The following is a 142656-nucleotide window of genomic DNA, read 5'->3' on the forward strand; positions in this document are numbered from 1 at the left end:
CAGAGTGTGGCAGAGATATGGAGCTAGATGACAAAGACAACAATCAAAATTTTAAGAGTCTCACGGACCCGTGGTTCACGATGGAGATGGATGGCCAATTTCTTCTTTTCATTTTTGGTTCAGTTACTATGCCAAGTCCATCATGCTGCAACGGTATGATGTCATTAGTAGAAAGTTTGATGATTGAACTTGAATCGGTATTGGGCCTATTGGCACCAACTCAAGTTTTTTTTTAATTAAATTAAAATGATAATATTTATTTATTTTTTATTTAAAATTATCAAAATTTAAATATTAATTATTAAATTAAAATTTTAATATTTTATTAATAAATTATACTATTATATATTGAATATGTAATTTATACATTTAAAAAGAGTGCTTAATAAAAATTTTTTATTTACGTATCATTTTGAGTCAAATATTTAAATACTTAAAATAGAATTGATTAAAAGATTTTTTTGATAATGTGATAAAAAAAATTTATTATGTTATGATAATATTAAAATTTCAATCATAAAATAACATACAAATGCAATAAAAATTCTTCCCATACGCTATTAAAAAGTGTTTAAATTACTAAAACCCAACTTCCTTATACAGCTCGTAAATTTGGGTTTAGCACCCAAACTCAATATTAAATCGGAATCCTGCTAACTTACACATCTAATTAAAGCAGGATTGGATGATGTACGTAAGTATCACCTAGCTAAGTATGTGGCTATAGTTATTACATCAATGCATCCAGATTGATCAGCAGTTTATAACTCGCATGGTCGGAAATACGAACATTGAGTGGTGGACGGGAGGTGGGAGGTTGGGGCTTAGGGGCTTGGCAGGTGGGTAGAGAAGAAGGTCAAAGGCAAAGGCTCTTTCTTCTATGGCCTCCAGGGATGCCACATTATCATTTGCAGTCCGACGTGTCATGGGGTTTGTCCTAGTTGTCAGCGATTCACGTGATCTCTCTCTCTCTCTCTCTCTCTCTCTCTCTCTCTCGTTCTATATATATATATATATATGAAGTAAGTAATTATGAACTGAATCAACAAATTCACGTAGATAATCGAGCCAATCTCTTTCAGGTGAGAAGGAAGAGAACAAGACCGGTTGACGTTTCCTTTTCCTCACTCCTTTTTACCCTTTTGTTTTTGTTCTTCCCATTTCTTTTCTTTTCTTCTTTTAAATTTCAGTTCTCTTTCTGCTTCTTCGTTTTATGTATATGACGGATTCATTTATAATAATGTAAAATTTTTTAATTTTATTTTTTAATTATTAATTTTAACATATATAAGAATTAAAAAATAATTTAATCACATTCTTTAAATATATTATATTAATAATTAAAAAATATAGAATTAAAATTTTTATATTAATATAAATGAAATATATATATATATATTGTTCTTTTGTATCTCACCGGGATGTGATCATGTAATCCTAATGAAGAATTACATATGTACAAACAGTTAGAAAGGTAATATATATTATTATTCGACAATAAGATCAATTGAATATTAACTCAGATACTATGTTATCAAACTTTTAAAAATTAAAAGTTTGAAAGAATTTAAACAAGTAATTAATAACATGAAGTGAATCTCAATTCTCAGTATAAGTACTATCGCCAAGTCTTTAGGAAAAACCAGAAAATCAGCTTTAACATTACAGTTCTAAGAGAAGAAAAAATTAATAAGTTGAAATACGAGTAGTCATTGTCATTGATTTAAGCGTGCTTTTAATCTTAAACCCTAAAAATTATACTGCTCATGAAAAATTAAGAGTAATTAATTAATTTCTCAGTGGATTACGAACACCCATAAAAATTAAGGTTAAATTTTTTAAAAAATTTTATTTATCATTAAAAAGAGAGGCATCAGTTTCCTTCAAAAAAAAAAAAAAAAAAAAGGAAATGCATCAGGAACATACAAAGTAATGAAGAAGGTGAAATTAATTGCATATTGAAGATCAAAAGTCCATTTCAGAGTCAGAATGACACAAGCTGGTTTTCCAAAGTTACAAAAAGTTAGAGGATAATACAAAATCAATTAAATAAAAATAAAGATAATCTAATCTTGTGATTGTGATAGCCAATGAATACCTATCACTTAGCTTTTTAAATAGGGTTTATATAAAATATATCACGCATTGTTTGTATACAAACACTATATATTATTGTGCATATAAAATTATTACATCATTGATAAGTAAAATTAAAAGAATTTAACGAGGAAAAATTTTAAAAAATCTTTTAATTTAATATTATTTATTAATAAGATAATGACTTGCGATGTGTTAATAATATATAACATTTATATAAGTTAATATTATATCAAATATAAATATTTTTAAATGCAATAATAATATTTGATGCAAATAATAAATTAGTAAGCATTTTTTATTTTTAATTAAAAAAAAAGAAGTTATCCTAATTAACTTTTTATTTGTTGCAGCTTCTTATATACTACTAATATTAGCCATGTTTTTCGTGTTCAAATTTCCAAACTCCAACTTTCATTATAGAAGTGATGATAAGTATAATGTTAATCACATCTTATTAGTTCTAGAAATTGAATCTTACTCACTCTTCCATATCTTTCTAAGAGCCATTTAGCCACCAAACCAAATAACCAAGGACTCACAAATTTTTTTCTTATAATACAACCTCATTTGTAAAAAAAAAATCTTCATTAAGTGGTTTTTTATTTAATGCTAATTAATACTATAGAGATTAAAATGAATCTTATATACTATCAATACTACTTCATATAATACGAATCCCTTAAGGGATCCTGAGTTTACACGTGTACTTTTTCTTCTTTCATAATACTTTTTTATATGACAAAAAAGCAGCCAAGTAGAAAATAAGCTGCCACTTAATAATGGACCACTTAAGCATGTTGACTGGTGTATTTTTACTTGATTTTCGAGGATTTTTTTTTGTTGCTTTTCATTATTATTGGTATTAAAGGTGGTTTGAATGACAGAAAGCCTAGCGTGAAAGATAGACTTCTTGGCTGTAATCGTAAAATCAGTCTTTTGTTTTTATTTTGTTTGACAATGCTTTTTTTAATTGGTGCTGTAATCGTTTTTTTATGGAAACACAGTTTTTTAGTAATATTTTATTTTGCATGTTGTTTGAATTAAGTTCTGATTTTATTTTTGATTGATCCTTTCTTCTTCTACTAGGCCAAGGTTGGGGTTTTTACTCTTTTACTTAGCCAGATGATCATTTTCTTGGAAGTTCCATCTAATTTGATTAGTTCTACCCTTTCATTATCAACCATATTTAAAACTTATCAATTACCTGAAAACTCATTTCTTTAACTCAATATTATCTTCTTCAAGTTCTCTTTTTTGTAATCACAATAAAAGAATAACAAAAATATTTACAAATGTTCAGTTCATAAAATAAAGTTTTTTTTTTTTTTTTATCTTTTCAACTAGGGATTTATTTTGGGTTTTTGGATAAGTTTTGTTGGAGGATAGTTTAATCTCTATAGCCAAGCAATTCCAGTAAATTAAAATTAGAACTTTAATTCACATTTCCATAAATAGTTTATTTTTCTTCCCCCTATAACTATGTACGGTGTATTTTGATTTTCTTTAAATCCCCTGCTTTTTAGTAAAAGAACAAATAGCAAGGAATGCATCTTAAGAGTTTATTTACTGTTTTACAAAAAAATGAAAATTTTGTAAGTAGGTTAGCAAAATTTGCAAATAAGAAATACATTGATTTCTGCATAAACAATTGCTTCACCGATAACCTCATGGGAAGCTTCGATGCAAAGAGTTATGAGTCCAGAAAATGAGGTGACTCTACATAACTGAATTGCCTGAGGTAAGTTTGCAGATCAAACTCTTACGTATTAAGAGTTTTAGATTCTTGCAATCTCATAGTAATTGTTAAAGTAATTAATTGCCGCATTTACTATGAAAATATTTTCATGAATAATAATACAGTAAATAATACTTGAAATACCGACTCATCAACGCAAGTTCAAAACCCATTTAAAATTTAAACAATGTTACTCCTTTATGCTTACATATGGTTTGATTCTTGATGAATTGTCTTTTTTTTCTTCATAATATATTTTTAAAATTGAAAGAGGAATAGAAATTCAGAATTAAAATTAGTCGTAAAATGGACGTGGAAGTATGAGATCTGATGCGGCAAGAATCACTTGATCAGAATAAGCCCAAAATGCTGAAAAGGTGGGTAATGCGGCAGGGTCAGGCTATAGGCAAACAACTGCAAAACTACTAGCAGTAGGGATCAGTCATGTACGGCCAGCCCACCCTTTCAAAGAAACCCTTCCATTTATCCGCTGGTCTATATCTCCATTCCTCGTCGAAAAACAATAAAATAACACAAACTTGTACCATATTCCGTAATTGAGAGAGACCAACTTTTTTTTTTCAATATTGTACATATCTTTTCATAATAAAAAATTTATTAGAAAACCAAAATCAAATACTTCTGAAACTGCAACAGTTAAGGTAGTAGTAACACTACTATTTTGAAGCCAAAAAAAGAAAAAAAAAGTCTAGGATACATTTCTTTATCATATGCTAATTAAAGATCCATGATGAGGCAGTAAAGGGGGTGATGGTTGTCAGCCCCAGCAAACCTGAAAGAGAAATGAAATCACAGAGAGCCGTAGGCTGGCGGTGGGTCGGGCAGCTATATACGAGAGGCTCAGTGCTCAACAAGAACCCCATTGGATATTGGTTGGTGCAACCAATTTTAACAGCAAAAACAGCTGTGAATGGACACTGCCTTGGTTGCAGTAAACAAAGATTATATTGTATTCATTCACATCTTCATGACAGTGTCCACGGAAGTGTAGCAGTAAAAACCATAAAAGAGATAAAAATTTGCTTCAGGATTGTTCAGGGTTTCATCGTTCAGGCCATAACAGCAACAACTCCTTTTTCTCTTTTCTTTTTCTTTATTTAATCATGACCCAACATCGCCGCCGTTTGGCTAGTGCCGTTACTGAGGGCTTCCTCGTGCTGCACAATTGTATCATCAGAATCACAGTAGTTGAAATGATTGGTGCTGTAGGCATTATTTTCTTGACCCGAATTTGCACTACCACCATTGCCAAGCAGATTTTCATTACGACACTCATCATCGATATGATCATCATCATCTTCTTCGTCATTGGCTTTGGCCGAGGCAACAGGACGCTTTTGACCAACTATAGGAAGTGGCTCAGTCAGTTGTTTGCCGTCTCGAGGAGGCACAAAAACTACTGGCAGATAGTGATCCATTTCGCATGGGAATTTTGAGTTTCTAAAATGTTCTTTCAACGCCTCCAACCCCTAATTTTAATCAATTGATTAAAAAAAATATATTGAAACAAAATTAGAGCCGTATAAAGAATAAAGCTTTTGATCCAACAAGAGAAAAAAAGAACGGCAAAGAAACCTGAACTCTGGCATAAGTGACTTCACAGATTTTTCTTGAGTTGAAAACTTCCCAATGTTGATGATGGAAGGCCTTGTAAAGTCTCCATGTTGCTTGCGGAGATGTCATGTTCACAAATCCATATCCCACATTACACTTGTTGCTGTTTTTTTTTAAATAATAACAATTCAAAGCAAAAAGTGTAAATGAATCATAAAATACTCCTGAAATTTACTACACTGGTAATAGATTTGTATGAATTCTATATACAAAATTCAGAAAAAGAATGGGACGGAAAAGAAAATTACTTAAAATCAATGGGGAGGTAGACGAAATCATAAGAAGATAATGGCTGATCATCCCCGTCAGCAATTTGCTCGTTGCAGTGAATACAGTGATTGTCCAGCATGTTCAACAACAATTTCTGACTGCAACATACCAAATTCAATCACACATTAATATAAAGGAAAAAATTCTCCACATTTTTAACAAGAACCCAAAAATGCAATCATGTTATTTTCTATTTTAAGTAGAAGTAAAAAAGCCTAACCTATACTTGTTGGGGATGTTCTTAATCATGACAGTGGTCCTGGAATCTTTACAATTAGATTCCACCATGGCATCTTCACTTATTAAGAAACGAGGATCAAACTTCTTTGCTTGTCTACCTTTCCATGGCTTACCCCTACACTGCTGCTGCTTACTCCCATTGCTACCACTCAATGTGGATTGGTTGTTTTGGTTTTTCGCAGTCTTCTTAGCACCTCCACCACCAGCCACTGATGTTTCAACCAAACTCTTGCTGTTGTTATTCCCACTAGGGTTTCCCTTACTAAAATTAGACACTTTCTTGGTAGGCGATTGGCTTCGAGAACGAAAAGAACGAGGGATGTTCGAAGAAATTCTACCAGAGAATCTGCGCGCCAATGAAGGTGGAGGAGGCGGAAGCGGGGGAGAAGATGGGTACTTTGAATTTCTTGAATGATGATTATATTTACTGGACGGCAATGAAATATTATCAGTGCAAGCTGTGAATGCGTTAACGTTGATGTTGGCGTTGTTAGCATTGAAGAACTTCCTGCTATATCCTCCAGGTCGACTAAATTCAATTACAACTTGCTTCCCATTAATTTCTTTTCCATTCATTTCTCTTAAAGCCTTAGCCGCATCTCTTACATCATAAAACTCCACAAACTTTTGGTGTTTCTTCAATGGTGTTTCTCTCAGTTCCTTCACGGGGCCTAACAACAAAGTTACAAAACAGAAATACAAAATTACAAATAAGGATGAAATAAAAATTAAATCATATCCATAAATATGAAAAATGCTGTTCTTCATTTTTGTAGTGAAAGACCCTGCTAATTTCAACAGGCAAATAGGAAAACAGAAAATGGATAGAGACTCATCAGATTGAACAACAAAAAACCAAAGAAAACAAAACAACCTATGTACCAATCAAACCCTTTTCAACTTTCTTTTTCAGAAAAAAAAAAAAAAGGAAAAGAAAAAAAGTCGAGAAACCAAAAGGTCCAAAACTTACCAAAAACTTGGAAAATATCTTTGAGTTTAGAAGTGGAAACGCCGGGGTCCAAATTGAAAACCACAACAGTTCCTTGATTATTCCCGTCAGGAACAGCATTACTTGCCGGAATAATAAAATGGGCCCAAACAGCTCTCCCCGATATGAGTCCACGCGCAGGTGGAGGCAGTGAAGCACACGCGTTGATCTCTCCTGGTTCGCACCCGGCTGCAGCCGCAACATATTGGTCGCGAACCCTGGTTTGTTGTTGCATGTGCTGCTCTCGTATTTCCTTCAACGCTTTCTCCGCATGTCTCAGATCGTAGAAATGAACGGTCGCGATTCCCTCTCCGACCCTTTCCATCTGAACCCCACGTACTTCCCCGAACACTTCCAATTCTTTCCTCACCATAGACTCGCTCACATCGCATGGAACCAATGTCAAAACTAAAGCCCTCGTCGCCGCCGCCGTCGGAGGCGGCAGTGGCGGCTGAGGTGCAACCACCATGGAAGCTGTTACGTACGCCGTTGGTGCAGGTACAGGTAAGGCAGTATATAACTGTGCTACGCCGCCATCAAACGGCACCGCTGTGGATGCAGCGTACGGGTAGTAAAGTTGGGGTGGTCTGAAGAAAGGAATCTGGGGCTGGCAAACAGGGTTTTTGGCGGGCCAAAATTCTTGTGCAGACGGGTCGAGGTTTCCAGGGAACCGGACCGCAACGGTTTCGTCCATGGCTGTTTCAGGGCTGAGAACCTATAGCCAAAACTCAAAAAAAAAAAAAAGGTTAAAAACAAGAACCTTTTATTCGGCTTGATAAAAGAACCTGTTTCAGGAAGCTGTTTTCTTGAGTTGAGGCTGTCAAGAGAAAAACGCAAGTAAACCAAACTTGTTTGTTTGTTTGTTATTTTCCATCTCCCAAAAGTGTTCAACGTTGAAAGTCGCAGTGTGAAACGAAAAAGGATAAAATGGAAGGAAGGGTTTTAGTTTCTCCTTTCCTTTTCGCTCTACTTTGTTTCCAAGACAAAGGTTGCTAAAAATGTCGTTTGCCTATTGCCACCTCGTGGAATAGATGAATTTACCAGTGAAGCCCACCTTTTTCTGGCCTTTTGGCTCTGATCCTCCTTGTGATTTGGGATGATGAAGAATACGAGCCGTACACGTGGTGACGGGGACGAATGTGTGTGGGTTGCCAAAAACCGGACGGGGACGATTAATAATTGCCCTGCTGCATGGTACTTTTCATGTTGGTTTTTTGACTACTCGACTCATCTCCTCTGCTTTTATTGGTGCACCCTTATTATTTCTTTTGTCCTACTTCTCCACGGGCCTTTTGTTTTAATCCCACCTTGCTTCCCCATTTCAATTCCAACATCTATTTTTCAATTTTGTTTACTATTAAGGTTAGAATCCTACTACAATTCCAAGGATATCTTTTTTCTTTTTGTTTTTTTTTTTTGGGTTAGAGAGCTACTACAATAAATTTTTTTCATAAAAGAAGTTTTAACACTTAGGTATACGACATGATTTAAATATTAAATTTTTAATTTTTAATTTATTAAATATTATTATTTAAAAGTGGTTATATAAATGAGTTAAATCAAATTTTAAATTTTAAATTCTTCTATAGTATTTTTATTTGGTTGATATGTATCTTGTTACAAGGTTTTTTAATTTTGAAAAAATAAATATTTACTTATAAATCAACGTTCAATTATTGACCATCATAAATCTTTTATATTTAAAAGGGATAAACTTAACGTAATTTTTTTTATTTTTTATTTTTAGATTAAAATGGTTAAAGTCATAAATATTATTTTAATTTAAATTAATTATAAATTCAATTTAAATTTAAATTTTAAAAAATATAAAATTTACATTCATATAAGTAAATTTTTAATTTTCTGTGTATATACATATAGTCAAAATTAACTTTAATATTTGATTTTAGTTTTATGCGAGTTCAAAAAAAATGCTAAACAAACCAAATATAACTTTATTTATTTGTAATATTAAATTATACAATGATAGATTTTTTTTTTCTTATGTTCAAGCTCATTCATACAAAATTTAAATTTAATTTTTTAATAATATACATAAGAGAGAATTACGAGTTCATAAACTTAATTCCCTTAAAATTATCAAGAAATATTGAGAGCTCATTTGATAAAAAGCCTTAGATACATGTGATATTTAATAATAATAATAATTTTACATTAAATTACAAAGTGTTGCCTTATACGAATTACATGCAACCATTTTTCTACACACTTTTTATGTTAGAAAATTATTTTGTAAATTCTAAAATAATAATGTTATAAAAACATTGACAATAATTTTATATTTTTTTTACTGTAAAATGTAATTTGTATTAACTTATTACAATATAACATTATTTATTATAATTTTATACTGCAAAAAATTACAATATTTATAGAGTTGTTACTTAAAAAAATTATTAGTAAAAATGATTTTTTATAATATATTAAACTAAAAGCAGAAATTATAATAATCGAATTAATGATGGACAAAATGCCATTCATTGAGGACGGGTGATGAAATTACTTCATCCACAACTTAAAATACTTTCATTTCATCCCCTGGAATTAATGTGTAGAATAAAAACGAGCAATTTCAAAGATATTTGTAGTTTGGATTAGATATGGGCATTAAATAACATACGATCCATGAAAGAAAGAAAAATAAATAAAGTTGTATCTGAATAAATTGAAATGACAGCATGGATCAGAAACACTGATTCATTACTTGAACTGAATCCATCTATCGCAATTTCAATCAAATCTCTGTAATAATGAAGTGATTGCTAGTCCCTTCTAATAGTAGGAAATCAACTTTTTTCTGAAAGTATATAATTATCGAAAGGGAAAAAGGGATACTACGAGAAAGAAAATTTCATATTTTCTCTTGGCTCCATCCACAAATTATTTGGACATCGGCCCGAATTCACGACCGCCTTGCTTTGATATTTGCCAGCACACGTGCGTCATTTGCTTTCTTTTCTTTTTTTTTTTTTTAAGTAATTTGAAAAATCTAAAGAAGGTTTGGTTTGGTTCCATATTCCAACATGAGATTTCCACTACCCGTCTTAATCTTTGTATTTAAATTTTGTCTTTTGTCACTTTGCATGCACTTGTCTCCCCTCTCTTTTTTTATATTTTAAGATATTTTGAATAATTTAAAATTTTAATAAAAATATATATAAATTTTATGAAAATAAAAAATTTATATTTATATTTATATTTATTTAATATATAATATAAATTATAATACGATAATTTTTATATTTTATATTTATTTTATATAAAATAAATATAATATAAATACATGAATCATAAACTTAATCATCTTTTATATCTTAAACAATAATATTTTTCTTCCCTTCAACCACCATATTCTAATATACATGCCTTCACGTCGCTCATATGGATTTTTCATCTCCCTATGATACACCACGCCTTTGCCAATATTTGAATATTGGTCCAAAATCATGAAATCATATGTCATTGGTCTTTTTTTTTTTATATAAATTATGATCAACTTTTACCTTTGCCAATAATATTAAGGAAAGTGTTTGATCAATATAATTTTATTGGATAAAATATATAAGAAAAATTTAGATGCATCGACTTCTTCAAATTCCGAATATAAAACGAGTGGAAACGTGAGTTGTGATATGGTGAAGAAAAATTTGCTATGAATTATTAATGCATTTTTTTTATTTAAATAATTTGGATTCGAATTTTCATCTCTCGTATTAATCAAAAAAAAAAATTTAGAATATAATAATATATATTTTTATATAAAAAAAATCATAATTTAAAGATATATAAAAAATTATAAATACTAAAATTTAAATATTAAATTTATTGATATCAATTATCAAAATTAATTACATTAATTAATTGAATTAAATTAAAAATCCAATTCTTTAAACGCACGAGAAATGTAGCAGCAGCTTGTCGAAGTGGCTAAATCAAGTTAATAATTAATCAAAGAGGTAGCTTAGTAGCTTTGCATGGGGTATGTTCCCCATCACAGCCACACGAGTTCATGGGCCACTAGGTGTAGTTTGGAAAAGGGGGGCAAAAGGGACCCCTCTTTTAAGAGCAAAAAGAGCACGGGAAAGGGTATTTTTCTTTCTTTTCCATGGCCAGATCCCACCATTTTCTTAAATGGAGGCTACGCTGTATACGGAGACTTGCTATATTAGGTCGCAAACGCACACCAGACATTCTATTTGCTGGAGGCAGAGGAGTCTCCAGCCCTCACCATAGCCTTTTACATTACGTTGTGCAGGACAAAAGCCGCTAACAAGAATTTTACACAAGAATAATAATAATAATAAAAAAAGGAACTCAGAGAAAGATTAAAGAAGAAAAGTATGTAAGGTTCATCATGATCCCAATCCAATAGAAAGAGTGAACTTTTCCGAAGGTGTAAAATTATATTTTGAAAGAATGACGAAGTATAAATTTAGTTGTATATTCTTTTGTTGCTCCGCAAATCGTAATATCTAAGGACTAAAGGTGCCTTTGGATGAGTGATTTTGTTTGTAAGAAGACTTAAATTTTTAAAATAAAATTATTTTGTTTGTTAAACTTAAAATTAAAATTGTCAAAAATTTTTAAATTTGAATAAATAATTTTGAAGGATCAAATTCTCTTTTCAAATTTCACTTAAGGAGGTAGAATTTATGAAATTTTTTGATTTTATGATAAGAAGTCAATAGTCACTATATTTTCATTTTTTAGATAATTTTTTTTCAATTTTAACAACAAAATCTCATTATAAAATTTATTTTTTAATTTTTATATTATTATTAATATCTACATATTTTAACAAATCTAATTACACCCATATTATATATTTAGTATTTTATTTTTATCTCTAATATTATTATTTATCTATTATAATTCCTTTTATCTCATCAAATTCTAATATTAATTTTTTTTTAAAAATAATTATCTAATAATGCAATTACAAATTCTATTATTTTGAATTAATGCACTTCAAAAAGTTAGTACTTTAAAATTCTTTATCCAAACGCATCCTAAAAGATGAAATATACTATGTTAGTGTTTGATATTATTTTGAAAATTATCATATTAATTATAGTAATTTAATTATTGAGGTGATTATATTATTACAATAATCTTATATCTCACGTCAATAATAAAATTTTTTTATTTTTTTAGATAAGAATTAAATTACACAATGATTTAATCATTTTCAATAATATAAAATTATCAGTATATTAAATCATTGAACTCTTAAGGTATGCACCTTCTATCAAACATTACCTGTAATTTCTTATTTTAAAACTTATTATGGCTTGTTGGCAAAAAAAAAAAAAAAAATTTCTGGCTTACCATTCTCTTCATATTATTCTTTCGCTAGTTAATCGAATATATCATAGTAATAACTAATAATTAACTTGAAGTAGTGCATACTTAATTAAACTTTTAACTTCTTTCAAAAGTTTAGAAGGATGAAAATTCTTTATAAAGATTAGTCATTTTTTTAATATCGTCAAGAACGATTTTTTATTTAGTGGTTAAGGAGTTTTTGGATTCTTTCCAAAACATCTTCTTTCCAAATTGGTTCAAGCAGATTTATCTATGTTAAACCTAATAAATTCATAAAAAATTATTTTTTCACAATTACGTAATAAATTCAAACCTAAATAACAAAAAGAATAACATATTTATTTTATCACTTGAGTCAACTATCTATTAGTATAGTCATATTTTATTTTCGTATATGATTTTAAGGATACATTTCTTTATATTTATACGATACATTTAAAATTTTACTTTTTAATAATTTTCATAAAAATTAAACTTTGGTCGATAAAAAATTACCCATGTACAATTAGACTAATCTTGTGAGTAAAATTTGGCAATCTCTTAAAACAAACAAAAGCCTCGGAAATAAACAGTCTGGAAGTAGAGCTGATAAGCCAAGGTTCAAGTCGTACATAGGAATAGGATTTGCCACTTTGCCTGGCCTATTTATATGTATGTGCATATGAATGGAAGTGAAAGTGAAGGGAAAGGATTATATTTCAGTTAGAGTAGACAGGAGGAGCATTGGACCATCCTCGTCTGCTCCCCCTTGTTACCAGGAATCTTGCCTACCCTTTCTTCTACTTCTTAATTTAATTGGGTGGCCTAAAAAGGGCTTAAAACCCACCATGCTACGTTGCTGTTTGCTGCTGGTGCATGCTTTGCCAATTAATGGCATTGGCAATGGAGACCTTGTCTTGCCTTACCTTTGCCTCCCAACTACAATATTGGTGAGCGTGTGCAATAAGGAGCTTGTTCCGTCGTGTCCTGTTATCGTGGCAAGTCGATTTGCCATTTACAGTTGCTTGGAACAAAGGGTTGATTCCCCTTTACATACAGCGCACATATATTTATTTATTTTTGGCTTTTGATTCTTCGATTTTGAGATATAGCTTTTAAGGGTACAAAGTGCAAAGTGACATTATATATATCATGGGTAACCACTTTTCAAGTAAAACGCTATGATCAAGAATGTTGTTGGATTGTAAAATTATGACATGAAAAGAAAAAAAAAAAGGTAAAGCAGCTCAACTTTAGATTATTAAATTTGGCTTCTCTTCTCCCAAGTCTACACTCAGGGACAGAGAGAGAGAGAGATGAGATTGCGAAATAAAAAGTGTAGTAAATAGTTATGACCATCTTGGAGCACAATGAGTGAAAATATGCACAAAAGATGGTTTCTGAAACTCGTATCTCGATTTAATGGAATCTGGCCTAACTGCTGTCAGTCATCGACAAATTCGATTCCTCATTCCTCCACCTTGTCCTTTTTACAGCCCAAAATTTCATATGCCATCAACTTCCTCCCCCCTCACCAAAAATACCCCTTCAGAAAACATGCAAAATCAATAACTTATATAGCTGTAACTGCAGCTGTTGTTAGTGACATTTTACTGAAGAGTACAGAGATTCCCATAGCAATGACTATATTAGAGCTATAACAGAAAAATTGCTTCCATAAATTTTTTACGGGGGAGGGCGCAGCATTCCAGTACAGGTAGTATTGTATAAGCGTGACGAGTGTGGCCTTAACCATGGTTTCTTGTGTGAATGATACATGACCGTTAGGTAGTGGTATTTAACGGGGCAGGGAGCTTTATGGTAATGCAGCTTTATGTCTTTTCCTATCAGAAATTTCAACATTCTGGCTCCAATAATCCCTTAACTTGCATTCCTAGCATATGCTCGCAGTGCAGGCAATTTTCATGAAAAGCAAAGGCCATTTTAGTCGGCAACTGTACCATGACAAATTCACCCTTTGATTAAAAAAGGGAAAAGTAGGGAGGGATCACTAGTGAAAGCAGCATGCATGAGATGAGAGTGGCAGGCAGGTTCCTGCTTCAGTGAATTCAAAGCTTCAACTAGAGTATGAATGAACATGAAAATTCATTCTACAATTTTGAGGCTCCCACAGCATTAAACTCCTGTCATTCAAACCCAAAATTTAAGATCATCATGTTCCGAGTTAATGGTCATCCTCCTCATATTACATATGTCAGTTTTCTGAAACTAATCACACAGCTATGACTGTAGTTTGAACACCACACAGTCTCCTGTGATTGGCTTCGGCAGAAGTTTTACAAAAACTGAGACATCAGAAACCTTTTCTGCCTGAGGGCCTTGCTACCTTGACTCTTAAGCGTAGTCGTAGACCTAGATTCAAAACTAATAAATAGAGTAAATTGTAAATGCTTAACATTCAACATACTAATTATGAAAGGACATATCTAGTATCCTCATCATTCTAAAATTAGAAAGAAGCCACTTTATACTCTTACTTTCCATGTAAAATTATACCGTGGTGAAAACATGATGAATACACTAAAATTAGTTTAAACCTCCAAATAAAAGGAACCTTTCTTTTTCTCTCTTATCCTGTTTCACTTACTCTGCTTCCATTAACACGAAGCTCTTATGGAGAAAAATAGAGATGGAACAAGTTAAACGCAAAATTGACTCTTTATTACACTGTTGAGCACACGGAAGTATGATTTGTACCTCTCTGCTAACCTAAATTGCCGAGTGTGCCACCAGTGTGAAGCATCACCAAATTGGCATCTTCATGTGCACTGGTAATTTGTGCTGCCATTTCCCAAGCAGCTAAAGTATAGACAGGATCCACTAGAATTCCAGTTTCGTGTGCAATTTGCTGGCAAGCATCTATTTTCCCCTTCCAAAATGTTACCAAATCTCTTAGAAAGATAAAGCAAAAAGGAAATCCAAATAGATTCAGCCGGGAATAAAAATACCTTTCGAGAATAAACGACGATACAGATACTTATCAGTTATCATTGGACATTTCGGTTATTAACTTAATTATTTCTTTTATCGTTAGATTGTTTCACAGATGCTCCTGCACCACTTCAGTCACTGGTGCAAATTCATTGAACATGGCAATTTGTAGGTTTAATTTTAGTTCTTTGCCTCTCAAAGATGTGTGTTAAGACCTAGGTTTCATTACTTATCCCTTCAATCATCCAAGTAAAATGATTCAAAAGAAAATTTATACCTACACCCTCAAATCTAAATCAAGTACAATATATTGTAGTTAATGGCTAAATATTCGTCCTTTTTCGGGGGTTCTTCATGACTCTGCAGCATCACCAAAATTTAAATCCTAAAGAACGGAGTAAATGAAAACCTGCAGCTCTCTCATGTTGGCACACTACACTTGCTAAGAAAGACTTGTTAAAGTCTATATTTTTGTCAGTCAGTGTCCTTCTCAATCTCAGAGTTCTTTGGAAATACATCAAACCGCACTCATATTTCTCCGCCACATATTTACAGTCACAATTTATTGTATTATATAAACTAATATTCTTAGTAAAAATTATGTTTATTCTAGGTGATGTCTCTCATGCGTCAAAGAGGTTAGAAACTCGCTTATGCAGAAGTTAAACTGTTTATTAATTATCCAAAAAAATAAAAAGGTTAAACTGTAAGCACTGAAAAATAAAACCAAAGCAGAAGTACTTTACTTTCTTGGATGACAACGGTCTACCCGGTGCACAATTCCATCATCAGCACCAATTAGTTTGTGACTATCACGAAGAAAACAAAATTGCCTCTTGAATTCTGCAATTAAGCGTCCATCTTGCTGTCTGTATGCATCAATTGTGTCAGCCAAAATTACTGCAGTAATCTTCCATGGAAGCCTGGGAAAAAGCTACAGTACCAGTGACTATTGTTGCCAACTGTGCTTCAATTTAAAAATTCACTCCATTAGATAGTAATGCAATTATTTGAGAGTTTTAGTCTTAAACAGAAAAATATATGATGAAAACAGCACATGCCCTAGACACATGGCACCGAGGCCTAAACCAACGCAGTTGTTGCAGTACCAGAATCCGCAATAAAGTTGAGAGGCCTCTTTCTTCCAAGTAAATGGTCCTGAGATAAATAGTCAACCAGACGAAACAGACCGATATGAAAGAAACCAATTAATTGAAGCTACCTAGAAATCAACAAATAACAACTTAAAACCGAAATTGATAAATTTGCGGCATACAATTGGATTAAAAATTTACAAACTCTAGTATATCAATAAAGAAATAAACGAGGAAGTGCTGTACACAAAACCATAAATCTTTTAAAGACTGCCCTTTCACAGAAATCATAACGCGAAAGCAGTGAGACTGAGGAGGCAGTTAAAGTCTAAAGACTCATATTCTCTAGTGGATGGCCTAGCCCATCTGCCATGACTTAGCATTATCAACCAGATCAAAGTTAAGAATAAGGCATTCCATTTTCACCTGCACAATGCTTTAGATCAATTATTTATGCATGTTACCAAAACAAAATCCTTGAAGATAAGGCAATTAATTATTAATGCAAGAATGACGTTGTCATGGTAGTTTTAGAACCTGTCTTTGTGATAATTGGGCAGCATTAAACGGTAAAAGAGAACTTGGATATATTTGTGGAAAATATAGAATGATGATTATATCCAAATAGAAAATCTACATATTTCTTTTACCTAGTAATGCAATGGCACCTCCTGCACCTTCATTGACTATAACAACCTTACTTGAGCGGCTCGTGGTGCCTCTAGGAGCATCAATTTGCACAGACTTTGAACACTCAAATTCTGTGTCATTATAGAGGCATCAATAATATCATTGCAATATGCAACATTACCAGTATTGCCTGCAACCATACTAGCATGTGTCTTAAGCATTTTTTCCCTATGGGCATAAAAAGATCTCCAAACATATGTTACATTTCCATATTTTGTTGAAATCAAGTTATAGCCAGTCAGAATTTCAGGCTGCTCTCCTTGCAGAAGCAAGTGTGACTTCAGTCCTCTCTGCACAAGAAACAGCTGGAAAACACACAAATGACTGATACGAAGCAAAGCTTTATGTGGCTGGTATTACCAAAACTTATTAGAATTCTGGAAAAGCAAATTTGAGATGAATTTACTGTTGTAACTGCAACAAGAAATTGCCAACCAATAGCCACTGCAGCTGCGCTTTGACAACTACCACATGAAACCAAGAAAAGTTCTCATTATGAAATTATTTGGTCTCCAGAGTTTGCAAGACTGAAAAGGGTATTGAATGATGATAATTCAGTTAAAGAAAAAGAGGGAAGGGAGGGAGGAGGGGCTGCAAATAGGAGACACAGTGCAGTGAAGGTTGTATATGCAGTAGGATATTTCCTATCCTAGCAATACAAATTACAAATGAAATCATCTTCTCTTAAATACCGTTATAGCTGATATCCACCATCTAACAAAGCCAGCACCCACCACAAAATGTTGACCACAACTATCTGTTCCATCTAAATCCACATGTGAAAGGAGCACAGTCTAACCACATCAGTCACACTGTGATCTTCAATGAGAGGAAGCAGTCCATCCAGTTTTCTCGCTTTATTGCCATTGACAAAAGGATGCAATAAATCGTCCCTCACAATATAGAATGAGAAACCTTGATTGTCCACAAACATCTTGTTGCCAAGATTAGGCTGATTATTGTTTAAGAAAGAAACATTACTCAACGATCCCCCTCTGTTTCGCCTTTGTGTTGAAGAAACCTTAATTTGATGAATTTTGGTAGCAGGAATGAGCAATGTCCACCTTCTGTCGAGCAATTTCGACATAAACTCTTCACCGCTCAGTTTGATGTTGGGAAGTGCCTGGAGTTGGGGAAAGCATCACTCAATTGTTAGTCTGAATCACAGAAAACTACAATAATAACATGGAAGATTGTATCAATAAGCCATAGAAGTGTGCATTAAGCTTCCTGTATCTTAAATGGCTACACTGGCATGGTACCATCAATGACTGCAGGCTGCAGCAGCAAAAGGACAATGGAAGGAGAGAGCAAGGAAGGAAATTTTACTTTCGTGGGAAAGGGCGTGGGGAATCGGAATAAAAAGGTTAAATGATGAATTTCAATAACTTATTAACTACTTCAACCATGATTGATGTGATACCAAGTTGCCACTTGTCAAGGCAAAACAATAGAGAATAGTTCTAACACCATACCATTGCAAAACTTGCATTACATATCACTATATTCCTCCTCAATTCTTGTAAGCTGCAGCTAGCTTTCAAACAAACCTACATATCTATATTTATGTCTAACTCTAACGAACAAATGATAGTTTTTAACAATTTTTGGGACCAAAACTGTCAATAACATTATTTACTTTCATGAAGTTGAAGGTAACATATCCTCCTGACTATGAAGATTGATGAAAACCATACTCTGTGAAGGAAATTGTTGGCGTCGAACTCCGACCTGAAGGTATTCCTGTAAATGTAGAAAGAAAGTATGGTTATAGGCAACAGCAGGGGTGTTTCCTGTTTTTGCACTTCGACAAGCAATTCACTGAAGATCAGATCAAGAAGAAAGTAAAAAAGTAGGAAGGAGAGAGATAAATGAATGGGATGAACCTAGCTTCATGTTTCCTAAGTCTTCATATTTATAGGTAAGTTGAAGTGGACAAAAAGGGGACAACTAAGATAAGGCTGAACTGAGGTGACATTGATCATGTCAAACTAACCTAACATATCAGGTCGACAATAATGACCAAGATACCCCTAGTTGTCTATTGAAGGCTTTGAGAGGAGAAAAAACCAGTATACCTTTTTGACCATTATATGCCCCTAGCATTCTATCTCCCTATCAAGCGATCTGAGCATAAGATCACCAAATTTATTACTGACATCCCTGACGTGGGACAGCTTGACTGCATATTTTGTTGAATGCTGACGTTGCAGAGGGAGGTCGATTTTGGATGACAACTAACTTTGAGCCATGGTCTGACTTGATAGTTATCCAATCTCGAGCGTGTGTTCTGAAATGAATGCATAATCGATTTAAAAGTTATTGAGGTGATAATTGTCTGAGGTGATTTGAGATTATTGCTGAAGTTTGTTTGGCCATAGTGAGACTTCTATTTTCTTTCAAAAATTTAGACTTAAGCCTTTATTTTGAGCCTTGAAAGTGAATTAGGCTCTCGGTTTATTCTTGACAGTTGTCCAATTCGATCAGTCCAATTTGGGGTTCGTTTAGTTAGGTTAGTCTAACAATATTAAATGAAGAGAGAGACAACTTGAGCTAGAAAATTTAAAGATGAAAAGACGTTTATTGCTTGTGGTCCGACATGTGGCATGGATCGTGTCGTCCCTCTGGTCGGCAACACGTCTATATAAAAGGATTGGTAAGGCTTCAGTTTTCCATCTTTCACTTTCTTTGCTCTTAAATCGATCTAAAATTTTCAATCTCAATAGCTTTCTTGCCTTCAAAGTTTTTTCTACACCCGTTTTGGTATGTATTTCTAACCATGTCTTCTAATATGAGTTCTAGAGGGGTTGAGAGCTATAGGGTAAAGCCAAGGGGAGGTCAGCAAGAGTAGTAGGATGATGACTTAATTTTTTTTATTATTAGAGGCTACAACTATACAAAGATGGTCTATTGGTTCAATCTGATGTCCGAGGAAGGGCAACAGTGCAATGAAGAGAATGCTCAGGCAAAAGGCAAGCAGATTTTGAACATTGAATAACTATGTGCTCAGATCGACTTCAAACTTCAAAATCCACCTATTTTTCCTATCTCTTAGGTTAGTCCATTTTCTATGACCAACCTTCCTTCCTTTTCGATTGTTCCCCATTTTGGGGTTTAATCTCTTCCACTTTTTGCCTCTTTTACTCTCCCATTTTAATCAATTTTTTTTAACATTTTGTCCTCTCTTAAGGGTTCTTCACCTCATCCTTCTTTTTTTGGGATCGAGCTACTTTCATCCACTATTCTTTTTTAAGGTCCATATCCTACCTAAAAGTCATATTTTTCTAACAAGTGGGGTTCTGATAAAAATAAAAGAAAGGGAACACCTCGACCAAAAAAAGTGAAGATAAGGGGAAAAGTATTATAAAGCAAGATAAACTCATCGAGGCCCTTATATATACTCTGTGTGACCTCGACGTAATCTTCAAGAACTTGAGAAGTGAGTTAAAAAGTAGAGCAAATCTAGAAGACTATTATAATATGTGCTCAGCTTATCACGTTCGAGCTCTGGGTACCATTTTTTTTTTCAGAGAGGGGTACAGTATAATAACGTCAAACTTCTCAGACTGGGTTATTGATACATTAGAGCCACATTGGCTTTACATATATTAGGATTCATTCGTGGTTGGCCTAAGGTTTTCACTTCATCATTTATTCATTTCAATTTTTAATTTTTATAATTTGACCATTACTCAGCTCGCCTTAAATTTCATTCGATACATAGTCGCTTTTATTATTCTTTGTCGACAACTGAACATTCTTTATTTTCTCCCTCTATTCATGAAGTTTTTCTCTTTTAAAAAATATCCTAATGATAGTAGGTGATTTTATATCACAGCTCGGCCAAATAAAAAACTTCTTATTGATTGTCCAAGCTTAATAAAGAATTAAATATTGCTTTTCCTATACCTTGAAAAACAGAAAGCTAATAAAGATAATGAGCTCGAGATTAAGGCTTGAAAAATAAATAGTACACCCAGCTCTTTTATGGACGCATCAAAGGCCCTTTTTATATCCAATTTTTTAAATCAATATAAAATTTTAGATTTTATATGTAAGGGGAGCTATTTATCGATGCTCATAAGCTGGCATCTTTAGAAATAATAAACAAGAAAAAGTATTTGGGTAGGTTTAAGACAACCTTGTAAGGTTTTATTTTAAATTAATTTTTCATCTAATTGTTAGCTCGATTTCACAAATATGACTGAAGTCGATAAGGATTTTAACATTTCACTATAACAACATGCCCAGAGGCCCAAAAAAGGAAAAAAAATTTAGCTCGAGGCCTTGTCATGTGAGGGAGACAAGGTGATTAATACAACTACACCCAACACTCTACCAAGTTGAAAGCCAAAAACTAGGGCAAGTCGAGATCTATCATCCATATCGATACCAATACCACCCCTTTCAACCAAAAGACCATGGGTAGAGATCTTATTTTCTATTCTTGAGAACCCTAAAACTAGGGTGTTGAGGCCTAGCTTAGAGAAAATATCCATGGGATTGGAGTTTGCTTCAATGGATGACTCTGTCTCCAACCTCAATATTGCTAAAAGGTTCTACAAGGTCGTGATTTCTCCTTTTTGGTGAGTATTTTCTAACCACAACTTTGTTTCTTATTACTATTTTTGTTTTTATTTTTCTAAGTCTAAAGTCTTTCAGTGCAGTCCAAAAGAAGTTCCCTCTTCAACTTGTGGAGAATAGCAGTTAGGCCTTCTATCATGCTTATCTTACCATAGGACATATGCTGAAGGCTGAAAAAGATATAGTTACCCTTGTTGAAAAGCATAAAAAGAGCTCAAAGGCATTAGACAATATCAAATCAGGTCTTAGCGTGTCTTATAAGAAAGAGGCTGAGCTAAAAAGAAAGGTAAATGAGTTAACAACGAAGTTAAAGGCTATCTTAGTGGACAAGGCCTTAGTCGAATCGATGAAAGAACAAGTCGAGCTGAAACTTAATAATGCTCAAGCCAAAATTACGAGGTTGAGATCAACGTTAGAGGCTCAAAACAAGAAAAAATACTACAAAGAAAGGCTATGAAGGAATATAAAGCCTTTAATGAGTGTTTTTGGGTAATGGTAGAATTCTTACGAAATAACATATTGGGTGCCCTTTAAATGGCTAAGAATGAGATATAATTTAAATTCTCCTCTCTCAACCTTGACCTCTCTGATATTGACATCAATAATATTAGATTGAAGCCTTGTCAAAATACTCGAGAAGGATAAAAAAAAAATGAAGATGAAGATGAGGCCCTAGAGGATGAGCTGGAGGCTGTCATGAGAACAAATGAAGAAAATATGAAGATTGTTGAAGTTGAAGAAATCCCTCATACTTCTACTAATAAGAGTATTTCTTTCATCACTGCTGTTGCTGATGAATAAATTTTATAATTTTTTATTTTTGACTTTGTAAATTTTTTAACTTTGAGGTCAACTTTTTGTAAAAACCTCCTATGCTTCAGCCTATGTATTTTGTTATAATGAAATAAAAAGAGAAACTTTTTAAAGTTTCGACTCGTTTGTACCATCATTTTTTTTTTACTTACAAAAGTTTAAGAATGATTATCTGATCTAAAGGCATATAATTAGATTGAAGACTTACATAATTGTTTAGATCATATGAACATATAATTCAAATTTTTTTAAATCACTTAAACACAAGCTTACAGAAGATAGTTTAATTCATGTGTTCATATACAAAATGTAAGTGTAAGCTCGGTTGTATGAATCTACTAGTAATAGACTTGATTTGCATTTCATATATTTGGGATGGTAGTGCCATTCATAAAATAGTACAAGTATGAGCTCGATTTATACTAAGCTACTAATAATAAAGTTTCAAATTATCTATATTCTACATCTTTGTGATGATATTGTCATTTAGATTCTGTAATTTGTAAGTCACATCATGAACAACCTCTTTAAAAATATATGGTCTTTCCCACATTGGGGCCAATTTGTCACTTCGATTATCTACCCCTAAAGTTTTAACTTTTTTAAGTACCAAGTTGTCTTCCCTAATATACTTAAACAAAGCTCTCTTATTATAATAATTGGTTACTTTTTACTAGTAAATTATGATCTGTATTAGGGTTATCTTTTTGTTTCTTGATGAGGTTGATGTAAACCCTAAACACCTCTTCATTTCGTTCTTTTAACGTCAATTCAACTCTTAAGCTCGGTAGCTCGATCTCAATTGGCACTATGGCATCTGTTTTAAATGTCAAGTGAAATAGCGTTTCATTAGTAGGCACCTTCGTAGTTGTCCTCAAAGCCTATAGAACTTTTGATAACTTATTGACTTACTTCTTTTTTACTGCATCTAACCTCTTTTTCAAAGCTTATAGTATTGATTTATTTGCAACTTTGACCTATCCATTGGACTAAGGGTAGGTAACTAACGTGAACCAAAGGTTGATGTGAAAATTCGAGCAACATTCCTTGAACATCTTATTTTTAAATTATTTGCCATTATCCGTTATTATAAATCGAGGTAATCTGAATCTCCAGGGTATATTTTTCTATATAAATTTCTCAACTTTTGCTTCTGTGGTGGTGACTAAAGCTTTAACTTTTAATCACTTTGTGAAGTAATCTATCATCACTAAGATAAATTTCTTTTAACTTGTGGTTAGGGTGAATGGTCCAAGGACATCCATTTCTCTTTACATGAATGGCCACGGGCTAATGATAAGAGTGAGCTCGATTAAGAAGAGATGTTGCACATGGGTAAATCTCTGACATTTGTCGTATTTTTTCACCAGTTTAGTCATATCCTTTCTAATTATGAGCCAATAATAGCTCTGCCTCAGCACTTTATAAGCCAAAAGTTGAGGTCCAAGGTAACTTCCATATATTTTTTCATGAATTTCTCGTATGACGTATTCTGCCTCTTTTTTATCAACACATCTTAAGTATGGTAGGCTAAAAGATTTTTTGTATAATTTTTCTTTGATCATTATGTACTAAAAAGCCTTTCTCATCAGTGCCTTAGCCCAAACTCTTTCCTCAGGTAAAACTCTCATGGTCAAGTAGCTTTAATTGACGTCATCCAAGCTTTTTTCTCTGTGACCTATCCCATAAGCTTATCCTCAGTACTTTTATGTGCTAGTTCTTCTACCATAACTTAGTTTAGACTGTTCATTATTGCTTTTGAAGCCAATTTAGACAAGGAGTCTATTATTGAATTTTTTGACTTTGGTTTTTTTTCACCTCGACTTTTTTAAAGTCAGCTACAAAGGCTAATGCTTTCTCAAAATACTTTCGAATTTCATATTCTCAAGCTTTGAACTATTCATTTATCTAATTGATCACCAGTTGGGAGTTGCTATAAATGGTTGTGTGTTGAACATTCAGCTTGCTTTCCAACCTTAGGCTAGCTACTAACACCTCATATTCTGTTTCATTGTTAAATGGCTTGAACTTGAATCTCAATGCGTATGGGTACTATAACCCTTCTAGATTGATCAAAATGAAGTTGGCTTTTCTGCACTAGCTTAAAACAGATTTATCTATATAGAGCTTCTAATCATTGTTATTCAAGGTTTTTTTTTCTTAGACTGCCTTTTCAATTCTACCGAGGTGTGTTCCATTACAAAGTCTATCAGTACATATAATTTTAATGCTAATATGGGTAAAAAGTATAGATCAAATTTGCTAAGCTTTACTATCCATTTAATTAGCCTTCTTCACATTTCAGGCTTCTATAAGACTTGCTTATGTAATTGATTAATCAGGACACAGATCGTGTGGGCTTGAAAGTACAGCCTAAGTTTTCTGACTAAGGTGAAAATGGCATAGGCTAATTTTTCTATACCACTGTAGTTAACTTCAAGTCCTGTCAATACTTTGCTTATAAAATAGATCGATCATTATTTTTTTTCTTTTTCTCAGACTAAGATCGAGCTAACAGCTTGATCTATGCTGACTAAGTATAAGTACAGTATTTTGTCAATCCTCAGTTTAGTTATGACAAGCGAGGAGGATAAAAATTCTTTAAGTTCATCAAAAAGTTTTTGGTATTGAGGAGTTCAATCGAAGTCAAAGATATTCTTGAAAATTTTGAAAAATGATAGACATTATTCTGCTAACCTAGACATGAATTAGCTGAGTGCGACTATTCTACCTGTTAACCTTTACACTTTCTTGATCGAGGTTGACACTTTCATTTTTAAAATCACTTGAACTTTTTCAAAATTCATCTCGATTCCTCTTTAGTTGATCATGTAACTGAAGAACTTGCCTAATGTAACCCCAAATCATATTTGCTCGGGTTAAGTCTTATATTATACTTTCTCAAAGTGTTAAAGATTACTCTGAGGTTCTCTAGATGCTCAATCAATCTCTTGCTCTTAACTATCATGTCATCTATATATACCTCAATATTACAACTGATTTGATCTTTGAACACCTTGTTCACCAATCTTTTATAGGTTGCCCCTTAATTCTTCAATTCGAAAAGCATGACCTTACAACAATAAAAGCCTTTCTCAATAATAAAAGCTATTTTATCATTATATTCTTTTAACATTTTGATCTTATTGTAGCCAAAATAAACATTCATGAAGCTAAGGAGGTCATTCTTGGCACTATCATCTACTAGTTATCTATGATAAGAAGGGGAAAGCTATCTTTCGAACAAGCTTTATTTAGGTTGATAAAGTCTACGCATAATTTTTATTTTTTGTTGTACTTTTTTACCATGATCACATTGGCTATCGACTCAAGATAGTAAACCTTTCTAATAAAGTTAACTCGTAAGAGTTTATCAACTTCTTTCTCAATGGCCTATTATTTTTCAGGGCAAAAGTATTTTTTTTTGCCAAATTGGTTTGACTTCAGGATTAATGTGTAGTCTATAGACCATTACTTCTATATCAATTTTGGCCATATCGAATGGTGTCTAAGCAAATAGGTTGGTATTATCTTTTATGAGTTGAATCAATTAATCTTTATGTTGGAGCTTGGCTCCAATCTACATGTATTTTTATGGGATGTTGTTCTAGAACAAAATTGTCATGAGATCTTCGGTTGGCTCAATTGATTTGCATTCAAGTTTGGTCTTTGATCCATTATCTCTTTTTATTCTATTAGGTTAAGATCATTTCCTGCGAAAATAGGTTCCCGACATAATGATTAGTATATTAAATAACTTGTTGAGCGTATTAGTAAAAGTGAAGTATATTTTTCATTTAATGTTATATTTTGGTCAACATGTTAGCTTGGTCCAAATAATATCAAAATTTTCACACTGGCTTAAGAGCTCGATTATTTCTACTGTTGCCTTAAAAAATTTAAAAAATAGAATAAAATTAAACTTTTTCAGAGCTTAAGAGTTTAGAGCAGCTTAAGAGCGCGCTTCTCTTATATTAGTCTTATGTTTTACGTTCTTGCCGATGATTTCCTACTTCTTATCAGTTCCCTGTGTCATTTCATCTTTGTTTTCCACCTCAGTATCGATTGAACTACCTATCTGTTTCTCAATCCTACCTTTCATTGTTGTGACATAATATTACCATACCGTGGACTAGTTTTTCTAAACTTTTCCAACCTCTGCAAATGTTGAAAATTTCACTTTCAAATAGGGAGCTGAGCCTATAAGTCATATAATAAATTGGCTAGATCATCTAATATCATGTTATAGGCAGATGAGATATCTACTACCATGAACTCTATGACTAAGTTAATCATCTTTAGCTTTGTCGCTAAGGAGATCAGAAGCTTGATAGTTTCTTTTATGAGCACTTGCTTATTTTCAAACCCTACTAATGTAATGGTGATCGGGTTCAACTGATCTTTGTCAATCTTTGTTTTTTAAAAATAATCATAGTATATAATGTCGATCGAACTCACATTATCAAATAAGATTTTTTTGACCACATAGTTGTACATCAAGGCTGTGATCACTGTGCCATCATTATGTGAGTGTTGGATTCCTTTTAGATCTTTCAAGCTAAATGAGATCAACTCATCTTTTCAATCTTTTTTTTTTTGGCCAAAGTGCCTATTATACTTGGGTTAAACTTCTTTTTCACCAAGGTGGAGCTACCTCATGTGATCACGTTAATCACCCCAGCGATTGGCCTACTATTGTTAGCTCGAACCTCTTCTTGATTTAGCTATTCTCCTTGGGTATTCCTTTTTTCTTGATTTGTTTTTTCTGCTCTACCCCAAATGGGCGCTTATAGTCATGTTTATAGTCCCTTCTAAATTGGTCTTTTCTTCTCTATCTCATAAATATTTTCAATTAACCTTATCTTATCAGAGCTTTAATCTCATTTTTTAAATCGACATAATTTTTAATATTATGATCAATATCTCGATGAAAGGCATATTTTTTGTTAGATCCTGCATTATGTTCTGTTTTAGTGGTTTAGGCCATCTAATGTTGGGATTTTTTTTATTTGCATCAGAATCCTCTCACAGGAGGTATTCAGTGTAATGTAGCTTATTTCTCTATTAGGGCTTCTAGTCTTATGTTGTCTTTTTCTTACGGGCAGATCGTAAAATTTTTTACCTTTTTTATGACTAAGGAAGATGATGAACCTCTCTTACCTCAGTTTGATTTCATTGTAGTTTTAGCATTGATATACTTATTTGCTATTAACAGAATGTTGCCTAAAGTTTAGGTAGTTCTAGTTATAATGTCAACTTCAAGTGGTACTTCTTATCATTGAATCCACTAGTCAATATAGCAACAATGGCCATCTATTCCAGGTTTTTAACCTGTAGAGATTTTATGTTAAAAAACATGACATAGCTTTTTAGAGTTTCATTCTACCCTTGATGAATTGACATCAAGCTCAGATCATTTTCTTAGCTCTTCGGTTACTCACAAATTTAGACAAGAATAAGTGGTTGAGCTCTTTGAATGTAGTAATCGACCTTAACTCCAGACTGCTATACCAAGACCAAGCTGCTCCTTTCAACGTAGTGGCTAAAACTTTGCATATTAGAGCCTTATTTATCCTCTGTATCATTATATTAGTTCTATAAAGTTTCAAATGATTAAAAGGGTTAGAAGTACCATTATATGTCTTTAAAGTAGGCATTTTAAATCTTTTGGGAGGCACTGCTTTATCAATCTCTTTGGTAAAAAGTGAGGTTTCTAGGAACTTGAGCTCATCCTCAAATACCACTGCTTTTGTTTTTAGTTCCTTCTCCATGGTTTGCATCCGAACTTTCAAATCTTTGTTTGGTTTAAGTTTATAATCTGTTTGTTTGGATTTTTGGATTGTGACATGTGTGAAATTGTAGCTGAAGAGGTGATGGGTTGGGTTGGTGTGTTTTTTTCTCTAGAGGTCGAGAAGGCTTCCACCTCTCTGTAGTTTGGTTGCCCGACAACTGCCTCTCGGCTAGGTGTGACTAAGTCCAGCACTTTTGAGACTTGTGGTAGGGTTATAGTTTGCAGCGTCTGCTTGAGAGCTTGTATTTGTTCTGTCAAGGCCTGAATTTATTTCATAGTCGGTCTTGTCAATTGTTAAGCTGGGCGAACAAATTGCTAGCTTAGGTGAGTTTCTGTTCTAACCGGGGTGGCTACCTTTCCTTCCTCTTAGGTTCTTTTTCTTGATGGCATTGTTTTGTGCTTGGTTAATATGAAATGTTTGTCCCCTACTTGGCACATCAAATATTGGTGCCAAGCTCTAACCTAAGAGTATTCCTATAAACACAAAAAGAAATGACAATCAGAGGCCAAGGCAATGGGGTATTCCCTACATTTGCACTCTACCACACAAGTCAATAAAAATCAGGTCGGAAAGAAAGTAAAAAAGTATAAATGAGAAAGAGAGATGAATGGGAAGAACCTAACTTTATGATGCTAGAGTCTTCATATTTACAGGTTAGCTAAGAGGAACAAAAAAGAGATAATTAAGATAGGCTCGAGTTGAGGTAGCATTGACTATGTTAGATCGACTTGACATATTTGGTCAGTACAAATAACCAAAATACCTCGATTATTTGCTGAAGACTTTGAGAGAGAAAAATATCACTATATTGTTTTGACTATTATATACTCATAACAGAAACTATTTAACTCTTTTCCTTGTTACCAAAATAAATGCAAACTACATTACTAAAACATCAATTACAAAATCCTAACTACAAAATTCAATAGCAACCGTAATGCATCAAAGTAGCAAGCAAAAAACAAAATTTTATATCAATCTGCTTACCCAAATAGATACCAATATACACAAGCTTTAACCAATTTTTAACAAATAAATAAATAAATAAAATTCCAGGCATATATTAAGAATAGAACCTAAGCAGAATGTAACCCATTTTTGTTGATGGCTATGAAAACAGTTTTAGTAGGAAAAGAATAAAGTTTCATTTTAGGCAACTCCTAAATCAGTTGAGACAAGCGGTAGGTTATATTCGATAGTGCATAATATTATTAATTTTTAAAATTTAATATGAATCGACCGACCTTTTATATAATTTGAGTGAAATTGAATATTATTGATTTCATTTGGTTTATTAGTTTTTTAGGTATATATTTTTTTATTTTTTATATATTATTTAAATATAAAATTTGAATATGTTTAAATAATTTTTTATATAAAATAATTAATTTTATGTTATAAAAATTTTAAAAATATATAAATTAATAAAAATATATAATTAAATTTGGTTCGATTTTTTTTTCATTTTTCAATCTAAAATTTATTCCAAATTTAATGTATACATTTAAAATTTGAATTTAATTTAAATCAAATAAAAAAATCGAATCAAATACTATAATTTCGAATCGATTTTTTATTTTTTAATTTTTTCTCACTCAAAGACACTTCTTTTTGTTTTCTTTGTATTCTTATTTGGGTTAAATACAAAAATGGTTAAATACAAAAATAGTAATTATATTATACATTTTTTCACCAGTTTAAAATTTAAAGAAATAAAATTTACAATTAAATATTTCAACTTTTATTTTGTTATCCATTTTAATATTTCATACTAATGTTAATCAATTTATTGACATGATAAAAATCTAATAATAAATTAACATGTGTTAAAAAAATTCAGTTAATATCGTGCTATCAATTGTCATATCACATTAAATGAAAATCTCAAAAAATTTTAATACACTCAAAAAAATTCTAAAAATAAAAAAAAATCTAAACAATTTTTCAAAAGTTAGAAAAAAATTCAAAAAAAATGTGAAAAACTTTAAAATTTTCAAAGAATCTTAAAATTTTAATAAAAAATTCAAATAAAAAATAAAAAAATGAAAATTCTAATAAAACATTCACAAGAACTTTAAAATATGAAAACTTTAAAAAAAATCTAAATTTTTCTAAATTTTGTAAAAATAAATAAACTGAAAAAAGTTATGAAAATTTTTAAAATCCTGAAAATTCAAAAATTACCCTAAATACAATATATATATATATATGAAAAATGAAAAAAAATCTAAATCGTAAAAAAAAATTTGAAACCATCAACCCAAATTTTCAAAAAATAAAAACAATCATGACAATTAAAAAATATTTGAAAAATAATAAAATCTTAAAAAGTACCAAAAAATCTGAAAATTAAAATCTTCCTAAAAAAATTGAAAAACTAATATTTAAAATTTTTGGATTTTTTTCTGTTTTTCTTTTTTATTAGATTTTTAATTTTTAATTTTTAATTTTTCAGATTTTTTTCATATTTGTTAAATTTTTAAAATTTTCAGCTTTGTTAATTTTTTAAAATTTTCTATTTTTTAAAGTTTTTAATTTTTTAGATTTTTTGAGGTTTTTCATTTTTTCGAGATATTTTTATAATTTTTTCTTATAATTTTTTGTTTTTAAAATTTTTAAAAAAATTTCAAAGGTTTTTTTACTTTTAAAAATTTTAAATTTGTGGCATTTTTTAGATAATTTTAAGTTTTTTTACTTTTCCAAATTTTCAGAATTTTCAATTTTTAAATTTTCTTTAATTCTTACATGACAATTAATAATATAATAATGAGTATAATTTTTTTTTACATATGTTAGTATTTTATTAAATATTTATGTTATATTAATAAATTAAATAACGATATTAATCATAAGTATCAAATTAGATAATAAAAATATTTAATTATAAATTTTATTTATTTAGATGTAAAATTAGTAATGTGTGTATATATATATATATATATATATATATATATATATGTGTGTGTGTATTTATTTATATAACGAGCGAATTGAGAATTTAACCTTTCTTATTTCTCCTCTTGTGAAAATAAATGTTACGACAAAAAATTTTATTTTCAGACTCCACGTGCCCACCTGTTATGCAATGGTTTCACTGGCCGGTGTATCGCCGGAGCCTCTCTCCGCATCGGGTCGGAGCTCCGAGAAACTGAGCCTTCTGCCTTTCCAATCCCAAATGAAAACTGACCCATAAGGCTACAAAACGGAGCTCCATCTATTCCACAGCCAATTCAATTCCGCTCTCGAGCTCTTCCGACAACAAGCGGCTCTCAACTTCTCCTCCATCGGCGGCGTCAGTGCGGACCCAACCGTGGCCAAGGACCTCAGCCATCGCGCCATGTTCTTGGCCCATGTCACGCCGTTTTATCCCAAGGTGCTCGCCGAGTTCCCTTCCGATCTCATTGCGTTTCTCAAATCATCAGCGAGGACTCTCCCCTCAGGACTTAGGTCCCACGTCACCCAAGCCCTCATTCTCCTCGTTAATCGGAAGGTGACGTGAAAAATTAGTTATAGTGTTTTTTATTATTAATGTTAAAAGGTTAAAACATTTTTTGGTCATTATTCTTGGATGCTTTAAATTTGACTTGAAATTTTGAATTTTGGTTTTCGGCAGATTATTGATATAAAAGACACTCTATCATTGTTCATGGAGTTGCAGATACTAGGAGATAGGAATTTGAGGAAATTAGCATTTTCTCATGTTGTTCATAGTATTAGAAGAATGAATAAGAATCATAAGAACGAGGCCAAGAATCGCTCCCTCCAGAATATCTTGTTTGCAATATCGCAGGTTTTTAAACAATGCTATTTGAATTGGTGTTTTCCTGTTTTAAATTGTTGGGTTTCTTAGATATATTTTCTATGTGTTTTATAGCAAGTAGATGAAGCAAGAGCAAAAAGGTTCCTTATTACCTTATGTGAACTTCATCGAAGAAAGGTTTGGTTTGATGACAGAACAGCAAATGCTATTTGTATGGCATGTTTTCATTAATCATTGAGGTATATGTGGTTTTTGTGTGGTTGAGATATGCTGTTTATGCTATTGAGTTCAAGTAAGTCTATTTTTTGTATTCAAATTTTGCAGAATAATGATTGCTGCGCTTTCATTTCTCCTTGATTATGAGAAGATTGAAAATGATGATGACGATACTGATGCTTCAAGTAGTGAAGATGAAATGACTCAAACGCATCAAGTTGTCATCAGCAAAGAGACTGTCTACAAGGTCATTTGCATCCTGTGATTCATTTTCTATTTTTTCTTTGAACCACTCTTTTATGTTATTAGTGCCAACTAGGTGAAGTTTCCTTGCTTCTACCAAAAGTGGTATGCTTAAAACACTCTTAGCTTTTGTGGATTTATGACCATATAAATAAGTTTGAGGTAATTGACTGACGTTTCAAATTTCAATGCCCAGCAGTTTGTGTCAGTTTTTTTTTTTTTTTTTTGCTTTTAAGAAACAGTATTGCTTGTAGTTTGTCATTAAATTATATGATGTGTATTATATTATCTGGTGCACCATAAGGGTACAGCTGCTAGCAAGAAGAAAAAGAAAGCAAAACTACGGCACGGTATTCGTAGCATGAAAAGGCAGCAACACCTGTCATCAGAAAGTAGCACTTATGGTTATTATTCACCCCTTTACCATCTAAAAGATGCACAGGTTTTGCCATTTTCACACATTTTACTAGTCGCATTTGGTGTAATGTTGTATTTTGTAGAAAGCTTAATGCTCTGTTTTGCACACAGGGATTTGTAGAAGAGCTATTTTCTCACCTCCAAACCTGCAACAGAACGTTTTGAGGTGAATGCTTTTCCTGATGTTTCTAATTTGGCAGATTTTACTTTGCCTCCTGTGACAGATTCAACCTTCTCTATCTGTTATAATGTTTTCATTTTCTTTATTCTAGCTGATTAAGTTTTTATATTTCTTTGCCATTTCCCTAGCATTGAATGTCTAAGTTCTGGTCATAAAAGGTTTAGGTTAGGTTTATATGTAGTTTGCTTTCATGCAAGAATTAACTCTTATATTAAATTGCCTCGCTTATTTCGAGCCTCCTCTTTTGTTTAACTTCAGGTTAGAATGATGATGTTGAAAGTGATTGCTAGAACAGTTGGGCTTCACCGCGTGATATTTTTAAATTTCTACCCTTTTCTTCAAGATATGTTCGGGTGTGCTATCTTTATTTTAAGTGTTCCATTTTACAGAAAATATAATTGCCCTGGTTAATAGGAGCCAAATATATTCTTCTCTGCAGCCTCATCAAAAAGATATCACTAATTTACTTGCAGCAGCAGTTCAGGCCTGTCATGATATGGTATGGTTTTCCATTTGATTGTTTAAATGTTTTGCTCAAACTATTGCCTCTTTTATTCTCTTATATCTTTAGCTTTCTCTGGTTTCTTGCCACCAAATCAATCTTGTTTAAGCAGGTTCCTCCTGATGCAGTTGAGCTTACTCAAACAAATAGGAAATCAATTTGTACATGATCGTTCACGTCCAGGGGTATTGCTTATGACTTAAAAGCTGCTTTATATATCATTTTTCCTTTTACTGATTGATCAAATTTTTGGTTGATTTTCTAGGCCATTGCTGTTGGACTGAACGTGATTAGGGAAATATGTTTGCGCATGCCGTTGGTAACTATCTATGTCATTTGATTTCTGAATCAGTGAATGCACCGATTCACGTTCATCTCTCCAGCTCCTACCCTCAACGGCTCAGACATACACAAAACCTAAAATTCCTTCAATTATTTGTCTGATATATTTGAGGTGCTTCTGCTATAGTGAATCAATTGCTACAAGTTACTGAATTTATTTCATCAGTGCATTCACTTATGCGTACTGTATTGCTTAGAATCTGTTAAAACAATCATTTGTTTCTTGGTACTAGTTGATGACTGAAGATTTGCTACAAGATCTCGCATTGTATAAAAAATCACATGAAAAGGCAGTTTCAGCTGCAGCTCACTCACTCATTACTTTGTTTAGAGAGGTATACAGTTGTCTTTCCATACTTTTTTTGTGTGCACATTCCTGCTTCTCTGATATTTTATTTTCTTTGTTTCTTTTGTTTCTTCGTGTAACTTGACCGCATATTTCTCCATTTGTTTTATTTTCAGGTTTGCCCTTCACTGCTGGTTAAGAAGGACTGGGGACGTCCAGTGGACTCTAAGGCAAGATCAAAGGCGTATGGAGAAGTCAATGTCCTTAGCAATGTTCCTGACATTGAATTATTGGAACATGAAGATGAAATTGATGGCAGTGAGGATGATGAAATTTGTGATGAGGCTGCACCTAGTAGTTCTGATGATGGCAGTGAAAATAATGATGATGAAAAAAGCCAATATACTACAGATGATGGAAGTGAGGATGAAGAAGATGATGAGGATAAGAGTTATATTGATGATGACGACAAGGACAAGGTTGAGACAGAGGAGTTGGAAGCTGAAGAGGATGATGACTATGAAGAAGTTGTTGGTTCTTCTAGACTAGGTGACAGCGCTGGAGATGGTGGAAATGAAGATCAAAAGTCAAAAGCAAGAAAGAGAAAATCGTCTGATTTTGAGGATCAACTTATTGCCGCTGATACAAGTCTTTGTGCTTTAAAGAGGTTGGCAGAAGCAAAGATGAGCTGTGTTACGTCGGACTCAACAGATGGTATTCTTTCTGAAGGACCAAGAAACTTAACGTATGTTAAATTTGTTCTAACAGATCTAGGCTCAAGTTGACACCAAAAGTGTGACCATGTGCTGATCTGGAAGTTAATTTATAATTGCTTTTAATATGCTTAGCTACACTTTCTATCAAAAGAAATATACTTTGTTACACTAGTTTAGACAGAATAAAATCATTTATTTTTTGGGGTTTTCCTTCATTTATGTTATCAGGCTAAGAAGGAAGCAAAAACTGCTTTGGCTCAACAAGGGTTCAAGATTCCAAGTTCTGATCAACTGAGTTTTAAACGAGTGGATCCTACAAAGCTTGAAGTATGTCTTCTCTGTCTTTACTGATAAATACTCTTTTCCCAGTTAAGCACTGTTCTTAGAAACATTTATTCACAAAGTTCTTATACGTGCTACATAGGCCCGGGTTCGACTCAGGCTTAGCAAGGAGGAAAGACTGGCGTTAGTAAAAGCAGGAAGGGAGGACAGAGGGCAGTACGAGGCTCGCACTGCTATCAAACAGAAAAAGTTATTTTGGTTGCTCTTACATTTTATGGGCCAGTTTTCCAGGATGTTAGTTTGAATTTTTAGCTTGAATTTTAGTTTGAATGCTTGGTCCATCTAGATGTCTAACATGATAGCACTTTCAATTAAGATGTTTGTATCTTACCATGTTTTCCTTGTCTATGGTATTTATCCCCTTAAACTTCTCAGTTCAAGAAACTTAGATTGGTTAAAAGTAGACATAAAAATTTTAAAAACGAAATGGTCACACAACATGAAAATGATATTAAAAAAAAAAAAAAAAAAACAAAACAGCAAGATTTAAAGTTTTAAAAAAATCATATATCAATTTAGTAAAATAAAAAATATATTTCGTATTGGATAAGATAACATGAATTGTGACGTAACAATTTTCGTATTTGTGTTTTACCCGAATTGTCAAGGCTAGTTAAAAGGCATGTAAATCTTGCCACTAGTTGGTCCTTCGTTAATACGTTTATCATGTTTCATTCTTTTCTTCTGTCTGTGATGATGTGAACAGACGAGCGGTCAAAGCAACCGTCAGAAAGAACACAAGAAGCGTATGCCTTTAGCTGCAAAGGTCTAAGACTCAAAGAATGTCGACAAGAGAAAAGTAAGAAGAGGCAACGTTCTGGCAAACAGTTCCGTGGGAAGAGAGCTTGGAAACAATGAACGCATGCATATAGACACAGCAAGCGGGTTCAAAGTTGATTGTTCTTGTTCTTTTATTTTCATTTGTAATTCTACTTTCACCATGCGAGCATGGTGTTATTACAACGTATATGCGAGGGAAGGAGAAATGTCCAAGTCTCATTTGTTGCTGCAATGCATATTTGTCATAATTTATACTATTGGCAGTGCCTATTGCAACCTGGGTTCATGCCAAACGATTCCAAGTCTCATCCAAATCCATAACCAAGATCAAGATTTACCTTATATGGTAGTTCCTACACTTTAAAACAAGAAGTCAAGGGACAAAATATGCAGATATCATTTATTGCAACTGATGATAGGTATAACTTAATTGCAACTTGAGACTGCGACTGCAAAGCCAAATGAGCTCATTTATAACTTGAGCTACATTTCAATTGCGTCCAGGCATCATCATAGGCAAGAAATAAGAGGGGAAAAAGAAATAAACAATAGCCAAAATATAGCCGAGCAAGCAGAGCCAAAAGACAGCTTACTCTTCAACTAAACGCAAAGGTGAATCACTAGTCTGGCCAAATATATCGAGGATTCCATCCCAATTCCTTTTCTCTCTTGCTTCCCAGTAGCCTCCAATATAACGATAACAACCATCCTCATCCTTCTGAAACCATCTTGGCTGCCATCCTCTCTCTTGTAATTTTCTTGCCTGAATCACCGTATAATAAATAAATCAAATCAAATCAAATCAATGAATGATTTATCTGCTGAAAGTACAGAGAATCTAATTAATGCTCTTTCCTTCTTGAAGAGCAGAGAACAACGATAGTATATTACACCACACCATAGAGTCGAGTGGAGTTAGTTTGAGATCCTTAATCACACTACCAAGGTCTGAGGATCATTCCAACTCTTTTGTAATTTACAAAAATAAAACAAAGACAAAAGAAGATAATAAATGTAGTTTAAGCTCACAGACAAACAACCGGTGGTTGTCAAAGTGAAGTTCAAACCAATCATTGTTAGCATATTTCTCAAGTACCAAAGGCTTAGAGGCTGGAGCCTATGGCCATCACTCATTGGACTCAAAAATAAACATTGTAAAAATTATATACCTGTCTCTGTAACTGTTCCAACCTCAGCTTCTCTGCATTTGCCAATTCATATTCTCCATTCTCTAAGTGTCTCTGGTCTGGCCTCAGTCTTGAGTCCGTTGGAGGCAATTTCTCCAATAAACCAGGAGTCAATTCATTTAAGGATATTGCAAAAGGGGTAAGATTGTATCTTGTCTTAGTAACAGATTTGCCTCTTTCCCACAGCAGCACAGCTTCTGTCATTGGATCATATCCTTTTGGCTTCATGGTCAGATCTCCCAGCACATAATACATAGCTTCATCCCATTTTCCCAGCAATAAGGCCACCTTTTCTCCTGTCCTATTGTCTTGCACAAATCCATGAACCTGAAAGTATCGAGAGAAACCATCAATTTATTCTTCTTCTAATGATGGTCAATCAGAACAATGGATAATCACCTTAGGACTTGAGCTTGTCATTTGATTAATGTCAACAAGGTTTTCAAACAACTGTGAGCAACTTTGGCATGAAGCAGCGCACCAAAATTGCTTTCAGCATCATTTTACCAAAATTTTGCATGTTTTTGGCCAACTGAAACCTTTTGAACGCCAATTTTCTAATATTTTAGGGATAGAAGTAAATCAAATAACAATTTGAATCAACATATGAATTATTGTTTAGAATCGCTGTCAAGTTAAAGGTATTTAAGAACAGTGGAACTCTCAGCTAATAAGAAACAAACTGAACATGAGCTTATCTACCATAGATAGAAACTATGGTAAACTATGGGAAAATACTTGATGAAGCTTGTTTTACCAATTCATTAAGGAGCATAAAATATGACCTGATGAGGATTTCGGTCTATGATAGACTGCTCCTTGAACTTGAGCTTGCAAGAGTAATTGCCACTGCCGTTGATGCGCATGGTGCCATAGTGATCACAATAGATTTTACCAAGAATGATATTGTATATAGAAGTGGTAACTTTGCTCCACTGAAAAGTCTCTCCATCCTCAAACTGCAAGGTTAGAATACCAACAGGATCAAGTTGAATGGATCGTCCCCAAAATTTTCCTTTGAGATTGGAGTCTGCCCAGAATTTCCATCCTTTACCCTCACAATGACAAGCAACAATCATTGGATGGTGACTCACCTGAATGCAAGAGCTTGTCAAACCAATTTTTAGATCAAATGTGTCATATATGACTACTCCTGACCTACTTCAACAACAATGAGCTAATGGAAAGGCCTTTTGTTTATCTTTCCATCAGAGTTTTACCATTAATTCAGTCATGAACCAGTTAGTCCAACATACTGTTAGAGCTTAGGTGTGAATAACAGTGCACCTTTTCAGAGAAAAAACGAAGTCCTTTATCTGGATAGTTAGCCTCATAGGTCTCCCCAAGAAGAGGATTGAAAGGTTTGCACTGTCGACCTTCTGTTGATGCATAGCCAGATACAGCAAAGGCCGCAACATTTAGAATTCTCATCAATTCATTTCCCTGCACCATGTCAACAATCACTGACAATCAACTATAATGTAAATAAACTCATTAAAAAGCTGTTATGAATTCCTTATGCCTAGAAGCTAAGAAGAAAACTTAAGCACCGTGGCAACATTTAGACATGTAGAAGCAAAACACAAAAAACACGACTTAATGACATGATAAACTGTAGTTGAATTAGAATTCTGCAGCCAAAATATTAAATTATGAAAGAATGCAACAACTTGGAAAGAAATGCATCACAAAAATGGTCTTTTATGGGAATTCCTTAGATATTATATAGAATTGAGAGACCACATATGTTAGTTAAAATGCTAGTGAAGCTAGGTAATGTAGTCTCCCTGGCGCAAAACCTCTCTTTTCTAAGGCATTGAATCCAACTAATCAAGCAAAAGATCACATGTAGTAGAAAATGTCAGGAAGCAATGGTAGTGAAGACATGCAGAAAGACATTTGAGAAAAACGGTGGCAGCTGCAAGTTACTTTTTATCCTTTTTTATGATATTTCTTTTCCAAACTAATTATTTTAATTAACAATTTTGTTTGTTGGGAGAGAACAATAATGCATAATGTAGAACAAAACAACAGGCATCTCCCAAAGAAAGTTCAGATTATTCATGCATGATCCTACTTAGAAAAAGTATTGATCAAGCATATGCATAAAAACAACAGGATAGGTAGTTCAGTGTGGTAAATTGATTTGCTTTGGTCCATTTACAGTTTTAGCCTTTTAAAATAATATCTTGACATTCATTCAAGATTCCAGCCCTAAAAGCCTTAGAGAGACTAAGCAATGTTAATAATTCACCCTATGTTTGGATTGAGGGGAAGGGAAGGAAAGGAAAATAAAGGAAAGTAATGGAAACAGAAAAACCCTTCCTTTATTTGAATAAACTTTTAATTTAATGCTATGTTTGGATAAATATTAATAAAGGAAAGGAAAGAAAAGGAAAGGAAAAGAAAGTTTTTTAAAGGAAAGGAATGAATACATATATCTCTTGTTTGGATAATTAAAATTAATAAAGGAAAGAAAAGGAAAGGATTTCTAGCAACCACTATTTGGATAAAAAGTGAAAAAGAAAGGTAATTATTCATTGTAATAATTTTTTCCAATTATAACCTTTCATTGTCTGTGATTTTAAAGCACTCTTGGACCATGATATGTTTGCTATCTTGTCTGGCCTCACAATTGCTGTTATATCAATGGTTTTTAATCAAGTGAAACAGGAAGATGTTTTACAGATATGCATTGATGGATTTTTTAGCTATTGCCAAAATTTCAGTACACTATCACTTTGGCGATGTATTCATATAAAAGCTATTAAATAAAAAAAAAAGCAATCACATAAAAACTCTAGTCAAAATAGTACTTTTTGACAAGAAAGTATGTATATCTTTTGATCGAAAAGCATGTATATTTTTTTATCATCTTGTTGACTAATCAAACTCAAATTATAATAGACTACATATAAAAAATAAAAAATTTTGAGCTAACCTAACATCTCATAAATCCAAAAAATATGTTTATTCATATTCAACCATTCATTAAAATCAAATCACTAAAAAATTATAAAAAAATTTTATATTGGAAAAGATATGTGAAGCTTAGTTGAAAAAAATGATAGCCTTGAAAAAATTACATGATGATTGTGATGTGGTTATGTTTTTTTTATTAAGTTTTTAGTATTAATAAAAAGATGAATATAATAATCTTTTTATAAAATAAAAAAAAATTAACTTTCCTTTCCCTAACTTTTCCTCCAAATTGAGGTATTAAAAAAATTAAGTTTACAAGGTAAACCAAAAGTTATTTTGGTTTCCACCTCTTTTTAAACCAAAGGTTATTTTGGTTTCAACCTCTTTTCCTTTTTTTAAATTAAAAATTTATCCAAACAAAGGGAAGGGGGTTTTGTTGCCTTTACTTTATTTTCCTTCCCCTTCCTTCAATTCAAACACACTATAAGGAAAGGAAAAAGGTGAAAACTCAATAACCTTTAGTTTCCCTCATAATTCTCATTTTTTTAATACCTAATTTGGAGGAAAAGCTAAGGAAAGGGAAGTTGAAAAAATTTTATTTTTATAAAAAGACTATTATATGCATATTTTTATTATTACATTTGATTTAATTATATAACTAACACTTCCCACAAAATAATTTCTTTTTATGAGTATTTTATATAACATCACATTTTATAAATATTTTATAATTTTTCAAGTCTTAACAACAAAACAAGCCAAATTATTGTTAGAATAAATTAAAAGGTTGAATTAAACACAAAATTAAGAGTAGATCCATAAGTAGCTAATTTATCTTACCGTATTAAACATGCTCAATTTTGTTTAAAAAAATTTGTTTATACAAGCTAGGTAGTATAAAGATATATTTGTATATTATATGTTATTTTATAAAAAAAAGGTTATAATTGAAAAAAAATATTATAATGAATTATTTCCTTTCCTTTTCACTATTTATCCTAACAATAATTGTTAGAATTCCTTTCCTTTCCTTTCCTTTATTAATTTTAACTCTCCAAACAAGAGGTACATGTACCCTTTCCTTTCCTTTAAAAAACGTTCCTCTCCTTTTTTTTCTTTTCTTTTCCTTTCCTTTATCTAATATATATCCAAGCGTAGCATCAGTCAGTGCTCTTTCGTATCTAACAACCAAAGCAAATTCAGGGGCATTCTTCAACTTGCTTGCTTTACAATGGCCGACTACATTTAAAAAGTAGGATTGACCAGATCTCATAGACCATACTCTTTTAACCGTTATAGGAGCTTGAGAAGGATTTTTAATGCCTTGTATTTTTTTTCCCAATGTTTGGTCAATCTACTTTACCCCAGAAAAAAGGTTTGAAGGAAGGTTAGCATGCTTGTCCATGGAAACAGTTCCAAAAACAGGTAACATAGAGAGCTCCAAGCCCAAAGAGAATAGAGGGTGGGATTCATGTTTATTGCAGAGCAAAAAGTGGTTGAGAAAGCATCTTTGCATAAATAAAGTAGCACATACAAATAAAAACAACCCCCATAAGCAGTGGAAGGTTGCCCCCTCCTAAAGAGTGATGAAAGTATTCAAATCCTAATATATTTCAAAGCAGCAACCAAGGATGGGAAAATCAAGCTTCAAAACTAATGCTCAGTGTTATTTATACAGCAAGTTTCCAACAAACACATCCCAGAGAAAAAGAGTTAAAAGGCAAATGGTGGTGCATATACAGATATCTTGTGACATAAGAGATAACTAACAGGAAAAAAAGGATCTTTCCATTATTACATTCCTTCTTTCTTCCTCTTTCTCCAATGTTTTCTTGTTTATTTATTTATTTATTTAGGTTAGAGGAGAAACACATATCTAAGAGTTGATGATACATAACAACTAGCAAAGTTTGCTAGACAGCTGTTAATGATGAAGGAGTCAAAAAACCAAGAAAACTACATGCCTAAAAGGTGTATTGGCAACTTCTAATATGCTAATCTACATAAGGTCAGTACATAATCTACCTGGATTAAAAGGACACTAGCGGATCATGCTTTAAAACTTCTTGCCCACAAAAGAAAACAGAGCTAAGGACCTGACCTGCTTTCCGCATTCCATGGCTCGATCAACCAAGTATGAATACTCCAAATCCTCAAAGCATTTCTGCAGTGAAGAGAGTGGCTCATTAAAATACACAGGAAGACAGACCCCAGATAAATCCTTTCCGATATTGTCCTTGATAATAGACCACAAGCCAACTGGCTTCTCTTTCTCCTTTGGTTCTGGCAGGTTATCCCTCCTTTTGACATAAGGATATTTAATGATCTGAATTTCCTTTTCAGACCCACACAAGCGATCAGAAAAGAAAGCATCTTTATCATATAAACAGCCATTTCCAGTTTCCCTACATCGGTAGGAAGCACTTCTTAAAGCTTCTGAAGACAAAAAGTCATTTGTATCCAAATATATTCCATCATCTTCATCAGTTTCAATATCTGCAGCATCTTGACTTTCATTATCCGCATCAGAATCAGTTGCACTACCCTCTGACATGACAGAGTAGAAATCTGAAACATGAAGAAGGCAAGACAGTTGTTAAACTTCAAAATCTATAGAACGCTAGGTAATGCAAAGAATCTTGTCAGGAAAATTTTTCCTAATAACAAAAGTCTCTTTCCTAGAGTAATTTAGCTAAATTCTCCTGCAGTCAAGCAAGCAATTATTTAATGGCAGGTTATAACCAACAATAACCTAAGCCTTCCAATCAAGTTTGCCCTTAAAATTAAGAAATAATAATTTTGCCCACAAATAATTCCAAAATACTTAATCAATATTACACACACCAAATCAGTTCAGGAATAAAGAGGAGTGAAGGGGGGTAAGCAAGATTAATAATTAAAAAGAAATTGTTTATTACAATTAAAAGCAAAACTCACCACTAAATCTTCTTCCTTGTCCACAATATGATTCACGTTCCTTCGTTTCATCTACTACAGTAGTTTCCAGCTCTATTTTCTCCGTCTGCAAACAAGTTAGAAGGTAGAAATTACACCTCAAAAGCAAAACTTTTATTGTGTTTACCTTTTTCATATTCAAGAAAAGATGAATATGACATTATAAGATATTATAAGACAAGTAAACAAATCTGAATATAAAATGCCAACAGAGAAAAAGGGGAAAAGGCCCTGGATATTTGAGTAAATACCACAGATATCAACATTTAAAAATAAGGGAGATGTTTGTTACTGTACAAGCCTATGGACTTCAATGACCAAACTAGAACAAAAAGAACAGAATGATATGGAAGGCTTGTAGATAGAATATCTAGTAATTTATTCATGCATAGTAACACACTAACACGTGTCCAAATCAAATTTAGGTGATTCTTCAGTTGATCTGTCAAATATCTTATTCTCAGGTCAAATACCAGGGAAGGAATCCTCTCAAGTAGTGGAAGCTTCCACTACTTTATCTAAGGGTGAATAATGCACTTCCACATAAATCTATGTTGATATTTGTTCAAACCATTTTTATAATTTTAATTAATTTTTATTTATTTAAAAACTCAAATTAAAATCATTACATATCAACCATAGATCTAATTGAAAGTGCAATCAACCTTAGATAAAGTAGTGGAAACTTTCACTACTTTTAAGTAGTGGAGAGGATCTTCTCCCAAATACCAACACCGCAATGTATGAGATTGGCAGAACACTAGATGATATCTATCAACAAGTCTCAAGCTACAAGAGTGCAGTGGATGAGAACGTAAAGAATACAGGTCCATGCTATCTCCATTCTTCAATATATTTGATTATTAAATTATACTATTCTAAAATGGTAAATGACATGTACCTCCAATTGCCGCAAAGTGTCCATTAACATAATATGTTTGCGCTGTAGAGTCTTAAGCTGATTTTGCATCTCAGAAAGTTCTAAGAGCATTATAGACTCACACTCTTTAATGACTGCCTCACCAACGCCTTCCTGTAATAACCGAGACCTTAACTTATCAGTTGAGATGACAACATCCTCAGAAGGTTGAAAATCATTACTTGACAGCAATCTAGGGAAAAGATCTTTAGCAGCCAGCAATGCATCAATCCATGCAGTTCTGTCCTCTCTTGACAAACAACGCAAATGAAGAGTCTTTGTTCCTGTGAATATGGTAAGCCTTTTATCATCTGACTTGCTTGCACGAATTGAAGAAACCTGTGCATTAGTTTCCAAACTCAGTCATCTTTCCCCAGAAATAGAATAAAATAAAATATGTTGCCAGAAACTAATTCTCTAGGAGACTATCAAAGCTTCCAGGGTGCAAGAGAAGTACCCAGCACCCAATATAAAAACAGTTACATGAATTAGAGTTTTTTTTTTTTTTTTTGGGGTGGGGGGGGACTTGAAGCTGCCAGGATTTGAACCATGACCACTAAAACTAAAAATCCAACACCGTACCAACAGGGTACACAGCCAATGGGCATTTTAATATTTTTTTATAAAAAAAAAAAGAGATTTGAAATTGTGTAGTAGTGTTATGCTTCAGTAAAATAGGCTAGTTTCCAGTCTGATTCTCATGTGAAATGACAAGTGTACTTAGGCTATTTCTAAAGTGTTCATCCAGAGAGGAGCAACTGCTGCAAGTGAATGTCTGAAATTATGTTTGGATGATTTATTGCCACCACAATGGACAAAAGAACCGTGTAAAAGGCTAGTCTACTATATAGACTTTCTCCACATGTTAGTAATCTTAATATTAGACACCATCAAAACAGAATTTCCCAAAAACAAGTACTTCCATACATGATACATCAAAGCAAGCAACATAGAATTTTTTTAAGAATGAACCCAAAAGGAACCTTTCTATTCCCACTAATCCCCCAATATTTCACGGCCTCTCCCAGTTTCGATTCGATGGGTCCTCCCAAGTGGCTCCATAAAAAAAAATAAGACTAAAGAATTTCCTACGTAATTTAGTAGTAGTATTAAATTTCTATGCATGCAATGCAAGCATCAATAACCACGCATTTAAGATTAAGAAAAGAAGAAGCAGAAGAAGAAAGTTTATCGTCCGTATGTTTCATTTTACTTTTAAAATACCAAAAGAACCGGCCCTTTGCCGCAGCAACGAAAATAACATAAAACGCGGAACTGAAGTGAGTAATAAAAGTAAGGAAGAAAGCAAAACAACCTTCAAATGAATTTCACCAAATGGCTTGCAGTGAGTTGACGCCGAGTTAGCCCGATTGTTATTCCAGTTAGCTTTTCTCATATATCGGACAGAGTCCTCACCGATCACTCGTACGCTCTTCTCCCTCGCCGGACTCATCAAAATCTTATCAGGTCCATGAACTTTATAATACGAGAGAACTCCGTCTTCCAACGCAAACCACCGCGACCTCCATCCTTTGCCATAATTCACCCATTTGTATAGGATCCCGGCGACTCTGTGGACGGAAGTAACTTCTCCAATGATTGGGTCGTCGAATAATGCAGCCAAGGAGTGATTCGTTACCGACGGCAAGGATTTGTCGGCGTCGGCGTTGATGGAGGAAACTTGAGAAGAGAAACTTGGTTTGGAAGAGTTGTTAATGATTCTGGCGGCAGTTTCGATGCTTAGCTGGCATTGAGGACCCGATTTGGTAACCACCGGGTTGGCCCGGTCACGATCGATGGATACCGGAGCAATGCAGCACAAAGGATTCATCTGTTTTCAGCTAAAAGCAACAACCAAATCCTACATTCACAAAAACGACATCCGATCAGATTCAGATAAATTCCAGAGACAAAGAGAAGCAGCTGCAGAGCTGGAATTGGAGCTCCGATTGAGGAAGAGTCCTGCCGGATCCGAGGGAATGCGAGACCCTATCGGAGCTCGAAACGAAACGTTTTTGAAATGGCATAGAAACGGAGATTACTGAAAGGACAAAAAAAAAAAAAAAAACAGAAAGAAAGAGAGAGGGGAGGTAATGGGCGCAGTTACTAGAAGTTATGAAGAGGTGCGGTGAGCACGTAGATCCATTTAAGGCAGTGGTCAGTGATTTCAGTAGAGGAGCCAGCGAGGCCTCTATGCGTAGGTGAAGCCAAACGCCATTAAAATTAAATCCTCCCTTACGAATATAAGTAAACGCATGGGATTTGATTTCTTTTAAAAAAAGTTTTTTCAATTTTGGTGTTTTTGGGAGTAACGATGATTGTTGGGGGAGACAGCTAACGTGCGTGATTGAAGGAGGGGGAAGGGGGTGGGGAAGTGTTTGTCCGTTGAGTAATGGCCCCGTTCATCGTTGTAATGACGTATTTGTCCCTATTTTTCGCATTTATTAACCATGATTGCGATGTTTGTTAGGGGTGTTGTGGTAACCGGGTTATGAAAGCGATTAGTGAGACCGTAACAGAGCAGCAGCAATGCACTGAGACAGAGGTTTTGTATGTGACTAACCTACTCGACGGGCAATGCAACCCCTGTTGGCTCCTTTTGACTTGTTAAGAACCATAACAGGAAAAAAAAATTTGGGGTTTCATTTATTAGATTTGGTCTGTCTCTTTTACCGGGCTGAATATGGGATTTAAAAAAAAAAAAAAAAAAAAAAAAACTGGTAAAACTGGAAAATCAACAACTTCATTGAAGTCTGTTTACGAGTTTATTTGGTAGAGAGAGATTTTTGCTTCATAGTTGTGTTTTATGGTTAGATTAGTAGGGGTTCAATTGTAAAATGATATTATAATAAAATAGGTAAAATAAATTAAATATTAATAAATTTTTTAATATTTAATTTATTTAATTAATAAATATTTGTTAAATTTAATAAACTAATAAAACTAAACTTATTCGTAAAGTGTTTTTTTGAAATTTTTTTCACCTACATTTTTACATTATAAACAAATTGAATATAAATATTTTTTATTGTACTCATAATTTATACATTTAATTATAAAATCTCAAAATGTTAATTATGATATCATTTATTAAATTTAATAAATAAATAAAAATTAATAAAAATTATATTTATTTACAAACTGTTTATCATTCGTTTATAACCATAAAATGAAGATCAATCATAAAATACAATAGTGACATAATAAAAATTAATCATAGTATACTACTAAATGAACCCTACGAATGTAACGGAATGGTTAGCAAAAAGTTGGCTTGGAATTGGGATTTTTCTTTAATGAGTTTCAGGCTTGACCGACGTCATGGCTACGAGTACTACTGATACTTGCCCTTCTTTTCCTAGTCATGCAACGACTCTCACACTGGATCGCTTTCAAGAAAGCAGTATCTCCAAAAATTTTCATGAATAATAATTCATTACAATTAATATTTATCAGTGACATCTAAGCTGCTTTGCAATAACTTTTTTTTTTTATTTAAATCTTTTCTTTTAAAAAACTATATATCAATTTTGAATCAACTGTTCGGATATCAACAATATTATTTGAGATTAATATTAAAAATGTAATTATATGCGTGTGTATAAAAAAATAATATTGTTGGGATTTAGGTATTGAACAAAATCATATGTTAGAATATTTGATAAATAATGTATCATCATCATGTTGAAGAACAGGGAAACCATGTAATTATGTTTCTATGCATGATAAAAGAAAAATAAACAAAATACACATGTTAAACTAATTCTTTTGAAGGTGATTAGAGACAATAGGATTGCATTACAACCATTAGTCATATGAAAATGTTAAAAGTTGAATCATTAAATTTGTTTTTATCAATAAAGTAATCATGTGAATTTAGAGCCTAATTTAATTATTTTATGCAATAACTTTTAAGAAATTGTATCGGTCAGTTTAAGATTTAAATTTAATATTTATAATATTTTCTTATATTTTTAGGATGTAATTTCCTTTAAAAAAACTAATAATAATAAAGTGATCATTTATTCACTTCTCTTATTCTTATCAAATTAACATGTACATTTACAATAAGTATTGTTACATGTAAAAACAAATAATTTGAGAATTTAAATGTGATACTTAAGGATCAACACTATTACCCCAACCCTATAAGAAAAATATTTTCCAAACCCAACTCCAATGAATTGATATGGTAGGTACTTGGAAAACTCTATACCTTTGATTATGAAAAAAAAAAATCAAATAATGATGAAAGTCTTAAAATTTTCAAAAAATGTTAAATGATTATTATATTTCGTTTTAGTAATTAAGCTTTTTTTTTGTTAGTTTTCATAAATATACTTAATAAACTTAATCTCATTTATAGAATTCAAAAATTACACTATAGATTAGATATGTACATGTGCGTAAACTTGACAACCCACTAACCCGACTCAAGTTTATATATTGAATAAGAATTTTCAAATTCAATTCTAATTTGATTAGGTTTGAGATATTATTTAATTAATAATTTTTTATTTAATTTAAAAATACATACAAAACATTAACATACAAATAAAAAATATTTTTTAATTTTTAATATATCTTTAAATAATGTTGAGTCTTATTGAATTTTGGACAAAATTTTCAAGAAATCAATCGAGCTTAATTAGGCTTATCACTCATGCGATAAACACTTTTACGATAAATGTATAATATAAATTTTAATTAAAAAAAATTAACTTGACTCAAAAATCATAAATTCAAAAAGAAAATTTTTTTGGAACAAATTAGTAAGAATGGTTTTTTTTTTTTTTTTTTATGAGAAGAAATACCTCTAATTTGCATTTGGCCTCAATCCCTTAATTGTTGTGGTTGAGCTATGTTTGTCATAGTAAATCCGGGATGGTCCTTTGTTGCCTTTGGACATAAATCCTACAACCAACCAATAGGCAAACACAATTCAAGCTTGTCTACAAAAACTATACATAGGGCATATTCACAATCACTTCAAAAGGAATGACTTGTTAAAGAAAGACAATGCTATTTTTCTTTTAATTTTCCAAAGGATAAAGCATAAAGCATAAAGCCATCCCATTTACCAACAAAAACTCATTTTAGTTTTACCAAAGATTAACGACTAAGGAAAAAAGAATACTAATGATTGAGTAAGTGACAAAGGAATGTAACATAATTTTGCTACTTATTATTGGGATAATTCAAGCATCCAACTATCATCTTCATCATAGTCATAAATTCATAATGTTAAATTGTTAATTACGTTAGGAGAAAGAAAAAAATAAAGATTAGGTCTGGTTACTTGAGATGGGAACATTTAATTTAGGCCTCCAAAGCGTTTTTAATATTAAAAAATATTTAATAAATATAATATTTAAATTTCAATAATTATATTTTTTAAATTTATTTTCATACTAAGACTCTTTTTATAAATACGATAAATATTTACTCAAATTTTAATTTAATCGATTCATACTATTATTTAAAATAATTTATATATAATAGATTTAATTTAAATTATAATACTTATAATTATTTTTATTATTTTTAAACTATAATCTAATATATATTATATTACAACATACAAATTACATTATCAAAATTATTTATGTGAATGTTTAGGTGGATAATCTCTTTTAGTGACACATAGAATAATATTTATATTATTTTATTTATCAAATAAATTTTTTTAATAAATTATTTAAATTGAAATCAAAATCTATTTAAGATTGAAATTTTTGCGTAGGATTTGAATTCGAATATATTAAATTATAATTTATCTTTTCTTTTTAAATTTAATGACAATTCCAAATATATATACTTAATAAAATTTTATTTTCTGTCAAATAATTCTATTTAATAAATTATTTAAATTTAATATTTTTAGATTATTATTTAAATTCAAATAAAAATTTATCAAAAATTAAAAATTATTTAATAAATTATTTAAATTTAATACTTTTAAATAAGTTAATGAATTATTGACTAGAAAAGCATGTATTTTTAAAGTAACAAAAGTTTATATCTTTATATGAAAATATGAGATATTTGAATATTGATAAAAAAGTTAGATAAAAATATGTTTTTGATTTGAAAGCAAATATAATGTTTTATTTATGTTCTAATTCAAATATTTTTTATATTATATATTTAGTTAATTTATTTGTTTATCATTAGTCCATAACTTTTTTTAATTTTGCTTTGATTGATTATAATTAACTTTTTGTATTATATATATTTTTTGTTTTATTCATTTCTTAAATGTTTTAATTTTTTGTTAATTTATTAACATATTTGCTTTTATTATTGTATATATTTAATATTGACAAATTAATATGTAAATTAATATTTTCTATTTCCTTTTGTTATACTTTTTATTATTGAATTTCTTTATCTAAAATGGATGATATGAGAAAAATGATAATCACTATCATATCTAACTCACAAAAAATACTATTAATTATGTTAAAAATGATTAAAAATAAAAAAATATATTTCAAAATTTTTTTAAGCATAATATAAAGAATTATTGTTTCTTTTTTATCTAAAAAATAATTTTATTTTATTGACATATATAAAAATAATTGTTAATCCAATATATTTATGTAATAATTACTCGAAGTATGTAGAAAATAGGAACTAATAAAAAGCAAATTATTATAACAAAATTAAAAATTGTGATTTGTTGTTCAATCAAATATATATATACCACCCAATCAACATTATGATAAAAATAATTATTAATTTTAACTATTTAAATATTGATTCTTAATTTTTTATCAAACAAAAAAAAAAGTGATAGCAAAATTTTTAGTATTTAACAAATAAATTAAAAAATATTTTTTAAAGAAAAAATGATTTTTACACTTTTTGAAAATTTACAAAAGTTTAAAATTTTTTTAGATGAACAATATCATTTATAATATATTATGTATAAATTATCATTTAATTGTAATTTAGTATTTATAAACATATAATTATATATTAGATAAATAATTAAAAAATTAATTTAAAATTATGAAAAATTTAATAAAAATTCCGTATATTGTAGGGATTAAAAAAGTTAGTTTTTTTATATAAACAATAATGATTACGTATCCTATCGGAACTTGTCACCGAACACGGTCTAAATTTTTTATCATAAATAAAATTCATCAAAATACAACCATTAAATGTAAGGGGCTAAAGAAAAAAAACGATGGGAAAAGTCCAATGTTATTTAAAAAAAAAAAAAAGGGGGAACCAAGCACCAAATGGTTTGCAACCCACATGAGGCAAGGTGGCCAAACACGTGGCACGTGTTTTAGTTGAGTTAACCTGTAGCCGAGCAAAGTGCGACGATGAGATTGAGATTATTATATTTGCTTGGCTTAGCTTCCATCTCATTTTCCTTATTATATTTTTAGAGGGAAAAAATAAATGAGGAGTTGCATTATTTAGCTTTGGATTCTTCCTATTTCTCAAAACCAATTTATATTAATGTTTTATCAGAAAATGATAGCAAGATTGTCGACGGCAAAATGATAGGATAGAATCATAGGCGTTCACAACATTTCACTTCTTTATTTTATTTTTTTATTTTAATAACTAAAAAACAAAAAGGACAAAAGCAAAACTAGTACAATTATGGAGTATCATCAAAGGGTAAAAGATATAATGCTGAAAAAGCAAGTTTATGTGGCGGTGGAGTGTGGTGGCCTCCGATTTTTCAATGCTACTTTAAAAAGTTGAACGTATTTATTGATAGAGTAATAAATTTTTAATTTTAAATTTTTAAAATAATTTTAAATATAAAAAATTTGAATTTTTGTAGTTTTTTTTTTTTTTTCATTTGTCTACTTCATGGTTTTTGCATTTTTTTGTATTATTTTGAGTTATATAAATGTTATAATCCTGATTTGCATGCAAATTTTATGGGGGAAGGAAGATTTCAAAATTTTCTTTTCATTTCATTTCGTAAGGAAAGTTTGTCAATTGTGCAGAATTTGATAAATTAAATTATTTCTTTTTTTTTTTTGAAAAAGAAAGGAAAAATAAAGTTATAGGACATTTTTATGAATAGAAATATAGGATACTTGCAAAATTATGAAGAAAAATAAAATAATAATTATTCTTGCGATTTGAATTTGAAAATATCTAGAGATATTAATATTAATATTAATTGATATATTATATTTTTCAGTAAAAAATTATTATAATAAAAATTAATTATTGTGATTTACCATGGTCGGATATTGTAATTACCTTGATGAGATTGATCCCTCATGGTTTCAGTTTTAAGTGGAGTGATGGCTTGTTTTGTCTGATTTTCGATTTTCTAAACTAATGAATCTAAGTAATAATTTTGTTAACATTATTTCTTTTGGGTAATCAAACACTTTACTCTTTTTTAGCTAAATGTTATCATTTGGAGATAACATAATGTTTAGACAATCTATTTTGCTTTTTTTTTTTTAAATTTAAATTATTAATATTTGAATTTTTATAATTAAAATTAAGAGCTTTTAATTTTACTAATAAATTATGCAACTGTCAATAATTAATGATGTTCCTAGATTCGATCAAATTAGACTAAACTTAATAAGCCTTTCAAAAGCTTTGCCCAAGATTTTATCCATCAAGTTTAGGATGCTCGAATTTTTTTCAAATATTTTAATATATAAATAATTATATTTTAAAATTAAAAATAAAAATAAATTTAAAAATAAAATGATATCTCAAATTAAAGCTAACCAAGGTCAGACTCAAAAATTGTTGTTCCAAATTTGATCCTATTGATAATGTTTAGACAATCTAGTTATTCATATACAAAACAATTTAAAAATCTACATTTTATAAATAATAATATTAGACATAGGTTAGAATGATATTTATAAAATATGTAATTTATATAGTACTATTTTTTAATTTAATAAAAATATTATAAGCCTTGTCAGTCAGTCCAGTATTGATTAAAATTTAAAGAAAACTCACAAATTTTGTTAAACTGAAGCCGAATGATGCACTGAAACTGCGAAGAAGACTGTCATTGTTAAACTGGAAAATTTCACATGGCCCATAGTCATAGATCACTAGATCATTCACAGCATTATCAGGCACACTAGGTCCTACGATGAAAACCAAAAGTTCGCACATCACTACTACACATCTCCGAAACTCATTTTCTAAATTCACATCATTCGTAGATCTTAGGAGTCAGGACCATTCGATTCCTTCTGCTATTTCAAAATTTTTTCTTTTCCCCAGTACAACCGTCACACCCAATTATTACCTCCACATTACTTTTTCAATCCCAACAAAACGAGGGTCCCAAATTTCTCCAATAAAAAAATCAAGCGGTCCAGAATCACCCATAATAATAAAAATTAAAATCAAGAAAAATGGTGGCACTGGTGGTCAAAATTTGACGAAGCCGTACCTCTCCAAGCTTAAAAGGGAGAAAGGAACAAAAAAGAAAATAATAATAATAATAAAAAAAGAAAGTACACGAAAGGTAAGTTGTTGTGGTGTCTTTCTGTAGTTTGATTGCTAAGAAAAGTATCGATCGAGATAGAAAAAATAAGAGGGAATTTGGATTTTGATGATAAAGTTGATGGGCATGGAGTTTTGAAATGGGTAGCATGATTGGATCATTGAGTTTCCATATCGCCAACGACTGCTATTCTTTGAAGAAGCTAATACCTTTGAAGAAGCTAATACCGTTGAAACGTCGCTGCTTTCGGTTGGGATCAAAGTTTGTTGTTGATATCGAGTCAATACCATCGGAGGAGTTCGCTTCTCCTTATTTGCGCTTCTTCAAGCGCGCTTCATGACCATGATCCCTTGCCCCCGATTTTCTCTTGGATCTCGCTCGCAGATCCACCGCCACCGCTACCACAGCCAAAAACAACTTCCTAGCTTCCGTTTCTCTTCCTTATGGACCCCACTTCTCGCCCCGCTGTCGTCATCGATAACGGCACTGGGTACGGTTTATAACTGAATATTACTCTAAATTGCCTTCTCACAATCTGTTTGATGAAGTTCCCCAGTTATATTTCATTTCCGACCATCTCTTTTTTGTTATTATTGAATTGATCCTTTTATTTTTTGCAGGTATACTAAGATGGGATTCGCGGGTAATGTAGAGCCGTGTTTTATTGAACCAACAGTAGTAGCAGTTAACGAGTCGTTTCTAAATCAATCTAGAACTTCTTCAAAATCAAATTGGTTAGCTCAGTATTCAGCTGGGGTAATGGCAGATCTTGATTTCTTCATTGGAGATGAAGCATTTGCGAGATCGCGGTCAAGTAATACTTACAACCTTACCTATCCTATTAAGCATGGTCAAGTGGATAATTGGGATGCTATGGAACGGTATTGGCAGCAATGTATATTCAATTATTTACGGTGTGATCCTGAGGATCATTACTTTTTGTTGACCGAGAGTCCCCTTACTGCTCCTGAGAATCGAGAATATACGGGTGAAATTATGTTTGAGACGTTTAATGTTCCGGGGCTTTATATTGCTGTGAATTCTGTCCTTGCTTTAGCAGCTGGGTACACTACGTCAAAGGTTGGTGACTAATTTTCTATAGTATTCTGTTGTTTTCTGGTTTTCTGTGTCTTGGTTAGTTATTTACTGCGGTCCTTGATTCTCCGTGATTGTTAGTATTATTTATATGTGTGAAATTGAATCATGAGTGCGAATGTTGGTTCTAGGATGGTTACGTATTCAGCAGTCAACTAACAATTTATTTAATCCATTTAGTGATTGAAAAAAAAATTGTAATATTGATTATTAGATTATCACTGTCCCGTAAAAAGTATGAACTGCTTTTTTCTTAATCTAATGTGTTAAATTCTCTACTCTGTTGGTGTAATTTTATAATAAATGATGTTTTGTAACAAATGCTTACAGATTTATCTAAATTTATCCAGTCTTTACATTGAAAATACGTTTAGCTTGGAGGAGGTTGTTATGAGCTTAAAAGTCTTTGCCAACTTCCTCAAATATTTCTACTTCTGTATTCTTTACATGTAAATGACTTAATGCACATTATGCCTACCATATACTGTTTTAATTTGTTAAAAATTTGTTTATTCATTTTATCTTTAATTATCTGAGAGAATTATGATGAAGGCTTATGCCTGTTGCTAATCATATGGGCATAAGATATGGATTATGTTGAATGCTTAATGGTTATAGAATTTAAAGAACCGCACTTAGCTTTATACCCTGCATTATGTGCATTGTTTTCTTGCTAATCATCCTTGTATATTGATCACTTTCATTTAGATTGACCTACAATTTTCTATAGTGTGAGATGACAGGGGTGGTAGTGGATGTTGGAGATGGAGCTACACATGTTGTACCTGTTGCAGACGGTTATGTTATTGGGAGCAGCATTAAATCAATACCAATAGCTGGAAAAGATGTAACTCTCTTCATACAGCAACTCATGCGGGTATTTTTCTTTTCATGACTCTCTAGTGCTTTGATATCATTGGATTGATATTTATTCAATTTTCAAGTACTTAAGGTTATTATTATGTCATGATGAGAAGATTATCTACACTCTTTGGCGTTACACAGCGCTATCAATGGTTGGATTTATATACTTATGCACTTTTCTTTTATATGCTGTGCTTTCAAACACTCAGTTGCAGTTTGTGACAGTATCATGCATTCTTCCAATTGTTATTTGGGCTGTGTTGTATCCCCTTTGAGGAGACTCAATGTCATTATATATGTGTAGTTTATTGTTTTGAATTTTGTTGCCATTTGAAAGAATGCTAGTTTTAATTTCAGAAAAGTGCTGTTTTCTGGAGGCAAGCTAAATTAAAGTGTTTTTGTCCTTCTTTTTTTTTTTTTAACTTCTGGAGCTTTTACGTCATATTATCATTGTGTTCATGGAATCCGTTCACTGAGATGGCTTTGCTTGCAAAGGTTCTCAAATACTGGACTTAGATATTGACTCTTCTAATAGATATTATTATTGGATATTGACTCTTCTAATAGTTGTTATTATGTGTGTGTGTGTGTGTCATAGATTTGTGGATATGGAGATTGTAAAATAATTAGTATTCTGTAATCATGGATTCTTGCCTTTTGACACTGTTATTTGCAGGAAAGAGGAGAGAAAATTCCACCGGAGGACTCATTTGAAGCAGCTCGGAAAGTGAAGGAGATGTTCTGCTATACTTGTTCTGATATTGTCAAGGTTATTTTGCTTTTATTGGATTGTGATTTTGGAAATATTTTGGCCCAACCTTTCACCTCATGGTTCTTAACCAGCATGAGATAATGAAGTTCACAAGTTCTGACATTCTAATGGTAATTTGATAATAAGTTAATAACTATTTATTTGGGTAATTATCTCAGGAGTTCAACAAGCATGACAAAGAACCTGCAAAGTACATTAAACAATGGAGAGGTATTAGACCAAAGACAGGGGCACCATACTCCTGTGATATTGGTTATGAACGATTTTTAGGCCCTGAGGTTTGTCCTCTTTTTCTTGCAAACTCATTCCTAAAGTTTAAGATTACTGGAATTTTTGGCATTTCTTCATATTTATTAAGTTTTTTTTTTTCCCAGGGGTGGGGGGAGGGGTTGGGGTTAGTCTATTATGACTAATGCTAGAGTAACATGTTTTTTATGGAGAAATTTAAGAATCATATTAACTAACTCTTTCAAATGGCTAGTCTCTTGGCTGCACAATGAAGATTTTTCCCTTTCATTAATACATATATCAATCTCATAACATTCAAGCAATGGTTTTCATGTTCATCAGGATCTAAGTACAAAGATGTTTGATCTTTTCCTTAATGTCAATAATCAAGCTATGCTCGCTCTAGAGGCTTGGTTCCCTTGCAGCTACCATTCGTGTCAACTCTTTATTTGTCAAAAAGCACATTCCTTCTGCCTTTTTTCTGATCCACTTATCCTAAAAATCTCCCTTTAATATGAGAGAATATAGAGTATGCTCTATCTGTGCTCTTGCCAACAAAATATATTTTCTTGATTAATTAAAGTCAACTTGCTTTGACAGAAACATAGTTGTAGCATATGGAGCTGGGTATGTAAGTTTTTCTTGATTTGCCTCTGCTGTTTACATTTCTTAATGGCATGCTTTGGCATTTTCCTACTTTGGTGATGCAACTAGGTAGTTGATGATACACTTTGTTCTCCAAGAAATGGAACATTGCTTAGCTTTACTGCTTATAAATTGCTTCTCGAAGATTGCTTGTTGCTGATGTTTTTCTAATGTTTGGTTTGACAGGTTTTCTTTAGTCCTGAGATCTATAGCAGTGATTTTACAACTCCTTTACCAGCTGTAATAGATAGGTGCATTCAGTCAGCACCAATTGACACAAGAAGAGCTTTGTATAAGGTGAACTATTAATAGGCTCAAAAGAAAAAGAAAAGCAGTTTGCACAATTTGGTTCTTAGCCAAGATGAATCTAAATGAAACAACAAGAAAGTATTATATTTGAAGGTTGAGATGCACTGATTAAGGATTGAAGTGGTACTCATGCACTTTGCTTCTTGATGGGTTCTTAGCTCAACTGTCAATTTTTAGTTTAATTTTCAAGGATGAAATTCTTGGAAATGTGGGTTGTTTTAGTTTAATCTCTTGCATCGTTGTCTCTTCGGGACTCATGAGTTGATTAGAAATTGTTTTCTCAAACCTGGTCTGGTACTGAAAGTCATATCTGTTTGATTCCTATTATTTTACCACAAAAAAGTTCTCAGCCTAGTTGCAAGATATTGGTACTTGGCTGTGCGGATTGTTGGTTACATTCTTGATAATGACCAAAATTCAAATGAAGCTTGCAGTTAAATTCATAGGCTAATGAATGAATTGAGAAGAGAAAAAGGAAATTTTAACATCATATTTTGATATAAGAACTTTTTAAACTCTTTACTCACTATTTTAACTCTTTCAGAATATAGTGTTATCTGGTGGATCAACCATGTTCAAAGATTTCCACAGAAGGTTGCAGCGAGATCTGAAAAAGATTGTGGATGCCCGAGTTCTTGCATCTGATGCACGGCATGGTGGGGAAATAAAAGTAAGGATTATCGTGCTTAACTTGTGTTTTCATCCCATTAAAATTTTGCAAAAGCTCAGTACTAATCTCCTTTTGGGCTTCACCTTCCAGGCACAACCTGTGGAAGTTAATGTTGTCAGTCATCCTATCCAAAGATTTGCAGTTTGGTTTGGAGGTTCTGTACTTGCATCAACACCTGAATTTTTTGCGGTATGAATCCCTACTTCCAAAACTCATCTTCCACCCTTGTTTCTATACAGGCCGCTGAATGGCATTGAATTTTTACACTTGTTCTTGCTTTGGTTGATATGTTAATTGTCTGCGGTGCATCAATCTTAAACAAAATACTAAAATTTGGATTTTGCTGTAAGTCTCCTGACCTCCTCCATGTGCAGGCATGTCATACAAAAGCAGAATATGAGGAATATGGAGCAAGCATTTGCCGCACAAATCCTGTTTTTAAGGGGATGTATTGAGGCAAATAACTATTTTTCAGCTGATTATCGAAAAATCATTATACTAAGATGCTCAAGTGGGTGACTTGCTATTTCCACTTCCATCATGCACATCAGTTTACTTCCGATGTTCCTGCTTTGCTTGGTGCTCATGTGTATTGGTTGTAAGAGGTGGGTAAAGCATGGTTGCCACTAGCCAGTCTCAATTGCCATGGTCAAAAAAGGAAAGTTCTTACATTCATTTTTTAATTAGGAGTGGTGCTCACAGCAGCCTATAGAATGCAGTCAGCAGGCCCTGCCAACACTTAAGAATCAGATGGAGTATCAAATAGTTGGAAAAAAAATCAGCTGAGCTTAATTGCATTTTTAGTGTTCAGTTTACTTAGGATGTGATAGAGATTTGACAAAAAAAAAAAAATTTCTCATCTTGGGAGTAGGGTGGTTGGTTGTGTTTTGAAGGTAGCCGCAGCAAACACAGTGGTGATTCTGTGCCTTTGTTCCACCAGTACATTTTCTGTTAGAAAGCAAGATTGGAGTACTAATTTTGAGTTAGAAATTTGTTTTTTTTTTTTGTGACATTTTATAATTGGTATTAGTCTTTTGTGTACCATTGATGAAAAGCTAGCTAAGTTTCAAATATGGGTTACTTGTAATTTGAGTAGCAGTGTGCACAATAGGTACATTTTACAATGATTACGATTTTTTTCTATGGGATTTATTCTTTCGTTATTTTTCCAAGTTCAATTTTCCAATTTACAGGCTTTCTGGCATGCTATAGCATATATAAATATATAAATATATTGGAAAGTAAGTACCGAGTGTTGTTGCTTGCTTTAACTATACTGCTATACGGTGGGATTGTAGCCTGGAGTAGCATGATTCAGTTGACACACAGGAAGCATGTTTTGTATTTTTGATCTCTTCAGTCTTCACAACACTTTCTAGTGGCTGTTGGGGAGTCTCCAGGAGAAAAGTGGCATGACCGTTTGGCTGAGTGAAATTTGCCACATGCATTCAATCGAGATTACCTGGGACCAAAAGGGAAAAAGGTGCTGGTAGTCGTTTGCCTAAGTTTTAAGGAGTTTCACGAGGAAGGACAGTGTCTCTCTAAACGATGATTACAAGTTTCTGTCTCTCTGAACTATCAGTTCTCATGTGACTTTTTTGTACACATTTTCCTTTATGATGCCAAATATTGGTCCTCACCTGGTCAACCAGTAGTGATCTTTGCTCCAAGGCTTCAATAAAAGGTATGATTAATTGGATCTAATCTCCACATTTTTATCTAACAGGAGGAAATTGTTGCCCTTTTTTTTTCCTGAAAACCATGCGCTTTGGGACTGAAAACTAATTCAAACGATACCCTTTAAGAAAACCCAGGTTTTCTGGTCTATTTGCTTCATAACAGGAAAACTCTGTTCAACTAGGAATAAAAATATTCCCAAAAGAGATAAAAAAAAAACTAACTATCAATTTCTTTCTTTTAGGTTAGAATCGTCAAATATGATATTTTTCATATAACTATATAAATAATTAGTTATTATATTAGAATCAAATTATAATTACTGAATAACCAAATAAAAAAAATAAGTTACAGTCTAAAAAGATTTAAGATGATTAGTAAAAGCAGGGACCAGCAAATTTGTCAACCCAGAACACTAGTTTACTATTGCATTTTGCATATCCAAAAAAAAAAATAAAAATTAACACTTAATTAAACGAGATCCTCTTACTAGTCCTAGTACTTGTCGTAATAAGAAAGTAGAGAGATCAGAGAAAAAAAATGGTAAACCCATCTTTCGTGTTTGTCTTACTCTGACCCAGGTCCCAGGGTAGCTGCAGAATCAAACACATAGCAGGAGGGAAGAAAGAGTAAGATTAATAAAACATTTAAACCATAATAATATTAATAAATCTAAGCTCTCATACTCTGATTTTTCATTCCTTATTCTATGATCTTGCTTTCTTCTGCTAGTGTTTCTAGACCCAGGATTTCTTTGTTTCTCTCTTGCTTCAGTGTTCCATACTCGATTGCTACTGGTGGGGCTTCTTAATTTTTCCCTCCCCTTTTCTAATTTTATTTGTATTTGTTTCCCGTTTTGGTTTCCTATCATGGTTGGTTCCTTTGGCTTCGAGAACTGGGTAATTGACAATTATCTGTTTTATGACATTTTACGGCTTGGGTGTTTGGGTTTTTTTTCCTCGGGATTTATCAAGTTGGTGTTTTGATGTACTTCCTACTTACTCTTTGGTTTTTATAATTTGATGAAGTAGGTAGGGCTTGTCTATGGATATTTTGATAAAATATGTTGGTAAAGTTTCAAGCATTGATGCCTTTTCTATCATCTTTGTTATGGGAATTTTAATTCTTTGTTTTGATATCTGGCTGCTAGATCTCTCTCTATTTCGCATCTCTGAGCTGTTTTTATTTGCTACGAATTCAATTACATTGATTTCCCTGTTTTCCATATGGTTAAGATCTATGGTTAGTGTGAATATGCTACTAAAATTATCCTTACTTAGAGTTTGCATGTTTTGCCCTTTCGTTACATTTGTACTGGAATGCTTGCATTCTCCACGTAATTCCACTAGATTTACAGTTATTTTTTTCTTTACGGTGCCTTTAGTTTCATACGGCTGGAGTTAGGAATAACTTTTTCTCTTTTGATGGGTATTAGTTGGGCTATATGGCTGAAGAACAAATAGATTTCGGAGATGAGGAGTTTGGAGGGGCACAAAAGACACAGTATCAGGGAAGTGGAGCCATACCTGCTCTTGCAGATGAAGAGATGATTGGGGAGGATGATGAATATGATGATCTCTACAATGATGTTAATGTTGGGGAAGGTTTACTTCAGTTGCAACAATCTGAGGCACCACCGCAGCCTGGTAGCATGGGGAATACTGGACTTCAAGCTCAGAAAGAAGAGGCTCCTGAGCCGAGAGGTGAAGCTGGGGGTTCAAAAGGGCTAAACATCCCTGGAATTTCATTTCAAGGGAAGTACCCCAATGTTACTGCCCGTTATCCTGAGCAGGAGGCGCACCCAGCTGTTAACAGATCAGAAATAGAATCTGAGAGTTATCCATCTGGATCTACTATTTCACAGAAGGGCAGTGTTATGGAGGTGACCCGTGATACCCAAGTAAAAAATTTTCATGGATTAACTTCAACATCCCAGAAGATTGGGATTGATCCTTCTGTCGTGCGTCAAAAGATTGCCAATGACCCTGCTCAATCTCTAAATTCAGGTATTGGTGGTCCTCAAGGTGCTTCACAGGTTCCACCTAATCAAATGGGTATGAATGTCAATCATCCTATGATGAACGAAAATCAGGTTCAGCCACCTATAGATAATGGTCCAACCATGCTTTTTGTTGGAGAATTACATTGGTGGACGACTGATGCAGAGCTTGAGAGCGTTTTATCTCAATATGGAAGGGTGAAGGAGATTAAGTTCTTTGATGAGAGAGCTAGTGGTAAATCCAAAGGGTATTGTCAGGTTGAGTTCTATGATTCAGCATCTGCAACTGCATGCAAAGAGGGAATGAATGGTTATATATTCAATGGGCGAGCTTGTGTTGTGGCTTTTGCTTCACCACAGACATTGAAGCAGATGGGAGCTTCTTATATGAACAAAAACCAGGGCCAGCCTCAAGCACAGCCTCAAGGAAGGAGGCCAAATGATGGTTTTGGGAGAGGTGGTAATATGAATTTCCAAAGTGGGGATGCAGGAAGGAACAATGGAAGGGGCGGCTGGGCACGGGGCGGTCAAGGAGTAGTCAACCGAGGTGGAGGACCAATGAGAGGAAGGGGAGGTGTAGGTGTAAGGAACATGGTTGCGAGCTCTGCTGGAGTTGGAAATGGTGCTAATGGTGCAGGGGCCTATGGACAAGGACTTGTAGGCCATGCATTTGGTGGTCCTGCTGGTGGCATGATGCCTCCACAGGGCATGATGGGTGTAGGGTTTGATCCAACATATATGGGTCGAGGAGGTGGTTATGGAGGTTTTCCAGGACCTAGTTTTCCTGGCATGCTTCCTTCATTTCCAGCTATTAATACAATGGGACTTGCTAGTGTAGCTCCTCATGTCAATCCTGCTTTCTTTGGCCGTGGAATGGCACCTAATGGTATGGGAATGATGGGCTCATCTGGAATGGATGGACCTCATGCAGGAATGTGGACTGACACAAGCATGGGTGGGTGGGGAGGAGATGAACATGGTCGCAGGACTAGAGAGTCTAGTTATGGCGGTGAAGATGGTGCTTCAGAGTATGGGTACGGGGATGTGAATAATGAAAAAGGAAGGTCAAGCGGTGCCTCTCGGGAAAAAGAGCAGGTTTCTGAGCGTGAGTGGTCAGGCAACTCTGATAGGAGGCATCGTGATGAGAAGGAACGAGATTGGGACAGGTCTGAAAGGGAGAATAGGGAACACCGTTATAGGGAAGAAAAAGACAGCTACAGAGAGCATCGACATCGAGAACACAACTTGGATTATGATGATGACTGGGATAGGGGACAATCTTCTTCAAGATCTCGGAGCAGGTCCCATGCAATGCCAGAAGAAGAGCGCAGGTCTCGATTGAGGGATGTGGACTATGAGAAGAAGAGACGCCTACCATCAGAGTGACAGAATAGTCTGTGCATGCTTCTTTACTGTTTCTTATGAGACCTTTAATTAAGTTTTCACTCTCAGTTTCTCTTCCCTTGGTTGCTATATTCTTTTCAGCGTTCGCTATGATGATCGTTGGTCCATATGCAGAGTGTGGCTTCTTAAGGGAAGAAGTAAGTTCTACTTGTGTGTGTGGCGGGGAAGAATAGACTCCTCTTTCCTTTCTTATTGCATTCTAAAGAACAAATATTAGCTGAAAGACTTAGCATTCGTGTGTTTGAAAACATAGTATTTTATTCGATGTGGTTATTCTTTGTGGGTTTGGAATTCTAACATCCTACAGCTGACTATCCACATTGGGTTTTTAATTATCTGCCAAACACTATATTCAATGGAATGCTTTATTGGCTTGTGATCATGCTACTTTAGAAAATCTTCTTGTTTATACGATTGTTGGAATTTATATGTTAGAAATCTTGTGGTCATATGATTGTGATCTTGGTTGATAAGAAATATTTCTATGCTATAGCTTTTTATCTTTTTGTACATCTTTTTATGGGGTTTAGAGGAAGCTTACTTGTTTTAAACCTTTAGACATTGCTAGATGATGCGTATGATGGAGTGAGAATGAAGTTCATCTCTTTTTTCACTATCTTGCTGATTCAATCATGTGTCATGATGTTCTCTGGTTCTTTCTTCCTCACTTGTTTTTTACATGTTCTTTTTCTATATGCATACCACTTGCTTTTCAATTGACAGATTTTTTTTTTTAATAATGCATGTAGCTGAATATCATGATACGCATTATACATTGTTAAAACCATTGCATGATTTTTCCTTTACCTCTTTCAAAAGTTTGAAACTTGACTTTTGGTGGCTGTTCTATGTGTTAGAGAGTTTTACTTTTTTTTGTATCCAGTCATCAATTGTCTTTTCCCCCATTCAGTATTTTTTATTTTGTTAGAGTTTGGGAATTTCATGTATAATTTTATGCTTTCGTACCCAAATAATCTTCCTTCCACATTTCAAGTGTGCCTTATTTTTCTTTTTTGGTATTTGAGGGTACGTTGGATTGAATCATGGTTGCTGGAACTAAGAGTCTAGCAATCTACCAACACACCACATGGTTCTTGGCATTCAAATGTGCCTTTCGTTTTCTAAATAATGGTATTGTGCCAGTTATGATGAGCCAGTATCATTCACCTTACTTGATGTCTTGGCTTCCAGGCTTCTAGGATCTCTTTCTTAGGTTTTAACTGAGAGTTACTTGGTCCCTGATAAAGGTTGCAAAGTAGTCTGTGGATGTTTGCGAATGTTCAGCTGAAAAAGCATTGTGCTAGGGTGATAACAGAATGCAGGGTTGCCTAGAGTGTACCTTTTTTTTTTTTTCCTTTCTCCTCTGATGGTGCTAACCTTTTTTTTTTTTCTGTCTTCTTAATCTTTTTCCTTTTTTTCATTCTTTATTTTCCCATTCTATCCCCTGGTGACATAGTGTTCTGAAGTTTTGAACTTTATGAAATGTTGAAATGCCAAAGTAATCCTCTGACACAGAGTCGGTTTTAAAACAATATTTTACCTAGAATACTATAATTTCCTTTTATAGTGCCCAATTGTTAAAGAGGTTCTGCATACTCCTATTCAATGTGAGCCTGAATATGCCTATGTGCTCATCATCTAATCCTACTAGTTGTCTCATAGAGACGAGTGTCATGCCTATAGGACTCCTAGTACCATTGGACTTTTTTTACTATTAAAAATATGATGTGATGCTTTTTCTAACATACTGTCAATTAGTGATGTGGGTAGATTTCGGGTGGTGTCGCTCACTTTTTCTTTTTTCTTCTTTTCCTCTTTAATGTCTATTGACATGGGGGTTTCTTCTTCTCATCACATCCAGGGAGTGGAATGGGCAACTCTTTGTTGAGGAAGATGTGTTAGAATGGCTGGCTTCATTGGCTTCCTCTGATATTTGCTTTGGCCTTTCAAGTGTGCAAAAATATCTTTTTTTTTTCTGAGCATTGCTAAGAAACTTTAACCTCTGGAAAGAAAGTAAATCCCACCGAATTCATGAACTGGGTATCAGTGATATGTTTCAGGATACAACCATCACTTACATTACAGTCTTCTTGTAAAGCATTTATTTTTTTGTCTTGTAAAGTTGAATCTGTTTATTAGGTCCAAAACTTGTAATGGCCTCTTTCATTGTTTATATGACCATATTTGGCTTTCTAATTTGCTTTATAGGAGTTTTGTACAGAAATTGAGGCCAACACTTGTTTATACTTTATACACTTGTAATTAATATGTTAGCTTTGTCTTAGAATAGGTATAGATGAGCTAGATGCAAATTGTAACATGGGTTTGCTGTTCCAACTGTAACTGTCAATGTAACATATGTACACTCCGGTTTCTGTTTAAGCATTTTCTTTCCATCAAATTGTGAAAGGTTCTGGAGTTTTTTTGTTATCATACTTAAGCTTAGGAGTGGCAAGTTGTGGCTTGCTGCTGCATTCTCTATGTGCTGGGCGGAGAAATTTGGGTTGATTTGGGTTCTGTATCGTGGCTTGATGATGTATTAGTCATATGTATGTTGGAGTAAAGCTTGGAAAGGCCATTCTAATATATTATTTGTAATGATTACCTCTTGTATGGATCAAGTTTTCCTGTCTTTTTCCTTTTTAAGAAAACCAATGTAGCATACAATGTGTGTTAGATCCACTGGCTTTTATCCATGTTTATACTATTTGTATTGAGGAGCAACAAATCATTCTTGACGGTGTTTTTAGCCAGTTAAGCTCCATTGCTTTCTGATGATGGGTGTCAATGGCCTAGTGAGGAAGGCTACAAAAGTTGCAATACATTCTCCTGGCAATTTCAGAATGTAGGCTCTTCATGTTTTTCTTCATTTATTTGTTTAAATATTTTTGTGATTGTTGTATGTAAGGATTTCTATTCTTGCAAGTTAATGCATCTGGTGTTTTTTTTTGTCATGGGAAATTGGATTTCCGGTTGTATATGATTTTGAGAAATTTGATACAAGAACTTTCAGGAGAAGATGAGAAGGGTGTAAATCTGTGTAATTAATTGGTCCTTTTTGTACTTGTTGAAGACTAAAGACTGTGATTCTTCCCCCTGTCCTGTCCTGATTGATTGGTTTAAGTTTATGCGCCTCCAGCTGCTTCTTTTGTTTCTACATGATGGTTGGATTTCAACCATAACTAGCTCTCACTATATTTAGACTGCATGGACTATAGGCAAGGATTTCATTTTCTGAATCAAATAATATACATGTGTAATCAGCAGCAGCATTGAGATTTCTAATTTGATAATTAGCATTGCAAAATTTGACATACTTTGGATTTGGATACATGAAATCACAATTGGACTGTAACATCCACAATAATCATTCTAAAAGCCTTTCTCTTGCCATTTTTCGGCATGCCATGGTAATAAGGGTCATTAATGACTACCTTGAACTTGAAAGGTGTCTTTGCTTGTGTCCATTCTGAGATTATTTATATAGAATGCCTATGCTTTCTCAATAGCAGAGACTGTTAGCCAATGGCCATCAGCTACTATTGCAATTAGGGATTGTTTATTTCTTTGGTTGCTTGCGTTTTAGTTCTCAAATTTAAGAATTTTTCTCAGGCCTCCATATGTTTGTCAAAGCTGTATTGGCTTGAGCTTTTGTAGTGAGGGAATGAAAAGAAGCCTTTTCCATGCCCCCAATAAACTCTTACTCCACGTACAAATTATTAAGTCCAATGAAATCACAGTGACATTGAGGTTCAAAAGCAGTCGTGTGTAATTTTGGAGTGGTGGGTGGGGGAAGGAAGGAAAGGGGTAAAATACAAGATTGTGGCTCTATCTGGTGCTTAGAGCCAGAGTTTAATTCAGAAATTTGGTATGGTTCTGAATACACATGTTTGATTATGCATTGAATTGAGAGTTTAAAACGATATTGCTCTGTAAGGATCGCTAATGCGATAAAGGGATAAAAGGGAAAGCAACCTCCAAACACCAATGCTGTGTTTTCGTTGTGAAAGAAGAGATGGGGACTAATGCAAGATTAAACGAGCGTATATTATCCACAATAATTATATTATAATTAATTCATTATAATTTAAAATGATGTGAGATTTATCAAAATTTTATAATATAAAATTTACATTTATAAGTGGTAAATTTTTATATAATTTTTTTATTGTAAAATATATTCGAAATAAACACATGTTTAGAGAGGCTAATATTAGTGTGGATTTCATTGTTAGCTGGGCTTTCAATGGGAACGAGAATCAATCATTATGTGAGGGCTAATTCACTGTCGAAAATTATGAAATTTATACAGAAAATTAATTTATTTAGGAGTAACAAGACCTAAGATCAGCAAATTATAAGCGGTTCTGACCGTTCTTGCGCATCTAAGAAAAGAGTAATGTATATCACAAGTGTTTTTCGCATAAAAATATGAGTATGATTTTATATCTTTAGTTTTGGAAAAATTAAAAACTAAAATGAATATTTCAAATGATATGGCATGGACAAATTAAAAACAAATTAAGTATATGGGAAAATTCTCCTTGAGATGCACCCCTCGCATTTCTTTATTCATAAACAAAAGCCTTGTGCATGCAAACCTCGACTTATGATACAAACAAATGAAGTAAACGAACAAGTATGTATTAATAAGACAGCTTTTCTCAGACCAAAACTAGAAAAGCTGCTGCAACATTAAGTGGAACTAAATTTAGAAGACGAAGTAGCCAGCAATAGCAGCAGCTCCAGCGACTGCTGAGAACCCAAGGGCGGTTGCACCACTGCTAGGAGGCTGAGCAGTGCCAGCAGCACTGTTAGCTGCATCCTCACTGCCAATAGGGCCTTCAACAGCAAGACTAGCATCTCCACCAGTACTATTAGAGGGTGCATCTGCTTCATCAGTGTTCCCAATGGCATCATCATCGGCGAGTGCGGCGGCGGCCTCGGTGCCTCCCTGGCTGCTTGGGGAGGATGCATTAGTACTACTGCTCTTAGGAGTAGCATTGGCAGACGCAGGAGTGTCAGCGGAAACCAGCCCGACAAGGGCAATTAAGACCAAAGCAAGAACAACGACTTGGCGCGCCATATTTTTTTGTTTGGTTGGATTTCTTCGCTGTGATACGAAAGAGAAGAGCAAGAAATAATTAAAAAGAATGGTGATGGAGAAATGCAGTCCTTCTTTAAGGTTTGATTAACAAAAGAGAAACACCGCACAACAGAGGAGGGAGTGGGAGAGATTTATATAGCGTTTGAATTTGGACAAGAATGGTAAATGGGTTTATCGCAATGCACGGGTTCAAACTTCAAAATACTTTGCGAGGACTCAGGAAAACCATATGCATATTTAGACAGGAGAGGTTGTTTTTCTGTTGTCTTAATTTATAGGAACAATAAATTTGGCTAATTCTGTTCTTTGGTTTTACGGGGCAATTTTGTTTTTCTAAATTTCGGCTCCTGATTTCGGAAAAATAATTTTTGAAAAATATTTATATTTTTTGAATTAAATTTTTTTTTTGTTATTTGGATGAGTTAATGAAAAATATTTTTCATTATTTAGTTGTTTTTTGAAAAATCTGTTTTTTTTTTTTCAAATAATATTAATATACTATTAAAATATTAAAAATAATTTATTATTAAAATATATTGAAATTATTTATTATTAAAATTATTATTATTAAAAAATAATTATATTTTAATAATAATAATATTTAATATTAAAAATATTATGTTAATATAAAAAATACTTAAAATAAAACTATTTTTTATTCTTTATATTATTTATCAATATATTCTAATATTATTTATTAATAATATTTATTAATATATTATATTAATAGTATATTATATATTAATATAATATTATTTATTAATATTAATATATTTATTAATATATTATAATATTATTTATAAATAAAATTATATTCAAAAGTATTGATAAATAATTTTACTCATAAATAATTTTTTTCGAAAAATGTGTTCTTTTTAAATTTGTAATACAATTTATAAAAAAATAGTTTTATTTTTCATTGATCAATAAATAATTTTTTGTTGATCAATTAATTTTCTCAAATAAACATTTGAAAATTAACTTTTAAAAATCATTTTTTACAAAATAAATGGAGTTTTCGTAGACTAATATTTTGCTTTATTGATTGTTTCTATAGATAAGTCGGTTGGTTTTGTTGATTTGATTATGAAAAATTAAAAATTGATTTAATTGATCTCTTTTAGAAAATAACCAAAATTAATTGATTTATTTCTAATAATTGAATTGTCATAAGATCAATTAATTCAGTTAATTTGATAAAAAATGTGAATATTTTCATCACTTTTCATCATTAATTTTAAATAATAATTTTATAATAATTTTCAATTAAAAAAACTCATCTTATAATTTTGTATCTAATAATATGTTTACCATTCTTAAAAATATAAATAAAAAATTATTGTATATCTATTTATATTATATATAATGTATTTAAAAACTTATTAAGAAAATCCCTTAAATCTTTTGGTTTAATTATTAATTTTAAAAATAAAAAATTAAATGAATTAATTGATTAAATTATTTCATTTAATTGATTATTATTGAATTAATTGAATTTATTTAATCAAATTCAATCAATTTCGATTGATCAAACTATTAACTTAAGTTAAGAACATTCAGTTAAAAATATAATACTTTATCAATAAACTAGATTAAAACCCGTGCAATGCACGAAATAATTTTATTTATTTAATATAAGTAACACATATAAATTAATTTCTTTCAAAAATTATATTTCAAAATTTATTATATATAAAAAATTTATATATATACTGACTTCTTATAAAAATATAATTTTTGAAAAAAGTAAAAAGAAAATGATATGTCTTTCATTAGAATCATTTTTACTTTCAATAATATTTATACACATATAAAATTATATCAAATAAAAATAAAATATGCCTTTTCTTAAAAACAAAGACATATATATTATTGAATGATAAATTAAATAATAAAAGAAGTATCAATATACTTTCTTTTTTATAATCTTATTAAATTGCTGAATAAAATATGAAAATATTAGAAGATACGTAATACAGGAAAAAATAAATTGAAATTTTTTTTTCATAAGAATAAAATTGAAACAGTAATAAAACATATCTTAAAAAATTATAAATTATTTGGAAAAAGTTGGAAATTGAAAAAAAATAAAAAATTGATATAACACATTACATTTGTAATCTTAAATTTATAAAAAAATTTTTTAGTGGCAATTAAAATTGAATAGATAAATTTTAAATTAATTTTTTTAATTTAAAAGGGATATAATAAGTAATAAAGATGAAATCAATTTTTTTTGCATATATTTGAAATATAAATTTGATAATTAGACTTGAGATGGATATAATCCTTTTGATAGATTTATTATTTAAAGATTTATTATGAAAAATTGTTTGAATTTTCAATGTTTTATATAAATTTTTGAGAATTTTGTATTGATTCAAATCAAGATAAAAAAAAAGTTACTGAAAGCTTTGATAAACTTAATCTTTATAATTTTTAAATATGTTAGAAAGATTTTGATAATTAAATAATTTCTTAAATAAGATTATTTGATAAACAACTAAAATTATTTATTATGAAAATATAATCCATATTTCATATTTTTAACTTTAAAAAATACATCTCTAAATTGATTTGATTTTTAATTATAATTTGAATAATTTTGATATTTAAATAAATTTAATATTATCTAATTTGTAATTAAAAAAAACCATCTTATTATTTTAAAAAACTATTCTATATGTCATTTAAAAAAATTATCAACATAGACGTCCATATAATATATCTTTTGAGGTGTGAGTGTATGTTGAAATATATATATGCATATATATATATATATAATTTTTAGTGTGAATATATATTATGTTGAAAATATTTGACTATATTTATAATTTTTACTTGTAATACAACCTCGAAGAGATATATATATATATATATTTATTAAATATACATATAGTATATATATATATATATATATATATATATATAGTATATGTATATTTAATAAATAAAGATGATTTTTTTAGTTGAAAAAAAAGCTTTGAATAATTAAAAAACTTTCAAACAAATATATCTTAAAAAGATTTGGATAACCAATAATTTTTAAATATATTTATTTAATCCATAAATAAAAAATAAGAATTAATTTTACTTATTTAAATAAAATCTTACAAAAATAATAATTTTATCTATTTAATTATTTTAAATCTAAATTGATTTTTCATTTATATTTTGAAAATTTTGAATAATTCAATAATTTTTTAAATATATATATTTTTATAAACAGTCTAAAATTAGGAAATATATTATATGTTATTATAAAAGGAAAATTTAAAAATATTCCTATGTGTCAAAAAGAAAAGTTAAAATAATTTTATCTATTTAAATATGTATGAATACACATAGATTATTATTCTTTCTAAAATTATATTTAAATATTTAAAACATATATATCAGATATATTATAAGAAAATTAAAATTTTGAATAACTAAAAATAAAAAACTTTCAAATATATATTAAACATTATTAGTTAAAATAATAAAATAAAATAAACTTTCTTCAAATTTAAACCCAACACTCGCAGCAAACAGCCAATGATTATGAGTTCAACATTCATGGCAATACCATTGAAAATTGAACCAGCAAAAAGAAAGCAAGGCCTCCAAAACATGCGGAATCTTTTCGTCCAAAAATCCTTGTTACCATTGAAACAACAAAGCAAGCTGCCAAAGCAACAGAGGGAAGAGGTGAACAGGGTCAATAGCTAGTTATCAAATTTGTAGTAATCACTTTCATGATTGGTTTCATCATTCATTGTTTTGTATACTGAAGGGAACAATTTATGCAAGAATTGTTCAATTGAGGTCACCCTTCTTACAAAGATTACAAAAAATTCAATTTAAGATCTTGAAAATACTTTAAATAGAGATGAAAAAACCATGAATTTGATCCAAATATAATATTCCAAGATCATGACTAAAGAGAATTGAATTTTTCTTATATTTTGAAAGATTAATTGAATGCACCTTGCATTATTTTTTAAAATAACAAAAATATTGTTGCATGATAAATTCAATTATATATATAAAAAAAATATTATCATATTTATACTTTTATGATCTTGTTTAAATTGCTAAACAAAATAAGAAAAAAGATAGCAGATGTTTATCAAAATAAAAAAAAATGAAAATGAAAATTTATTTTTTATAAGAACAAAAAAATATATTATGCATGTATTACGTATTTTTGTCAGTTATCAAATTACCAATATATATATATATATATATATATATATATATAAGATTAAGAGCCTATATTAAAAATAGAACAAGAATTAAATGTACGTAATTGACCTAAAAAATTGAAAACCAAATGGTAAAGTAAGAGAAACAACAGTATCAGTAAAAGCAAAACCCAATTATATAAATTCACACAAAGAGTACCTCTAGTGCTCAAATCTCTCCCTTAATTTCATATTAATAGAGAGAGGTTATGCATCAATCATTAAACGCCAAATGCTCGAGTGCAGCATCTTTGAACAGTTAGTACTACAAGAATTAACAATCAAACTGATTAGTTCATTGTAAGAAAAAAGAAAGTATGTAGTTGATCATCCAAGTCATAAGAGCATAAGGGTGTTGCAAAGGCCCGCTAAAAATAATGTTTGAATTGCCTATAGTAGAGCTGGCAGCCTTGTACTAAAGAATTCTAGCCCGTTCTGCACCCTTAATTGCCATGATTTCTCAACAAAGGAACACATCAGCTGCAGCCTTTTCAAACAACAAAGACTTGGGTGGGAATTTGGTATACGTTAAAAAGAAGAATATACATGATGATTGATAGCAGTCAAGATTTCAAAAAGATGGAACAGTTTTGGAATCTTGAGTTAGAGGGTTGGCAGTCTAATTCTAAGTTTGGCTGACATTGATGGTGCTTTGCTTTTAGATAGGGAAGCACAAAAAACTGCACAATAGAAATGATGGCGATCATAACACAAGGCAAAGGTTAAAGGATGAAAAGGAGCCTTTGAAATGACTTTTTTTTAAGTGATTAGAGCCAAGTTAAGGGCATAGTGTGACAAAAGCCATGTTATTAAGTCTGAAAACCTATTTTTGCTTGAAAAAATAACCCACTTTCTTTGGGAAGACAGGTAAACTTGTATTTATATTCGGTCTACGTCCTACTGATACATTTTTTTAAAATAGGGGCTAAGATAGGCTGGCTGAAAGGGGAGAGAGAGGGGTTTGAGATACTCATGCGCTTCCAAACTCACTTGCCCTAGCTTGCTTGCTTACTCTTAAAGATGTTTAAAAAGAAGACAGTCACCCTCTTTGTTATGTTTCTACATAGCGAAAATGTGATTATATTAATGTCGACAGGGAAGAGATTCAAGCCATCATAGAGTTTGATTCTGTGAATGAGAGAAAGCCTTAATAGAAGGAAGGTCCATCCGATTGGTTTGTTGAATGTGATGAGGGATGAGGTGATACATGGGATAAGAGAATTTTATTTGAATTCAAATTGGTTTTTATTTAAAATTTAAAATTTTTAGATAATTTAATAGTTTTTGAAATATATTTTTTAATAAATAATTTAAAATTAATAAATATCTTATGTATCATTAAAAAAATTTTTTAAGAGATTTTCTTATGTATTAAAAAAAGAGATATTCATGCAAGCGTTCACATAAGTAAATTTTATTTGATAACTATATATATTGTAATATAATATATGTGTATATATATATTATTATAACTGATAGTTTAACGTAATTTGCATATCATTGTTGCAAAAAAAAAAAAATAATATTTAATTTCTTAGAGGGAAAAATGCAAACCTCTTGCTTGGGTCAAATCTTAATGGGCCATGCTCTTTTCAGTGACTAATGGACCTAAGCAACATTTAGAGGTAGCAGGCCCAAAAATTTGGGCGGAAGAAATGGTTTGAAATTACAAGAAAAGTCACTTGTGTTAGGGCTTTGAAATCACAGAGAAAAAGGAAAAGGGAGCAACATTTCGCTCAAAATCTTCCACACTCATCTTCTCACTGCCTACTCTGAAACACTAAATAAGGAGAAGAAGAAGAGTATATCGGCGAGGAAACCGTAAAGCTTGGAGAAAATGGCGTTGGCGTTCGACGAGTACGGGAGGCCTTTCATTATAATAAAAGAGCAAGAGCAGAAAACGAGGCTGAGAGGGATCGAAGCCCAAAAGGCCAACATTTCCGCCGGCAAAGCGGTTGCTCGGATCCTCCGAACCTCTCTAGGACCCAAAGGCATGGATAAGATGCTCCAAAGCCCCGATGGCGATGTCACCATCAGTTAAGCCCTTTTCACCTTTGTTTTTTTTTTTTTTTTTTCAAAAACTTTTTCTTGATCTCCAAGTTTCTGTTTACTTGAATTTTGGAAATGAATTTCTGTTATGGATCTGTTTGACATGAACTTCGAAATGATAAGTTAGACTAAGCTATTTGTGAAGAGAATGCAGGTTTATTGGTAATTTTAGGATTTTGTAGTTACCTTACGAGCTTACTAGTTTTTGAACTGGAAACTAAGGTTTGGGTAAATTTACTGTAGATAAAATTAGCTGATTTAAGGTTATAATCTTAATGTTTCAGTACAGAGCATCGAACTTAACGAGTAAACGTTAAAATTAAGGGTTTTAGATTTGTTTGTGAAATTATACACTAGACCGTTTTCAAAGTTTCCTGATGTATTTGCTTTTTTTTTTTTTTTTTGGATGTTATCAGCAAATGATGGGGCGACAATATTGGAGCAGATGGATGTTGACAATCAAATTGCAAAGTTGATGGTTGAACTGTCTCGGAGTCAAGATTATGAAATTGGTGATGGAACAACTGGTGTTGTTGTCATGGCTGGAGCACTTCTAGAGCAGGCAGAGCGGCTATTAGAACGTGGGATTCATCCCATTCGGATTGCAGAGGGTTATGAAATGGCTTCTAGAATAGCTGTTGAGCATTTGGAGCGAATAGCTCAGAAGTTTGATTTTGGACCAACAAATATAGAGCCCTTGGTTCAAACTTGCATGACCACACTGTCCTCGAAAATGTAAGTTTCCTAGCTCTTTGTCCTGGTCTATTGCTGTACTTGACAATTTCTATTGCCTTTAGCAATGTTCACGTTGCCTAATGCATGACTAGTAACATTCATATTGTAACTATAACAGGCATTGTACTAGCTGATGTACTTGACAATTTCTATTGCCTTAAGCAATGTTCACATTGGCTAATGCATGACTAGAAACATTCATATTGTAACTATAACAGGCATTGTACAAGCTTCTGATGTTGCCGTTGGCTAAATTTTGCTCTGCTATAAGGAGAAAATTATGTCTAATTTGTTTCAAGATGGTGCTTTTTTGCTGAAAATGTCATCTATCCTACTTGTCTGCTAATTCTGATACCCTATCTCCACCAATAGATTACAGGATCATGGTTGCATTTTGTTGCTATCAGAATGATGTTAAATGAAATTAATTGTATTTATATATTTCTTGTATACTAGTCTGAAATTGAATAAAGATTTTCCTTTAGATGATGCTTTGATCATACTAGGTGCCATTAAGCTTCACTTTAGCACATTATGTTGTGGAAGCTGTTAAACAGATGGCTGGTGGTAGTATCATCTTGTTTGGTAAGAACACCACATCTAAATGTTAGTTCAATGCCTTAACTTGCAAGTATATTGGTTAATCTTGATCGATAGTTCTTTTGACTATATGTTCCCCTTATAATCAATTCTCAGTGTTGAATTGTTGTGATGTTTGCAAAACAGAAATAGCTAGGGCTGTTTTGGCTGTGACTAGGGTGTTTATGGTGGAGTGTTGAACCATCTGAATTAGGTGGCACTTAGCTTAGTTAAAATAGCTCTTGCCTTCATTTAGCAATTCTTAAACTTCTAGTATTGAGAAGTGAGTCTCCTAATATTGGGATTCAATGCAAAATGTCGAGAGTGATAAATTGTGAATGCAATGCTAGACAGATGTATGGTGTATATGTTGTGTGTTCTGAATTTGTAACCGTTTCTCATTGTTTTTCAGTGTGAACCGATGCAAGCGCCCTTTGGCTGAAATTTCTGTTAAAGCAGTTCTTTCTGTTGCTGATCTAGAGAGAAAAGATGTCAATTTAGATCTGATAAAGGTTGAGGGGAAAGTTGGGGGACAATTGGAAGATACTGAGCTTATATATGGAATCACTGTTGACAAAGACATGAGTCATCCACAGATGCCAAAGCAAATTGAAGATGCGAAAATTGCCATATTAACTTGCCCATTTGAGCCACCTAAGCCTAAGACTAAACATAAGGTAGAGATTGATACGGTGGAAAAGTTTCAGACTTTGCGTGAGCAAGAGCAAAAGTATTTTGATGACATGGTTCAGAAGTGCAAGGTATGGCTGCAGATTGGAGTTCTGAGAAATTTCTTTTTTAATTTTTGGTTGATATTTCACATTCTTTAATGCTTTAAACTATTCTTTATGGGAAGAGAGGGGGTGGATGTTGGTACGGTCACCTTTGCAATTTTGGGGTAGACAACTTGTTCTGATAGTAATGTTGTTGCAGGATGTTGGTGCTACCTTGGTTATCTGTCAATGGGGGTTTGATGATGAGGCAAATCATTTATTAATGCACCGTAACTTGCCTGCTGTCAGATGGGTTGGTGGTGTGGAGTTGGAGCTCATAGCAATAGCTACAGGTTTGTTTCTTTTTAGCTTATTGTCATTTTGAAGACATGCTAGCCAACTTCATGATAGATAGATAGATAGATATTTAGCTGCTAATATAGTGTGCAACCTTATCAGCAATCTAATTATACTTATTTTCATAGGTGGAAGGATTGTGCCAAGGTTCCAGGAGTTGACCCCTGAAAAGTTGGGAAGGGTATGTTTTGCTCCATTCCTTACTAGTCTATATTACATTGCTTAGAAATGTGTGCCAGATAGATTCATCTCCTGGAAAATTTTTCATACATTAGATAGAGGACAACTGGTGAAGCTCAAGTGAGATGATTCAACATTTAATGACTTTTAGTTAAAGCAATCCCTAGAGTGTTGCTCATTTGGACTAGCAATTTATGTTTGATGAAGTTTTTACATTTAAAAATCTCTGATTACTCGCCTGTCATTGCATCATCCTACAGGAAGCACTTATTTGCCATTTTATTCTATTTTTTAGGCTGGTTTGGTCAGAGAGAAGTCTTTTGGCACCACAAAAGATAAAATGTTGTACATTGAACACTGTGCAAATTCAAGGGCTGTAACCATATTTATTCGTGGAGGTAGATTCTTTCCCCTTGTTCTATTTGGTTGCAATTTAGTTGTGGCTTATTACATTATGTTCAATAGATAATGAGTTATCTTTATTTAGTGTTAAGAATGGGAGCTATTGAAAATTAGAGGGTTGACGACTTTATGATTTGATTTTGTATCTTGAATTGGCTTAAGTCCACACACTTGGTCTGCTAAGTTAATTACTTGTGTTTAATTCCCTGTTTCTAAATTGTTGGTTGTAAAATATGCTGCCTAGTCCAGTCTTATTAGTATCTTGTTGGAGAAGGTTTTGGAGCAAGGCTGTTTTTACCAGCTAACTTGTAAAGCCAAATAGACAAATAGGAAATTGATTTGGTTGAAGAGTAATGTTAGGATAAAGCTTACACAACACTTCAACACACACCAAGACATTTCTTGCTTTCATTTGCTTTTACACTGTATAATGTTTTGGAGAGCCAAAAGTAACAAAGGGTAGGATATTCCAAGGTGGAACTCACTAAGCTGAATTGAGATGGATTAGGCATATATGTCTATAGATGATGTCCTCTGTGTTTGATGATTCATTAGGAAACAAGATGATGATAGAGGAGACAAAGCGCAGTATCCATGATTCATTGTGTGTGGCCAGGAATCTCATTCGCAACAATTCTATTGTCTATGGTGGTGGCTCAGCTGAGATTTCTTGCTCAATTGCTGTAGAGGCAGCTGCAGATAAATATCCGGGCGTTGAGCAGGTAAGAAGAAGCACATTTAATTATCTAAATATCATAGTATTCCTTTTTTGTTGGAGTAATTATATTATATCAATTTTCTTTTATATGCAGTATGCAATCCGAGCATTTGCTGATGCTTTAGATTCTATCCCCATGGCCCTGGCTGAGAATAGCGGCCTCCAACCCATTGAGACACTATCTGCAGTGAAATCTCAGCAAATTAAGGTAAATTACTAGTAATTAGTATGATGACCGGTTTGATCTTGTGTAATCTCACCAGCATGGAGTATTATTGAAAATTTATCTTCACATCCAAATTGCAGGAGAATAACCCTCACTTTGGAATAGATTGCAATGATGTTGGGACTAATGATATGCGCGAGCAAAACGTGTTTGAGACCCTGATTGGGAAGCAGCAGCAGATGTTGCTGGCAACACAAGTTGTTAAGATGATTTTGAAAATTGATGATGTCATTTCCCCATCTGACTACTGAGATTTAAGGTAAAACTGGTTCAACCCGAGGTTACCCTATTTTGATGGTTTTGTATGGTTCAATCTGGAACCATGTGTTCATTTGAGAGAAACATGTTTTGCTTATAATTTTTCGACTGCCACTCCATTTGATTGGTACAATGATCACTCTTGTTTATGTGATTGCTTATTTTTTCTATGTTCAAATAAACAAACGCCTAAACTGAAAAAGGAAATAAAAAATAAAAAATAAAAACCAAATGCTTCATTTCAGAGCATTGATCAGCTTCTTTTATATATGGCAAGAATTCGAAAGTGTGAGGACTGGTCTGGAGAAGCGTCGGATCCAAAAAAAAAAGTGGTGCATATTTACGCTCAATTGTCTGGTCATCACTCAAGGATCTAAAGGTTTAGGTCACATCAATTTTAGGTTGTAGTGGCCTAATTATGGCCCACTCGTTTGGTTGGATTTTTAACGTTATTAAACGGTTGTCCAAATGTTTATAATGGAACCAATTTTGCATGATTAAATCGAATTAAATCAATATTTTATATTGTAGTCTGTCCGACTGTTACCAATGAAATATTGTCGAGGAAAGTAAAATCTTAAAACCTATAAATTTGATGTTCGAATTTAGCTATACTTAGGCTTAAGGTGACTTTAGTTTAACTTTATGATAATTTATTTTTTAATTGATTTGTTTATTTATTTTTTCATGAATTTATTATTTGATAAATATTCAAAGTTATTTGATTGGTTATCTTAACATTTAATTTAATAATTGATGCATGATATTTTGTTAAAAGAATAAAGTTCAATGTTCCATTCTAAAATTAAAAAAATGATTTTGATTGTAATTTATAATTTTTATTTATACTACGTAATTTCATTTAGAAAAAACATTTTAAGTTTGAGTTTAATTACTTACATCTATTAAATGAATGAAACACCTTCCCAAGGTCTACAGTTGCATAGTTTGGCCTTAAAACTGGAAAATTCGCGGTTTGAATTAAATATCATTATCTTGAAAGAGTACTATCAAATACTACCAAATACCAATGTCTCATTTGCTATTTATAGATGCTATGGTAGCGATTGGGGCATTTATTGCAACCGGAATTGTCGCAGACAGTAGCTTTAATAATAGCTAAGAAACCTTAATTACTTGCTCGTGAAATATTGGTGTCGGTCGAAATGGAAAATAGGATGAGGCATTCCTAATTTCCTACAAAAACTTTATATTTAAACGAAAAAAAAAAAATCAAGATCTAGGCCCCCAAGCTATCAACTTTGTCACGGGAACCAACAGGCAGTCGCAATCAACAAGCAAAAAGTGGTCTTGAGCCAAGTTCAGTTTACACCCCATCGCCTACTGTGCAACTGTATCACCCCATGTGAGAATAACTACATGAAAAAGGGAGAATATTGATCTATAATGATGACCCATTTCATTGATTGAATTGAACTTTCAATTTATCAACACTTTTTCTGCTCTTTTTTCTGTTAGCTGATGGGCCTTTACAGAAACAGGCTGATTAAAGCTTGTAGTATACATTATCCGAGCCAAAATTACTAAACTTGCCAATATACAGAAACATGAATCCTGATTATTGTAATTACAATTTGACCTTATTGTTATAATTCCATCTCTTTCATGTTTCAATTTTGATCTTCACTATCTTCAGTTATTGCGGACCATTAGTCTCCCAATGCTTAGCAATGCGACCCCTTCTTGCAAACGAGTGCACCCGCTCCTGCTGTGAGTGAGGTCACCAGTGAGGATGGTCTCGCACCCAAGCTCGACGCCTTGGCATAACTAGAAGAGGTTCCGGTGCCTGATGCGGTGAAGAATGCTCCATTCAACATCAAATCCCCATCTGACCTCCAATTCCAATGCTTCCATTTACTTTGCGGCGCATCTTCATGTTTAGTCACCTGATCATTAATTTGTAGCATATGACTTTAGCTTAAAGGTTAGTAATTAATTTCTAATTTCTAAGGGATGAGGATTTCTTCTGAGTTCTAACCTCTTTGTTGTTTACATTATCTGGTGCAAGAAATCTATTGCCCTGGCTGTTGATTGTAGGATCAGCACTGCCACCGATTGCATACATTTCCCAATGCGTGTAATCATTGTTCACCACGTGAAAATATCCATGCCTGCATCTGTATACAAGTTGAAAAGTGAAAACAATTAACCACCTAAAGGCAAAAATAATTACTATAATTATTATTATTTTTTACCTAGGCATTCTTTGCACAAGCCCTTCTCCGAAGTGGTTGAAGGCAATGGTTACTTGCATGTTCTTGTCCCGTTTGTAAGAGTCGCTGTGGCCCAAAAGCATGACCTTGTTATGATGGGTCATGTAATTGTTAGAAATGGTGATGGCCGTGGATCCATGAATGGCATCGATTAGCCCATCGTTGCAATTAGACAAAGAGCAATGGTCCACCCAAACATCGCTGCCTCCGAATATAGACACCCCATCGCCGTCCGATAGAGTCCTCCAACCAAAATGGCTAGGAGAGTCCCTCACATAAGCATTCCCTCCTCTCTTGCAATCATGTAGGTTAATCCCATGAATTATAACGTTGGTCACGTACTCTATAGTAATGCATGGACCGCCGGCAATGTGAACGTTAGTGCCTCGGCCGTCGATGGTCTTGAAGGAGTTCATAAGCAATTCTTCCTTCAATTTGATCATCATGTCACGAGCAAAAATGATCCATAAAGGTTCATCTTGGATAACAGCGTGCCTAAGAGTGCCGGGTTTGGGGTTGACAGGGTCACCATCACTGGGGTCCGTCACAACGTATATTTTCCCATCCCTCCCACCAATGGCATGCTTACCAAACCCAATGGCACAATTGGCTAGCCTCTGACGGTTCTTTTCCCAGTGAGGATCACACCGCCAGCAGTCATCAATGGGGTTGCCGGTTCCACATGAGAGATATCCCAGGTTCCTCCTAGCTATACTAGCATTCCTGATGCTCCTGTATAAATTAAACATATTTACAAGTTAAAGGAAAAATATTGTAATTGCTATTCATGAAATGAAACAAAACAAACGTACTCATTGACTTGTTGGACTACTTGCTCGGGGTCTTCAACTGGAGAGGAGAAAATGAAGGTGGAAGTGAGGAGAGGCAACATCAGTAGAAAGAGGGGCAATGGAATTGCCATTTTGGCCTTCTTTTTTTTTTCCCTTTCTTAAGAGAGAATTAATACATACAAGGAGAGGAAAATTCTGAGGAACCTGAGAGAAAGGGAGGGGTTTATATAAAGGGGAGAGACTAGGTTTGGTTGAATAAATAAATAATTAAATGGGTGCCTCAGGCCTCCCAAAAGTCATTTAGTTCGAGTCTTTAGCCGCTTCTTCTCCCAATTTTGGTTTGTATGTTCCTATTCCACGTCTCTCAATGTTTTATACAAAAATATATGTAAGTGTGAGGAGATTATCTCATTATAGGATTAGAATTTATCATAACTTTCAATGATAATTTATATTAGATTCACAGATTATTCAATTGATTCTATACCTTAAAAGTGAAATATTAAAAATCTTATACACATTATCCAAACCTTAAATCTTTAATTTTTTTTATTTTATTCTTTGGTACTTAAACAAATGAAGGATGAATCTTAATGGGAGAATTTTAATTGTGGAGTCAAATATATTCTAGAGCTTCTTTTAAGCCACTCATATAAACTACTTTTTTTTTTAATAGAGAAATGAGATCTTATCTAATTGTTGAATTAACTATTTTTTATGACTCAATAGTCAATACTCAATATTTAAGTAAAAATTTGTAATAATTGAACTAAATTAATAAACAAAGCATTCCATAAACTTATATCAAAATAACATTATTGGAGTAAAAAATTCAGTAATTAATTTGGATTTGGAGTTGTTGTTTCATAGATCCAATTGCAAAATTTTAACTCATAATAATAAACAAATAGATTTTGTTTTAAATATTTCAACTGAATGATTTTAAATTATTATTAATAAATCTAATTTTAATGGTTGTAATTAAATGACATCGAGATTTCATAATAATTCTCATAAAGCCAAATTCATGGGACCGGATCAAGGCCTGTTGTCGGGATTGTCTTCTTCCAAGAATGAAATTAAAGCATTAGTGGGCGCCGTTAGCGGGCAATCACTAACAAACTAATAGCCTGAAATACCGTTAAGTATGTTTTGTAATAAATTGACAGATAATTTTGTTATAAGCATTCTTGGTCGAATAATAATAATATTTTATTATCTATTATCTTTTGGATCAATTGATATATTATTAAAAATGATTTTTAAATGTTAAGGATTCCAGTGAATTTATATACGTAATATTTTTTTAAATAAGATAAATAATAAAACAGAAGATTTAAACATAAATTAAAAATTAAAAAATTACTAGTAATCGTATTTTACTGTACACCGACACTCCCTCAATTAGCATTTTTGTCTTTCATGTTTTCTAGCTTAAAAGGTGAAGACAAATTCCCCCTCTTTATTTCACCATCACACGTAACTTATGTCGCAATTTTTCATCATAGATCTATTTCTTTTTGTCATTTTTTTTTTCTTACATCCATTTAAGGGCCATCGAGTCAGGTATAATCTTGATAATTTTCACTACGTTAATTAATCTGCTTTTGAATCATGTGAAATATTTTCTATTATTGCAATCATTGTTGATAAAGTATTATATTTTTAAATATTCATTTCAATGAACAAAATTAAAATTTTAATAACTTTGAATATAATAAAAACATATTGATGTTTATGTCGGTAGTGAATTTACTAAAGATTAAATTAACCTAAATCTTGTTTAAATTTCAACCATCTTCGAACTCTAGCTTATACCCAATAAACCAGAGCCATGGCTGATAACTTGTACTATTGTACTTTGAAAAGCTTTTAATTATATAGTTAGACAACTCAAAGTCCTCTCCTTAAATTTTAGTACCTAGAAGGGCAGACATGCATAAATTCCTATATATATGGTGTACGTTTAGAAATGATGGGTTTGATGATATATAGCTGCTCAACCACATGCTATACCATGTGCTTTCTCGGAATAAAATTCAGCATTCCAATGTCGGCGCTTTCCGTTTCTTAACCCTTTGCAATTGGTTTAAAGATAACTGTGATCAGGACAATATATATGTATGTAAGTATGTATAATTAGAACAACGACGTGGTTATATAGTATATATATTTGATAGTTCCAAAACATAATGTATTGTAATTTAAAGCAAGTTTTTAAGTTGTTATATTAAAATTAAACGGACAGTGCATGAAAAACGAACTCAATCTAAAATTTTATTTTTTTCACCGACAATGGAGTTTTTTATACAAATATATTCATGTATGTAAGAGACCACAAAATAAGTGACTTCCAACTTTTATATACTAGAATTAGCTAATTTTAGGTTTGACACTTCAATGGAAATTCATTTCTTTTTTGAAAATGAAAAAAGAACAAAAGAAACCGTACGTGAATATTCATTCTGAAGCAAAACACGTTAAATATGGCGAGGGAACTTGCAAACTTTGAAATGGATTGAAGTTATATGCTCTATTGAATTGTATTTCAGTCTTGTTATTATCAAACAAATTCTTTACCTTATTGTTTCGGGGTGTTGTTTGTTTTGGACCTTTGAATGGGCACATAGAGAAGTCCGTACCGTCCCTGAAATTGGTAAGATGGTCGCATTTTTCTTGGGAAAAGCACGTTCTCCCATGTGAGCTTTGTTCCCTTGAATTTCCTTCCTAACTTCCCCAAGTGGACCCTTCATTTTCGACCTCAAAATCTAAGCCTTTCATTCCTACATTCTCAGGGTATCTAAACGGGCCATTGATGATGGATGGGAGCTGATCCAACTTTCTCCAAGTTTCCGCTACAAAATGTGTATAGGGGTCACCAATTAACAGTTACTACAAAAGGCAAAGTCCTATCTTTTCTATCACCAATATTCTAATCCACTTAATAGGTCTGTCGATAGTGCTAAAGCCAAATGGCAAGTCATTCTCATCAGCCATTAATTTTCCTTCTTTTTGTTAGACACAGCCAGCCTTTAGGTTTCTTTCCTCATAAGCTATAAGTAGTTTTTCCAACTTCGTTCGCTAGAGTATATAATAATAATAGTCATGAAAACAAATGATAGCCAGCACAATGCATGACCCACCCTTGTGCCATATTGTCATATGAAAATATATATAATTTTCACTTTGAATTTTTTTCATTAATAAATTTTACATTATTCATCCATCATATTTAAATTTGTAACTTCCAAAATAACATTTTAAATTCTAACAGTTGAGAATATACATTTGAAAACAAAATGAATGTACCATGATAATCTAAGGTTATATTAGGAATTAATAGGTTACCATTTGAAATTATTGTAACACTGATTGCAAATAATAGTTCTTAAGATTATCAAGAGCATATATGTGTATGCAAAACCGACAAAAATAAAACATAACTAGTGGAATCAATTACTTGGGATTACAAGAAAGACGAAAACCAGGCTCTAATGTTAATTAAGTTAAATTGTTTGCTTTCGTGTCTTGTTAACACACCTTTGATAGTTTCTGCTCGTTCTTGTTCACTTTAAACCAAAGTTTAGAGTGACTCACGAATATTTATATATATTTTTTATGTTAAATATATGTAAAATATAAAAAATTATCATGTTAATATTTTATATTAACATGTTAAATATGAAATAAAATTTTTAGTTATTGCCAAAACCATATAATTTTTATTAAAATTTTAAATAGTGTCTCTTTTATATTTTTTTTATATCATTTTTTTTCGTGTTTAATATTATCAGATTTACAAAAATTTTAAAATTTATCTCATTCTTTGATAATTAGTTAGTTGATCCCTTGTTTATATAATCATGTTAGTTCTTTTTTCTCTGATCTAATAATAAAAACAAAAGTCTATACATAGAGTCTTTATATGCATCATACATAAAAGTGTAGGGTATGATTTATCGATCCAAAGGTCAAAAACATCACATGGCCTGAGCAGGAAATGTGCTGCCCCCCCCCCCCCCCCCCCTAATCCATAGCCATTTAGTCATGAAAATGACACAGCCTATTTGCTTATCAATTATAGCTGAGTCTCAAAAGGATCCAAATCTCATTTGTTATAGCACTATTTCGTCTGAGGCAAAAACATTGGTCTAAAGAAGTTTTTAAAAGGAAAGTTTTCTCAATAATTATACTCCTTTTTTTTATATACAAATAAGCTGCTAAAGCTTAAGGAGAATTGGAAAAAAAAAATCGAAGTGCTAGAAATCAAAAACCAACCTTCATATTATAATCAATAAAAATAAAATTTCAACTAAAATTTTTTTAAAATTTTGTGTAAAATCATAATATGATAAAATATATGGGACAGAATGAGCATTTCTTTTAGCTAGAGGTAAACACTTATAGTAAATTTGAAACACTCACTAAAACAATTTCACCTCATATATATATATATATATATAAATAAAAGAGGGATTTAGTTAGTATTGTACACTCTCATTTTATCAAAATTTTTTAAGAGGTACAAGTTGTAGGGAGCATGAGTGAATGTAGATGAAAATTATGTTTGATTTTTGTTAATAATATAAGGGTTATTATTTGTTAAGAATGGTACATTAATTTTTAATAATAACCCATTGATCCCTAATAATAACTCTTAGATATTGTCAATGATACATTGATCTTAAAACCATGTACATTAATAATGCATTAACAACCCTAGCTAGAGGCCTAGAAGACCAAACAATTCCCGCTCTTCACTTATATATATATATATATATATATATATATATATATATGTATGTATGTATGTATGTATGTTGTTTCAAAAAAAGCTAAAGAAAGATGAAAATCTACCATTACAAAAGATATCCTTCAATAATTTGGACATGAGAAAGGAAATGAAGAATTGCTTTTCATGAAAACCTTTCCCCTTACAAACAGTGTTATAAAATTCTCTTTATACTTTAATGATATGCAGAATCTAAGTCATCTTTAATGATGATGAAAAGTAGCGATGGAAAGTGAACCATCATCACTTTATTAAGCATAATCATGAATGCAAATCACGCAATGATAATAAAATTTTCGCCCTTTACAGAAAAGTGCAAAAAAAGAAGAAAAAGAAAAGTTAAATGTGAGGTCTTACCTTTGAGTACGTGCTTCCCCTTGACACATGAGGATATACATGCCTATTACGTTAGCACACTACGTCTAATCATTAGTGGCAGCTATCAAGAACGTTCTATCCTTGCTTTCAGAGTTTTTTATAATTATTGTATTATAATTATTAATTATAATTTAAAATTTTTATACAAAATCCATACATATAAATGATAAATATCTAATAATTTTTTATTATAATTAAACAATTATAATAAAAAATATAAATAAAATGCTTTCGATGCCTGCTATAAGAAAAGGAGAGGGGGCCTTGAAGGCATGTCCTTGTTTTGGCCCAAGGCCCTCGCGATAAGAAGAGTCCAAGGCCTGTAGTAGAGTTGATGGGAGTCTCCAAGTAATTAGAGCCATACACAAAAAGTAATTAAGTGGCGATCATGCCCCGGCCTTGTGGACTCTGGGAGTTGGTACAATGGCCTTAATAATGAGCAGAGAGTTTTATATACAAGGCAGCATAAGTTAAAACTTTTTTTTCTTCCTTAAAAAAAATTGAAGCCCGCTTTGGGGCCTACATCACCAACCCCAAGCTCAGGTTTTATCTTTTGGACTTGAAGAGCCCAAACTGGCTACATTAATGTTTCTGTTGGGCTTTCTGTCTGTATGACTATCCACATCAACACATCGAACATGATGTCATTTCAACATAGACAAATAATTGAGAACCCAGTTCTTTTTTTGACTGCTATGGTTGGATTAAAAAATTCTAGTTGATAATTTTGAACAAGTAATAATGGTGGGGTAACACTTTTTTTTTAAGTCAAAACCCTAATTTGGATTGAAAATTCAATATCTGTTTTCATAAAAACATAAAAAAATAAACAATATTCATGGTAGAATGAACTTCAGAAAGATGGAAGAGTAATGCTGAATCAAATCCTAAAATGAAGTAGTCACCCTCATTGACAAAAGTAATTGATATTTGCTCGTTGCAACGAGGGTGGCCACTGGCCCCCAACAGTAGAATAGGCCTGATTGAGTAATGAAAGGCTACTGTTGGGGAGAGTTATGAATGAATGATCGATTATGAGGTCAATGGCCAACCAAAGGATAAATATGGAGCAGAGGGTCTAGTTTAAAAAGAAATATATATATATATATATGTATATGTATGTATGTATGTATGTATGTATGTATATGTATATGTATATATAGCAGCAGGCACTGGGCCAATTCTAACCTTTCTGTTTCAGTTGTTATAATTCACCTTATTATTCTAAACTTACCATATAAAAGAGATCCTTCCAATGATTTTGCCACAAATCCTAGGGGAATAAAAGATAAGTGGGGTAAAAATTTCATTAGCCATGTGAAAATTGGTCCCTTGACTAAGTCTGAAACTGCTCCAATGTCCCTTGGCAATCCACTAAACCAGTTTAATATCAGTGAATTTAAGAATGCAATTTAACATGAACAAGTAATCAATGAACCTTAACAGATGTTTCAACTATTAACTTAAGGCCCATGTGCTAACCATTTTCTTAGGAAATTGACCTTGTAGCATTTACTTGGGGGCCTTGCTACCCTAACTTAAATCTTCACAATTCTTTGGTTTGTTTCTATTTACAAAATAAACAAGGAAACCTAACACCAAATGCAATTTGTGATTTGATAAACTCTAGGATGGCATGTAGGAGATGGATGGGAAACCATTGAATTCCTAATTGAGATCAATATCAACTCTCTCAGGGTTTCCCCTTTCTGTCTGATTGTTAACTAGCTCTATGCCTAGCTGACCTTTGTCTCCTGCACCAAATGCGTAAAGCCTTCCCAACTCAGTGAGTGCAAATGTATGGGCATTCCAGTATATTGAGTTTGTAAGGCTGATCTGTACCACCCTTTCATTCACTTCCTTCAATGAAGTTACCAGTTCTGGGCTCAACACATTAGCATGTCTGTTTCCCTGCCAGATAAGCAATAAACCAAAATGATGATAGTTAATGAAAATTTGTACTTTTGGCCACTTGGTGAATTTATATGCCTCTTCCTTTCTCATGTTCAAGGACAACTTCGTAATATCAGTGTCCAATTAAAACTAGTGTGTGCATGACAAAGACAATGCTTGTTCTTCAAGAACAATGGCGTAACTGATAAATATGCATCAGATACTGTGGTTTCACAGCATTCACTTCTTCTGAAATCTATAACATTAAAAACAAGGTTAAAAGGGGGTGAAATTGCATAGCATAATGGTGTGTTGATTTCATTTTTTGGGAACCAAACAGTTAACAATCAATGGAGTCGATAAGAATAAGAAGTACTTCTCTTAGAGGTAAACCATAAATGCCCTCTATGCAAGGAACAACAGAGAAAATTGAAACTAATTAAATGGTTGATATCCTTTTCCTTCCAAAATTTATTTCAGAAATCATCCTGTGTGCATACCATTATTAGAAACTAGTGAAATAGTATGAATGTTAATCAGTTTTGAGGCTTAATCTGAGGTCAAGCATCCCGCAAACCCTTTATTTGATAACTCAAGGAAATTATGAAGAACCTTTGGTAATGCCAAATAAGTGCCAAGTTAACATCACTATAGAAAGTTAAAAGGGGAAGGAAAACTCAAACCTGTCCTTCTGCAGCAGCATTGTGTCCTAGGCTAGCAGATTCTCCACAACCAAAAGAGTATACATCACCATCATCAGATACCACAAAAGTTGTATAGTCCCCTGTAGCAACATGAACTGCTTTGACCTTGCTTAATGCTTCTACCACCTTAGGAACTGACTCACACTCTTCATTTCCATGACCTAAACATCCATAGCGTCCCCAACCCCATGTGCAAACCCTTCCATCCCGACCAACAACAGCTGCATGCCAAGCACCAGCAGCAACCACCATCGGCTGAAGATTTAGAAGCTGAAATTGTTCAATTAATCGAGGGTACTTTTCATCAGTTCTTGAGCCATGTCCAAGCTTTCCACCCAAGCCACATCCCACAGAATACACTGACCTAATGAGTCCAAAAGAAGGGCACACCACTAAGTAAATATTTTCAAAAATAATTCAAATAATCAAATAATTACATGTGGCTATACATGGAACAACAAGATGGATGTACGTTAAGATTCTAGAAAAGTCAAATACTATTAAAATTTCAGAATTCAGGACAGTCATTCCTTATTTCAAAGATATACGATGGTAATTCATCAAACCATTTTGAGAGTTACTTCAGATATGAGAATTTTTCTAAAAAGGGAAGGAAACAGAAGTATGCTTCTGCTAGATCAAGAATTTTTCAACATAGTTAGGTAATTTAATTACATGCCCTCTAATGTGAAGATGATTTTTAGATTATGGTAAGAAAACTTTGCATGCCAGTTTAAGAAGTCATTTTAAAAGGTATTCAGATGAACTAACATGCCACTTGGTTGACATGCTAGGCAAAGAAGGTAGCAGTATCCAGCTGCAATTTGCACTACTGGTATGTTCTCTAGTGCCCCCAATAGAGGCTGGGGCTCCACATCAGTTGGCTCAGTTTGGTGACCAAGCTTGCTATCCTTGCCCCATGAGAACGTGTAAACTCTGCCCTCTCTGGACAATACAGCTGTGAAAAAGTTTCCAATTGCTGCTTGCACCACAAATATGTCTTTCAAAGACTCAACAGGCTCCGGAGATGTAACTAGTTTAGTTCCTTGAACCCCATATTCTGCTTCACCAAAGGAATCCTTTCCAAAGGCATAAACTCTCCCAGCATCACTAATCAGCATTGTCCTGCCAGCCCCAGCAGCTGCTTGGATAATTCGAATGCCATGCAGAGATCTACAACATAATGTAGTTCCATTAACTCTTTGCATTTACACTTTACAGTATCCATACACAGTGATAAAAATATTGGCAACCTTATCTGCCGAGGCCGCCATTCTTCCTCAGTACTGCCATGTCCTAATTGTCCTGAGCTATTAGAGCCAAAAGAGTAAACTACTCCTTTTGATGTCACAGCAATGCTGTGACCAGGCCCTGCAATTGCGTGTGATTTTTCCCGCCTGCAACATGCTTCCCCAGCCAGCAGAAACCTCAGGACCAATTTCCATGACCCCCCACATCTTTGCTTCAGACTTTGACGTTCTTCTTCAGTCATTGGCTTAAATATAGCTCTTTTCAGGCACATGTCAAAAGCAGCAAGCTCTGATATGGACAATTCATAATCAGGGGCAAAGTTTGCTGGCTGCCTAAAGAAGGAGCATGTTGCCTGGAACACATGTTTAAAAAATCAAAACAGCCAGCAATATCAATTCTAACATTTAAAAGGAGCTTAATGTTCAAAAAGTTAAGAAAAAATCGACTTGCCTCTAGTTTTGCAAGATCTTGAGGGTCCAAATTACATGTTGTGAGAACATGAAGAAAAATGGAAGGATTGGCAGCTAAGGGAAATTCTCCAGGAGAGGAGTCCCCAAAGCAATGACGTACTTGTCGCTGAAATGTGGGTACAGAAGCAGCAACAATAGCAGTAATTGGTTGATCAGGTATGTTATGGTATTGTATGGTAGGGGTTCCGCTTGTTGTGGCATCCATGGGCACTGCCCGAGTTTTGCAGTGCCCAAACTTGGCAAATGAGATGATCTAAATTGCTGACAATTAGGAAATATGGGGTACAATAATCACTAACAACTCTCCAATGATTCAAACCAACTCCTAAATGCTAAATATTCGTTGACTTATTAGTTCAATCTACAAGTGCCAAAGGTATCTACCTTAAATAATGGATTGATCAGCAGACTTCAAGTCTCAAACCTACAAATAAAAAACGAGAAAAGATTCTCATAAAAACTCCTTACATCACAACAAGAGAAAAGAAAAACATTTTACAACACAAACTATTTGATCATTTCACAAATCACAAGCCAAAGGGTATTTTTTAAACCACGTGAACAACGTTATCCAATAGGACAGGCTCAGATGATCAAAAGCAAATCTGTTCGCATAGTTCGATCATTCAAGGATTGGCCAAAGCCAACAAAAATAGACCAGGTTGGATGATCCAAATTGTGACGAGAGAACCAAAATGGCCAAGCACAGAGACATCAAAACCGTAGAAACAGTGCCAGGAAAGCTTGTAGAGATGATCGAAAGAAACAGAAAGTTTAAACCACGAAATTTAAGGAGGAAGCACCGAAAGAAGAAACCTTTTAAGAGAAGAATACTAGTCGTCCATGAAAAGCATATTTCACACTTAAAAGAAAACCCAGAAAAGCAAAGAATTCCCCACATAAGGAGGAGAGACTCCTGTTCACGTAAACTCACTAAAAAAAGTAGGATTGATCATTGACCTGAAAAAAAATCAACCATCCAAGCAAAATCAACATCCACCGTTCAAAAAACAGGGGATATATAAAAAAAAAAATCCATCTTTTTGAGAAACCCAGATCATCAAAACCATAAGATAATCAAAATTGACAAAGTACACTCGATCACGTAGCCGTCAGAAGCAGACAAAAGGAGAATCCAAAAAAAAAAAAAAATGAACACGGCAGAATTACATGTTTACTTTTCTTATAGTAATTCTATTATATGATCATCACAGATCAAGGCAAAATAACAAAGAGATGAAAATTACATATCAGAAAGACCCATGATTCCTCAAAACCCATCTGCATCTGTCAATAATTGAAGAGAATTACAACCCAAAAACAAGAAAACTGCAAATTTTAGATCAAATTTGGAAGAACTGGGAAGTGGGCATATCTAATCCGAGTCTCTGCTCTGGTTTATTTAAAGGGACTTGAAAAAAAAATGGATTGCAATTGGGATTTGAGAGAAGGAAAAATTAAAAAAGGTAGAGAATTTATTTTCTTTTTTTTTTTTTTTAGCTTTATTGGTGTGTTAATTTTTCAAAGGAGAGGTGAGAGTTTCTCTTCTTCTCATATCTATTCGTTTTTTTAAAGCGATGAGGTGTCTTTCTTGCTACAGTCCACCCCCCTCCCCCCCCCATAAAAATTTATACTTCCTGAGACAACCTTTACACGTCGGCTTCCTCTTAACTATGGTAACTGACTTACCACAACCTCTGGTTCAACGAAATCTGAGGGGTATAAGCCTTTTTTCCCCTCAAAGATGACAAGAGACGAGAGGAGGGTGAATAAAAATAGGGACATTTTTTTTTTGCTTTTTGCTGTTAATGTAGAGTTGCCATGAAGTTTCCAATGAAAAATTATTATTTACAGTCAATTTGGAAGCTCGATTGAAAAGTTTTTACTGTATTAAAAGATGCAGTTTATGGCTTTGGTATTTTATTCTTCAAAAAAAAAAAAAAAAGCTTTGGTATTTTACAAGGATTATGATACTACAGGAACATGGACTGTTATTAGAGTCTTGGCATTTTCTTCTGTCCACTTTGATTTTTTTTAGTTAAAAGTGGATTCGAATTTGCTCTTCTGAACGTGAGATTATGTGTCAATCACAGAGCTAAATTTTAGGTATCACTTCTATGATATTTGGAAGCTTTTAACTATGGAATTTTAGATAGTACTCAGCCACTGTTATACATCACTTGACTTGCTGTTCACTTGGATTTAGAGAAGTTTCAGGATTTCGGATTAACTATACAATTAGAAATTTTGGAGAATGAACTGTTTACAGATGCTTGGAATTTAACTTTTGCATGTTCAAAGAGAGTCCAAGGAAATTTTATGCTTTGAGTCAGACAGGCAGCACTCTGGGGTATGGGTCAGTAGCATACACAAATATAAAGTTGGCGGTTTTGTTGTTTACATTGGATTTGCTGGCTATATAGCATCAGCAGAAAAAATAAGGGGTTTCGTTTAGAGAATTTGCGGTAAACAAATGAGTAATTGTCTACTCCTTTTGTTTTTTTTTTTTTTTTTCCAATCAGGAAAAGGTGACGTGTGAACCAAGGAGTTTCATTGGTGGTTCATTTGCCTTAGGCTAAGAAGGGTCCACACTCCATTCATGGAGGATGCAATCAGCAGAACCAACTATCAGATAACATGAAAGTTTGCTGATCTGATTAGGGATCTGAGATAACCATTTCCATGCTAATTAATTGTCCCTTATTTTAAGTTAATCCCTCGTATCCACCAAAGAAAAATCCCTCGGGCTTTTCTGCAATGTGGTTTCTTTTGTAGTACTACTTCAGTGCTAGGCTTTTTTCTACTTTCTATTTGTTCAACATAGATATGGATGCAATTGTTGAAAATGTTATAAGATCCCATGCTAAAAGTCTAGCTTTTACTATTGAAGGATACTGATCATACATACATGACTAGCACAAATATAGACCATCCATGTCTGATTTTGGATTCATCTCACTGCCTTTCACAGCTCTTACATCCTTTTCTATCAACAGGGGGTCATTGGGGTCAAGCTACATATATCTAAAAGGAGTGGAGTGAACCTAAAATCACAACAATGATTATTCAGTGCAAACTGTAAAGTCTAGAGTTAAGATTCCCTAGAGAAAGGAGAGGTCAGAGAGAAAGGTTAGGTAAATAAAAAATAACAAAGTAAAAAGTGGATATCCTCTTATGTTCTTTGTTAATTCCATTTTCATCAGTTGTCAAATTTTAGTCTATGAAATGTGTCAAGGATAACTGGATGAGTGTATATTTCTTTTACATTAAGATACTTTTTGTATAAAGTTACGTGATACTATTTTTATGATCGGTGTATATGGAACTACAACTTCAATTCTAATACGAACAGAGAAACTATAGAAAACATATTCCACTAACATGTGAATGAGGAGTAAACTAAGGAAAATGTGATTTGAACTTAAAGCTTGCTAAACATTAAACAGCTTGAGTGGACCTCTTCATCAATGTACCATATGACCCATCTTCATTAGCTGTCATTTATTTAAAGGAAACAAGAGTTTTCATGATGCTACAACTTCCTTCAAAGGTAGAGAAAATGAGTTGCTTTACTTGAATGCATGCTGTAAAATTTTGCATGTTAAAAAGACTTATAATTACTTTGTAATTATGGCCAAATTTTTACTATGCTGCTGGAAAGGAAATCACTATCTTCCCTTTTCCTTCCCATTTTAGCTTTGCTTAAATCAGTATTCTAATATTATGGTGACAAATAAATTCTTTTACTCTTAACCAAGAAAAATAAGATATTAAAATTTTTTACTATTCATATTTAATTTAGCAAAAAATATTGTATAAGCTGAAATACCTTACTATTAAGTGAATTTATATTTGGTCAACCGAAATCAATAGTGTTTCAAGATACATTTAGATAGATAATAAAATTAATTTTGATGAAATTAAAAATAATGCTGAAAATAAAATTAAATGAAATTAAATATTATAATGTTGAAATTAAAATTTATAATAAAATATTTATTTAGATATAAAAACAATAATTATGATAAAATTAGGCATTACCAATCGATTATCCCGAAAAGTAATGATTGTTGTAAAAATATATTATTTTTTTTTATTTTTACTTTAAAAAAGTAAATTTCTCTATGCAAAATAATCGACTGTCCTGAAATCCAGTACTAGAACCAACTGTATTAGGAGTGTTATCCAAATACACCCCACCATGCAATTTTCCCAAAAAAACTGGATTATATCGCACCGGACAGGCCCTTAATCAATAAACTATTAGGGATTTATATATTGATTCTTTAAACACTTGATCAAGCATCTTCTGTTAACATTACCACATCATAAAATAAGCTGCGTGAGAAGATGCTCAAGTAAGTGTTTGAAGATTATTGGTGCATATATTGTTAAGTATTTGCTTATTGCTCCTGCTTTGCAATATTTGAAACAATGATGATGGGGTCAGCTTCATCATCCATTATTTGCAAGACTTTTAACAATTTGATAAAAAAAATCAGCAAGTTATGAAATAGACTGCAGCCATGTCCTCTTCTGAAAAGCTTGCATCTTTGTTTCAATGTATGATCATGTTGGTGCAACATTTATAAAGGAGCTGAATAAATTACTAATCCTTACAAATCCCTTTTCTACATTCTTTCTTTAATATACAATTTTTTTTTCTAAAAGGAAGCAGCATGAAGAGAAAGACAGTGGATTTCTGACATGAAGACAAAAATAATACCCTTGTGTGCTCCATGATTAAAGGTACTGGAGCTCGCTAAAACACTACAATGGGGAATAATATTTTTTAGGTACTTCACCTTCAGCTTGACCCAAACATATTAAAATTTTTAACTGAAAGACGTTTTTATTTGAAATTATCAAGGTGTAAATTCTTATAAAAAAATTAAAAATTTAACGTTTTAATAATATATTGCGTAATTATTGACAAAAAATATAATATATCGATTTGTCATCTTAATTATGAATTTAAATGAGATGAGAATTTATTAAATACTTAAAATTAAGCTTACCAACATCAATTTTAACACAAGTAGGATGCATTATTAGCTTTATTAATTTCTTGTGAAGATTCTAGATCAAGGCTTGCAAACTAAGCATCCTCATGCCAAGAAATTAGCTGGTAAAAGGAAACATAAAAAATATAAAATAATATTGCAAACCTTGACATAGAAGGAATAACCAAAAAAATAATAAAAAAAGGGTTGGACTTTTTTTTTTTTTACATTTTTCTTTCATTCTTTTTTTTTTTTTCAATTTTTATAATTTTTAGTAGAAAATTTTAATTTAGAATAATTTAACAAAAGAATTAATATGTATATATTTAGTGAATTAATTTTTTGTGTTATTTTTACTTTATTTACTCTTCATTTTGCTAAATACTTGTTTAAATATACAAAATAAAATCAAATTTATATTTTTGAAATTAAAAATCTATCATAGGGGTTTTTTTTCTAGTTGTAAAAGAAGCTAGTGTCAGACTTCATTAGCAAGTGTGGCAGAGGATTGAGGGTTAAAGCTTTAAGGTATATTTGATGAGTGTTGTCTGCCCTGCCACCCATTTGTTGTGGTGTCGCCAACTAGTAAAGCAGTATTACAAGTAATGTAATCAAAAGGAAAGCACAAGAGCAAGCACGTGATTCGTGCGAAGTTGAGGTGGTCTCTTTTCACACTGCAATTTTGCCATTTCGCTATTTGCCCTGCTAACTTGAAACCAGGATCTCCAATTGAGATGCAGCATTTTGAACAATCCCGAGGTGTGAGATTTAGTGACGGTTCCCTTATATAGGAACATCAACCATTTTTGTCATCCGAACAAATAAAGCGTGACTAATTTATAATGCCAAAGGCATTAATTTTCCCAGATACTGATGTTTTGTGCCTAAGTATTATGACTTGTCTAATGGTGATTTTTAATTATAGCTTTCTCTACCTATGCCATTTCACCAAATAAATTGTTGCCTAAGTGAAGTGAGGGGCCATTACCAAGCTGCAAGATGATTGCTTCTGAGACCTTTCTTCATGCAATTAAAAACATGTGTAAGAATGTGCCTATCGTATACGCCAAGCAGCCACTCAATTTCTTTTGATTTTCTTTGCCACTTTGTCGTCTTAAAAGTCTGTCCCAAAAAACGGTTGATTGGGCCTCTTTCGATTTGAAGATCAGTTAGACCTTCCACCAAGCTCCAAGAAAGTCCTCAAAAAGTTCAAACTGATAAGGGCGCATGTTCAAGATCATTGAGTGTTCATGAATTCAACCAAACCGATTGAGGAGCAATTTCGATTTCTTGAATTCAGTCTCTCTTTGGGGCTAAGCTAATTGCATCTTGGTTGCATTTAAATAGCATCTCTTGTTGAAGTTGCTTTTGATTATTGACTCAAGGATAAGGGATTAATTAAGGGTGTAAATGATATATTAGTATTTATAAATTACTTGAATTTAATTCGAATTCAGTATAATTATTATCGAATAGAATTTGAACTCGCGTAACTTAACTTATCAATCGAGTTGAGTTCGGATATTTTTATACCCAGTTCAAATTATTCGCAAGCCTAATTGAGCTTTTATATTTTAATATATTTTAATTGATAAAATATTTTGAATTCGAGCACAAATAATTAAATTTTTATTGAATATAAGAATCAAATTTATTTTTATATATTAATTAAGCTTATTCAAATAAGTTTGAGTTGTTCGATTTTTATTTCGAATTGAGTTCGAGCTGAAAAAATAAAATTCGATCGAATTCAAATCGAATTTCAAGCTTCGAATTTATAATCGAACTCGAACTTAATGTTATATTAACTCGAATTCAATTGATTATACTCCTACGTCCGATAATAACTAATCTTTAAACAGTTGATTGTTTTAGCATTACAATGAAAAATAAAAATAATTTTCCATTATGATTTTAATTATTTTTGTCGATGGTAGACTATCGTACCTAATTTTAATGTTATTATTATATTTATATTCAAATATATATATATATCATTTATAATCCAACAATTATAATATCAAATCTTCATGTATTGTTATTTTTAATATTATCAAAATTAATTTTACTGTTTTGAACACAATTACATCGAAAATTTGAGGTGAATTCCATTGAATTGATTTATCTAAATTATATTAGAATTCAATATATATTAAAATATTAAACAATGTTTTATATTAATATTTTAAATATATTTTAAAATTAAAATTAAATAGAAATACATTATTTATTTCTAGAATAATATTCTTGATTCGGATAGGATTGTTGTCCAAAACAAATTTGGATTGAATTTGATCTTCAAATCTGAATAAATAATATGGCTCGTGGACAACTCTAATTGCATAACAGGACTCCTACTTGAATGTTTTTTCGACGGATGAGCCAACCCTACATGTCTGGTCACAATGTCCTTTTTCGCCGGATCAGCCAACCCTACAAGTCTGGTCACAATGTTCTTTTTCCATTGTTTTTTCAGGAATATTTTTTAAGAAGAAAGGTCATATGAATCAACTTATCTTTTTTTTTTTTCAAGATTTTTTTAAAGAAAAAAGATCATATGAATTAACTTACACAACAAGTGCTAATTCCACTGTTTTTTTTTTAATAATTCAATTAATTCATGTAATTATTATTAAAATTAATATATGACGAAATTAAAGTTAAAATTTTAATGCTTATAATATTTTTTTATTCAAACTTTTTTTATGTAAAAGGAACTTGGACCAACTCCAGCTCTTCTTCGCTCTTAACGGTCCAAAGATACTCCTTCAAAGGACTGGACCTCATTTTCAAAATATGAACTTGAGGGCTTCACCAGGCAATTCTCCTTAGTGGTATAGGTTTTTGAATACTAATATCAAGTAATGCAAACATGAGTGTGCAGAAAATAGCATAAAAAGAACTTTTATTTATTATTTTGAATTCGTACGGAATAATCATTTGATCGAATCAATAATGTTTGAGCTCTTCCAAGTTACAACAGGTACATGTGAAACCTCCAAAATCTTATATATTGTCCTCTATTTTGCTTGTTGAGCTGTTTCTGTAAATGCGCCAGGTATGAACCAGATATCACCAAAGAGCAACATACCCTCCACCTAGAGAAACGCCATCAAGCCCAAAGACACTCAATTTCGAACATATTAATAATGGTTGATGAGCTGCACCGACTTTGGATGAGCCAGGAGTATCATTCTGCCCCCTGTATCCAATTTAACAGGCAAATCAACTGCTCCTCTCACTCTTGGCTGACTTGAGATACTAACTTCATCATTACCATGTTTCTCTTTTTTCTGTCACTCCTTCATGTCTTCCTCTGCGTCTTCTTCAGAATATTTGTTATCTGAAGTGGCTGGACTACTGTATACTTCAACTGTTTCCTAAAATATAGTGAATTTTGAAACAATTAGAAAATGGATTTAAAAAAACTTCAATGAAAATGAACAAAGATTAACGATTAAAATAACCAAAAAAAAAGAAAAAGCCTTTTGTAATATCCAGCTTTCCCCCTTATAAAGGACGTGTATATGCAAATCCTATGTTCAATCAATAAAGTAAGGATGGGAGATGGAAGGATAAGGCAGTTCACACCACTTAGAAAACAATGAAATGAAAAGAATAAAAACTATTAGAGTGAGGAGGATATTATTCGCAGATGTCAACTCTGATCTGGATATAAAAGATCCAAGAAGAAGACACTATTGAAGGATGAATATGAAAATGCTGTAAAATTATGATTCAAGTTGATTAAACATGCAATGATTGCAGACCACAAGTCACATGCAAGTGTTGACATAAACATTAGATTTCCCTATTAGCAGACTTCAACTGCATCTTTTTTTTCTGAATAACTCAATTTTTAAGGTTTCTCTACACCATAAGAAACAGAATTTTGTCACCACCTTGCAAGTAAGGAGCTAAGAAACTTCAGTAATTTTCTTTTTATAAGAGGGTGTAAATAAGATTCAAAAATTTTTTGCAAGCCAACTAACAGTTATACCTTTTCTACATGTTCCAAAGATTCACTGTTCTTGATAAATGAGGAAGCCTTCTTTTGATCTTCCTTCAAGTCCTTACTAGAAAGGTCACCATTCACAACTCCTATATTGGAGGAACCTTGGCCTGCCACAGTTTGATATTTCTCATTCTTTTCACCGCTTAAGCCAGTTCCAGCGCCATTTTCCTTATCAGTGATGCTACCCTCTGTCTCATGTCCCTCATTTGTTAATTGATCAGCTTTAGCTGCCGCCTGTTGAGCTTTCCTCATTTCTTCCTCTCTTTGCTGTCTTCTTCTTGCCTCTTGCTCCTTTAGCTGTTTAAATCTGGAAGATATAAAACATCAGATCTATGAGCAACTGCAAGTACAAGAAAGGCCATTCCACAGTTTAGCAAATATAAAAGTACCGTTCACCGGGGTGCAGCCCCTCTGGTGTCAACTTTTCTTCTAGTTTGGTCTCCTTTCTGGTGGCATTCAATTCAGAGAGAGACTTCTGAAGGCGGACTTGCTCTTCCTTGATAATATCATCATTAAGTTGCTTCACTGGATTCTTTGCACCTCCTAACTTTTGAAGCCATACTTGTTGTGCTGTACTTAATATGTTGTTTGTGAACCTGCAAATGCATAATTAATGTTAAGAAACATTCGCAAAGTTTTGATAGGTAAGAATTACAAAAAGCAATGCAACATAAAGTGGTGTATCTTCTAATACTTTAGAAAGAAAGGGCTTTGCATCTGCTCACCAATATAGACTTAGACCAGAAGGAACTGAAAGAGCAAAATAACCAATCATTAGAGGGAGGAACTTCGTCAGGGCTTGAGAGCTCTTCGTGTTTGGATCATTGCTCTATGAAAAGAAACAAAATAGTTAGGTTATAGTAAATCAATTCTAACCTCAATAAGTAGTTTATACATTATGAAGCTGAAAGCTTCCTAAGCCATCTAGAAGGTAGATGAAAATAACTACACAACAATTAGCAGTATTTGTAAAAGAAATAATACTTGATAACTTCTCCAAACATAACGAGATAACAATTCAAGCAACATCATAATTGGAAAAAAAAAAAAAATCATCAAGATGAGTTGAAAAAAATTTTCCACTTACAAAATTTACACGAAAAAGTCGTAAAGATCAACTGGCTACACATTATTATGGATAAGATTATAAATTTATTTAGATTTAAGATCTTTTGTCTTAAAATTAAACATGGAGTGTATTGTACATAACAAAGGTAACTCCTCAGATCCAAGTCAGTTATAGATAACTTAATATGCAAAACTAGAAAAACATTGTGCCTCTGCAAATTATCATGTTTCTTGCACTCTAGTCAACATCTTTTTGAGGTATGTCATATAGAAACAAAGTAAAGGGACATTAAAAATAACTTTCACAATATTAATAAATTGTATTTTAACCAAAGAAATAGTCTTGAGTAGGGGATTTTCGTAGTATGTTCCGTCATTGCTAAAAGAACTGACATACAACCATGCTAGTTAATGATAATATGACTGACCTGTGCTGATTGCATGATTTGGACAGAGACGTACTGTGAGACAACCAGCAAAACAGGTAACACAAGATATGCAAATGTATCTAACCATCCAAGAGGTGGGTGTCCATCCTAAGAAAACAGCCATACCACCAAGAATCAGAATAAAAACCAGAGCATTCAAAAAAAAATTTCATAATAAGGCAAGAGATGTCAAACCATTAAATTTAACAAGAAGTAGAAAGAACAAAAAGCATATTAATTGTAATAATATCAGGCACTCACTACAAAAGGGAAAAGCCAAGAGATGCCACTGCCGTTCTGTCGAGCAGCAATTGTAGTTGGACCAGACAGTGAGGGTATCCAAAAGAAGCCTTCCGTGAGAAGTCCCTTGAATGAAAACATACAATTAGACATAAGAGATAGCTAAAAGCAACAGAAGTTTAAAATTAGTAAACCAACATGAATCTCATGTCACCTCATCTGCTACATTTGACAGGGCTCTATAAAGCCCAATCCACACTGGAATTGTGGCAAGAGTAGGCAGGCATCCTGTGGAGAGATAACAATGAAAAGCAGATGTAAATCTGTCACCAATAAATTATGAAATATAAAAGGTACTATAACACAAGAAGATGATAAATTTTTACAAAGAAAGCAGATGTAAAGAATAATCTGATGCCGTGTCTTTCTCTTTTGCATGAAGTAGAACTGTTTTTGACATGCCTCATTAGCAAAGACCAAAAGGGCATTAAAAAGGAAGTTCATAGCATTCCATTTACTATTATTAAGTTCCCTATTCCAAGATTTGATTTTCGGACACACATAAAATTCAAAACTTTGTTAAAGCCCTAGAATAGAGATAGAACATAATGGAAATAGAAAAGATGCAACTGAAAGAAATGCTGAAAATAACTAAAAGAAAGTATGTGGAATTCAAAATCTTTTGGAATTTAAAATAAAAGTGGATTATGTGGAATCTAATAAGTTACTGAAATTAATAAGGAACTGTGATGTGATAAGATGTATTATGGGCATTTCTTTCTTTTGCCCAAAAAAAAAAAAAAATGACGTATTATGAGTACCTGCTAATGGGTTTATTCCAGCTAGTTTATATAATCGAGCAGTTTCAAGTTGAATTCTCTCCTGCAAGTATAAAAGAAAAGTAACTCAAAGATTAAAATGGCTTCAACATACCCAAAAAACAAAAAATCTACATCAAACAATCCAAAGCTGTAAATATTCAATTGATACCCTCTTTTTTGTTCTGTCTTTCTTCTTTAGTCCCTAAGGCAATGAGGATCTATTCAATTTATCAATAACTAACAACTAGAACTACGCGTCCGTTTCATTAGCCATATTAACCAAAATAATAGAGTCATCCCTGCTTAAATTAACTGCAAAATTTCACCTGATTTCCAGCATACCGCTCCTGAATAGCCTTTATTTGAGGCTGTAATGAACGCATGGCCATTGCAGATTCTACCTGTGCGCAAAAACAGAAATTGGGAATAAATTGACAGGACTCAAGCCACTTTTTTCTCTATGAAATGAGCTAACTTTAAACTTCAAAGAAAAAACACATAATCCAGAAAATCAATAAAGAAATATTGAGTGGAGAATTAGCTCTTCCTCTTTTCCTAATTCCTTTTTATTGTTTTTCTTGGTTTTATTTATCTGAAACAACAAACCTGTTTCCTAGTCAAAGGAAATGTAGCAGCCTTAACAAGCACAGTCAGAAGTATAATAGCAAAACCATAAGCGTACGGAACATGCAAAGCCGATAACCCTTCTTTTAAAACCTGAATGAATTCAATCCAAACAAACATTAATTCATTACCCAGAACTTTAAAAAGACAAATGCAAAAACAAAAAAAGAACCATTTTAATTACCTTCAAAATAGCTTCCATGGAATTGGTTATTCCCGAAAGCCAATCATTATTTTGTTTAGTAGTGGTGGTGGTCGTAGTAATAGCGTCCGAAGACGAAACAGCAGCGTCGGCAATCGTATAGAGAAGGCTTTCGGCTCTAGTAAACAGCTCTCTGATAACACCCTCGGAAGCATCAGGGTCGGGCAAGAGGCCGGGTTTGAATCCGAACTTGGCTACGGATAGAGAGCCGCGAAGAAATGGTCTGCGAGCGGAAAAACCGGGAAATTGAGTTCGATTTAAAAGATGATTGGGGGGTCCGGTTCGGTCAACGAAAGGAGTTAGGACAAGAAGCATGGTCGGTCTGAACGAGAGAGAAGAGGCCATTTAAAAGAAAAGAAATTTGAGCAAACCCTAGCTTTATAGTTGCAGAGGTTTTTGTCAAAGGTTGGTCTCCCGGGATTAAGTGGGGAGATAATGTTGATTTTGGAGAGATGGGAGCGGAACAAAGGATTTTTTCTTTTTTTAATGAAAAAAATCTACCCGGTGAAAGAGGAGAAGTCGATGGGGAATCCTATAAAAATATCTTGGCAAAAAAAATGGTCGGAGACGGAAATGAAATGTAAGCTATTTGTTTATTTATTTATTTTTTCACGTGACAAGAAGTTCATAATTGGAGCGTATAAAATAAGAGCTCGTTTTTTATACATTATAAGTTTAATTTTCTAACTGTACCAATCAGATTAACACTATATTTATATTTAGATAAATATTAATAAAAAAAATTTTTAAGAAAAAAAAAAATTTCTTGTTTGGATAATTAAAATTAATAAAAAAATATATATGAAATTTACTTGAAAAAAGAGATGAAATTTAAAAAATTATAGGATGATTGTGATCTATTTAAATTTTTTTATTAAGCTTTTAGTATTAACAAAAAGATGGATATAATATTCTTTTTATAAAAAATTTTTTTTAACTTTCCTTTCCTAACTTTTTTTTTTTAAATGGAATATTAAAAAAATTGAATTTATAAAAGAGACTAAAAATTATTTAGTTTTAACTTCTTTTTTTTCTAATTAAATATTTATTCAAATAAGTGAAGATAGGGTTTTGTTTCATTTACTTTTGTTTCATTCTTCTTCCTTTAATCCAAATATAATGTAAGATTTAAGAGTAATATAAAAAAAATTAACACATATTTAATTTATTTTTAATTAATTTTGTTATATATAATAATTAAAATTTAAAAAATTTATCAATAATGAATGAAATAATTAAAATAAATTCATCTGAAAATTCTTTTGAATAAATATAAATTTAAATCCAATTGTTTCGAATTTACCAAAAAAAAAATCAAAAGGTTAAAATTGTAAAACTCGAGTTTAAAATCATTTAAATTTAAAATAATTTGAACTTGAAAAATTTAAATTCAAATACAAAAAAAATGTTGAAATTGTTATATTTTCTTACAAACTCCAAAAAAATTAAACTAATTAACTTTAATTCGAACTTGATATAAAAATCTGAATTTAAAATAATTCTAATTCAATAAAATATAAACTCAAAATACTCAAATTTGAACTTTCCGAGCTTGTCATTTTGCTACCTCCAGTGATAATGTTAAGAGGTAAAGCTGGATATACGCAGAAAGCGACCAAATAATAAATTTAACGGGGAAAGAGAGTCAAATAATAAATTTTATAGGAAAGAATACTGTATATATAAGGGTATTAAAATTTTTTTTAGAGGGGTCATGGCCCATGCCGTTGATAATGTTGTATGATGTTATTGGATTCAAGTAACTATTGATATTTCTGATAAAATTATTAAAATTTAGAATTTAATTATTAATTTTTGGGATATTGATTAATAAATTCATAATTAGAATATTATATTAAAAAATTTTAAAATTAAAATATCATATTAAATATTTAATTATAATTTAAAAATCTTTTATAATATTAGCTTTTAATTTTTTACAAGGAAATCAGATTTAATATTTCAAAGCAATTTTAAATGCATTAAAAAAAAGTTAAAATTGATTTTTTTAATGGTGAAACTATGCTTAAAAGTAGCGTTAAAAGTTGAATTTCATGATGTGCACGAAATTATCGCATATTGCTTGGTCGTTGCTTACCAATTAAAGTTTCAGAAAAAAAAAATCTGATGTGTTAAAAAGGCTTTCACATCAAGTTAGGCAGAAGGTGGCTTTGCTGTGATGCTGTTTGAATCAAGTTTTGGAAGATGAAAAGGTCCATAAACAGGACTCTGGTTCATTTTGAATGTTACTACTTACAAATAGCAATAGGCATGAGCTAGCCACATGAGAAGCAGCTGCTTTCCATCTTGTGTTTCTTAAATGCGAAATTACAGGACTTTCCATCAATGCTGAGCTGCTTGCCCTTGAAACTTGACCCACAGAGGAAGACAGAGAAGCCCGAAGACAGGCTTGATCTTCAGACCTCAGCCCTCCAGCTTGGGCTTTGGATAGGTTAACTTAACTTTTGGACTCCGTTGTGTATTTGAGCCATTGGAGAAAAATTATTAACAGCAGCCATCCCCACTAGAGGGTTTTCATTAAATAATCAGACCGTTTTGCAGATTTTGTTACCCAAGTCCTATCTGCTTCTGCATTTGCTGTTTTGCATGATAATGGCTGATAGGGTGAGCTGAGCTAGGTTAGTCTGGTTTTGTTGGTTGAATGGACAAATTATAGATGACATTATAGTACTCATTATGTCTGCAGTCTAAATTAGTTTTTCTATTCCAAAAGCAAGCCCAAACACTCCACCCGCCCTGTTTGTGATGTGTAGATAAATGAGATTACGTGAGGGGGTTAATGTTTAAAAATTGACCTGAAGAAGTAATATTGTGACAGGGAGGCGATAAGAAAACTCTGGTGGGGTATACGACATGAGGTCCATATCTCACCAATCACACTCTCTGGATAAGAGAAGAATCCAGAGATCATAATTCTATTGGACCTCATTTGATTCGCTTGACATCAAATCTATATCCCTGAAGCCGAATCCTCGGCCAAAGCCAACTGAAAGCCCATTTCTCTTCCACAGAAGCTCCCAGCATCTACCCGCGAGGATCGGCAGCAGAAACTGAACCCAAAAATATCAAATGGCAGCAACCGTAGCAACAATGGCCATGCTAAATGCAAAATGCCTGAGCATCAGCTCAACCAAGATGATCAACCCAACAAAGCCAACTGCAAAACCCATCTCCCTTCTCTCCATGCAGAACCTCCCCAATGGCCTCACCATCTCAAAACCAGCTGACAACCCAAACCTCCCGTCTTCACTAGCGGGCACTGCTATTGCTGGAGCTATCTTTTCAACCTTGAGCTCATGTGATCCTGCCTTTGCTGCACAACAGATTGCTGAAATAGCTGAGGCAGATAACCGTGGGCTGGCTCTATTGCTTCCCATAATCCCAGCCATAGCTTGGGTGCTCTTCAACATCCTCCAGCCAGCACTTAATCAGCTGAGCCGAATGAGGAGCACCAAAGGGGTGATCATTGGACTAGGGCTTGGAGGATTAGTTGCATCAGGGTTTATGTCAACACCAGAGGCATCAGCCAATGAAATCGCCATGATTGCTGACGCTGCATCTAGTGACAACAGGGGCACCCTTCTCCTTTTCGTTGTAACTCCAGCTCTCCTTTGGGTGGCCTACAACATTCTGCAACCGGCTTTGAACCAGCTTAACAGGATGAGGTCTCAGTGAGATATGATTTTGTTTGGGGTGCGGCGGCATGTAAATTACCTGTAATTGCACCTTATGTTAATGAAACTCTCTTTTACTTAAAACAAAATTTTATTACCTGTACTGAAAATCAGAGAATTTTTACGTTATTATCATGACATGTTAATTGCTTCAATATTAGTACTATATATATGTGTGATGTGAAATAATGGGGTTCCTCGATTGCAAGTTAATGTAATAATGAATAGCATAAAAAAGCTTTCCAATATGTTAATGCTTGAAGAATGGGTGATGACAATGGCTAAGAACCCCCAATCTCCACTTTAAAAGAAAGTTGCTTGGTCACAATCTGTTAAAAGGAAATGCATCTGAGATGAGAATCTATATGATGAGCGAGTAGCACCTGCTGCTTTCAATGTTTCAAATTAAATAGTTAACTGCACTACCCCAAAGACAAAGTGAAGAATATGCTCAATAATTAATGGATTATGGACATACCATTAAATATATAAAATGTATTCATAAAATAATTGAACATGAAACCAATTAGAGTATTAGACTAAATCTATTAATACTTCAATTCATATTAATACATTAAACATACTTTATATTTCTAAATTATAATATATTTTAAATGAATATGTGTCAATCATTAATGGATTTTTTAATTATAATCCCATTTCTCTTGTTTATCTTAATAAAAATTTTGTCATAACACAACACATACCCTTTATGCTTTGATAAGAAACATTATTAAAAAAAAAAAAAAAAAGAAACATTTCAGTGAATGAATAGTGAAATTGGAAATTGGCTTGTTTGGTGGCTCTTATTTTGTCCAATGCGGGGCCCTGCAGACAGCTATACGAGATTGGTCAGTGCAAGAGTTATGAATTATGAGCTACGCCACTTTGGGCACGTTTTATCCAGCTTATGCCACATGCACCGCATCTTCCTACTTTGCCGAACCTCCCAACCTATTCCATTTCAATGTCAAAATAATAATAAATATAATAAAAGAAGCTTTTCACTAATTAATTCTAATTCTCACCCACTATTGGGGCTGCTTAATTTAATTACTTGTTTTCTTATTTCACTTAATTAATTTTATGCACACTACTAATCTTTATTAATGCTAAACTATACTTAGTTACTACTACTAGTTTGTTCATTTATTTACTTATTGAAGTATAAAATTTCGCTCTTAAAATTATTTAAAAAAAAAATTCAAACAAAATCTAAATACCCTTTTATTGTATTACTAAACAACATTAAATATAAATCGTAATATATTTCTAGAAGTTTTTCTACATATTAATCTTTGTGTCTCATAATTAGTATTTGAATTTTATGTTTTTCAATCAAATTATTTAAGTTTGATAAAATTTTATTTATAAATTATTATTAGTTAAAATTTTAAAAATATTATTTCAAAATTTGAACGAAGTAGTTTTTAAAAATATGATTGTAAAATTTAATTTAATCATATATTTAAAATAATAAAAATCAAAATTAAAATTTTATTAAAAATAAACTATGGCAATATTTATAGAGAAAAAAAAGGTACTAATTAATAATCATGTGAATAATTGATCTCAGTTTATACCAAGCTTTGCCCTTTTCTTTTCTTTTATTTTTTTTCCTTCCTATTTCCATTTAATCCATTTTCCTCCATTGATCCAACCCCTGTATCTCTCTCTCAAGATTGAAACGCGCATCACCGAAAATAAAGTAAAGAACTTTGTTTTTGTTTTTTTTTTTAGCTTTTATAAGAAAGAGAAACTAAAGAAAGTCAAAATTGTGCTAAGCTTTTTGTTTTTTGTTTTTCTCATGCAGGAATGAAAACCGCTAAAACTAAACCTCCGATATTGAAATACTTTCTCTTCTCCCTCACCCTTTCTCTCCTCCTCATACTCTTCTTTTCCCTCCAGCCTCTCCGCTCCCCAATCCTACTCACTACCACCACCGTCACCACCACCACCACCAACCACCCTTCTTCTTTTTCTTCTTCTTCTTCTTCTTCTGCTTCTGCTGTCCCCTCAGACGAAGACCTCAAAATCCGACCTGGCTACTCCTCCTACGACTCCTACATCGAACGCCAACTCAACAAAACACTCAACCCAAAACTAAGAAAAATATGGACAACCCGAGACTGGGACCGTAAAATCCAAGTCTTCTCCAGATTCTTCCAGGAACTGAAGCTCCGAAACCTCCTCTCCAACTCCTCCAAGTCTTTGTGCATCGGCGCCCGGGTTGGCCAAGAGGTCGAGGCTCTCAGACGTGTCGGCGTCTCCGACTCCATCGGCATCGACCTCGTGCCTTACCCACCACTCGTCTTAAGAGGTGACTTCCATAACCAACCTTTCAATAACGAGAATTTCGATTTCGAGTTCTCTAACGTGTTCGACCATGCGCTTTACCCGCAAAAGTTCGTTGCCGAGATTGAGCGGACGCTGAAGCCCGACGGGGTCTGCGTTTTACACGTGGCGTTATCGAAACGGGCTGACAGGTACTCGGCTAATGATTTGTACAGTGTTAAACCGTTAGTTAAGTTGTTCCAGAGATCGCAGCTGGTTCGTGTCCGCAAAGTTGACGGGTTCGGATTGGACACCGAGGTTGTTTTTCGTAAGAAAAATATGATCCAACAGTCCTGATTTTTTTTTTTTTTTGTTTTCCTTTATCATTTACGTTTATCAAGTTTTGATATATAGAGGATAATTAATTGTTATTCGTTGTTAAATAATACATACAAAAGTTGTTGTTTATTGTTTGGATTATTATTTTGTAAAGGAAGCCATCCGTCGATCATGCCTTGGCCATAAACTTTCTAGGGTATGCACCTAATTAGATTCTTTCCAAAATTTTGACACCACAGACTCGTCTAATGAGATTACATCTTATTAATATTTATTTTCCAAATCCATTAATTTTTTTTTCAATTATGATTGAGATTCGAATTCAATATCTTCACTTCTAAAATCAACTTTAATATCATTAAACTAACAGCTTATTGATCCAAAAGTCATTGTTGCCTTTATACCAAAGTAGAGATCAATGCTTTTGCACTAATTTAGTATATTAAATTATTTTAGTTTTAAACTTATATTTTTTAATTATACTTATTTCACTTAGTGTAAATTATTTTGTTTTTTGAAGGGTCTATGAACTTATCGTTAGATATCGATTTAAGAGTTGTCATTAACTTATTTATTTAGGTACGATTGATCATCTAATTAAATTTATCTTATTGTAAAAAGAAGTCTCAAGTTTAACTTAAATATCTTTAAATTATATATTTTAATTCATAAAATTATATTTTATATTTGAGAATATGATTATGCACAAAAAATGTTATAGTACCTTCACAATATATATCTAAAGATGGTATTAGTTTGATTTTAAATTATCAAAGCCTTAAAACATATTTATTATTTCCAAAAATAATTTAATATTAAAAATTTTTCTTAAATTACTCCAATAAATTGATAATAATTTAAAATATTTTCTTACTTTAAAAGTATTCAAGGAAATTATTTATCAAGTCTTGAAGAAGCTCTGTAATTGGATTTATTTAATTTTAAAAAAATTTTTATTTGTGATAACAAATGAGATTTAGAATTTTGGTATTGAAAACTTTTATCTAAATTCTTCAATATGTTGATAAAATTTAAAATAGATTTTTTCCACTTAAAAATTTACCTAAAAATTGTTATTTACAATGCTTTTAATAATTATATCATCGAAGGTTCAAAATATAGTTTTTATAAAAATAATTTATTTTCAAAAAATATCTTTCAATATATTGGTAAGATTTTTTGTCAAATATTATTTTTTAATATATTGATAAGATTTTATAAAAATTATTTTTTCAAAAACTCAATAATCATAAAGTTCTCTAATATATTGGTAAAATCTTATAAAATCATGAGCCCTCCAATATGTTGTTAAGGCTTTTTAAAAAAAAAAAAATTTTTTTTTAACTTGAACCCTTGGTAAGGTTCTTTTTTTTTGTTTAAAAATTATTTTTATAAAAATATTTACAAATGAATAAATAAATAAACAAACAAATAAATAAAAACAATCACATAAATAAACGAAGAAATAAACAAAAAATAAATAAAATAAAATAAATACAAAAAATTCAGCTCGTCGTCTTGATGACTTAGAAGCATGGCTCAACTTCAGGAACAAAAGCTAGCTGAAACGACTGAGCACTTGGCTCAGCTCAACTCGAGAAGTGGTTAGAGGAATCGAGTCGTGCGCTAAAGGTCGAGTCGAGCTTAATAAAATGCACAAATCTTGGGACTTATGAAAGCTTAAAATAACATCGTTTTACACATGTATAAAAGTAAAAAATGCTTGGCTTTTTTTTTTTACCGACTGCCCTAGTTCCTTATTTCTCTAACTTTCAATTTCTCTTTCTTTTCACTAGAAACATGCTGGGAAATTCAAGGAAAATTCTAGAAATCGATTAGATACCAGATTTCAGCCATCAAAAACTTTTCAACTCTCATTGAAAAATTCAATCAATTTCTCAAAAAACCAAAAAAAAAAACCCTAAAATCTTGAATCCCAACCCAAAAATCCAAAAAAACCTAGTAAAAATAATGAATCAAACCTAAAATTTAAAATCCAAATCCAAAAAATCTAAAAACCCAAAGATCAAGGCTGTTTTCCAAAATAATAGATTAGAACTAAAATAAAACTAAAAAAACACTCTAATCCCTAGTACTTGCTTGAACAATTTCTCTAATAATTTCTATATAATCTCTATGTATAATTTTTGTGTGTTCTTGCTGTGTATTGGAATAGGATTTATATATAGATTCAATTCCTTTAAATTTGAAAAAAATTAATTCAATGGAATCACTAATTTTGATATTTTGTAATTAATTTCTTATGTTTTTCCTTTTTTATGAAGATTAGGAAAAAAAAATCCCAAAAATCATTCAATCCAATAATTTGTTTTTGATTTCTCCTTTGTTAAAATCCCATGATTTCATTCTTTTTGTTCATCCGATTCTTTTTTTTTATTTTTTAATTTATTTATTTTTTAATTTTACCCTTTGACTGTTGATTAAAAATTAAAATTATCATCTAAAATAAAGCTGGAAATTAAAATTAAAATTAAAATCAAAGTTAAAATTAAAATTAACATCATATTAAAATTAAAATTATAAAATTTTATTTTATTGGATCACTTCTTAATCAAAACTTAATTTGCAATCGAAGGCTCACTTTAATTTCAAAAAAATTTTCAGATGAAATGGGATTTGTACAAAAATAATTAATTAATTGAAGAAAGAAAAGCACTATAAAGAAATGAACTTTTTAGTCAAAATTAAGGGGAATATATTTAAATGAAGGATGTAAATTATAAAGAAATTCTTTAAAGATGTACTATATGTTGAATATTAAACGATAGTATAGTAGATCCAATAAAAATACTAGCTAATTTGATCTAATAGTAGTACCTAAGATTTTTTTTTTCTAAGAATAAAATTCATTCTTAGAACAATTTAGACATGACATAAAATTAATTATTACTATCTTTAAGAGAATTAAAGTTTAAAATTCGAGTTCAATCCACTCTTGTACCTCTCATGTGCACTAGAAAAATAAAAATAATTGATTCAATAGAAATTGTGAAGCGTATGCATGATAAAGAAAGAGTTAGAATATATATATATATATATATGTATGTATGTATGTATGTATGTATAATCATTTCCATTTTGCATTTACGAATGTGAAGCATGACGAAGCTAGAGACTGAATATTTGGTTAGATGGCTTCAATGAATCAAAGACCACCAACCACCCTTCTAAAAGCAAATCCAAGTTGTCATACTTGGTTTAAGTTTTGCTCAATTAAACTAAAATCAATTGATCTATTAATACTAAAAATGATTATTTATTTATTGAAACTGGAGGCGCCATTTCTGGGAATAACTTCCTCTGTTTTCCAAACAAAGGAATAAAGTGTTATTTTTGGTTCCACGATTTTTGTATAACTCCAAAATTTTGGATTGCTCATACACAGTTTCTTGGCACGGTCGTGTAAGTGAATACAAGATTGACTTTAAGACAAGGTTCTCAACTAAACGACAGCACAAAATCACTAGGTTCCAGGACATTGCAATTGAAAACTGCCATGTCCTCTCCATCAGATTCAGAACAATTAATTCAATGAAATCCAGATTTTTAATCGTAATTTTATATTGTTAGGAGAGAATGGAGTTGGAAAAGAGGGTATAAATATAAGTTTCCAAAGTACTAAATTCATCAACACACTTTCAGGGCGCAAATTACATTCACTTCCATTGTTATCAAATTTCCTTGCATACCGATAATGTACTATACACTAGAGAAAACTACAAGACAAGGGGTGTCGGGGTGGCAACACAGTCCCTAACATTGATATCGGAGAGCACAAGATTGACCCCTACTTCATGGTTAAGGAGAACAAAAATCCACCCCATAAACACATTAAAAAAAAAAAAATTCTGATTATGTTGCCTGACCATCTGGAACAAATTCATCAGTCTGAGTATCAAGGTCTTGAGAAGCTGTTAGTTTGGCTTTCTTGTAACTGCTTGAATTGCGAAGGATTGCATGCAAGGACATGCTCTTTGGGCTAGAAGATCTGCTCAAGTAAAAAACCAGAATTGAAAGACAAGAAAGGAATATGGGATTCAGACTATATATATGCTATTCAATGGGAAACTTTGAAATCAAACTAGCCATAGAGCTCATTTTTCAATGTGTCACTACTGTATTTAGGTTTTCCATTCTCTCTAGACTTTTTTGGAGGTTGTATTAAGAATCTGTATTAAATTCTAGCCTCTACCATGGGTTTGGACGACTTTAGCTGAAAATAGGGCAAACGCAATATTACATACCTAAATTATTGGATCGAAAAAGAATTTTCTTTACTTCCATTTTTTGTCAGTGTTACCAAATGAGCAAAGAACTGAAAAGCTGCCAAAACAAATTTGAAGAATTCTTTCCTGCAGTTTGACATTGGATAGCCATCGCACAAGATCTTTGCCCTAGCTACCACTAATATTTGAAACCAATGCAAAATGAAATGAGAATAACTTTTTAAATTAATAATTGCCCACATTAATAATTTTCATTGTCAAGCTCAATTTTGAGAAGAAAAGGATGATAAGACAGACTACCTTTCACCACATGAAAGGCCAAATTTCACTTAGCAAGTTTAAGTTGCATGAGAAACTTTGTTGATGCATAAATATATTAACATCAAAGTATATCAATTGTACCATCAAACCTAGCAAGGAGATTCTAAACCATACAAATTTACTAACAATTGCAATATGATACAAATATGCAAAATCTATATCTCAAAAGAAAGGTAAGTATTTATCAGTTTTAATACAACTTACCCTGGTTTTCTTCTGTTTCTTCCACCACCTTCTTTCCCTTCTGAGTTATAAGATCCTAAATCAAAATTTAACATAAACAGAAGAACCTATCATCTATGCAATCTGGATAAAAAATCACAATAAAAGAATGATGCAACAAAAGTACAAGAATAAAGGTAATTATGTTATATCTTCAAATTTGGTTATACATCAAAACTATATCTGGAAGAAGGTCAATAACCTGTATGTAACGCATGCCAACAATATCAGCTAGAAACTTCAAAATATTTAGAAAAGGAAATCAGAACTTAACATGAGCAAACTCATTAAAAAAGATTAGGTGCATGGAGAGGGAGTTGGTGGCTGGGGGAAGGATTGGAAGTGGGGTACTACCTTTCATGGACATGAATGCAACAAAAAATAAAAGAGACGGTGGAATTCTGAAAAATAAGCTGGAATTTGGGGCACTTGTTCATTTTATTAGCAAATTATCAAGGCATAATGAAATAAAATGCAGCTGCAAACTAAAAGTCATGATATAATTAACTTTTTTCAGAAGTAATAACTATGTGATAAGGAATATGGATTACCATTTTGTGATGAACTAACATTAACACCACTGTCAGATGATGATGAACTATCTGATGGAGTTCTGGTACTGGCATCTGAGTTGTCCACTCCATCTTCATCATCAGAACTCTCCTTATCATCATGCTTAAATATTGTACCCATTGTAGAAAGTAAGCTCTTATTATTTGCCAAGCTGTTGACAACTTCCCCATGATTACTTCTCGTAGATTTTGCAATTTCCAGATGAGATCGCCGCTCATTACCTCCTTTGTTTAGATTAGTGGTGATTTTAGATCTCTCTACGGTAGAGCTTGATACAGCACTAGCATTGTTTTTCTCCAAATGGGTGTGTGCCCTTGAAGAATTGATGTCAATGAGCTTTTGAGCTCCTTTAGGAATGGAATTGGTTTTGTCAGATTTATTAGTTTGCAGAGATTCTCTCACTGCACTTTCAGAAATGGACAAATGAGTCTTACTTGATTGAACACTCGAGCTGTATGGTTCAACTTTCAATGAAGATCTTGGAGATAGGATGGAGCTAGATTTGGCAGCTTGAGCTTTTGCTTCCTTATGTTGATTCCCATTTAACATCTGTGAAGATGGTAAATCAGCTCTAGATCCACCAGACTGTACTTCACGTTTCCTCTTCTTCTTTTTTCCTTTCACCTCAGTTTCCACTCCTCTTTTTTCTGTTACTTTATCAATAGGCATCTCGCCAGAATCAACAATTTCATGCTGGCATTGGCTTTTGATCCTTTCACTTTCACTGTGAACTTCTATGCTGTTATTAGCATGATCTACACAGGTGCTTTTAGGGTGATCAACATTGACAACATCTTGAATAGACCTTCCATCATGATTGGTTTTAAGTGTATTTTGGGATGAGCCAAGTTGAGTACGGACAGGGCTAAATCCAACACCTGTATTCTTAGATCCCAAATTCGATTCATTCAATTCAGCTGTTGAACTTAAATTCACGTTCACAGTCTTCCTTGAGGATTTACATGAAGCACTCACATCACTCATGTTATCAGCCAGGATTATTGGATCCCGGTGATCGACATCACCTTTTCCTCCCAATTCCGGTGTGTCCACAACAGTAGAACTTTTCTTCTTAGTTTTCTTCCTTGATTTCTTGTCCATGTTTTCCACATTTGCTGGACGATTGTTGCATTGCTGCAAGGACTTCAGCACATCTCGAATTACATCATCAGCTCTCACATCAGTAACTGCAGGCAAACTGTCTGATGTTTTCATTTGTGATTCCTCTTTTCCATCAGTTGTGCCATCTTGCTCAGGATTATCACTCAAATGGACACCACTCACAGACGCAGGACGCTCTGCAGGAAATAAATCACTTGCAGGACCTCTATCATGTATCTGATCTACTGCTTCTTTTCCTCCAACCAGATCCTTAGTCTTCTTGGACTTCTTCATTTTCTTGGAAGACGTCTTAGGTTCCACAATTTTATCTTCCAATGTACCACTTTTATTTTCATGCCCTGAAACACCAATGTCATTCTGGAGATTAGTTCCCTCTTGGGACACAAGTGTGGGATTGCGGTTCACATGACAGGCATTCTGATCAATTGAATCTCTTGTCTTTATTCCCGACACAACATCTGGTTCAGGTGCTTCATTTTGGCTTTCCATGTTGCCATCACTAGTATCAGCCAAACCATCATCACCTACTAAAGTCAGTATTAATAATAGAAAAAAGTTAATTTCTTGCCTTAATTCTACTAATCATGGAACAGACAAAGAGAAGAGGAAGGTTGAAATGAAAGGGGAAAAAAATGTAAATAATGGCATATTAAAGAAAAAAATGGAAACTTACCCTCTGAGTGGGGCACTTTATTTGTATCTTCTTGCATCTCCGTCAAAGAGATCAGACAATGTTCAGGAATTGCTCCATCCATAGAAAATTTTCCAAGTACAAGTCCTGCATCAGCTTCACTGCCCAAATCTTTGTGATTAATAGCTTCTATGGCCTGAAAAGCATCCACATAAACATCTTTTGCAGAAGATATTTCACTACCTCCTTGACTAGGATTTGATTTTTGCCTTTTCTTTTTCTTCCTCCCACAACTTGCATTGGCAATCAACAAACGGTTTTCTTTTACAGATTCTGTATTACAATGGTCTAAGGTAGCACTTGTACTTTCCAGTTTTTGACCTAAAGAGGGCTTAGAGGCCGTAGTATCGGGTCCAGTGCCTTCTTTATCGAAGTCAGAAATTAAAACTCCATTTTCTATTAAAGAATTTTCATTACCATCTTTACTCTCAACTTTACGCTTTTTCTTTGATGTAGGCCCATATTGTGAGGAATTTTCTGTTGACTTATACCCTTGCTCACTGAGAGAAACATCTTTATGTTTATTAGTTTCACATTCCAAATGTTCTCCTGGAACTTTTGAGCCCTCATCAGCCATGGCCGATCTCTTATATCTATGAGAAGACAAACTCCTGCAGTTTTCATCAACATGAATTTGGATTCCCAAATTCATATCATTCAAAACCGCACATATTCCATTCTGAAATGAATTTTCCTTGATTACATTGTCTGAATTGAATGCATCTTTACCAGATTCAACAACAAAAGCACCATTTTCTTTCACATCATGACAATGGATGGCATCTTTGTTTCTCTTTTTAATTTTGTGCTTTTCCTTTAAAACAGATGCATCTACAGAAGCTGGTAGATCTTCACATATTTTGTTATCGCCAACATTTTTCTGATGTACCTTTGGCCTTGACTCCTTACTGGTAGCAGGGAACAAAACCTTAGAATTACTATCAGCCATATGTTCAACTTCCATCTGCAAATTTTCTTGATTTTCTTGTGTGCAATTACTAAAACCAACCTGTTGAGAAGCAGAATTCTGCTTTGCATGATGGTTCTTTCCATCTTGTGGCAATGACGCATCATTGATGTTGGACAGTATTTTGGAAGGACCACCACCAACAGGTAGAAGATCAACCACATCAGCTGAAGAATTATTGGTTGTGATGCCAGTACCAGGTTTGCAGGAATTATGATTTTCCATATGCTCTTCTGAGCTTGAGGCATCAACAGAAAGAAACCAACTTTTGCTCACTCCACCAAAAGCACTTTTTACAAACATGGAATCTGAAAGGTGATAAAGATATCCTTTGCGCTTTACCTGTTCATTTTTAGGAAGTCATTTCAACATGAGATTTAGATCAATAGTACTAATCCATAACAACCTAGAAGTACAAGATATAGAACCAACCTTTAAGGCATTAATCTTTATCTCCCCAATCTTAGGAAAGCACAATGGGTGTTCATACAGTATCTTTTCTGCACATCAGCAGCACAAAGATATTATCTAAAACAGAACTTAGAAATACATAAAGTTAACGTTAAAACTGAAGTTGTTATATTAGGCACTGAAAGTTTGAGAGAAAGAACTATGTTTTATGAGGATTTGTGTCAGAAAAGACCCTTCTACTTTTCAGTATGATAAAACGTAAAGAGAAATAATCCATAACTTTCATTACATAACTACATCTTCACATCAAAACATTGCCATGTTACTTCCTGTTCAAACATTCTAGAGGAACTCTTGCACACATCAACAAATCTTTCATCCATTTGAACAACTCTAGCTCTTTCCATAACCCGATTTTAGGTCCATTTCAGGGGCAATTTCAATAAATTTCGATTCAAGTTTTGATCTTCGAGGGCTCAATGGGATTAAAGTAGCATACTGACAATAATTGAAAAAGGGATCAGACGGTCACACCCAAAATTTTGCTCAGCGTGGAATGGATTGCATATAGCATTTATAACAAAACAAAAACTAATACCTTAGAAATTTAAAGAATATACGATTTTAGCTTCGAAAAGCAAAGCAATAAAAATTTTCCTAGACAATGGTAACGAACAAAAGTACCCAAAATTGGGACGGAAAAAGGAGAAAAGCAACCTACTTTTAAGATCAGAAACAGTGTCTGAATCGGAGACGATCATGGCGAGGTGGGTGTCGAGGCTGGTATCAATGAAAACAGTATTATATACAGTGGAACCACCGGAACCGGAGGTAGAATCCGGCTTTTCCATTTCCCTTTAAACTAGGCGGCGACTCAGAACTCAATAAGGGTTTGGAGTTTAACTGGAAAACAAAGTGTAGTTTTGTCGGATCACGGGTTTTTGTTTGTGTAGAAGAGGAACGGTCATGTCGGCATATGGAAATAGAAGAATGTTGAAGCTTCTTTTGGTCTTCTTAAAAGTAGTTCAGCGCTTCCTTTTATAGAAGATGAATAATAGGAATGGTGGCACTCGGCCAATTTCATATTTGGGTTTGGGCTACTTAAATCTAACCCATATAAATTGGGAATTGGGTTAGAGTTATGAGCGAGGTTGGACCAATTTGCAATTTCCATTTTCGTTTTCTTCACGTCCTATCTTCCAAATTTTATGATAAACATATATAAAATATAAAAATTACGATATTATGATTTGTGTAAACATATCAAATATAAAATTATTTTTTATTTTTGTCAAATCATATATTACTTTTTATCAAAATTTTAAACCATACCATTTTTTTATTATTTTAATGTGTCTAAAATTATTACATATATTTTCCATATTATATTTAAAAATATTATTATCTAATGCAAGAAATTTTTTATTTTCACAGAAGGTTTCAAACTTTGAATGTGTTGATGGTGTCCATATAAAGTACATTACTTAATAATTAAAGGAATATGAGAGTACAATTTGCTCATGGAGCAAGTTGTTTAGAATTTGAATGCTAAAAAATTTTTTATGGCTTAGATTTTCTGCATCAGATGCTGTCATTGAGATGTTACAATGGGTATGATCAGCGGGGTTGAAACTAAAGTTAAACATGCAGTGGAAATCAAGTCAATACAGCTTCAACAAAGATGATAGACCAATACCGTAAGGATAAGTTGGGCCTAGATTTTGTTCTCCAAATGTCCAGGGCCAGAATTTGTTTGCCAGGGAAGGATAAGCAAAAAAAAAAAAAAAAAACAAGAAAAGGTTCAATTTCTTTACTTTCATCCAAAGCATCCTAAACACATAATGGAGTGGCGCTTAAAAACAAATTTATCAAGAGGGTTATAATTAAATTTCAAAACTCAGCATTGTGTTTTTCTATTCCTTCTTCCTAGAATCTTTGAGTTGCCCCCTCTTTCGAATGCCAAGACAAAAGTGAAAACGCCATGCATCAAACACACTCTCCGGCAGTGAATAAGCCAAGCCCCAGAGGATGGAATGGGGCCAGTAGGGTGTGCAACGAGGTTCGTAGCCTATCCAGCGCATTGCTGCTCGAGCATAACCATCTGTTGATGGAACAAAGAAAGAGGATCTTTTGATTGACGCCATTTTGGTTGCCACATATAATGGAACCTGCATCAAGAAACCCCTTGATTGATCAGAGTATGTCAACAAAACAAATGGTAGTCAATCCACAGAGTCTAGCATCTCTCAATGTTTCCGACAATCAAGTTACCTAGACTATTGGTGATAAAGGTACAAAATTTTATGACCCACAGTTTTAAATCATCCTTCCTAAATACTTAAAGCTTCTTCGAAATTAAACTTTTCTCTTGTGATCATACGTATGGATCCACAATTGAACATTGACCCTCCCATCTATTTTGCAATAGAACACAAAGGAACCTTAGATGCCAAAACTGAAAGTAATTTTGTCAAGATCTGCACCTGCTGGTTCACATGATAACAAAATCACATCACAAATGTATACAGTTTTGGTGGCATGTTCTACACTTGCTATTCATCCTCATCATATCCATCTTATCAAAGAAACCATTCAACTCATCTAAATGTATAATCACTAGAAGGAGAGGAAAAATGAAGGAAGAGAGAGGGAAGACAGAGAAAATTGGGTGGATAAAAAGAAAGTGAGATTAAGAAACAATGGTATCAAAAGAACAAAATTTCAAAGCAAAGTCCGAAGTCTGAAAGGCATTATGAGTTGGGAGGCATTAAGTATCCTAAAATCTAATGTGAAATTGACGATATTATTGCCTGTATGAGATATTGTGTGCTTTCACCATATGTGAAAGACAGCATCCTATTCCTGGAATTAATCTAATATCATTCAAAAAACATCAATAAGACATTGTTGTCTCAGCGATCTTATTCAATATATAAAGCCTTGTCAATTTGCTTGGTGCCAATAACTTTGACACAATTATAAGCTCAAAAGAAAAGGATAGAAATAAGTATAAAAACCAGCCAATTGCCTCACATATGGTAAACATCTTGTTCCGTGAGAACAATTGCTTGATATACTGACGCCCCATACAAAAGAGAGTGAAAGTGTAAGTAATTGAAATAATTGTAGAGTCTAAAACAGTAAACCTTTTCTTCTCCCCAAAGAAATTAGCTAATATGATTATAAACAATATAATATTCCAGGTCCCCTAAGTAACATCATACATTGGCCATGGTAAGTTCAACAAGCAAATCAAACTTGTGGACCTTTCAGGTCAGGTAGATAAAATGACTTTTGAAAGAAGAAAGCGAGAAAAATGTCAACCTAATTATTTGTAACTTATCAGGGCAAATAAATTGGATGGCCTACATTCATTATAAAATTTTACATTGCAAAACAAGAGTCTATTTTCACTTTTTATTAGCAAATCAAGTCGTTTCCAATTCGAGTATCCAGCTGTAATTTATATTAGTGGTAATGTGGCATTCAAGAGAAATATATTCAACATTAAATCATTGATTACTCATGGCCAGCTGTTTCTAACATATGACAAAGTGGTGATAATATAGTTCTAGCAATCAAATTTTGAAAGACTAAAAATGCATACTGATTTAGACTAATTCACATCTGGAGTCTCACCATGTACGTTTATTATCAACTAAGACAGAAGCCAGAAGGGTTAAAAACGTTCACTTTTCATGCAGAAAGCCTCTCTAGCTTTATAACTCTTAGACTTACAAGTTATAACCACACCAATCAAGAATTAAAGTATAGCAAACATTACCTGACACTGGACATCAATTCCGCTATTCCTGTATTCAACATAAAGGCACCTTGAGAATTGATCAATATACCTGAAACAATCCCAAAAAAAAAAAAGACTCTTTTTAGTTGCTATAACCATAAATCAAACTCCAATTAAGTTTGCAAAAAGGCAAACACTTACGCCTTAGTAGCAGCATAAACAGCATAAAGTGGATCAGAAGGGATGACAATAGCAGCACCAGAACCAATATTCACAATTGCACCCTTCTTTCTCTTCACCATCCCGGGCAAAACAGCCTGAGTAACCTTAGTAGTACCTTCAACATTAACCTTAATCAAATTCCTCAACAGCTCCTCATCAACCTCGTGGAAAAACCTTGCATATGGATATGAAATCCCAACATTATTAATCAAAACCCCAACATCCAATCCTTCAATAGCTTCTTTTATATTGTTCACACCTTCATCAAAATCACCAGTGAAGTCCACAACAACTGTCTTGATCTGAATTTTCCCGTACTTAGCCAAGATTGAATCAGCAACATCTTTGAGTTTATCAGGACTACGACCCACCAAGACAAGATTAAGCCCCTTCCTAGCTAATTGAAAGGCAAAACCTTTGCCTATGCCATCAGTTGGTCCTGTTACAAGACCCCAGGAGCCATATTTCTTGAGATTCTTACCAGGTCTAAGGAAATTGACCCAGACCCATTTGAGAAAAACAAATGAAGATTTCAAGAGTGACAAAGAACCCAAAGTGAAAAGAACAAGAATCCATAAAGGTTGAGTCTTGAGAGTATGTAAGAAAAAGGTTGCCATGGATTATGCGGAGGAAAAAGTTGAAACTTATGTGAATATGACCAAAAAGAGAAAGATCTAAGGGGGTGACAAATAGAGTGAACAAAAAGGGAAATCTTTAGCAAACTTCCTAGTTCCTTTGGGTTTGATAGAGTTGGGTATGGCTTCTAGCCTTCGACTATGACAAATAAAGAGAGCAAGAACAAAAAGCAAAGGATTAAAAACACACGAGATAGGCTAGGCAGAAACAGACCGGGGGGGGGGGGGGGGTGGGGGGAATGGAATTAAATGAAGGAATAAAAAAGAAAGGAGAAGGATGGATTTTTGAGAAGGAAAAGGAAGAGGTGGGTGAAGTAGATGAGCTGAAAACCAACTTAATTAACTACTTAAGATGACAGACGTAACTTGAAATCGGGAGATCTTATTATGTTCTGTTTTGCCTGTTCCTTAGTTTCATTTTATTTTGTTTTATTTTCCTATTTCTTTTCTTAAACCTTTTGTTACTAAAATGTGTTCAAATTTTTTTCGAAAGCAGAATCACCATTTTAAGGCTTGATTCGGTGATAACTTTTACATCGTTCCGCATTGAGATTTGCGATTTGCGTTTTATTATTTGAACGTTCAAATAAAGTCTAGTGTGCATTAACATTCAAAATTGAATTTTAATAAAAACATTCAAAATTGAATAAAAAATTACAGTTGAAATTTTAATTCATTATAGAAATTATTGAGAATGAAATTTGAATTTATTTTTAAAAAATCAAAGAATATATAAGTAAAGGGTGTAATAAGGGGAAAAGATAAAAATAAATTTTTGGCTAATTTGTATAGAACATGCAAGTTAAAATAAAATAATATTGATTAACTATTAAATTAGTTATCATATTATTTGAGTTGACATTTAAAACGTACAAATTTAAAAGAACTTGTGAATATAATATTTTTTAATCAAATAAATAATATAATAAAATAATTTAAAGATAAATTAAAAAATAAAAATAAATAAAAATAAGGTAATAGTGCGTTGGAAAAGCATTAGAATTAATGTACCAAAAGAAAAAGCATTAGAATTAAGTTAGTAACTTGCATATCACAAATAGAGATTTCATTATAATAGTAGCTGATATGAAGTGATTATTCTAAAAATTATAGTAATTTGCATATAGTGATTAGATCATTATATTTAATAAACACTTAGTGATCTTATGTGATAGTGATATTAAATCATCGAAAAGAATCAACTAATTATCTTGGAGAGTGATCTAGTTCCCGTATAAAAGAGTGAGTAACTTTTATTATAAAGAAAGTGACATGTAAAATTAGTAATAATCAATATTATTTATTTAATACGTGAATTAAAAATTTGATTCCTTTTAAAATTGTAATTATTTTATACTATAAATTTTTATATTTTCAAACTAATATTCATTATAATAAGTTCAAAAATAATGTGTATTTTTTTACTTTTTCTAATGTTTTACATATAAATATAATTTATTTATTTATTTATTATGATTTTAATATATTAGTTTTATTTTCTAGTTCTAAATTTTTTTACATAATTTATATTTAAAAATTAGCTTACTTAATAAATAAATATATTTAATAAGTTAATTATATTTTTATAAAATAAATAGAATATTACTATGTTTTATGAATTATTATCGTTAAACAGCATTTAAATTATTAACTTATATAATTATTACAATAAGGATAGTTATTTTCATACTTTTAAATAAAATAATATTTAATTTTTAGTATAACCAAACACAGTGATCTTTAATTCATATGAATTAATAATTGTTAACCAAATAAAGTGATTTCATTTCACAAATGATAAAATCACATTGGTGATTACATTATAATGAAAAATGTTGAAAATGATAACAAATGCTACCTATATTTTAGTTAAGATAACAAACAAAGTATTCATCTATGTAAACACCCAATTTTTTTCAGGACGATTCAAGTTTATCGACTGTTAAGTTTGATTTAAGCATTTCGATTTGAATATATTCGAACAATTTAATTGAATATACATAATTAGGCTTGTTTGAATTTGTTTTGAATGGATCATTTTATATGAGTCAAGATTTGATCTAATTTAATTTGGGTCAATTCAAAGTTTAATTATTTGGGCTTATAGGCTTAAAATGCAGTAGAAGTCCAAATTCTCTTTTAAAAGCCAATCTAATTCATTTTTACATAAAGCCCATTTTAGCTCATTTGGGCTTGAAAAACCCAACAAATGTCTAAAATTATTTTTAAAGCCTATATCTATTTTGTTAAATTTTAAATTAAAAAATTTTAAAATTAAAAAAATAAAAGATAGAGGGTCAACTACCATAACAACAACCTTCTCTTACCTTTTCTTACCCCAATTTTCACTTTTTTTCCCTTTATTTGGTCACACCATTTCTAGCTCTCATTTTAGTTTTCACCTCTCATTTTACCTATTTACTTCTATCATACATTGATAAGAGACCCAATGTCCCAAATTTAGCAAGTTACAAAGTCCTAAATTTAACATCACATTGCTGAAATCCTACAAAGAATTGAATTTTGTTGTCTTATATAAAGGTTGGTTTTATAAGAGCCAATGAGAGCTCGACATAGAGGGGGAAAGAAACAAATAAAAATTTCAAAAATTAGAAAAAAAAAACACACAAAGCCCATCCTCTGTAAATTGAAATCGACCATTAACACTACCATCTAGCCTTTTTTTTTAAAAAAAAAAAACAATTTAATTCCCAAAAGTAATAACCCACTTTCACTTACGCCAACCTATTAATAGTTCAATTAAACAGCCAAAATACCTATATAGCAACCCATTTTCCCATCCCTAAGCACCCATAGGGATTAAAATTCCATCATCTAACTGTTATAATGTCTAGATCTGGGGATCTATCGCTAGACATTGACTTAAGGGAGTCGCCACCAATCTTTTTTATCTAGGTGCGATTGACCACCTAAAGAATTTGTCCTTTCAGGGAGCGCTTAAGTTTAAGGGCCCTTAAAAGAATAGGTTTAGGTTTACTAACCAGAACATGGTTCGGGAGTTCGATTACGTGTGAGGAAGGTTATAGCACCCTCACAACGCCCATAAAAAAATGGTACCAGTTTAAATTTATGTTATCCAATTAGCCTTAAAATTTTACCAAGTAATTAATTGTTGGAAATTATTCTCAATTGACTCTAATACTTTTAGCAGAAAATTGAGAAAATCTCCTCACCTCAAGAGTATGTAAGAAAAACTACTGTTTCACTTGCAGAGGCTCCATCGTCGGATTAATTAAGGAAAAATAAAAATCAAAATCAAAATAGAAAGGAAGGAAATGATGATTGTTCTTGTGTAGGGAAAATTGATACTTTCAACTTTTCCCCAAAAAATATTTTTTTGAAATTTATTTTTTTAGGAAAATTGATACTTTTAATTTTTCCCTAAAAATATTTTTTGAAAATTTATTTTTAAGAAAAATTGATACTTTCAACTTTTTCCCAAAAATATTTTTTTGAAAATTTTGATTTTCAAGGAAAATTGATACTTTCAACTTTTCCTCAAAAATCCTTTTTTGAAAATTTACTTTTAAGGAAAATTGATACTTTCAACTTTTCCTCAAAAACCCTTTTTTTGAAAATTTATTTTTAAAAAAAATTGATACTTTCAACTTTTTCCTAAAAATATATTTTTTTAATTTTTTAAAAAATAAAAAAAAATAAAATTGAAAAAAATAAAAAATAAAAAAAGTAAAACAAAAGTAAAACAAAAATAAAAATAAGATAAAGATAAAAAATATTAAATAAATCTAATCTAATAAATGAAAAAATAAATAAAACAAATAAATAAAAAAAATTCAAAAAAAAAAAACCTAGAGCGGCTCGGCTATCGGCTCGGCTCAAGGAAGAGAAACGGCTCGGGGGGATGGTTTGGGAAGCTCGGTTCGGCTCAGCTTGGCTTGGAGGGGGGCAGGCACGAGCGGGTCAGGAAGCGGGTCGACGCTCGGGTCGGGTCGGGTCTCGGTAAAACGCACGGATCCTCTGAGTCACTTAAGGCAAAAACGACGTCATTTTGGGAGGGTATAAAAGGCAGTTCCCTTCATTTTTCGACAGAAACCTTCTCCCCCCTCTCTCTCTTCCTTCTCTTTTCTTTCCCTTCTCTTTAAAAGACCGAAGAACTCCGGTTGAAGATCCACCGAATTCTAGAATTTTTCATCAGAATCTGGATTTTTTCTCCGGAAGTTCACCGGAAGTTGGCCGAAAAGTTGATCGATTTCTAGATCCTCATCGAAAACTAGGAAGGTCACCAAAAACTTCAAATTTGGTTGGAATTTTTGTCGAAAAATTCAACCCTTGTCGAAAAATTCACTGGAATCTGGAAATTTCCCAGAAATTTCCAGAAAAATTTTCGCCAAAAATTTCTAAAAAATTATTTTCGATCCCTACAGCTATTTTAACACTTCTCAACCTTCTTTAACCTTCGAAAACTCTTCTATACACCTTTTTTCTCTCAAAATCAATAGTTTTGCTTACCGTTTTTTTTGTGTGTTGCATATGTTCTAGGAGGTCCCTTTTATAGGGATTAATCAAGAGTTTCTGATCAATCCCAATTCCTGTTTGGATGGGGATTCAATCTTTGAATCCAATCTGGACTCTTCAGATTGAATTCCCATTCACAATGGGATTTTTTAACTTTCAATCATAGCCCTAAAAAAAAATCATAATAATCAGATAATCGAAAAAAAAATTAGATAAATAAATAAAAATAAAATTAACAGATAATTAATTAAAAAAATTAAAATAAGATAGATCCAAAAATGTTACAAAATAATAATAATAATATAATAATAAAATATAACTATATAAATAAAATACCTATAAATATTAACAAAAAAATGAAAAATAAAATAAAATAAATAAATAAATAGATAAATAAAGATATACACATATTAATACATAATAATAAATAAATAATAAAATACATAAAATACAAAAAAATTAAAATAAAAATAATACAAGATAAAAATTGAATTGGGCTTACCCATTTGGGCCAAGCCCAATTGATCTGGGCCTGGACCCAATTGGGTGTCTACAGCTGTCCCTCTTTGCACATTTTTTGTGAAACAAAAATTGCGCAAAAACGTAGACACCCAATCAAGACTCAACTCAACATTGTCATTTTTTGTTTTTTATGTTTTTTTTTTATTTTATGTTTTTTTTTTTACCAAAGCTCCTCTAAACAGAGGCACCACGACTTTGAAAAGTAAATTGCTCCTCTAAATAGAGGCACCACGACTTTTGAAAAGTAAATTGCTCCTCTAAATAGAGGACCACGACTTTGGAAAATAAATTACCCCTCTAAACAGCGACACCACGACTTTTGAAAATAAATTGCTCCTATAAACAGAGGCACCACGACTTTGAAAAATAAATTGTTCCTCTAAACAGAGGCACCACGACTTTGAAAAGTAAATTACTCCTCTAAACAGAGGCACCACGACTTTTGAAAGTAAATTGCTCCTCTAAACAGAGGCACCACGACTTTGAAAAAGTAAATTGCTCCTCTAAACAAAGGCACCATGACTTTTGAAAAGTAAATTACTCCTCTAAACAGAGGCACCACGACTTTGAAAAAGTAAATTGCTCCTCTAAACAGAGGCAACGAAACTTTGGAAAAGTAAATTGCTCCTTGACAATCATGTCCAAAGGAGTTGAAAGTTGTGTTTGAAGGAATTTCAGGAGATTATGCCCAAAGGTCTTATAAATCAACCCTGATACCAAAAGACATCCTATTTCAAGGATTAGGAACTTACCTGACAAGTTTTTTCTCAAACTTGCAAAATATCTTCATATCTGTCTTCTCTATGTGGGATGTTGGAACACCCCTGCTTCTTGAATTTATACATTATACTTTCTTGAAAGTAGTGTATGCTATGCAAATGCATATGAATTTCAATGCATGCTATGCAAATGTTGGCCAATTAATTCCTGTTCAATGTATGGTACTCAAGTTTCTCAAGCTCTTTTCCTAGGCATCAAGCCCTTTGATTCTTTAGAGATCTAATTACACTGCTCTTCTAAGATCGAACCAGTGTAGCTCTTAATTATCTTTTCCACTCACATTCTTCCTTGTTCAGTTTCTCAATACTTTGGAATAAGCTTCATCAATCGATCATCACTTGACCATCATTCAATGAATTTCTCAGCATTAACAAATTTCAAAACAAATTTCATCCACCATCACTGGGTCATTACTCATAGGTGTCTCAGCATTAGCCATTCCAAAACAAACATTGTCCACTGATTATTCTCATCATTCAATCATAACTTGCAAGTCATATCGACCAATTCATCCTTATACTCATCATTTGGTTATATCACTTTTCAAAATTTGCCCCATCATATTCTTCATTTGATCACATCATATATCTTTTCGAATCATCTCTTTTAGGTTTCTGCCATCATCTTAGATTTCTTTTCAAATGAATGTAAGATTCTTTTAAACACATATTCATTCATTCATTATCATTTCAAATCTTGACAAATACAATACAATCAAGCACTTTCTCAATTCATTCTAGGAGTGTAACAATAAGAGAACACAAGGTGAATTATGGTAAAGATAATCAATAAAGATCTATTTTGGTACAAAACAAATGGGAAAAGAGATAAATTAGATACATGTCATTAAGTTGAGTGATATGTCCAAATGATGAATATTCAGACAATTCTCAACATTAATCTAAGATTCTTTTTCAAAAACTCATTCCATTTACTGTTGAAGTTATCTTGAGCTTGGCAAACTTTGCCCCAATCTTTGAGGGATCTTCAGATGTCTTTGATCTTCCATTCATGTGAGCCATTTGACCTGGATCCTTTTTCTTTTTTTACCAAAATCACCCTTTCAGGTTTTCAATTTGAATATCTTTTTTCATTTTTTTATTTTTCTCATTTTTCATCCATTGTTGATATCTTTCATACATCAAACTTTAAAGCATACCTTTGCTCAACATATGACCATTCAAGTTGAGTATTCACACTTGATCTAAATGGACTTTTCAAGGTTGTAACGTAGGCCAAGGTGAAGGGTCATAAAAAATGGATATAATAGGCTCAAAACATGTATTAAAAAGGTTCAAAACCAAAGGATCATTTGATATAACTTGGCATTTTACCTCACATCATTTCACTACTTTTTTTTTCTCACACAAAAGATTCTCATTACTTTGCCCCAAGTCATGTGTGGCACATATTTTTTTCTTTTTTCTTTTTTTTTGAGACCTTTTGTGCTATTTTTTTTTTCAAAAATTACCCTCCAGTGTAGAGCGTGATCCTTGGTTAGGATTCCTCCGAAAAAGAAATCATAATAGGCTTAAAAGAGGTAGCAATAAATGGTTTTTCAAATGGTAAAAGAAAGATGATCATTTTTCATCTCAATTGTGAATACTTTTCTTCAACATCATTTATTGAACAAAGCTCAATATCCTGTATAAAAGATATCTTCAAGACATCTCTTTCACCTCTGGTAATGGCTTACCTTTTTTTTTACTTTTTTTTTTTTTGCTTAAATCATCTCCTTATATTAATGTGGATGAGTTTTCAAAATTAAATCCCAAAATTACTGTTATCATTGTCTAAATATTCATCGTCTGAAATTTAAGAATGGGAGTATAAAGTTATGAAAGATAACAGAGCATGGAGTAATGTTTAAGTGAAAGAGAGAAATGTAATGAAATGCATTAACCTGCCTTCATTAAGATGATAACAAGTGAAATCATATTGCAAAAAAAAAAATCTAACCTTACTTGAAAAAAAATCGTAAAATGATAAAAAAAACCTTTAACCAGCCTTATTTTCATTAAAAATTATTCCCCTATATGATCAGGTGAAGAATCTCTATTAACATCTTGCCCCTCAATTCATTGTGACTCTTCGGCCCCTTTCTGTTTTTGACCTTCACTCAGAACGCTAACATTAGGTGTTGTTGCTTTCCCTTGATCAAAACTTACCATTCCATCAATGATCAATCGTTGCACCTTATGCTTTAAAGCAATGCAATTTTCAGTAGAATGGTCAGTAATTCCATAGTGGTAGTCGTAGTGGGCTGTAGGATCATACCACTTTGGATAGGGTGGTTTAAGCGGCTCCACATGGTTGGGAGCAATCAAATGGCTATTGTAAAGCTCTCGATATAACTCTGTATAAGTCATAGGGATTGGATCAAATACAAGTTTTTCTCGAGTAGTTCGTTGTTCTCGTGAACCACTTACTGGGTTAATAGGGCGAATTTGGGTTCTTACAAGAGCTTGAATGTTAAGGCTATATGTAAGATCTTGAGGGCTAAAAATTGATCGGTATGTGGATGAATAAGGTGGTTGTGGAGTTAGCTGGTATGAGTAAGATGAGGTATTATTCACAGCAGGATAGTATGGAGAGTAACCTTGGGATGGATAGGGTTGATAACCCCTAAATTGTTGTCTATCAAAGCTCACAGCTTGAGCTTGAGCTTCTTTCTTTTCTGATGCCTTCTTGGTTTCTCCTCTTTTCAACTTATCATTTTTTATGGCACTTTTAATAATTTCCCCAGAAATCACCATGTCAGCAAAATTTTTTGTTGCATTCCCTATCATCTTTTCATAATAGGGAGGTTTCAAAGTACTAACAAACAGCACTGTGGTCTCTTTTTCTGTTAGTGGAGGTTATACCTGTGAAGCTATATCTTTTCATCTTTGGGCGTATTCTTTAAAAGACTAATTTGCCTTTTTTTCCAAATTTTGTAAAGACAAACGATCAGGGGCCAAATCGATGATATGTCGATACTGATCGATGAAATCATATGCCATATCGCTCCAAGAGCGAATGCGGGTTCTGTCTAGCTGAACATACCACCTGGCCGCTGAGCCTGTAAGGCTATCCTAAAAGACATGCATCAAAAGTTTTTCATCATGAGCATGAGCTGCCATTTTCCGGTAATACATTGTGATGTGAGTTTTGGGGCATTTTGTACCATCATATTTTTTAAATTTTGGTACTTTAAACTTATGGGGAATAATCACATCCGGAACTAAACAGAGCCCAGCAGCATCAACTGACCCATAAAAGCTAAATCCTTCCACAGTCCGTAACCTTTGGTCTAGCATACTAATCTTGGAGCTTTTCTGAACTTTTACTCTTATCTTTTCTTTCTCTTTCTTTTTTAAATCATCTAAATCAGGAATTGGTTCTACTGCCTTTTCAGTAAAGATAGGATTTATATAACTATTATACTGCCCTAGGTTAGAAGCTGATGGCATTCCAGGATATGTTGGATATGCGAAGTGTGGTGACGGGATCTCTTGAGCAGATTGGGCTTGAGGTGGGCCAAAACCTGGAGGGTACAAAGGGTCAACCACTTCTTGTAAATGAGGAACTTACTGGCTTGTATTTTTTGTAACTCTTTTTCCTTTATTCATATTATTAAGAGCATCCAGAATCTTGCTTAGCTCACTTTTAATCTTCTCTTGTGCTTTTTCTATCTTTTTAAATCTATGAGAACTTTTCTCCTCCATTTGTCATGCTCTGGATCTTGTATTGTATCGATGAGCAAGATTTTTGCTAGATGGAGCTATCTTGGGACCTTGAGTACCATATTTATGATTAGAAGTGTTATGCTATGCTTTATGTATGATGCTTTGATGCACGAATGAAATGCACATTTTCCTGAATGAAATCTAGTATGAAATAGATGCAAATGATTGTGTTAAAACATGATCATGAAAATAATGCAGATGCATACAATCAGACAAACAACATAGTTAGTTCTATGGATGAAATGAAAGTGATGCTGATGCATAATGCTACATATGATAATAAAAATGATGCACAAAGTTAAACAATCAAAATGATTAGACAAACACCCCTTTTGTGTCTTAATTTCAGGATATATCTATCATTGGGTAGAAATGGCTCTATCCTAGGTTTAGGCACTCTTAAGGTTCACTATATGCGGTTTTTAGGTCAAAGTCTAAAGGTCCTCAAATTGTTCCTTACATCCTTGTCCATCACAGACTAGTAAGGCACCATAATCCTCACCCATTACAGGCTACAAGTGGAAAAGGTTCAATTTGAGTGGGAGTATTTCGCTAGCCACTGTGGAGGCATTAGACCTCACGAAAGCAATAGGTACTTTACTCCCTCCTAGAGGGACGGAGCTCGGGTGTAGAGCTCATGTTATGCACATGCACATGAATGACATAATTAACAAAGTAAATAAACATGAATGAATAATAATACATATATACAAAAAGGTTCAATTTTATTAGGCTTTTGGATAACACAAATTATTACTGGCCTGACTCTTAAAGTCCCTAGTGGAGTCGCCAAGCTGTCATAACGTCTAGATCCGGGGATCTATTGCTAGACATTGACTTAAAGGAGTCGCCATCAATCTTTTTTATCTAGGTGCGATTGGTCACCTAAAGAATCTGTCCTTTCAGGGAGCGCCTAAGTTTAAGGGCCCTTAAAAGAATAGGTTCAAGTCTACTAACCAGAACAGGGTTCGAGAGTTCGATTACGTGTGAGGAAGGTTATAGCACCCTCACAACGCCCATCAAAAAATGGTACCAGCTTAAATTTGTGTTATCCAATTAGCCTTAAAATTTTACCAAATAATTAATTGTTGGAAATTATTCTCAATTGACTCTAATACTTTTAGCAGAAAATTGAGAAAATCCCCACCTCAAGAGTATGCAAGAAAAACTACTGTTTCACTTGCAGAGGCTCCATCGTCGGATTAATTAAGGAAAAATAAAAATCAAAATCAAAATAGAAAGGAAAGAAAGGATGATTGTTCTTGTGTAGGAAAAATTGATACTTTCAACTTTTCCCCAAAAAATATTTTTTTGAAATTTATTTTTTTAGGAAAATTGATACTTTCAATTTTTCCCTAAAAATATTTTTTGGAAATTTATTTTTAAGGAAAATTGATACTTTCAACTTTTCCCCAAAAATATTTTTTTGAAAATTTTGATTTTCAAGGAAAATTGATACTTTCAACTTTTCCTCAAAAATCCTTTTTTGAAAATTTACTTTTAAGGAAAATTGATACTTTCAACTTTTCCTCAAAAACCCTTTTTTTAAAAATTTATTTTTAAGGAAAATTGATACTTTCAACTTTTTCCTAAAAATATATATTTTTTATTTTTAAAAAAATAAAAAAAATAAAAGTGAAAAAAATAAAAAATAGAAAAAGTAAAAGAAAAGTAAAACAAAAATAAAAATAAGATAAAGACAAAAAATATTAAATAAATCTAATCTAATAAATGAAAAAATAAATAAAACAAATAAAACAAATAAAAAAAAAAAACCTGGAGCGGCTCAACTATCGATTCGGCTCAAGAAAGAGAAACGACTCGGGGGGGCGGCTTGGGAAGCTCAGCTCGGCTCGGCTTGGCTCGGAGGGGGGTAGGCACGCGCGGGTCAGAAAGCGGGTCGACGCTCGGGTTGGGTCGGGTCTCAACAAAATACGCGGATCCTCGAGGTCACTTAAGGCAAAAATGACGTCATTTTGAGAGGGTATAAAAGATAGTTCCCTTTGTTTTTTGATAGAAACCTTCTCTCCCCTCTCTCTCTTCCTTCCCTTTTCTCTCCATTCTCTCTAAAAGATCAAAGAACTCCGGTTGAAGATCCATCGGATTCTGGAATTTTTCATCGAAATCTGAGTTTTTTCGTCGGAAGTTCACCGGAAGTTGGCCGAAAAGTTGATCGATTTCTGGATCCTCGTCAGAAACTGGGCAGGTCACCGAAAACTTCAAATTTGGCCAAAAGTTTTGCTGAAAAATTCAACCCTTGTCGAAAAATTCGTCGGAATCTGGAAATTTCCCAAAAATTTTCAAAAAAATTTTCGCTAAAAATTTCTAAAAAATTATTTTCGATCCCTATAGCTATTCTAACACTTCTCAACCTTCTTTAACCTTCGAAAACTCTTCTATACACCTTTTTTCTCTCAAAATCAGTAGCTTTGCTTATCGTTTTTTCTATGTGTTGCATCTGTTCCAAGAGGTCTCTTTTATAGGGATTGATCAAGAGTTTTTGATCAATCCCAATTCCTGTTTGGACGGAGATTCAATCTTTGAATCCAATCTGGACTCTTCAGATTGAATTCCCGTTCACAATGAGATTCTTCAACTTTCAATCACAGCCCTAAAAAAAAATCATAATAATCAGATAATATAAAAAAATCAGATAAATGAATAAAAATAAAATTAACAGATAATTAATTAAAAAAATTAAAATAAGATAAATCCAAAAATGTTACAAAATAATAATAATAATATAATAATAAATATATAACTATATAAATAAAATACCTATAAATATTAACAAAAAAATGAAAATAAAAATAAAATAAATAAATAAATAGATAAATAAAGATATACACATATTAATACATAATAATAAATAAATAAATAATAAAATACATAAAATACAAAAAATATAATACAAGATAAAAATTGAATTGGGCTTATCCATTTGGGCCAGGCCCAATTGATCTGGGCCTGGACCCAATTAGGTGTCTACACTAACCAAACCCATCTTTCAATACCATTTGGCTAAACTCACCAACACCAACGTCCATCGTTAGAAATAATATGCACCATCATCAGGGCCCCTTTACTCCTTTGCAAACTATTACACACAACCAGCCACCAACCAAAACACCCAAAACCTATCCATTACCAACCACCTTCTCTCGCACAAAACATTTCACCCTCGTAACTCGCCACACGCAACCCCGAAACAAAAAAGAAAAAAAAACCACCCACAAGTTTGCCAAACCCAAAATTACATCTAAACTTGTCCAAAATAAATCAAACAAAAAACACAACAAAAAAATCACATCTCTTGAAACAGGGAACCACAACATCATAAATAAAAAAAAAGAGAAAAAAAGAAAAAATCTTTTTAGCTGAATGCTTTAGAGATCGATCTAGGAGATTTGAGGAAGTTTTGGAAAAAAAAACCTCATCTTTCGAATTATGAGGCCAAAGAAGTTTTTTGGGTGTCTTTTAGGAGTTTTTTGGTAATCAATGACGATGACTGGCAACCGAGCAATGGTGATGGATGGAAAAAAAGACAATAGTGGTCAACCAACTCTTTGGATTGGTTTAAAGAGCTTTAGGCAATTTTTTTTTTGGCAAAAAAAGGAAAAAACAAACGACAAATGGTTTGGCTTTTATAAAAGAGGAAAACACCCAAAACAACATCATTTTAGTTAGGGAAGATCTATTTGTGATATAGTAACCCAACTCAAGGTTTGCATACCTAACCTGTGTTCTCATCAACTTTCAACTAATCCAACTAAATCGTTTCTGAATCAATTGGACCACACCTAAACCTTTTAAAACTTGTTGAATCGGTGCTGAATAGAGGAAAACCACCTTGGACCACCTTAAACTGATCGAACCATCCTGTTGAATCGTTAATTGGTTTGACTGATCATTTTAGGTAAAATTTTAAAATTTTATTTATTTAATTTTTTAATTCATGTTTAAAAGTTTAGACCTTGGAATGAATATTAAATCTTGATTTATGAAAAATAAAATAAAATAAACAAATAAAAAATATAATTTTTTTAATCTCATAAATAAATTAATTTCAACTCTAAAAAAAATCAAATGATTTCATAAAAGGGAAGAGAAAACTATACTTGATGATGAAATTTTGAAGTTATCCAAGTAGTGAGATCTAAGCAATCTCTAGGCACTACAAAAAAAATGAAAGATTAGTGGTAGTTTTGTAGTAACGTTTCGCTTACAAACGCCACTAGCTTTCGTGCTTTTATAAAACTTAAGGCATTTATTATCAAAACACCTCTAAATATTCAAATAGCGGTATTATTACTTATAAAAGTCACCCAAGACTTGATATTAGCGGCGTTTATCGGCTAAAATGCTTTGAATAATCTTATCTTAAAAATTTGAGTGAATACTAAAGGTGTTTTTGATAAAAAATAGCTTGAATAATCCCGTTAAAAAATTGATAGAGAATTACTTAAGGCATTTTTTACAGACAACACCTTCAATAATTCCTTCATAAAAAAATGTATGCAATTATTAAAGGTATTTTCAACAAGAAATGCCTTTAATAATTTCACCAAAAATTTTCACAGGCTTATTGAAGGCGTTTTTGATCAAAAACACTTTCAATAAATATCATATAAAAAATTTTAAATCATACGAATGTTATCCATAAGTGGTAGGTTCGATCCCTCCCTTTAACCTTTTTTGGGTTTTTACAAATATTATTTGTAATTGATTATTCTAGGTGTTTTCTAGGCAAAACACCTTCACCAATTTCTTTAAAAAAATTTAGAGAGAATATTAAAGGCGTTTTTGGCAGAGAAGACGCGATTAATAATTCATAGAAAAAATATGAAACTAATTCTTGTAGGCATTTTTAGCTAAACTCACCTTTAATAATCCAATCAATAAAATATTAATATGGATTATTAAAGGTGATTTTTGTCAAAAATGCCTTCAATAATCTATACACAAAAGTTAGAATGGATTCTTGAAGAAATTTTTGGCTCAAAATACCTTTAATATTCCATACGATAAATTTAAATGGTTGGATTATTAAAGGTAATTTTTTTGAAAAACACATTCAATAACATTTTGTTAGAGATTATTCAAAATGTTATCAACAAAACATGCCTTTAATAATCCATACCAAAATATAAAACGGATTATTAAAAGCGTTTTTGGCCGAAAGCGCCTTCAATAATCCATTTAATTAATTTTTAGTTAGTATTATTGAAGGCAATTTTTTTTAAATGCCTTCAATAATTCATACAAAAAAGTTGGAGCGGATTCTTGAAGGCTTTTTTTACCCAAAACACCTTTAATATTCCACACAATATTTTTTTAAGTGGGATTATTAAAGGTGGTTTTGGTTAAAAACGCCTTCAATAACATTTTGTTATGGATGATTCAAGACGTTTTTTTGCTAAAAATGCCTTCATTAATCTCATCAAAAATATATTTGTGATATTGTATATGTCAACTCAGTTGTAGGTTTGTACCCAGAAAACATTTGAAGTCAGTTGTATATTTATAACCAGAAAATATTTGGTTTATATATATGATACTACAAATTATATTTTGGAATTTACACAATGAACATTGTTGTATTTCAATAAATTGATCACACATCCGAATTTAAAACTGATAAGATTTCCATATTAATATCTTTTCTAAAATAATCGTACTCAATAATATATTAAGGACACATAATGTATTCATATTAAGTATACCAATAAGAATGTCTAACCTCAAGGTTTATTAACATTGATAAATGATAATACATACTCACACTATTCTTTATGGACTTCATCCAGTTTCTCTACCGTGAAACTTTCTTTACCCTCCCACTAAAAAAATATCAGAAGTAAATGTTAATAAATGAGAATATAATTTAGCTTTTTATTTTTTTGAAGATATAACGAGTTTATGAAATTTACACTAACCTTGAATGTTGTAGTCATAAAATTATATAAAACTATCTCTTGCATAAAAAAAAAGACATAATATCTACATTCAGTATTATCGGGTTGACGAGATACCTGAAAATTAAATTGAATGGGTTTAGGAAATATTTATCTACACAAACTCAGCATAAAATAATAATTTTATATTTACCGACAATGACACCTATTTTGGTTTCTTTGTCTTCTTATCGAATGTAGATATTACCTTAAATTGAAAAGAAAAAAATTACTTATGAAGAAACAGAAGATATATAATATAATAAAGTGTAATACCTCTTTATAAAAGTTTGAATATTAGGGTTAGGCATTATCGTTGGATTAACTGAATTAAGTAAGTATGGCATTAAGGATTTGGTGTTAATTACAATAAGCACCCAATGACGATTATAAAATAATAATAATGATATACTCAGATTATGCATCAGATCAGATTTAGGTAAGGTTGGAATATAACTTACTGCGCATTATATGGGAGCAAATAATAATCAACCAGTCTTTTCATTCATTCAATCACATGATTAGCATGATAAGCGACTATGCCACTCTACTCACTAATGAAGTTGGGGTCAACGAATCTAAAATTATTGGTCAATTGTCTCTCCTTGAGCTCTCTATATAGGAAGCTGCATGATAATAATCAACAATGCTAGTTAGTATTACACCGTAATATAGATTAATGCATATTGAATGTGCATATTTGTATTTATAAGCTAACCTTATATAGCAACAATATCAACAGTTGATAATTCATCCAATTCATAAAATTCTTTAACCTTTTTCACACCAATGAAAAAAAATAATGGTTTATCAAATAACCCTTCCTCAGACTTAATGGTTATGAAGTTTTCTCCAGATAAATGCTCCAGTGAATAATTAAATAACTCATTCATGGTAGCCTGAGCAAGGGTCATACTCTGAGTGCCAACATCTTGCTACAATATATAATGAAATGTAAGTATTAAAACCAAATCAATAAATATAATAAACAAATTAATATTAAACTTATGAACAAAATCATACTTCATGGGTGGTAGCAGAAGATGGGTTCGCTACCTCACTTGCAACGGAAGCTTATCCTACGGGGATAATGCTATCAGACTGACCTATTGGCAAGCTATGCTACATTTTTGCCAACATGGCCTTCAAAGTAATGACTCTTTGCTGTTGCTCATTGAGACGTTGCTCCTGGTCATCAATTCATTGCTATTGTTGCTCAATGATTACTTCATATTGTGCATTTCTAATTTGTGGGGTTTTGGATTGATTACTAAAAAATTTTGATGGCAAGACAAATTTACCAATCCCACAAACCCGACCAAGCATTTCTTTAGCACCTAATGCTAAAGATAATAGATCTTCACCATATTGGGTTACCAATTCACCAGATTTAACTTTGGTAGTATAATTATCCTGAAAGACAATAATAAGATGGGTTGTAACAATAAATCTATACAAGTTAGTATACATTCATGATACAAGTTAGTATACATTCATGCATACAACCACAATGCCAATCATACATGATATTAAAAAAGTAATTACACATACAATCTTTTTTACCATTTTTGTGGTTGCTTCATCTGCAAAGGATCCATCTTTTCGTAAATGTCTTTATTTCTAGACATCTCATCTAAAAACTTCGGTGCTAGAGCTTACTGATTCCTATTAAATTACCATAATAGAAGAATCAGAATGTATGAAATAAATGTTCGTAAATATTCATTAATGAGTATAAAACAAGTGTGCGAATACATATAAGCTCATACTTCACATTTGCATATCCCTTTCTCATTGTTTGATGGTGATATTATTGTTTGGCCCAAATGTTCTGTTGGTTTTCTTTGATTTTCTATAAAAGAAAGAAATTCTATCAATCACATATGAAGATTAAATGATATATTGCATAAAGACTTATAAACAATTTTTTTGGTAATGGGTTTGTGTATTGAAAAATTTTCTAAAAGCCTTTATCGAACAAAATTTAGCCAATCTTCAAAATACTTATTACATCTATATATGATGCAAGTGGAACAACCAATACATCACCTTGATCAGCTAGTGGTGACATATATTGGATTGTCAATCTGCTTTTAAAGTCTCTGAATGCTTTCCCAACAGATTGTAATACAATATTTTTTTAGTCAATTGAAACGTCGAACCATTCCTTAATAAGTTAACACAATTAGTATGAGCACATTGAATTTCAATTAAATTATCATTTAACAAATTTTACGAAATAATTGAATAAACATACCACAATCAACTACCATATATCATCCTTTAGATCATCAGGAGCTCATCGTCAACTAGTGTACGTAATTGAAATCCTACTATAGGCGACGGCTCCAATATGAGTAGCCAACTTGACAGCTCCTTCAGACACAAACTGTCCACTTTGATTGAAGTTAACATGAATTTTTGGGTCACTCACTTTAATTTGTTTATTTAGGCCCCTTATCTTTCTTTTTTAGCCTACAGGTATGTCTTGTGCATCTTCAGTATAAGAAGAATGATATTGTTTGAAATCCATAATACTTACGATATTGATCATAATTATATGAATTACACAAAATGATCGTTTAAATTTAACAATGTATGTAATTAAATATAACCAATACCATACTACATACATAAATACTATTCAACAAATCAATCAGCAATGTGCTCAGACACACCATTTAGCAAACTATTCAAAAACACCATTTAGCATACAATTCAGCATAAGATTCGGCATACCAATATCATGCAATACCATTCAACAAAATAATATCACATAACAAGGTTCAACAAACCATAATATTTAAGGCGTACTACACAGAAGTAACATACATGCAATGAAAGGTGCTTGGATGACTATGCTTATAGTGAAATTAATAAAAATATATAAACGCAAATGTAACTATTAAGGAACTAAAAAAAATAGCTCTATCAAAGAATATAAATAATACAGTAAAACAAAAGACATATCGATAAAAAAAGAGGTGAGCACCATTGATTTGTTAAAGGTCAGTGGTGACGATTGGGATAAAAAAACCAATGGTTTCATAAAATTTTTTTTATGGGTTTGGTTTGGTTGATTAATGCAGCTTTTAATCATTCTATGTACTAACAATTTGTGATTCTGATGTCAAGACAGGAGAATGAATATAAAAATTATTATTAAAAGTATTTTTTCTGAAAAAAATGCCTTCAATAATCCCCTTAAAATTTTATTGAAGATTATTGAAGGTATTTTTTACAAAAAGACGCCTTTAGTAATCCAAAAAATATTTTTCAAAGGAAATTATTATAAGCGTTTTTGCTAAAAAAATACCTTTGATAATTCTAAAAAATTATTGAAGATGTCTTTAATAATCTCAAAAATTTTGTAAAGAAAATTATTGAAGGCATTTATTTTTAAAAATTACCTTCAATAATTATGTACAATTACTAAAATGAATTAGTGAAGGTATTTTCCTGGAATAAATGCCTTCACTAACCATCTTAAAATTGAGTACTGGCATATTGAATATGTTTTTCAGTAAAAGATGCCTTTAATAATCCCAAAATTTAAAAAAAAAAATTATTGAAGGCGGTTGTTATAAAAAAATACCTTTAATAATTATCTAAAAAATTTAAAAGGAATTATTAAATTTAATTTTCTGAAATAAACGTTTTCAATAACCATATTAAAATTTGTATACCGATATATTGAATGTATTTTTTTTTTCTAAAAGACGCATTTAATAATCTCAAAAATTTTTAGAAGAAAATTATTGAAGGTGTTTATTATCAAGAAATGCCTTCAATATTTATGTACAAAATTTAAAAGAAATTATTGAATGCATTTTTCTGTAGAAAATACCTTTAATAATCTTAAAATTTTTTAAAGAAAAATTATTGAAGGTGTTTGTTATAAAAAAATACCTTCACTAATTATGTCCAAAACTTAAAAAGAATTATTAAAGGTATTTTTCTAGAATAAAAGTCTTCTCTAACTATCTTAAAATTTGAGTACTAGTATATTAAAGATGTCTTTTAGTAGAATACGCCTTTAATAATCTCAAAATTTTAAAAAAATTATTGAAAGCATTTTTTTATCAAAAAACGTCTTCAATAATTATGTACAAAATTTAAAAAGAATTAT

General features: G+C 32.3%; 13 protein-coding genes and 2 pseudogenes across 25 annotated transcripts; 6 read left to right on the forward strand and 9 right to left on the reverse strand.

Annotated features, from left to right (window-relative positions):
- Positions 1 to 4424: 4424 nt before the first annotated feature.
- Positions 4425 to 8010, reverse strand: LOC111317680 (protein terminal ear1 homolog). The gene is made up of 5 exons (XM_022920116.2): positions 6951 to 8010; positions 5961 to 6651; positions 5719 to 5838; positions 5432 to 5573; positions 4425 to 5325 (listed from the first exon to the last, which is right to left on the reverse strand). The coding sequence occupies exons 1-5, from the start codon at positions 7660 to 7662 to the stop codon at positions 4954 to 4956; spliced, it is 2037 nt and encodes a 678-aa protein (XP_022775851.2). The 5' UTR covers positions 7663 to 8010; the 3' UTR covers positions 4425 to 4953.
- Positions 8011 to 14818: 6808 nt separating this feature from the next.
- Positions 14819 to 31549, reverse strand: LOC111317457 (D-cysteine desulfhydrase 2, mitochondrial-like; annotated as a pseudogene).
- LOC111317938 (uncharacterized) lies at positions 31199 to 36222 on the forward strand (annotated as a pseudogene). Its single transcript, XR_016332585.1, has 15 exons — positions 31199 to 31708; positions 31832 to 32008; positions 32093 to 32217; positions 32303 to 32440; positions 32729 to 32879; positions 32966 to 33020; positions 33294 to 33382; positions 33453 to 33534; positions 33650 to 33722; positions 33803 to 33856; positions 34113 to 34214; positions 34342 to 34910; positions 35110 to 35208; positions 35306 to 35415; positions 35932 to 36222. The product of XR_016332585.1 is annotated as an uncharacterized LOC111317938 (transcript).
- Positions 36223 to 36381: 159 nt separating this feature from the next.
- Positions 36382 to 46231, reverse strand: LOC111317937 (oxysterol-binding protein-related protein 1D-like). The gene is made up of 9 exons (XM_022920470.2): positions 46094 to 46231; positions 45302 to 45847; positions 43969 to 44325; positions 43050 to 43134; positions 42214 to 42680; positions 38478 to 38633; positions 37976 to 38284; positions 37173 to 37517; positions 36382 to 36766 (listed from the first exon to the last, which is right to left on the reverse strand). Exons 2-9 carry the CDS (start codon positions 45815 to 45817, stop codon positions 36593 to 36595), a joined length of 2409 nt encoding a protein of 802 aa, XP_022776205.2. The 5' UTR covers positions 45818 to 45847; positions 46094 to 46231; the 3' UTR covers positions 36382 to 36592.
- Positions 46232 to 53442: 7211 nt separating this feature from the next.
- Positions 53443 to 59210, forward strand: LOC111317939 (actin-related protein 3). Its single transcript, XM_022920471.2, has 9 exons — positions 53443 to 53945; positions 54076 to 54535; positions 55281 to 55427; positions 56091 to 56183; positions 56345 to 56464; positions 57246 to 57356; positions 57913 to 58038; positions 58129 to 58227; positions 58413 to 59210. The coding sequence occupies exons 1-9, from the start codon at positions 53899 to 53901 to the stop codon at positions 58491 to 58493; spliced, it is 1284 nt and encodes a 427-aa protein (XP_022776206.2). The 5' UTR covers positions 53443 to 53898; the 3' UTR covers positions 58494 to 59210.
- Positions 59211 to 59701: 491 nt separating this feature from the next.
- On the forward strand, positions 59702 to 65532 carry LOC111317941 (uncharacterized). Of its 4 annotated transcripts, XR_016332589.1 has the most exons (3): positions 60209 to 60344; positions 61151 to 63255; positions 64980 to 65532. XR_016332589.1 is itself a non-coding variant. In XM_089752610.1 (2 exons), exon 2 carries the CDS (start codon positions 61160 to 61162, stop codon positions 63098 to 63100), a length of 1941 nt encoding a protein of 646 aa, XP_089608736.1. In that variant the 5' UTR covers positions 59702 to 59722; positions 61151 to 61159; the 3' UTR covers positions 63101 to 63341. The 4 variants fall into 4 exon arrangements, 3 of the variants coding, with proteins under 3 accessions (XP_089608736.1, XP_022776208.2, XP_022776209.2); XM_089752610.1 differs by lacking the exons at positions 60209 to 60344; positions 64980 to 65532 and adding an exon at positions 59702 to 59722 and having other exon boundaries at positions 61151 to 63341; XM_022920473.2 differs by lacking the exon at positions 64980 to 65532 and having other exon boundaries at positions 60204 to 60344; positions 61151 to 63515.
- A 2131-nt stretch (positions 65533 to 67663) lies between these two features.
- LOC111317458 (anther-specific protein BCP1-like) lies at positions 67664 to 68535 on the reverse strand. The gene has a single exon (XM_022919880.2). It carries the CDS (start codon positions 68202 to 68204, stop codon positions 67830 to 67832), a length of 375 nt encoding a protein of 124 aa, XP_022775615.1. The 5' UTR covers positions 68205 to 68535; the 3' UTR covers positions 67664 to 67829.
- Positions 68536 to 74141: 5606 nt separating this feature from the next.
- LOC111317942 (T-complex protein 1 subunit epsilon) lies at positions 74142 to 78817 on the forward strand. Its single transcript, XM_022920477.2, has 9 exons — positions 74142 to 74487; positions 74917 to 75235; positions 76227 to 76575; positions 76748 to 76880; positions 77013 to 77065; positions 77360 to 77462; positions 78022 to 78188; positions 78279 to 78392; positions 78491 to 78817. Exons 1-9 carry the CDS (start codon positions 74289 to 74291, stop codon positions 78659 to 78661), a joined length of 1608 nt encoding a protein of 535 aa, XP_022776212.2. The 5' UTR covers positions 74142 to 74288; the 3' UTR covers positions 78662 to 78817.
- Positions 78818 to 80065: 1248 nt separating this feature from the next.
- Positions 80066 to 81885, reverse strand: LOC111317945 (putative pectate lyase 5). The gene is made up of 4 exons (XM_022920486.2): positions 81715 to 81885; positions 80885 to 81634; positions 80668 to 80806; positions 80066 to 80575 (listed from the first exon to the last, which is right to left on the reverse strand). Exons 1-4 carry the CDS (start codon positions 81822 to 81824, stop codon positions 80354 to 80356), a joined length of 1221 nt encoding a protein of 406 aa, XP_022776221.1. The 5' UTR covers positions 81825 to 81885; the 3' UTR covers positions 80066 to 80353.
- Positions 81886 to 88222: 6337 nt separating this feature from the next.
- LOC111317943 (ultraviolet-B receptor UVR8-like) lies at positions 88223 to 92779 on the reverse strand. 6 transcript variants are annotated; one of them, XM_022920482.2, is made up of 7 exons: positions 92429 to 92779; positions 91566 to 91605; positions 91162 to 91442; positions 90714 to 91063; positions 90232 to 90633; positions 89440 to 89824; positions 88223 to 88774 (listed from the first exon to the last, which is right to left on the reverse strand). In XM_022920482.2, exons 3-7 carry the CDS (start codon positions 91384 to 91386, stop codon positions 88532 to 88534), a joined length of 1605 nt encoding a protein of 534 aa, XP_022776217.1. In that variant the 5' UTR covers positions 91387 to 91442; positions 91566 to 91605; positions 92429 to 92779; the 3' UTR covers positions 88223 to 88531. The 6 variants fall into 6 exon arrangements, with proteins under 6 accessions (XP_022776217.1, XP_022776220.1, XP_022776216.1 ...); XM_022920485.2 differs by lacking the exon at positions 92429 to 92779 and adding an exon at positions 91998 to 92172; XM_022920481.2 differs by lacking the exon at positions 92429 to 92779 and adding an exon at positions 91736 to 92046.
- A 6293-nt stretch (positions 92780 to 99072) lies between these two features.
- On the reverse strand, positions 99073 to 104151 carry ALB4 (OxaA/YidC-like membrane insertion protein). Of its 2 annotated transcripts, XM_022920487.2 has the most exons (11): positions 103565 to 104151; positions 103363 to 103473; positions 103083 to 103157; positions 102757 to 102817; positions 102150 to 102223; positions 101957 to 102061; positions 101696 to 101803; positions 100925 to 101028; positions 100589 to 100795; positions 100185 to 100506; positions 99073 to 99564 (listed from the first exon to the last, which is right to left on the reverse strand). In XM_022920487.2, the coding sequence occupies exons 1-11, from the start codon at positions 103925 to 103927 to the stop codon at positions 99481 to 99483; spliced, it is 1614 nt and encodes a 537-aa protein (XP_022776222.2). In that variant the 5' UTR covers positions 103928 to 104151; the 3' UTR covers positions 99073 to 99480. The 2 variants fall into 2 exon arrangements, with proteins under 2 accessions (XP_022776222.2, XP_022776223.2); XM_022920488.2 differs by lacking the exon at positions 101696 to 101803.
- Positions 104152 to 106525: 2374 nt separating this feature from the next.
- On the forward strand, positions 106526 to 107387 carry LOC111317459 (photosystem II reaction center proteins PsbY, chloroplastic-like). The gene has a single exon (XM_022919881.2). The coding sequence runs from the start codon at positions 106673 to 106675 to the stop codon at positions 107276 to 107278; it is 606 nt and encodes a 201-aa protein (XP_022775616.2). The 5' UTR covers positions 106526 to 106672; the 3' UTR covers positions 107279 to 107387.
- A 1494-nt stretch (positions 107388 to 108881) lies between these two features.
- Positions 108882 to 110019, forward strand: LOC111317681 (uncharacterized). Its single transcript, XM_089752655.1, has 2 exons — positions 108882 to 108985; positions 109091 to 110019. Exon 2 carries the CDS (start codon positions 109093 to 109095, stop codon positions 109906 to 109908), a length of 816 nt encoding a protein of 271 aa, XP_089608781.1. The 5' UTR covers positions 108882 to 108985; positions 109091 to 109092; the 3' UTR covers positions 109909 to 110019.
- Positions 110020 to 113508: 3489 nt separating this feature from the next.
- Positions 113509 to 119455, reverse strand: LOC111317947 (uncharacterized). Of its 3 annotated transcripts, XR_002693547.2 has the most exons (7): positions 119166 to 119455; positions 118466 to 118533; positions 117049 to 118375; positions 115232 to 116902; positions 114663 to 114717; positions 114156 to 114315; positions 113764 to 113899 (listed from the first exon to the last, which is right to left on the reverse strand). XR_002693547.2 is itself a non-coding variant. In XM_022920491.2 (6 exons), the coding sequence occupies exons 1-6, from the start codon at positions 119293 to 119295 to the stop codon at positions 113764 to 113766; spliced, it is 3384 nt and encodes a 1127-aa protein (XP_022776226.2). In that variant the 5' UTR covers positions 119296 to 119455; the 3' UTR covers positions 113509 to 113763. The 3 variants fall into 3 exon arrangements, 2 of the variants coding, with proteins under 2 accessions (XP_022776226.2, XP_022776225.2); XM_022920491.2 differs by lacking the exon at positions 114156 to 114315 and having other exon boundaries at positions 113509 to 113899; positions 115232 to 116899; XM_022920490.2 differs by lacking the exon at positions 114156 to 114315 and having other exon boundaries at positions 113509 to 113899.
- Positions 119456 to 120129: 674 nt separating this feature from the next.
- On the reverse strand, positions 120130 to 123403 carry LOC111317948 (very-long-chain 3-oxoacyl-CoA reductase 1-like). Its single transcript, XM_022920493.2, has 3 exons — positions 122391 to 123403; positions 122229 to 122298; positions 120130 to 120612 (listed from the first exon to the last, which is right to left on the reverse strand). Exons 1-3 carry the CDS (start codon positions 123026 to 123028, stop codon positions 120358 to 120360), a joined length of 963 nt encoding a protein of 320 aa, XP_022776228.2. The 5' UTR covers positions 123029 to 123403; the 3' UTR covers positions 120130 to 120357.
- Between the last annotated feature and the right edge of the window lie 19253 nt (positions 123404 to 142656).

Source organism: Durio zibethinus, chromosome 2 (assembly GCF_047325235.1).
Source record: "Durio zibethinus cultivar Kanyao isolate XHJ-2024 chromosome 2, ASM4732523v1, whole genome shotgun sequence".
Classification (NCBI taxonomy): Eukaryota; Viridiplantae; Streptophyta; class Magnoliopsida; order Malvales; family Malvaceae; genus Durio; species Durio zibethinus.

What these genes read in the sequence shown, in the direction of transcription:
- LOC111317680 (XM_022920116.2), bottom strand. Translation starts at nt 7,662, where the DNA reads ATGGACGAAACCGTTGCGGTCCGGTTCCCTGGAAACCTCGACCCGTCT. An exon ending in AGATATTTTCCAAGTTTTTG is followed by an intron (nt 6,652 to 6,950) that starts GTAAGTTTTGGA and finishes CTTTGTTGTTAG; the next exon opens with GCCCCGTGAAGGAACTGAGA. An exon ending in TACCTCCCCATTGATTTTAA is followed by an intron (nt 5,574 to 5,718) that starts GTAATTTTCTTT and finishes AAAAAAAAACAG; the next exon opens with CAACAAGTGTAATGTGGGAT.
- LOC111317937 (XM_022920470.2), bottom strand. Translation starts at nt 45,817, where the DNA reads ATGAATCCTTTGTGCTGCATTGCTCCGGTATCCATCGATCGTGACCGG. An exon ending in ACACTTTGCGGCAATTGGAG is followed by an intron (nt 43,135 to 43,968) that starts GTACATGTCATT and finishes ACTTGTTTGCAG; the next exon opens with ACGGAGAAAATAGAGCTGGA. An exon ending in TGGAACAGTTACAGAGACAG is followed by an intron (nt 36,767 to 37,172) that starts GTATATAATTTT and finishes ACGGTGATTCAG; the next exon opens with GCAAGAAAATTACAAGAGAG.
- LOC111317939 (XM_022920471.2), top strand. Translation starts at nt 53,899, where the DNA reads ATGGACCCCACTTCTCGCCCCGCTGTCGTCATCGATAACGGCACTGG. An exon ending in CAAGAAGAGCTTTGTATAAG is followed by an intron (nt 57,357 to 57,912) that starts GTGAACTATTAA and finishes TAACTCTTTCAG; the next exon opens with AATATAGTGTTATCTGGTGG. An exon ending in GGCATGGTGGGGAAATAAAA is followed by an intron (nt 58,039 to 58,128) that starts GTAAGGATTATC and finishes TTCACCTTCCAG; the next exon opens with GCACAACCTGTGGAAGTTAA.
- LOC111317941 (XM_089752610.1), top strand. Translation starts at nt 61,160, where the DNA reads ATGGCTGAAGAACAAATAGATTTCGGAGATGAGGAGTTTGGAGGGGCA.
- LOC111317458 (XM_022919880.2), bottom strand. Translation starts at nt 68,204, where the DNA reads ATGGCGCGCCAAGTCGTTGTTCTTGCTTTGGTCTTAATTGCCCTTGTC.
- LOC111317942 (XM_022920477.2), top strand. Translation starts at nt 74,289, where the DNA reads ATGGCGTTGGCGTTCGACGAGTACGGGAGGCCTTTCATTATAATAAAA. An exon ending in GCTCATAGCAATAGCTACAG is followed by an intron (nt 76,881 to 77,012) that starts GTTTGTTTCTTT and finishes TTATTTTCATAG; the next exon opens with GTGGAAGGATTGTGCCAAGG. An exon ending in AACCATATTTATTCGTGGAG is followed by an intron (nt 77,463 to 78,021) that starts GTAGATTCTTTC and finishes ATGATTCATTAG; the next exon opens with GAAACAAGATGATGATAGAG.
- LOC111317945 (XM_022920486.2), bottom strand. Translation starts at nt 81,824, where the DNA reads ATGGCAATTCCATTGCCCCTCTTTCTACTGATGTTGCCTCTCCTCACT. An exon ending in GTAGTCCAACAAGTCAATGA is followed by an intron (nt 81,635 to 81,714) that starts GTACGTTTGTTT and finishes TAATTTATACAG; the next exon opens with GAGCATCAGGAATGCTAGTA. An exon ending in ATAATGTAAACAACAAAGAG is followed by an intron (nt 80,576 to 80,667) that starts GTTAGAACTCAG and finishes ATTAATGATCAG; the next exon opens with GTGACTAAACATGAAGATGC.
- LOC111317943 (XM_022920482.2), bottom strand. Translation starts at nt 91,386, where the DNA reads ATGGATGCCACAACAAGCGGAACCCCTACCATACAATACCATAACATA. An exon ending in AAGATCTTGCAAAACTAGAG is followed by an intron (nt 91,064 to 91,161) that starts GCAAGTCGATTT and finishes CATGTGTTCCAG; the next exon opens with GCAACATGCTCCTTCTTTAG. An exon ending in TGGCGGCCTCGGCAGATAAG is followed by an intron (nt 90,634 to 90,713) that starts GTTGCCAATATT and finishes ATTATGTTGTAG; the next exon opens with ATCTCTGCATGGCATTCGAA.
- ALB4 (XM_022920487.2), bottom strand. Translation starts at nt 103,927, where the DNA reads ATGGCCTCTTCTCTCTCGTTCAGACCGACCATGCTTCTTGTCCTAACT. An exon ending in AGCGGTATGCTGGAAATCAG is followed by an intron (nt 102,818 to 103,082) that starts GTGAAATTTTGC and finishes TTATACTTGCAG; the next exon opens with GAGAGAATTCAACTTGAAAC. An exon ending in AAATCATGCAATCAGCACAG is followed by an intron (nt 101,029 to 101,695) that starts GTCAGTCATATT and finishes TTCTTTTCATAG; the next exon opens with AGCAATGATCCAAACACGAA.
- LOC111317459 (XM_022919881.2), top strand. Translation starts at nt 106,673, where the DNA reads ATGGCAGCAACCGTAGCAACAATGGCCATGCTAAATGCAAAATGCCTG.
- LOC111317681 (XM_089752655.1), top strand. Translation starts at nt 109,093, where the DNA reads ATGAAAACCGCTAAAACTAAACCTCCGATATTGAAATACTTTCTCTTC.
- LOC111317947 (XM_022920490.2), bottom strand. Translation starts at nt 119,295, where the DNA reads ATGGAAAAGCCGGATTCTACCTCCGGTTCCGGTGGTTCCACTGTATAT. An exon ending in CACTGTTTCTGATCTTAAAA is followed by an intron (nt 118,534 to 119,165) that starts GTAGGTTGCTTT and finishes GCTGATGTGCAG; the next exon opens with AAAAGATACTGTATGAACAC. An exon ending in TAAAGTGCCCCACTCAGAGG is followed by an intron (nt 116,903 to 117,048) that starts GTAAGTTTCCAT and finishes TACTGACTTTAG; the next exon opens with TAGGTGATGATGGTTTGGCT.
- LOC111317948 (XM_022920493.2), bottom strand. Translation starts at nt 123,028, where the DNA reads ATGGCAACCTTTTTCTTACATACTCTCAAGACTCAACCTTTATGGATT. An exon ending in GTTTATGCTGCTACTAAGGC is followed by an intron (nt 122,299 to 122,390) that starts GTAAGTGTTTGC and finishes GGATTGTTTCAG; the next exon opens with GTATATTGATCAATTCTCAA. An exon ending in GAATTGATGTCCAGTGTCAG is followed by an intron (nt 120,613 to 122,228) that starts GTAATGTTTGCT and finishes TTCTTGATGCAG; the next exon opens with GTTCCATTATATGTGGCAAC.